The 109656-nt window shown below is 41.8% G+C and overlaps 5 protein-coding genes across 12 annotated transcripts; 2 read left to right on the forward strand and 3 right to left on the reverse strand.

The window, feature by feature from the left end:
* Positions 1 to 427: 427 nt before the first annotated feature.
* Positions 428 to 3439, forward strand: LOC105059522 (uncharacterized). Its single transcript, XM_010942846.3, has 2 exons — positions 428 to 1329; positions 1842 to 3439. The coding sequence occupies exons 1-2, from the start codon at positions 839 to 841 to the stop codon at positions 3235 to 3237; spliced, it is 1887 nt and encodes a 628-aa protein (XP_010941148.1). The 5' UTR covers positions 428 to 838; the 3' UTR covers positions 3238 to 3439.
* A 7054-nt stretch (positions 3440 to 10493) lies between these two features.
* LOC105059523 (protein REVEILLE 3) lies at positions 10494 to 22321 on the reverse strand. 2 transcript variants are annotated; one of them, XM_073249892.1, is made up of 9 exons: positions 21946 to 22321; positions 20533 to 20590; positions 19248 to 19371; positions 18991 to 19167; positions 18773 to 18898; positions 16897 to 17006; positions 14877 to 14936; positions 11060 to 11160; positions 10494 to 10975 (listed from the first exon to the last, which is right to left on the reverse strand). In XM_073249892.1, the coding sequence occupies exons 1-9, from the start codon at positions 22224 to 22226 to the stop codon at positions 10960 to 10962; spliced, it is 1053 nt and encodes a 350-aa protein (XP_073105993.1). In that variant the 5' UTR covers positions 22227 to 22321; the 3' UTR covers positions 10494 to 10959. The 2 variants fall into 2 exon arrangements, with proteins under 2 accessions (XP_073105993.1, XP_073105994.1); XM_073249893.1 differs by having other exon boundaries at positions 10651 to 10975; positions 18773 to 18889.
* Positions 22322 to 27138: 4817 nt separating this feature from the next.
* LOC105059524 (uncharacterized) lies at positions 27139 to 52089 on the reverse strand. Of its 2 annotated transcripts, XM_010942850.4 has the most exons (11): positions 51705 to 52089; positions 51259 to 51580; positions 51065 to 51163; positions 50751 to 50974; positions 45744 to 45934; positions 45398 to 45506; positions 44956 to 45269; positions 32328 to 32720; positions 29845 to 29929; positions 28185 to 29750; positions 27139 to 27729 (listed from the first exon to the last, which is right to left on the reverse strand). In XM_010942850.4, the coding sequence occupies exons 2-11, from the start codon at positions 51324 to 51326 to the stop codon at positions 27569 to 27571; spliced, it is 3210 nt and encodes a 1069-aa protein (XP_010941152.1). In that variant the 5' UTR covers positions 51327 to 51580; positions 51705 to 52089; the 3' UTR covers positions 27139 to 27568. The 2 variants fall into 2 exon arrangements, with proteins under 2 accessions (XP_010941152.1, XP_010941151.1); XM_010942849.4 differs by having other exon boundaries at positions 51259 to 52089.
* Positions 52090 to 67717: 15628 nt separating this feature from the next.
* LOC105059525 (meiotic recombination protein SPO11-2) lies at positions 67718 to 88441 on the reverse strand. Of its 6 annotated transcripts, none has more exons than XM_073250040.1 (11): positions 88242 to 88441; positions 88028 to 88111; positions 86858 to 86987; positions 86600 to 86737; positions 86426 to 86514; positions 86062 to 86190; positions 85891 to 85985; positions 82459 to 82521; positions 82302 to 82378; positions 82096 to 82223; positions 67718 to 68056 (listed from the first exon to the last, which is right to left on the reverse strand). In XM_073250040.1, exons 1-11 carry the CDS (start codon positions 88320 to 88322, stop codon positions 67994 to 67996), a joined length of 1077 nt encoding a protein of 358 aa, XP_073106141.1. In that variant the 5' UTR covers positions 88323 to 88441; the 3' UTR covers positions 67718 to 67993. The 6 variants fall into 6 exon arrangements, with proteins under 6 accessions (XP_073106141.1, XP_073106139.1, XP_073106138.1 ...); XM_073250038.1 differs by lacking the exon at positions 67718 to 68056 and adding an exon at positions 68350 to 68629; XM_073250037.1 differs by lacking the exon at positions 67718 to 68056 and adding an exon at positions 68350 to 68632 and having other exon boundaries at positions 88242 to 88440.
* A 1870-nt stretch (positions 88442 to 90311) lies between these two features.
* LOC105059526 (septum site-determining protein minD homolog, chloroplastic) lies at positions 90312 to 91707 on the forward strand. Its single transcript, XM_010942853.3, has one exon. The coding sequence runs from the start codon at positions 90342 to 90344 to the stop codon at positions 91323 to 91325; it is 984 nt and encodes a 327-aa protein (XP_010941155.1). The 5' UTR covers positions 90312 to 90341; the 3' UTR covers positions 91326 to 91707.
* Positions 91708 to 109656: the final 17949 nt, after the last annotated feature.

Consider the following 109656-nt stretch of genomic DNA (forward strand, 5'->3'; position numbering starts at 1 on the left):
AAATAGGAATAACATTGGAAATTATAATGTTACTAGCTCCTAATTTAAGACCATGTTTTTGGAGCAATTAGAGAACCCTCCGTAATATTTTTCTAGGAATGACTCAAAAACTTTGGACCTTGTGTAACTTCTACGAGGGTTTAAATCGTTTGTTCGTCAAGACCGGGGGTTGCAAGCTATGGTCTCGCATCTGGAAGGGGATCTATGCGTCCATGGCTCTCAAACCAAACTTCGAGGGATGTACCCTCCTGCCCTCTGACACGTGCAAGGCACGTGCATAATACTAGATGCTCATCCCTTTCTCGGAGATGACATCACTCTGTACCCTTCCTTTAACCATTCCATGTACCACCGTCTTACCTGAGAGAGGGAGAGCAAAGTATAGAGCTCAGCTCTCAGCCTCCCACCCAGCGTCCTTCTCCTTACACAAACTACAGATACACCACCCCACAACCATAGAGAGAGATACCAAGACACCGAGCAAAACAACAGAGAAACCTCTCCTACGGTAGGTCTCATGTTTCCTTAGCTTTTGTTAAGGAAGCCACCCAGTCTTTGCCACAAGAAACTAAAAAGCTAGTAGAGAGAAGAAGAGAGAGACATGATCCAAAAGAGATAGGAAAAGCCCTGCTTCTACTTGCTAGGTGCTACCTTCCAAGAGAAAGCAAGCAGGAGTGTCAACACCACTGCAGTACCTATTTGTCCAGATTTCCAGTAGCTTTTCAAGATATATAGAGCTCAAAGCAGTGCAGATCTGAGACTTCTTAGCTCTATTATTGTAGTATAGTACTGGAAAGAGAAAAAGAAGAGCAAAAGTTTGAAGAAGAAGGAGAAGAAGATGCAGTCGGGATATGGAAGCGTGTCGGAGATGCAGCAATTCATGATGGAGAGCTGCGGCAGCTCCATCTTCTCCATCTCCGCCGCCTCACCGAACCCCTCCGCCGACATCCACGCCGCTGCCCCCCAGCCTCTCAAATACCATCCCCTCCACCCCCACCACCACCACCAGCCGCCCCACCCCCAGCCTCCGCCGCCTCCCCCCCACCACTTCTCTCCCTTCCACCCCATCCCAATTACCCAGCAGCTCTTCCAGCAGAGCCACCAGTTCCAGCTGCTCCAGCACCAGCACGAGAACTCGGCCGGAGCCACCGCCGCAGCCGGTGGCGGGCCGAGTTTTCTCGCCCCCGCCATGAATTTCAAGCTGGCGGCGAATGAGAGCAGCGGCGGCGGCAGCCATGAGGGGCTGAACGACGACGATGGGGGGTCCGAGAGCCGCCTCCATCACCACTGGCAGAGAGAGGAGGAATCAGCCATCAAGGAGCCCTCATGGTAATTATTCACCCCCCACACCCACACCTTTCTTTGGTCCCAGTCCCCATCTCCTTGCAATAAGATCTCAAGTTGGTTTGTGGAATTTTTCCAAATTTAGGTGTTCAAATTCTTGATTTTAGTTGATTTCCTCATTCCCTAACAAGACCTAAAAATTTGTCCCTGCTAGCATTAATGCATGACTATTAGGCTTATAGTAAGAGAGATATATGCTGAAAAGAAATAATTAAATCAGTATGAAATAAAAAGAACAGTACATGATTATGATGATTCCAAAGACCTAGTTTTAGATTAATCATGGGTGAATGGAGGAAAGGAAATGAAAAGTTTGCTCCAAGAAGATCTGACAAAAAGGAAAAATCAAAAGAAAAGAGAAGTTCTTTTTCCAAGCTGCCTTTATCCAGAACAAATGTTGGTCTTTTTACAGTTGTTGAGTTCCAAATCTTTGTTCTTATTTTCCCTTCTCTTCTTCTTTATCTCTCTTTTTTTTGTCTTGCTTGCTATCACTGCAGGAGGCCTTTGGATATAGATTACATCAATAGGAACAACAAGAGGTGCAAGGAGAAAGAGACCGAGACACCGACGAACAAGTACTCCAAGAAGACCAAAGAGGGAGCCGAGCCGGACCATGGCGGACACATCACCGGCGGCAGCAACTACAAGCTCTTCAGCGAGCTCGAAGCCATCTGCAAGCCCGGCGTCTGCAGCCTTGGCGGTGGCGGTGGCGCCAACCAGACCGGCTCCGGCTCCGCACTCACCGGCGACGAGACCGCCCTCATGCCCACCGCCACCAACCCACCAGGAATACTGACAGCAGATCACCACGTCGGCGGCTCCGAAACATCTGCCGGAGAGGAGGCGACGGCGAGGAAATTCTCCAAGGGAAGTGGGAGGAAGAAGCGGAAGCGGCGGCAGCAGAAGAAGCAGCAGCTGAGCTCGGTCATGGCCTTCTTCGAGAACCTGGTGAAGCAGCTGATGGAGCACCAGGAGAACCTCCACCAAAAATTCTTGGAGGTGATGGAGAGGAGGGACCAGGAGAGGACTCTCCGGGAGGAGGCGTGGCGGCGGCAGGAGGCGGCCAAGTCCAGCCATGAGGCCGCCGCCCGAGCCCATGATCGGGTCCTCGCCTCCTCCCGGGAGGCCGCCATCATCTCCTTCCTCGAGAAGACCACCGGCGAGACCCTCCACCTCCCCGAGAAGCTCCGATTCCCATCCCAACTCTCAGAAGAACCCGGCAAGCTGGAGGCCGAGACCACCCAAAACCCCCCGACCGAGCCCTCGAATAACGCTAACAAGGTTCCGTTCAACACGAGCCGGTGGCCGAGGGCTGAGGTGGAGGCGCTGATCCAGGTGCGAAGCAGGCTGGAGTCGAGGTTCCAGGAGCCCGGGCTGAAGGGACCGCTGTGGGAGGAGGTGAGCGCGACGATGGCGGCCATGGGCTACCACCGGAGCGCGAAGCGGTGCAAGGAGAAGTGGGAGAACATCAACAAATATTTCAGGAAAACGAAGGACAGTAGCAAGAAGAGGCCGCGCAACTCCAAGACCTGTCCTTATTTCCATCAATTGGATCAGCTCTACTCCAAGTCACTCAACAAGTCCCACCCCGCTTCCTCTTCTTCTCCCAATGCTAATGTGGCTGCTGGTGGTGCTATTGCTTCCGGCACGGCCGGTGATCGACGGAAGGATAATTCCGAGCTTCTCGATGCCATCGTAGTGTCCACAGATCAGCAAGGCTTCAAGTTCCCGGAAATGAGCTCCTTGCATGACTTTGGTTTCAATGGTAAAGGGGATGACAACAGCGAGCTCCATCGCAATGTGGGGAGCAATGGCGAGGAAGATGATGAGGAGGATGAGGAAGAGGGAGGAGGTGGAGAAGAAGGAGAGGAACGAGAAGAAGGAGAAGGCTAGAGCCAAGATCAACTCCACCGAGACCACCACCATCAACATAAGTGTCCCCACTACTCCTATAGCTAGTTAATTACCTCTAAGAGGTAATGCTCTTCGATCCATGTCGATTGACAGATCTCTCTCTCTGTTCCCCTTTCTTCTCAAAGTTTGCTATGTTTTCATATTATTTTCCAAGTAGAAACCAGTTTAATTAGGACATGAATTAGTAGCTGAATAAAACCATGGATATATATATATATATATTTATAGATATATATATTAATCCCACTATGGGCTAAATCTGTTCTTCAAACTATCATCACATGATTCTCATGTCCATCACTTCTCTCTCGATCATGTCCGCTCTACTGTCATACCTTACAAGACTTGAATGCTCTTCTTAGTGTTTGAGTAAGAACTGAGAACCAAGAGCATAAAAACAAAAGTATGCATCATGTCATCCAAGTCCTTTTTTTTGTATGTTTGTTAATTTCTTTTTTTTTAAAGTTTCCATGCTAGAATGTTGTCACGGTTACTGATATAATAATGAGGATATTCTCCGTGCTTGCATGGATTAGTGGGAGATGAGTATTTTATTATATTAAGTTAATAGTTGTTGCAGTTTGAATGATATGAGAGAGAGAGAGAGAGAGAGAGAGAGTCGTGATGGTTTGTGTGGGTTTGCGGTGTGTGAATGGCGTGACGTCAGTGATTGGAACCTGCACGGCGCTGCTCATGCACGAGGTCCGCAGAGAGAAAGACGTGGACCCCTCGGCTCTGAAGCCCATTTGAAAACACTCCAAAGGACAGCCAGAGAAAGAAAGAAGAAAGCAGCCTCTCTCTCTCTCTCTCTAATTTCCTCTCTCTCTCTATCCCCACACCCACGTCACCTTGTGTACGTTGTGGGCTCTTAAATCGCCGATCAACTGCTCGACATATAAATGTTCTCCATCGCCTCCACCCATTCCCCCTGGCCGAAAAAGATAAGCAGCCTCGGTACACGTTTTGGCACCCGGCCAAGCTCCTTTTTGTTCTGGTCTAACAGAACAACGTGTAGGCTGGCAGGGTGCTCTCTCTCTCTGTCTCTTAAATTTTTCTTGGCAATATTGGAGGATCTACTGCAGATGCGCTGTAAAGTGTGTACCAAGCTATACTGTGTTTTTTTGGCAATACATGTATGATTTCTGATTTTTCCTGTTTGGATTTCGGAGCAATGATGATGGAGGTAATCTTTGTGGGTACTGCATTTTTCTGATCTCTTTATGTGATGAATCCTAGTTGGATGATTGTAGGCTAGTGTTTAATTGCATGTAATAATCCAATCATTCAAAAAAAAAAAAAAATGTAATAATTCAATGGCCGACACCAACTCTTGTCGGTGTGAATTTAACTCATCAATCAACATGTGCAGCTCTGCATGTATCACAAGATTGCATTATTTGATATAGTTGGATGGACCCATTGTGAGCATGAGCTAGCATTGCTCAATCTGAATGGTGCATGCTAGCATGGTTATATATATATATATTTTAATAGGATTTGCACATGATTCTGCAAGTGAGATTATAGGAATTTATGCAATTTGTTTGGATGGCCAAGTCTGATATGCCAGAATCCAAGGAGATTTTTATTTTTTTAATCAACTTCTTCTTCTTTTTTTTTTTTGGTGTTCAGAACTTCTTCAATGTATTAGATGCATGTCATTGTCGCATGATCAATAAAAATTTTCTATGCTCCAATTATAGGAATTTCCTTATAGAAATTTTCTATAAGAAAGATAGTAGATGACTCAAAGAGAAAATAAGGCTCAAACTGAAAATAATTATATACCTCCAAAGACTAGCATCAATGTCAAAGTTACGTGCCATATACAGCAAGAGCACCAAAAAGATTCCATTTGACCTAACCCTATATTGCCACTTGAATTCTCTTGTAAGTTACCTACAATGCTGCAAACTATCAATCCAATACTAGATGAATGTTGAAAACATGTCAACATAGATGAAAGTTAAAAGTGGAGTCATTCATCAGTAATCTGAGCGAAAGATTATAAATTATAATTTTTTTTTCTCTTTCTTATTTTCTTGGCTTGACATGTTCACTGTGTACTTTTTTTTCTTTTTTTTTTTTTTTTTTTTTTGCTATCCAAGAGTTGGATAAAGAAATGGAACCGGAGATTGCAAAAAATGGTGGTTGAAGAGTTTTCTTGGGAATATATAAGAAAATAATCAGAAATATCCAAAGGGATGTGCATACATACTTAGAGCATGTTTGGTTGGAGAGAATTAGATTCTAAAATTGAAATAAGAATAAGTGACTCTAAAGTCTAATTCAGTTATTTGGTTGGGGAAGTCACATTTTTATTTCGATTTTTGAGGGAAATAGAAACACTCCAATCATTCAAAATCCGACCCCTACTCTTCTTTAATATTCAGATACCATTCTAATTATAGTTAATTAGCCATTTTGATTCCCACTCCCATCCATTCCAATTCCAATCACAAACCAAACATGCACTGAATAAACAGCCAATTTTCAACAATTAAATCCTATATATATACATACATATGTATGTATGTATATATGTACAGGTTATTTCTCACTCTATACCTTGCTACAAGAATCTACACAAGATCTAGAAAACAACTACATCTGGAAAATGAGCTTCGCATATGTTATGATGTAAACTCCAAGACATGGAAATTCTTGTTTCATGCATTCATTTTCCTTTATCCATCTTTCTCTTTATTACATGAAATGGACTTGATTCCGATTGGCGACCATGGTCTAAGGACAATGACAGGATGCTGCACTAAAGAATACAAGAACACCTCAGCATCTAGCTCAAAGTATACATCATCTTACCCAATGTGACACTTCCCCTATTAGTCCTGATCCAGCACCATATCTAGCTAGCATATCGAACAGTTCAACAATGAGAAAGCTCCACACCAACTGAATGAATTTTTTTTCTTTACTTTTCTGATCGAGACTTTTGAGTTAGTAAATAATTACTCTGGTTCTTTCTTAAAAACTTACTACTTCTTGCTCGAATCATCTATCATCATGCTCTAAAGTTTTATATAGAACAAAACGAGAAGCAACGTCATGAGCCAGTCATTTTCTAATTTGCTTTTAGGACTGCGATCGCAAGTGGGTCCTTCCTCAAAAGTCACGTAAGAGACCATGCAGGATGCGTGTATGATGTACACATGGCATTACGATGACCAGGAAGCAAGCAAACCCTATCGTTCCACAACTAAAAAACACAAGTAGCATGGAATTAATAGGGGGCATCATGGTAGATGAAATAGACACGGCTCCTTAATTCGTCTTAAGAGTCCAAATTAATATCTCAAAGATACGGAATTGCTTGAAGGATATCTCTTGATGTGGATGCCTTTTCCCTGGTTACTCTCATGACTAAGTTAATTTGCTCGAGTATTCCTATCTAAATGCCCAGAAGAACTAGGTGCATGGAGAGGAGGAAACAGTGGAAACAATCCCTCTCCTAAGGGAACAAAAATCATATGTGGCATGAGTGAAGGAAATATGGGGCGGACTTCCTTCTTTGTCATGTTTCCAGTGTCGTTTACCTTAAAGAAGAAATCCAAAAAGTTAAAAATTTCTGCTAATAGAATTGTCACTCTCATAACTAAAAAAATAAAAATCATGCGACATCTTTCTGCTCACTCATCAAGTCTCTCTATCTGTCCTCTTTATTCAAGCCCTTTGTTCATGAAGTCTTCCTTCTTCGAGTCTTTTTCTTCACTTCCAAATCTTTTCATCTTTTACAAGATCTTTGCATCTAAGAGTTCATCAAATTTAATAAATAGTATGTATATATATATATATATATATATATATATAATTTTTTATTAAATAAAGTTAAAAAATCATGTATTATGTACTAGTACTGATCATGAATATCATATTTTAAAAATTATATATCGATTTATCTAGAGGCGTGCAATGGCTTACTGGACCATTAATTAATTTGTTTAAGATGTAATATCTAGCCATATAGTGTGTATTGGTAAAAAAAAATATTTTAAAATTTGTGTCTCGATTTACTTGTAGGCATATATTGAATCATTGCTGAATATACATCAAAAAGTTTACAGTATATGTTACAAAATCGATGAGTATATATCATCTGGTTATGTAGTGTGTACTAATGAACATGATATTTTAGAAATTATACATCAATTTACTTGGTGTTATGTATTGAGTTACTAGATGATTAATTTGCTAAGTATACACCACTCAACCTTATATTGTATATTAATGAACAGTATAATCTAAAAAATATATATTGAATTTATCAAAAAGGTATGTATTGACTTATTAGATTACTAATTTACTTGGTATATATCGTATGACCATGTAATATATACCGATAAAAGACATGCATGCTCTAAAAATATAAAAGAAAGAGGCTGCCACATGCCATTTTCTTATTTTTTTTTTTTTTTAAATCATGGGATGGAGAATCCCTGGATTTTGGGGGTTTTTTTCAAAAAAAAAATAGACAAGAAGAGAAACATGGGAAAGTAGAAAGTCTATCCTACATTTTTCTTTTTCAGTGGTGCCCACCCATAGATATGATTTTTGTTCCTCTTAGGAACTGGTGGATGGTTGTCCTTGTTAGGCAACCCCCCTCTCTCTCTCTCTCTATCCCATCCCATGCTCTCTAGCTCCCACCGTCGTTTTAACCGGTGCCTTCAAAGCCTTTGACGTTAGGAAGGGGCATTATAAAAGTCTATGCAATGAAACAGGGCCCTTTTCTTTTTGTTGGTCAGGCGGTACATTGGCCAGGTTTGGCAATCTGAGGATGGCTTCTCTTTCCCTGGGCTGAGGCGTACTGGAGGACCACCTTTTATACCATGGGATGTAGGCAAGGGTGGTGTGGCAGAGTAGAAATCATAATTTTAAACCTCTTGCTCTTCTGTAATCAAATTTACATGGTTTAGCAAAAAGTTGAGTGAATTCATAAAATAGTTATGGCAATCGATCGAATGGTGAACCATGGTCTTAATTTTTTTTTTCATTTTAATTGACAAAAAAAAAAAAAAAAAGGCTCAGACATCTCACACATTCAAATGTGGAGCCTCCAAGATTGTGATGAAGTGTGTTACTTATCATGCAGGAGAAGCATCTCCAGTACCATGCAACAACGCATGGGACTTTCCTCGGCAAACGCACCAAGCAAAAAGCATGGCCGTGTTGGAATAGTGGTTAGAAAACGAAATAAAGTTAGCCTTTCAGTCTGGGTTTGGTTCTGGAATAGGAAAAGTGAAATTAAAAAAAAATAACAATAATGTTAAGTCAACTTTGACTGGTGATCATGGGAGTTATTTTCTATTCATGTTAGCCGACAAGTCCTGGAATAGCTTTATCATTGTCCCGGAATAAAAGAAATAGGAAGCTGGGAATAAATGATGGTTTTATAGGAGGAATAGCTTATGAAAGTATTTTCTTAAGAATGGTTGACTGGTATGAATAAATTGATTGGCATAATTGTTCATTGCATCTTTTTTTTTTTTTTTTTTTTTAAATATGTTTAATAGACATAAGGCTTACCTGCTTTGCTTTGAAATCATATGCCAATTTGGTTGCATTGGCTATACGAATTTTGCAAGTTGTGTTTTGCAACAACATCTCGATCGATGTTACTGAAAGAATAAGCATTTGTATTTAGCAAAGTTGGATTACCAGTATGCAAGGTGGGTTACTTATCACTTAGGATGGTGCGATCCCTAATTGAAATTGTGATTAGTTGCATGTGTTGCTGCTGAGTTGTGACGTATTGCAGCTTGAACCACATGCTATCTCTCTCAATTGCATCTTTTGCATGAAAGAATAATTGATCTTCTTTTCTGACATCGACCATTAAATCACACCTAGCACAAATCTCAAAATATTTAGAACTTTTTCATTCATCTATCTGCATAGATCTCGAAATGACTATTGTATGATCTAATCGGATTGGAGTGCTTTGAGATATGTGATTGGATCACGATTGGAACTGTGCTATGTAAGCACGCTTTTCTCATCTGATAGAATACTCTTGCTAGCCCAACTTCAGGGATCCCATTCTAGCCATCTAGCGAGCAATCAGCTACCCCATTATGATTTATACTTGGCAAGCTCAAGTCTATGTTTAACCACACTTGTTTGACAGTGCATGCAATACTCCACTTTTTCTTAAAAGTTAAGTATCGAGTGAGATGAATTAGAGCCAGGGCTGAGATCACCCAGCTCACTTTGTCTTCATCTTTTTCCTCCTATGAAGATTCTTGGAGTTTATTTTTCTTCTCTGCATACCTTTTTAACTCCTAAAAGGTGCTTGGGTGTGATCATATTGCATCTCTTTGCTTCATATGGCTGTCAAGAAAGCTGGGGATCTTTCAGGCTGCTACCACTTCTTGTCCAGTGAATGCACAAAAGCTCTTCGTAGCAAGGAGTTTTTACAATCCATTGGGGCTTGTAATATTGATACCAGTCTCTGAGGTGATCATTCTTCTCAAGACACGCTCAGAGATCCTTTCATTACACTTGTTTGTCAGACAACTCCCCCACCGCAATCCCAAAAAAAAAAAAAAGAAAGATGAGAAAATGTTTCGATATAAGATTACATAAAATATATGATGGTTCTTAACACACCCTGTTAAAGATCATCATGGCATCATTAGTGAAAAAACAAAAAAGAACTTCCACCGTGGTATCACCACATTACGTTGCAAACTTTCAAAAATGCAAATATTAATTTTGCTAGAATACTCATTAAGATTTTTGCTTGTTATCTTATAATCCCAATGGGTACATAATATTGTATTAGGATGAGGATTTTGTTCCTGAAAACTTGATAAAATAAAAGACTCCAAATCTTTTGAGATTTTCTTTTACAAGAAGTCAAAATATATGTTCATCATCACGGGACAAGATGCACCAGAAATAAAATTACACCCTTTTTTTCCACTAGGGGTGTGACATACGATAGCACACTCCTTTTCACCACCATTTTGAAACAATAGATATATTAATTCCAATTCAACAACGGATTACCACCAAAGCATTTTTCCCTTTTGCGCAACAATAAGATAGATATTTGATATTCCAAAGTTCACATACCACCACATGCATAGTGAAAACACCATCTTATTTGATTTTTTTTTTTCAAAAACAAAGGAATACTAGCTTACAGTAACAGCCTCTTCTGCTGAAAAGGTCCATTCACAAGAAATATCAAAATACAGGAAGCAGTAGACTCCATATGTCAGAAATACATCATTATTCAAGAGTAACTCGCCCTTGTTATACATTTCATAAAAACTTTAAGAGGTACTGTGTCAGAAATTCTACATAGGAAACTGACATAAAATATAGATACATGAGGAATCAAGAAGCATGCATCCTCTATGCTGGTACATATTGTTAGAAAGATTGCACAACTGATATAGATACATACATACGTACATACAAATCAAAACCCTATGAAGCAGAAGGTGTCAGGGATCTGTACAAGAATTATCTCATAACCAGTTGTCAAGATCTCACCACAAACATTATTCTAGACCTTAAGGCTTGTGTTTCGAGAAAGCTCACAACGGAAAATGGAGAAACTCCCCACTTAGCTGTGCGGGCTAATCCTCACTGCCTTGAGTGTATTACTGTATTGCGCACAAAACTTGGACACACTGAAAACCAAATATATTACAGCCATAGAAGCTTGAATGCCATTCATTCACCTTTCACCCTGTTTTCCGAATATGCAGTCAGTTGATTATGCAGAAGAACAACAGTTTTGATGTGTACGTATACAAGGATATGAAGAACTTACATGAATGAAGTATTCATAGTTTCACTAACTTGGGGAGAGTTGTTAGCACTACCAGGTTTAACTTCCTCTGTGCCAGCACTGTATGATGAGAGCAACCTTCTCTGCGAAAAGGTAACATGTTTGAGCTCATGATTCAAACCTTCAAACAGGCAGAAATATAACAGATCTGTCTACATGTCATAGAAGCCCTTTGCACATCAAAGTGAAGTTGTTCATAGATGATAGGTGTCGTCAACCATGAAGTCATGAAAAGTCCACAGGCTGGACTAAGGTTAAACCACCCATGAAGAAATATTTCTAGCAAGTGTTTTATAGGGCAGTCAGAAAGTATGAATAGATTAAGAAACTCCTTATGTATTAAAAGAAAATTAACACAATAGTTGACAACAGTTTATAAATGCATCAGGTTGCATCTCTGGAGGAAAAAAGAGAAATTAAAAAGAGAAGTTCAGATAATAGATCGTATTGGCTAACTTACAATCCAGAGCCAGAAAATGCAAGAGAAACCTTCTGAAGGAGATAAGAACCTAATGAACTTTCTAAGCTTCTTAGAAATGAGTAGCTACCTCATTGAGTATGAGACTCCAGAATGACATGGTTCAGGATTCAATTCACTTCACAAATTCTATCGGAGGTTTTTATAAACATGCTTACGTGTATGACAACTTTTTCATATACATGGTTTTAGAGAATTTAACCTCATTGTTTTTTTCCATAACTAGCATGTATATCTAAATCAAAGTTTCCTGAAGTGATACTGGGTGCAATACCAGTTAGGACGGGGAACCAACACAGTAACGTACAATATCGTACCACATCGATATAAGTGCCAGTCAATGATAAATGAGAGGGCAAAGGCATCATCAACACCTTTTCCCTTTGTTTAGCCCATGATAGGCCTGGAACTGGCAAAAACCAAAACGAAACCAGGACCCATCGTAGTTCAGACACTGGTATAGTTTGGTATGCCCAAAACCAGGCAGTTCAAGATGGTTCCGTTTTCCTTGATCTAAATACTGTCTCACAAAAAATCTTAGCTTCAATCATAAGAAATTGCAAGACATTTATATTAGCACAGAAAAATTTTGTTCTTCCATATTATGTTTTATTCAACAAGCATGAGAAAATTAATGACATAAAATGGATGATGTAAAACCATTTTAAAAGTTTGTTCTTCCCAGCACAAATAAATATGAAGCAGTATATATCAATCTATGCAATCATAAACATGTAAGTTTGGGTCTTTGGTTCTATCAAGTTTGCTCCTAGGTGGAAAAATAATTACATCTATATATTAAAACTTCATACTTGATATACTGTTTACATAAGTAAAACTGGAAAAAATTACATATACACCTGCCTTTTCTTTCTCAACCACTCTATGTAACAACCAATGATAAACCCCTTTTCTTATCTCTCTGAACTGATGATTTGCAAATTTTATCCATTCAAGCCAACTATATTGGTTCAAATTAATGACAATCACACTTTTTCTCTAAAAATGTGTTTGAAAGTGCCCCTGTACTGATTATCAAAACAAACTACATCAATGGGATTTTTGCAAGAAAAATCCACTTTATTTTCATATTTGAAAAAAGGAGCTACCTTTTTCTTGTTTTGGCAAAAATGGTCCATACTGGACTTTATGGGACCACCGTACCCCCAGCCCTCATGGCTACTTATAAGACATTTTTATATGTGCACCGACCTGTATTATCTTAGCTCAAGTTACCAACATGTGAGCGTTGATTAAGCTAAATGTGTGCACTCATTTAAAGGTTGAAGCATAATGGTCTAGTGAAGTCCAAAATAAACCACTACTACAAAAAATAAATAGACAAAAGCGGCACATTTTTGCAAATACGATAACAAAGTGGATTTTCTTTGCAGATCCCCTTACAGTAATATATACACATAAGCATAGACTAAATGTATGTACATATATAGACATTTTCTTATGTGTGTGTGTGTGTGTCTATATATATATACCCTAAAACCCTAAAACTCTATACCCTAAATCCTAAACCTTAAAACCCTAAGCCCTGGGATTCCACCACACGGGCCATACGCGGTCAATTTATGCATTGGCCGTATAAGTGGGCCATATGCCTAGGCAGCTACATATGCAGTCATATAGGTGCCCGCGTACTACAAATGTGGCCGCATATGCACCCACATAGCACAAATGTTTGGCCACTTTTGTTTTTGTAGAATGTATTTTAAGATTTAGACTTTGTTTTAAACTTCTAACCAAGATCTGCAGGATCGATATCGGGATCCGTGCTGGTTAGCCGGCAGTACGAGTCGGTACAGGTCCGTACCAGACCGGACCGGTGTGAACTGACACAGAAGCGAAGAAAGAAACTAGAGAGGAAAAGAGAGAGGGGGGAGGGGGAGGGAGAAGGGAGGAGGGAGGGAGAGGGTGGCCGAAGGAGACCGATGGTGGTCGTAGGTGGGCCGCCCGCACACTCAGAGCATCACCAACGCCTCCACTTCCTCCGTCAAATCACGCCGCAGAGAGAGATAGAGAGAGAGGGGGGAGGGAAAGAAGAGGGGAAACCGGTGGGAAGCCGTCGAAGAGCCTTTGGCTAGCCGTCGGACGGTGAAATCACGGCCCGCAGCTCCACGGGCATGAAACATGAATGATCGCCCCGTTTCATGAAATCTTTTTAAAAAAATTCCAATCAGAGTGAAGCCAGCAATGAGTTTGCCGGCTTCACTATTCATCATCGTTTTAAACAAAACGTGATGAACATAGACGATCGCCCCTATTCCACGGCCGTGGCTCCGTCTGCGCCTCTTATGCCGTCCAGTGGCCATGACGGCCTCTTCGTCGACTGCACCTCCCTCCGGTACTCTTGCTTCTCCTCTCTCTCTATTTCTCTCGATTAAACGTCCTATCAGATGACACAAAATCTGGAGGCCTCCACAGCCCTCCAGTGGCGACGTCCCCTCTTTCCCTTCCCTCCTCTCTCTCTCTCTTCCTCTCTTTCGCTCTCCCTCATCCGGTGTTCCAATTAGGAAGGCCAAACTATCTCGATTTACGGCCGGTACGACTCGAAATGCATTGAATCACCCGATTTGGGATGGTTCCGCAAACCATGCTTCTAACAATGCTTTGTTGCAACTTATAGTATGCTCTTTGTTGCAAGTTTGAGCATGGTCAATTTTCATAGGATGATATTAGGATATTACTAGGTTAACATGTCATGTTAGAACTTATAATAGGCACACAAAAGTCTCAAATAAGTCACGTGCATGCTTCATTCCTTTGCTTAAATTTCTCTAGTAAATTTCTAATTTCTAAGAACTTATATATATTTACTTTATTTATATTAAATATTTAAACATATAAACCATATATGGGCTTGCATATGCACCTACATAACACATATGCACTATGCAGTGACCTGATCACATGCATACAGCTTCCACTTTTTAAAATATTAAGGTTAATCCACCTAATTCACCAGCAGGTTTGGGTTAGCCAATCCTAATCCGCTTGCAAGTTGCATTGGGTTCTAGTCAGGCTTAGTAGTTCTTAATAGTTGAACTTGATGAAACCTTAGCATGATTTCTCCAGGCATATTGCCATCCCTAACACACCACAAACAATTTGTTACAAATAGACATCAAGTTAGCAATGATTATGATCAGTAATTAAATAGAAAAATAGAATTAAAAATTTGCAGTTTCAAATTACTAGCTTTCAGGTTGGAGATGGAAAGAAGAGGCAATTCAGATATGCAAGAATCAAAAGCCTCAAAGCTAACCATGAACTATAAAAATAAATTGGAAAGAAAATGAGGCCACTTACATGGGGCTCAAATTCAGGGCTAATCAAATTAATCGATAGATTCTTCATCAACAACAATACCTGAACAACCATTCAAAACATCAATATCTTATGGAAAACAGAGGAAAGCAAACATGTATGGATCATACATTAGTAATCTAACAAACATCTTCACATATTTTCACCGAAGAGCATTGATTAAAATATAGTCCATATAATAGATAAAGTTGTGATATGATGCAACAGAAAGATCAACATCAAAGCACAACAGTTCAAGGGATACATGCTGCCCCTTCTAAAATCAAGTAAAAGGATTCGAAATAATTAATGGTAATATTATCATGTAGCATTCAAAAGTAGCAGAGATGAATCAGTCTCCAAGAACTTAATTAATAAACATCAAAGTATATATTTATATCTCCTTTAGTCATTAAATAATAAATTATTGTTTATAATGGGATATGCAATGTTTAATTTTCTTAACCTACAAGCTTTATCCTATATGTACAGGGCCAGCTTAATGGATCAGTAAAAACAGCAAGAGCTACATAATTAGTTTATCAAGTCCATCAGAAATAATTATGTTCCAATTTATACCTATTAATTATTAAGAAATATTAAAATTTCAATGAAAATGTTTAAAAAAAAAAAACTATTTCTCCCTTATCAATGATCTAACTGTTTTCACATCCATGCACCTACCAAATCTTTTGAGAAATGAAAAATCCTATCCTAAAATCATTTTACTAATTTTTATAAAAAACAATTTTAGAAAATGAAATGCTAGAAATTTCATTCATTTCAAGTTTCTCGATAATTCGCAAGTTACCGCAAGTCTGGGTTTGTTATGGTCTTGTGAGTTGTTGAATCCAAGATGACTATTGTAATTGGTATGGTCAATGTACACTACATTGCTTACATGTAGTTATAGTTTTGGTGACTTCGACCTTCATGGTCCATGCACCTATTATATTCAATACTACATAGTTTTTTTTGATGTCAGTCAATGAATATGAAAAAGAGTTGTTAAAAAGGCTAGGCTAAGTGTGTTTAGCTGTATTTACATTGATATCCACAAGCACATTTGAGATAAGCTGTAAAAACAAATTGTTTTGAGGAGTCAAACATATTTATTGTTCAGACTGTGACTATTTGATTGTTACCATATAAATCTGGTCCAAACTACACAAACAAACAAAGGTTAATTAAGTCTGTTTTTTAAGCTTAGGCATGGCACCTGATACATCAAACCTTGCACCACAATGCTCTTTTAAGCTTGGCCCAAATTTTATCACTTTTAATGGGTGAGGCCATAGATTTTAATTCTCATAATCAATGGAAATTGTTTGGCCCTGAAAATTTTCCATATTTAACAAAGTTGAAAACCACCCCCCAATAAGGAATTTAAGATTGCAAAATGTGAATGTTGCAACATGAAGCACTATAGTTATGTTAGATTGAGGAAGAGAATGTTAGGACTTAAATATTTTGTTACTTATCACTGCTTCAGATGAGATGAAATGATTAACACAGTTATAGAAGAAAAACAAGAAATCAGAAAAAAAAAAAATGCATTGCATGCAAGATCAAATGTTTCTGTGTTCATAAATATGAATCAAATGCATGAATCTATCACGCATGTGCGGTGTGCACATACAAGAAAATCAAACATAATAACTAACAAAGTCATTGTGCCACTAAATCTTTTTCCTCGGTAATAAAGGGAACCACAACCTTCTCTTCCTATTGTAACCATTTCATCTATCCATTTAATCAGAACACTGATCTGTTAATAAGACCAATCAAGGGTTTTGATTTTAGTGGATCTGTCCAAACTACAATCAGAAAACAAATTAAACATAATACTGCTTAATTATCCTAATATTCTTCCAAAATTAAACACTGGGACAACTGAATTAAACAGCCATTTCATGATACGACTATAACTCATAGAGGATATGAATTGCTAAATAAAGAATCAACTTTTTTCTGCAAGAGAACAAGAACAGTAAGAACAAGATTGAGCTTGAAGATGGCATACTGTTTCAACATCAATTGGATCCATTTCTTTCAGTTTCAACAAATGACCACTTGTATTTGGCTCAAACACACTGCCAAGAAAGCTGTACACCTGAGTGAAGTCTGGCATAACTTCATGAAACACCAAAGAGAAAAGATAAAAGGGTGAGTAAAGGAATCTGCCAGATAACAGAATTACTGCATATCAGAAGTAATGGTTATCTACTTGAAAATCATGAAATGTAAAACTTGAGGTGAACATATATGAAAAGTTCTATATAATCACTGTTTTCATGGTGACAATGCACAAGTATCAGAGCATCATCCACCTGTCAAACTTGCACAGAAATTTACCCACTGATATTATAAAGAGAGAAATGGTCGAGAACATGCTAATGGCAAAGCAAATTTGAGGGATGCTAGCTTGTTCTACAGCATCCTAACAATATTGAATGAGATAATATGCAAAAAGAAAATTTGTAAAAGAAGAAGACGACAAAAACAGAAAGGTTACAGGAGATACAGCTCAACTTTGGAATATAGAGTTTGCTGTCTACATTTACTCAATTAAGACACAGCTTCAACTCAGGTTCCGACATCTTTTTCATGTAATTTGAGTCTAACAGGGCATGTCTAGACTGCAAGCCAAAAGTCAGTCTGAATGCTTGTTATCACTACTAGCATCAGCATGTCAGATGCATATAACTGGAGTGGACATTGATGGATTTTGTGCATAATCAAATTCATATTCCCATTTTGTCATATATACAAATGTGAATACAAATATCATTAAAATCTTGAAACTTATACCTATAGTTGACAGGCACAGATATTGGATCAAATACACGCAATAATTGCATTGGATTTAAATAGATATAAATCTGAATAGAATATGAACAATAACCATGTCCAATGTCAACAGAAACATATAGCAAACTTATAGATAGGGATCCAAAGTGTCCAGTAAACCTTTCTAGGGTGCCCAAGTCTCTCTAGTTATTGGCATGATTTTTTTTTTTTTTAATAAACAAAAGGGCTGCTTAATCTAAAATAATAACAAGAAAATCTAGAAATCTAGTGGTGGCAAGGTCCTGGTACACTTTTGCCTATGTTGCACATATATGGATCCCCATATCTGAAATCTAAAAGCACAAGCATATCCATATTTGAATCGTGGTAAGTTGAACTTCTGTGAATATCGTACTCATGTCCACATCTCAACAAAAGGAAAACAACTCAAAACCTCTATGAGCATCCTATTTAAGTCAATTACATTAGCTATATCCAAGCTTGATCAGCATTTTAATAAAGTAATCAGATCGGATTGGATATACCAGAAACCATTTACATCCCTAGCAATGAGAGTATGCTTGAGAAATAGATAGTCTCTCAATATGTATGATGATAGAAGAAGGCATCAAGAAGCCAGAAGATAGCATGAAGTAGAATAAAGTATTTGATAAGAAAGGAAAAAAGAAATGTGTAATCAAGAAGACCATGCAAAGAACCTTGAGCATATAAGAACTTATTGAAAACTTCCTTAGATAAAAGAAACATATTGAAATATAGGCAGATGATATAGGCACATGCAGTTGATAGTTCAATATAATGCAGGCATGGCAAAAACTTCAGCCTTTAGGTATGCAAGAAACCCTGGTGGATTATACTTATCATTCATAGTTTTTCTACATAGCAAGCAACATTGTAGCATCAAAGTCATTAATCTTCAGTGAATTCCAAGAGATAACCAAGTCAATAAATTAAGCAAGTGGAACAACAGAGCAGAAGAATAAAGAGATGAATGAGTGAGTAATTTATTTGATTTCCTTTACACCAAGCTTTCCAATATGCAATTCAAAAATAATATTTATAATTATATGATAGAAAGAGGTACTAACCACGAAGAGATGGGACATGATTTTCTTGATCAGTTGTTTCACAAGTTTGCCAAGTTACAGATGGGCTCTCAGTGCTGCTACAACAGCAGTTATTTGCCATAACAGCTCCAATAGGTCCTACATCATCTACAAAGCTAACCTATTAGCATATCCATTACAAGCCACTGTAAAATGATAAACTATACAACAAGGGTAAAAACATAAGTAAATTATTTTACCTTTTATTGCATGAGATGCACTAACAGGCTGAACAGAACTGTGAGCCCGTGGAGAAACTATTGCATTGGTGGTAGAGTTCCGCAGCACAGAAGATGCATCTGTCGTGAGGGCATACCCTGGTTCAAGCAGACATGAAGAAGCTTGAATTGGAGCTGCCGCTTGAGGTATCAGGGGAGCTGCAGATGTTCCCAAAAGAAACATAAGTTGCAACTGTATTCTAGTATGAAAGGTAATAATTCTGCTGAACGGGACTAACCATTTTTAGAGGCCTTCTGTGGATATGGATGAGCTGCTTTTCGCTTGGGTCGAGGGGGCGGTACATGTTCACTAGTCCCATTCTTTTGAACCTTCAGAAAGTATTTCTGTGCATGGCTCCTTATCTGCAAAGACTGCTTTTCAGAACATGGAATTGGATTTATAAATAGCACATTAACAGTTTAATTATTCAAATAGTCATTATTGACAAATTTAAGAACAAGACTTACTATTTAACCTTCTAGAATTCTTTCCAGAATACTGTCTATGCACATGCAAGGTGCTATTTTCACTAATGACGTAGACTAGCAAGGGACCAGAGAAGAGCATGAATTACACAATGCATTTTCCTTTGATGTCTATGACAACACTTCCTATAGATTGTTCCAAGGATTCAAGTCAACACCCCGTAGGATGTCCGAATGGGGCACCAAGCCAAAGTGTCAGCATAGGATTTTCCACCATCGTCCCAGATCCAGTTCAGCACATTTCACGACATCCCCTGTCCCAAGTGTTAAGATAGGATCGGATGGTGGTGCATTCCACTCCACAGAAAAGAGAGAAGATTTTGCTATCCCTCATTGAGATTTTATAGACATTAACAACCATTCTTGTGGCGGTTGCTTATAAGCTAGGCGTGTAAAAGATGCAGAACAAACATCAATAGTTGTCAGAAGTAGATATGCAAATGACCTTAAGTTGGGAGCATAAAACTACTACCAACATGGTAAATAATAGTAATGTTGTCCTCACAGGTACAAGCTGAATAGAAAAACGAATCAAGCAAGTCAATCTTTTGTTATACCAGTGATTTGCAGCTCTTCTGTCTTTTCTACTAGTGAAAAAAGATGTAATCATTCAACTGCTCACTGACATGCGGGTCACATTACCATGCCTACATCTTGCCTGCGTCCTGTCATAGATGAGTGTACTGAATACTACCCGATAAAACCTGATCTTATACGGCAGGTGGCAACAGTAAAATGCTTCCAGCACAAGACACAATAAGCTGGGTTCGTTTAGTTGCTCCCTCAAACAATTAACACATTAGTGTTTATACATTAGGTGCATTGTTGGACTCTATGATAAGATAATATACTGCTTGCAAATAAGTGTAGCCAAAGCCTTGCAATGGAAAAAGTATAAATAAGCAGAAGAGTGAAAAAACCAAAAATATGTATATATATTAGTAGAAAAATAGGAGTAAAGATTGAAAAGTAAGTCCTCCCATCTCTTAGTATAAAATGCATAGATTGCATCATGAAAAACATTTGTCCAGAAAATACCTGGATGACTGTCTTTGAGCCAACAAATGCTTCTATCTTTTTCCAGTCACGATCAAAACTGCAAGAAATCAGAAGACCACCAGTCAAGATTATATTTACCATTTTGAATGTCAAAACACTTGCAACTACCAGCCACACCAAATCAGCACCTCTCACAGCATTTTGTTTGCTTAGAAAAATTAAGACCTTCAAAACCCACAACCAAAAGCTATAACAGCCATAAAGCCCCGAGCTTTAAATGCCTGTGATATGAATTTAAAAATACTAAAAGAAGCCAGAACAGCTAAAACAGCAAAAACCAAAGGCCACAGCACTGGCAAGGAAGAAGGACATGAAAAACAGCAATCCTATCCTCAACATCCTAATTTGGAAAGTGACCAGCAAGGCCAAAACCAAGATGTCTAACTGCTATTGGTTTCTGAACAAACCCAGTGAGCTTGACAGGCAATAACTGCAAAAACAAGACACCTAGCTTGGAACACCTATGTTATAATACAGTAAGGCATGTTTCAGCTGAATCCATAGTTAAAATCCAATTCATGGCCCAAAAAAAAAAAAAGAAATTAGAGAGTCTAAGAAGAGCCACAAAAGAATATCAGTGGGTCCAATTCTCAAACCAAATTTGAAGGCTAACACCGCTGAGGCCAATGTTGACACCTCCTTCAGCTATCTTTTTCCCATAAAAAAAACTAAGGCCAGTAAACCCCTCAAGAAATAACCACAAATCCATAAACCCATATTCCAGTTACCCACTACATCGTTCCAAAAGGCGATTTTCAGCTGAAGCAATGACCAAGATCCACCTTATGACCCCAAGAAACAAGAAATGTAAGATCAGTCATACGGGCAGAAAATAGAAAAACCCGAACACCGCCATGCACAAGCAATTGGTACGAGGTACAACTGGTCCAATCAACAAAATCCCATATTGAAATCTATTCATTTCTCAAAAGAAAAAAAATAACACATCCAGTTCTAAATTCTGAGGAGATATGAACCAATCAATTACACGATTCAGGAAAACAAAAATCGCAAGAGAAACCATAATAGCAAAACCCAGACACAGGCATGCTGGCACAAACTAATACCACCAGAAACAGCTCAAAATCCCATTTTGAAAGCTAGAATTGAGACCAGAACATCACTTTCTATGTCTATCTCCCCCACCAAAGGTAACGCTACTGAACCCTAAAAGCAATGCCCAGAGAAACAACAAACCCCGGTATCAAATTCCCAATATACGAATCAAAAAGGCAACTTTAAGCCCCACCCATCACCACAACCCAAACCCTGCCTCCAAAAATAAGATTTTGAAGCGATTGAAACAAATCCCAAAACGAAACGAGGCGAATTTCAACCAAAAAAAAAAAATTTCTAGAATAGTAAAAGAGACGGCAAAAGAGGAAGGCTTACAGCTGGAGGGCCTCGAGGAACTTGTCGTGCTCCTGCTCCGTCCAGCTCTCCCTGGACTTGGTGATAGTATACGGCTTCCGGATCTTCTTGCTGGCGTCGTCGGACGACGACGCGGTGGTGGCCGCTGCGGCGGAGGGAGTAGGGAGGGAGCCGCCGCCGGCCAGCCCGGGAAGTGCCATGGGGCTGCCGGGCTGCTTGTAGTGGTGAGGGTCGGAGAAGAAGAGCACCGCCGCTCCTCCGCCGCCTCCGCCGTCGGCCGGCTTGGCCGTAACAGAAACCATAAGATGGGGGCGGGGTTGAAGGGAATCGGTCGCTTGTGGACTCTGTTCCTCTTGGCTTCGCGGCCCTTCTCCTGGCTTCTATGGTTCACTAGTTTAATTTTTAGAATATATAAATCCTTCTCTTTCTCTCTCTAGCTAGGTCTCCATGTATGTGGACTGCTGGGCTGGTGGTGGAGTGGATGTGGATGGCCATGAGGACTCTTGTGGTGATACGATCCCCTGGTCCCACCACTGGGGACCATCTCTTTTTTCTCTCTTTCCTTGTCAGATCTTCGTTATCTAACCTAACCGTTTCCTTTATTTAATTTTGGACGTTGCCCTCCTTGTTACAAAAAATAAAAAATAAAATATCGTGAAGAAGAAACAAAACCATCAACAGGTACATACATATGTGGCTCTATATATATATATATATATATATATATATATATATATATATATATATATATATACACACACACATATGAATGAGATTTAAACCACATCTAATTTTATAAAATTATATTTTTTTTGAATTAGATAATAAAGATTCAAAATATCAATTATTCTATTCATTGAACGTAATTTATTGGATGTTTGCATACCAAATATCATATTATTTAAAAATTTTTAATTTATATATTAAATAATTATATTTAAATAATATAAAAAATGATCACTTAATACATATATTAGAAATCTACAGATCATGTAATGATCACTTAATACATAGACTATAACATAATTTTAAAAAAAAATAATTATAAAATGCTAGATGGGATTCAATTGCTTGAATATATCCATCCAATCCTTTTCTCTTTCCTTTCAAAAAAAAAAAGTCTCTCTCACTCTCTCTATATATATACACGCACACACATCCTCTAACCTTTCTCTTTTTCCTTTTGAAAAAAAAAACAAAAAGAAAAAATCTCTATCTTTTCTATCTTTTTCAAAAAAAAATTGCATGCCCATTTTCTCTTTATCATATGTAAACCTTCCTCCCAAAGGCACCTAAGTTAATCCAAACGGAAGGTTAGCTTATCATGGATGTGAGGATAACTTGAGGATAACTTTGGGATAACCATGCATCACACCAGACATGAAGCATCGAGTTGCGTGCACTTTACTAGTGCGCCAAGGCATGTTTCTTCTTTCGCTGCTTAAGTGCGCATGCAGGATCCCCGGCATGCAAACCAATCACAAGGCAAAGTGGAACGGATGGACTTCCATCTTCTATGGATAATATATTGTGGGTGATATTTGGACTGATCTCAATAAACATCGCCGATCTCATTATCTCGAATATAGATGATCTGAAAGCACGATTATAGAGGCTTGAAAGAACCAATGGCTGTTAGGCCACAGTCATTATCTCACGATTAAAATGTTTATTAATCATTGGGACATGTGATTAACCATTATGATTCATATAAATCACGAACTAATCATTATTATATAGTTACTACATATGCGATTCATTGCAAAAATAGCTATCAATCTTTTTCTAAAAATAATATATCAATTACTAAATCAGATTCATCGAAACTATAAGCTAGAGTTCTAGGTATGAGAAAATACGAGAATATATGTAACTAAAGTCTCGTAACATAATTATTCTAACATTTATTTTTCTACCCGATGAATGAGAGATTAGGGCATGTAAAAGATGGTCAAGTGTACAAAACTGTTTTGTTACCGTTACAAAGTCCTATAATTTTAAAATATTATATTCATATTTTTAAATATATTATTTTATATTATAATAGAGTGACCTTAATGTTACATCAAGGATTACTGTCAAAAATTAAGTTAAATTTGTACCCAAAAAAAAATTAAGTTAAATGAAAGTGATTCTAAAGAGAGACAAAAGTGCACAACTTTATCCCACATACGAAGGTGCTGATTCCATATTTCGTATCCCTGATATTTAGATTATAATAGAGCAACATTATTATTGGATGAAGGTCATTAGATTATATAAGACCATGTATAAAAATATTATTCCACTTCTACGCTACTCACATGCAACGGATCACGGATTGAGAGAGAGGAAAAGAGAGAATAATTTTTTCCATAGAATTGATTATGTATAACAAATTCTTAAATTTGTGGGTGTTTTGGATGTCCCAAAACTCGCTGATTTATCCAAATATCTGTGATGCCGCGTGGGTTAGGCAAGGAAACGTAGCTTCAGACAAGTGGGTTGGGCAGGGAAACGTAGCTTCAGACAAGGAGGCAAAAGAGAAGTAGGCAAGAGACTAGGAGAGCCAGTGTGGGGTCATGTGTCAGTGAACGTACTCCTCCAACATCCATGAGATGACAGATACCGTCAAAAAGATACTGAAGATTGCAGTGCACCATGCATACACATCGCCATGGGCTTGGACACACCTTATAATAACATAAAACCAAATCGGCCAACCTTCAGGGTGCCATTCTAGCAATACCCATCACAAATATAACACCCTTTAGGTGCCTCTCCCCGTTAGAAAAAATTATATCCCACACGATGTACAATAGTCACAGGATGCATACCGCCATTATTCATTTTCGTAACAGTACATCAAAATAAGCATTTGATAAATAAAATTTATAGAAATAAATAGTTGTAACTGACGATGTGGATGATCATATAGTACGTGCACAATATATAAGATATAAATTTTTCCCCTCAACCCCTCAAAATGAATATTTGATGAATAAAATTTATAAAAATAAATAGTTGTAACTGGCGATGTGGATAATCATATAGTACGTGCACAATATATAAGATATAAATTTTTCCCCTCAATCTCTCATCTATATATATATATATTTGCGTGTTGTACTGTGCATGAGAATGATCAATAAAGCACGTGCCTTCCCTCAAGTTTGCAGATCGTATCTTGATTCAGGCCGAAAACAAGAGCACCATCTGTACGAGCTCAGAGCAAGACTACACCCTGGAAAGCACGGGGTCGACTGGAATTTCTCTAATCCAACCCACCTCAAAACCATTGAAGCTAAAAATATGTTGGGTCGGGTTTGTTGGATCGGATTTGGTCGTACCATGTTAATCAGATAAATTAAATTCAATAGGAATTCTAAGATAAAACAAATGTTTGAAACATTTTTGTTTGATTAATGTTTGTTCGGGTAAAGACCTCAAACATTTAGCGGTCTCAATGGTCCATTTGTACATAATTTAACAAGATTACAGATATATAAACATATAACCAATCTAAATTAAACAAAAACAGAAACATAAGTATAATTAATTAATTATTTATATATCAGGTTGCGTCCGTTCTGGGTCAAGTTTAATTTGGATTGACAGTCTGCCCTAACCAAACCTTAATGGAGATTTGATTGAAATTTTTGAACTCGGATCCAAGCATAATTTATAATATCTCAATCCAACCATACCCAACGAGTAAGTTGGTCTGGCAAATTTGGGTTGAGTCCTATTCAAGTTGCATCCCTAGCTCAAAATGGGTGAGTTCAAATAAGGATCGCAAATATGTTAAAAATATTAGAGTTTTTACCTGCAATTCGCAATATTTAAGATTTTGGGAAGGTAAGCCCTCCCTGGTGACAGTTCCTCCATATACCCGGCTGGTGGAAACCCCTATAACTTTGAGAACATGGCAGCTTTTGATGGTCCTAAAATAAACTGAGATTTTGTTACTTGAAGAATATTGGATACAGGAGTAAGTAGCAGAGGATTTGCAGTCAACCTGCCACTTGAAACCCAGGATGCTTGGAACCCATCTGGGTGCAACATCCCTAGAGGAAACTGTTGAGAGGAGATGAGAGATGGAGAAGCGGCCTGCTAGGTGAACTCGGATTCAGCTTTCCTTGTGTACTTGACATCATGCATACCAATGAATGAAGCAAGCAAAAAAGGCCAGAAAAGAAGTTGAACAGATCACTAAAAAAGCCAGAAAGCCAACTTTGTAGAATTTAAGGATCGCATAGATGACCCTTTCAACAGATTTCAACATCCAAAATATTTTAGAATGACAGGATCAGCAATTTCCAGCTCAACGAACATATAGCTGCCCTGCTTCTTTGATATCTCCTTGATATCAAAAACTGGCATATAAACAAGGTCAGGAAGGTGATTTCCAAAATCCTGCAAAAATTATTGAGATTTTGGGGCTTGCTGACCTTTGCTAAGATGCTTTCTTTTTCCGAATAAGTACAAGGTTCCCGTACAGGCACTCCACTTGCTTTTTGTTGCTTTCATCACCTGCAGTCACGTATGATGTGAATTGTGGAATAAGCACCCAGTACAGGCACTAGACTTGCTTGCACCTGCAGTCACATATCATGTGAATTGTGGAATAAGCACAGGTTGGAGTACAGGCATGAAACTTGCTTTTTATTGCTTCGTTAGATGCATCACCTGCAGTCGCATGTCATGTGAATTGTGGAATAAGCACAAAGTTTCAGTACAGGCACTGGACTTGCTTTCTATTGCTTTGTTAGATGCATCACCTGCAGTCACATATCATGTGAATTGTGAAGTGCAAGCAAAGTCATACAAGTGCTGATCGGTGTCACTTTGAAATCTCAAGGGCACCGCAGACAGCAAATGTACCACCTGCAAGTCCAAAGATAACAATATCTCTATCCAATGAAGAAAACCTCTTTTGGAGCACACCCTAACTTCTAATAAAGAATCCTGCATCTTGTGGTTGAATTTTGATCCGAAGCACAGGCATCCCAGCCATGGATCGAACCTTCATGAAAACAGAAGGCATCAAACCATAAATGCTGATTCTAATCAGTTTGAATTCCAGTTAAGAACAAGAATGAACCATCACCTGCAAGCTTAATTCAAAGGACTTGATCCATCAAAATTTGATAAGAACAAGTTCCAAAGAAATATAGCCACATTAAAGAACTCGTTCGCTCAGAAACATGAAATACAAAATTAACAGAGACCAGATTTCCAAAAGGGTTTTAGCATAGCATCAATGTTCATACAAACCCAGCCATATCTTCTCTCAAACATTTAAAAAGACCTTCCCCTGTATACGAAGTATATATGCTGAGACTAGCTTTTAGAACTGCATTATAATAAGCTATCCACACTGAAAAACTCTTGATTGGTATATACATGGGGATTCCGTCTCAGATGCATCGCCATCATATCCCTCCTATCCTTCTCTCACACAAACCATTGATTTTTCATTTTCCTGTTTGTTTTGGGAATAGGAGATGAGAACAAACCCAGACCTCATCCAGAAGCTATTTGAAATTATATCCTACATTACAGATTACACCAGCTGGGAGGGTAAACAAATTCACCCCACATCCGTAGAAACAAGGAGTTCCACAGCCTTCTGAGATTAACATGACTTGGAGCTTTTCCATAGTCATCTATACCTGAAGTTCATGTCGATATCAGGACTACAAATACCTGGAGTATGACCAACTGCTGCCGGGTGGATCTGCTTTGCATTAGCTCTCATTTCCATTTCAATCAGCCTTTCAAGTGCCCCTGGGTGACCACCCATACCAACCCCAACAACACGTCCTGCATATGGCACCAAAGAACAGGAAGAAACAAATCACATCACAGAATGAAAAACAAATATAGAGACGAATGTGTTGGTTCACAAATAAATGAACATTCAGTGGTTCTGTAGGAATAGTTACGTTGCGAATTTTTATTTGTCCACCTAAACAAGGGAAACATGGCATCCTGAGGCACATAAGCCAAATTCCTAGCAATTTCTACTCTTGCAGTTGAAACTTAACTACAGGGACTTGAGCTCAGAAGATGACAACTAACAAAATCTACCACAACACATGATGGATTGTTAAATGATTTATCCCATTTTTTTCAACTGTAAAAACAGCGGCAACATGTAGATAATGATTAATTTCAGCATCTGAATCAATCTTCCACCAAAACCAGACTGAACACAATCAACCAATCAAAAATATACTGAAAACAAGCAGAATCTAAATAAATGCCATGAACTTTACCTGGCATTCCCATTCCCAGGCCACCATCATTTGGCTGGTGGTGGGGCATTGGAAAATTATGTACATTGCCCATCTCAGGTAAATAACCTGGCATGTGATTGATGGGATGAGATAGTGGTAAACCTCTAGGAAACCCCTGAAATGGGTATTGTGGTGGGAAATTCCCTGGAAGTGACATGTGCTGTAACATCAGATGATGAGCAGCAGGATCAAACCGTGGATCACTAGCATTCTTGAAAGCATGATGAGGAATAATGTTAGCATGGAAAGGATGCTGCAGATCATGATGGATGCCTTCAGGACCCATGAACTCCATCTGTTGATTCCTATTAGCAAGTTGATCCAATTGCTGGAATAAAGGCCTTGTCTGATTCATCAGATGAGGTGACTGCAAAGATGGCCTTTCCTGTAAATTATGATAAAGATTATCAGAATCAACCACACCAAAGTGGCCATGTGAATAAGGCAGACCATCGAGACTCAGTGTTTGAATGCGCTCCGCATCTCTGGGAATAACATTAAGCAATTTATCATTGAGTTCTTCCACAGTCTTTTCACGTAAGAGCTCCTCTGTTTTATTTGCATTCACAAGGGGCAAAGCGTCAGATGTTATAGTGTCCAAAGAGTCACTCACTGTGATCAAACTGTCCTCTTCTGGCAGGTGAATCTCCAGAGCTCCCTCTTCAGCACCAGCACTGCCAAGAACTGAACCCTCAATAGGTGAATCTCTGTGATCTACCCCAGGCCCCAGAATATTGCAGCCTCTTGCTTCCTGAATATGGTTTAAAGTTACCATGTTTCCTTCATGAATGGTCTTGCTGGATTGATACTCACCTGAACTAGAAGAGAAGAAAACATCTGTATGAGAAACTGGTAATCCATGTGACAGAGGAGCATTGCTGTCATTAATCCCTCCAGCTGAACCTTTATTAACTGAGACTGCGGCTTCCACAGAATGGAGCTCATTCATAAATGCTGCCCCAAATAATACTTCTAGCGTCAAAGCATTCTCAGAACCGGGGACTCTTTCAGAATAGCTTGCAGTAGAATTCTCAACACCCCCAAGATTGAGATCAGTTTTCACATCTGAGATGATGATTCTATCATAGGATTCCACACCTAACATAGGAGATGCCGTTCCATGGTTCTTTGTTCCCTTCTGCAACAAAGAAAGAAGATGTTGGGATGCATGATCATCCACATTAGTTCTCTGATCTTCAGATTTACCATCTAATATAGTCCAAGCTCCCTGTACAGAATGCCGTAAAGTTAAACTGCTATCTTTAACCTCACCCAAGATGGACTGCTCGAGGTCCTCACATGTAAGCACAACAGCACTTGAATCGGGCTTATCACCTTGATGATACTGCTCAGATATCCCAGCTATAGAGGAAGTTGCAGGAGATGTAATGGATGCATTATCATTATTCTCAAAAGCTAAGCTTCGTGGGATATGCCCTGCAGCTTTGTCATTAGAAATTGCAGCTGTTCGCAAACCTACTTTCTCATCACTGACAATTAAAGGGAACAAGTCCCTGGATGAGAAATTTTCCACAGGATTTTTTCCTACAAAAAAACCCAAAAAAATTGCTAAGTGCTACATCAAGAGAAAAACAAGCTCCAGAGATATTACAAGGTCTCAATATTTTGATCGCTTTACCTTCTTCAAGAAACCAACGAGCAAACTTAGAAGATTCAGATACTGCAGGGCTCCATGTTTCCCCATCTGTTTTGAGACCCTGATTCTGTAAAGCAACAAGAGGATCAGTCACTGATGCTCCTCATGCATCTATACGTCACCATTAATACATTTTGTCTTTGTTCCAATAACAGCATGTATTAAATAATAATAAAATATGTATCCTTAATAAAAAGGGGGAATAGAATAAATTGGGAGCAAAACTATCATGAGAAGCAACTGGAAGCTAAACAGGTATTGTAACTGCAAGCAAACAGCCACTGGCAGTTTTATGGATTTTTGTTTTCAGGGTACTGAAGAACTAATAGGCGAGGTAGTTTCCAATGCGGTCTGTACTTTTTGCTGAATGGAGTAAATCATTACAGTACAGATGCATACATAATAGCAAATTTCCAATATGAAGAAACGCAAAAGCAAAATGATGATTACATTAATATGCATCGCATTTCTATGTAATTCTGATAGCTAAAATCACTCTGAACTAACTTTACACTATACATGTGAGAACACATGAGACTCTCAGCATACTTGGATCACTAAACTAGAAACAGAGGAAACAAAACTTGAGGTACATGTACTATTAGAATTTCGGCTAAACTTTGTCCACAGAGTAAAATAAATTGATGGAGGATGATGTGCCTATTAAGTGCCTGTTTGGTAGACTGTGAACAAGAATGCTGTGTAAATGGAGCTACATAAGGTTGTAATTCCAGTATTTCAATACCAGATAAATCTTTTGTTTTATGGGGATTGCTTGCAGAAAATATATAAATTTGTTTGACCAAATGTAGAAAAACGACTCTGAATCTGGTTGTTCATTTATATACACAACAATACATCAATATAGAAATATATATTAATATATTAGTACCCTATATCAATAACTAATATATTGATTGATATTATTAATATTATTTAAAGTACACAAAAATATACATGTCATTTTTTTACTATACAATAATAATTTTTATAATGTTCTACTCAACTCAACTCAACCAAGCCTTAATCCCAAAACTAATTGACATTGACTACATGATCATTTTGATATATTTTAAAGATATTAAAATACTAAGACGAACTAACTATTCTTGCTTTCATAATGACAACTAGCACTTGCCCAATGACTGCAGTTCAACTTAAGGTCATTTTGGCCTTTGGTCAAAATGCTACATTTGGCCCAAATATGCAAATCAAATTACACCAAACCAAAGTGGATTTAGGTTGACTGCAATAACCGGAACCACAACATGTTCATAAACAAGTGACCAAACAGGCCCTGAGTTTTATGCAGGCTAAGAACAACTAGCCCATTCAGTAGTAACAACTTGTGGAGAAAGCTATGAATGTTTTGAATAATTCAATGAAAGTCTAATTCAACCGCCATTTTCTAAGGCACTTATTGGGCAACAAGAAAGCCAAAAAAAACAAATCTTGTTTTTTGCATGCACTAAAAGGAAAGAGTGGATATCAAAAAATAAAAGGAGAGAGGATAGGATGGAAGACTGCATTAGTTAACAGTGAAGTAGGATGACAAAAACACATTGATCATGAGTGAAAATGCTGCTTTCCATCTAACACTTAATTGAAAAAAAGTAAGTTGATTTAAGAAATAATATAAATATACTTAGAGAAAAAATATAATGAAATTATAAATATAAAGTTGAAAAAACTACAAATATTCTAATGTACAAAATATCTTTGACAACAATATACAGCTTCACCCAGCACCTTAATAGCAGATTACCAAACATTCCCAAACTAAAACAAGAGGTAAAAAATAAAAGGAGAGAGAGGACAGGTAAGAAAAACTATATATCATTAACAGGTGAATGATCTGATGATTTTGCTTTTATGCATACATTTTTTAACTGCTGAAATGCTAAAAGAAAATTCTTAATGAAACCCTAAGAATTATATGAAAAAGTTGGAAAAACAGGTAGTACTTATATTTTACAGAGCATCACCGGGTATTCACAAGTTCATTTAGTCCTTCACTAGCAAGATAGCTAATTTGCCCAATTAAATTCTAACACCAAAAAAGCCATAATTACATACCCCCTCCATGATCCATCGAAACATAATAGCAAAATTATCCTCCACCAAATAGCTACTCAACTCAGTCACACTTAAAACACTATAAAAGCACAGGAAACACGAAAATCCAAGAAAGACTGAAGCTAACCAAGATTATAGAAAGGAAACAGCAAAGTTGTAGCTTTGCTAGCATATCACCTACTAAAATATTCATGATATACACATCTACATGACAATGATAGTTAAGAATAAAATAGTTGAAAATTTCCAGTAATTACTTGCGCCAAACTTATTAGTTAGGAAAAGACTAGCAAGAAATGTATTAGAATGTAAAGCCGAGACATTAGGTACTAAGCTATTAGGGAGGAAAAAAGTCACAAAGATGAGCTGAACAAGATACATTACCATACCTCAACATAAGAAGGTGAACTTTCATAAGTTTTTGCCAGAGCACTGCCAAACAACTTTCCCAGAATTGATGTAGAATGATCCTGACCCACTGTATCCACAATCTCAGACTTTGTCTCTTTTTTGTTGGAAAAATCATTCACTATATCATCTTCCCAAACTTCACTGACTTTCTGAAGACCAGATGTCATAGTGGCCACATTTTCAAAACCAATCGAAGGTTTAACAACTTCTGCTTTTGTTGATGAACATTCATTTACAAAGAAAACAAAAGTGCTCATGGAGCCACTTTTCTGCACATTGGCATTTATACATGCAGCTGATTGATTTCTTTTCTCTTGATCTTTATCCATGCCATCTAGAGGAATCTTATCCTCCACAACAGCACTTCTAGCCTGAGAAGGTAAAGAGAAAATGTGCAGCATGGTTAATACACACTACTGACTAACAAGGGAAGGGGTACACCTATTTACAGTAGAACAGGTTTAAATGAAACAATGTTAGCCAACTAGAGAACTCCTCTCCTTTCAATAAGTTTTAGGTGCCATTTTATCCAATAAATATAATTCATTTAGCTCAAATTAATCACCTATAAGGACCAGCAGATCCACTTATTAGTTGAGAAAGTTCAAACAGAAGAGAGTTAGCCACTAACATAGTTCTCTCACCAGCTGGCTTAAGGTTGCATATGCTGAACATGCACTCTTAGCAAAAACCAATACTGATCCTTTATTTTTCATATTATCAAATTTAAGGTAAGGAAATGAAACAAACTACTAATGAAGCATCCATTTCGATCAGAGAAGTACCACGTATGGTATCTGTGCCAATCAGAGGTTGACACAGTCCTCTAGTTTCGTATTGTCCCAAGATTTGGGACACAAAAGGATATGGGAGTAGATCAAAGAAATTTGCAGTAAAGACAAAAAAAAAAATGCTGCTTTACTAGTGTATAGATATGATTTGAACACATAGGTTTTAACTAATTCATAGAAATCTAGCATCATAAATCATCCTAGAAACCTAAATCTTTTGCTATTTAACATGAACATGGTACAATTTTACGTAATATAATGTACAAAAAAGCATCATACAACTATGTCTACTTATTGACACAACCGAACTTAAATTTCATAGTAAAAACAATGGAAGGCATACAAAGACTGGTACATTAACACCACACCGTTGGTGTTGTACATATATTATCAGTGCCACAATAAACACATACTGATCATGCCACCCATGGTACCATCTGATTTACTCTATGCTCCACATCATTGTGATGGTGATGAGCCACCACCACACCAGTCCAAGTACCACGTATCCATAACATTGGATGCATATGAAGGTGGTGGAGCAGCCATGAATCACATAATTGTGCATACCATTGACTATCTATTGGCTATTGTGGTTTGAATCCATCATCTATCGGTTATGGGGTTTAAATCTTTTCGTGTTACTACATACAAAAGGTTTTGAATGCATAGCAGATCCAAGCATATATGCTGGATTTGGCTAAGTCTTACATATGATTTCCCCTCGAACACATAATCCTGCTTCATGACTCAAGAATGCAGGGATTTTGCTTAACCAGACAGTGATTGTATCCTCTATAAACAAAGGAGTTTATTTGCAGAGTTGTCTCATGGGGTGGAAACCTGAAGATAGAAGCCAGTTGCTGTTTCATTCCCATGCTGAAAATTTTGTTTTAAATTTTAATCATTACAACAGCCTGAAAAGACAACGCATTAGCCTCAACCAAGGCACTCATCAACCATCTTTTCCCCATCCGGACCCCTTTTGTCATGCCGCTACCATATTCTGCCAATCCATCAACATCATGCAGCATATACCAAGATAATATCTGAATCGATGATCTGGGCAATAATATCTGAATTGATGATCTGGGCTCGACACATATATACAAAGGCTTAATTGCTCCTTCCCATCCATGAAGGGATATCCGCATCACCAAGTAGCTAGGCTAGCCTTTGACAATCAAGAGCAAATGTAACCCAACAAGACCCATTTGGGCTACTTTCTTCGGGGTCAGTAAAAAGAGCACCATCTTCCACCTCAAAAGTCGTAAGAGGAGAAATCTATTCATGTGATGGCCCGGCCCACGTAACAAGCCCACAAAGCCCAAAAAAAAAAAAAAAAAGAGGAAGGGAAAACATAGGAGAATCCTCTCACCGATTCCCAATCGGAGTCAGAAAGAGCCCCCTCCGGCTCTATTTAAGGAGGAGAACCCTCCTCTCTCCCTCTCACCGGAGATCCTGAAGTCCATCGGCGGCAATCGCCGGAAAATCATCACGAAAGACCGACCGGTGCCCGTCCAATTTTCTCGCCGAAAAGCCTCGCCGGAGTCAAAGGTGACCCTTCTCCTCCTTCCTCTCTTCTCCCCTTTCCTTCCCATGCCGGTGTGCATGCTCGCCGGCGACTGGAGTCGCCGGATTTCTTTGAGAAAGGGATTCGGTCCCTTTTGAATGTGTAGGTGCGGTGGTCGCCGTCGGCCACCGATTGGGCCCTCCTCTTACCGCCGGATTGCCCTCCTCGTGCCGACTACCGCCCGATGCAGGTTGCGCCGCCGGTCGGCCAGCCAACGAAGGGATTGGAGATCCCCTGTTTCGGCCCAAGGCAACCCACGAGAAGAAAGAAAAAAAGAAAAAAAAAAGAAAAAAAAAGAAAAAAAAAGAAGAACAAAGATAGAAAATAAAATATACTCTCTCTCTTCTTCTCTCTCTAATTTCTCTTTCTCTTTCTACTTTCTCTCTACTTTCTCTCTCTAGATTATTTCTCTCTCCTAAGATTTTCTAGAATTTTGAAGAATGATGATGAATTTAAATGATCCTAGTGATGGATTTTTGATCTGCGATCGCCGGACGGTACACCGACACCCACTTTGATCAGATCAGGTATTTTTAAGATTATATTTTTCATGATTTTATTGAATTATCCACATAATAATCTTAGCATGATTTAATCTAATCGATCGGATTTGTTGAATCATATCGTCTGAGGAGTCCAAGATGAATTTTCTCTCTCTAAAATTTTCTCTCTCTAGAATTTTCTCTCTAAAGCCATTTCTCTCTCGATCGATTTTTTTCTCTTGATCGATTTATCAATGAGAAATTTCTTTTAATATTTCTGATCTGATGAAAAAACTTGATCCATAATTGTTGGACAATGTGTTGGCATTCACCTTGATCAGACCATGAATCTTTAGATTTGATCATCCATGATCCCAATCTAGCCATGACTTGATTTGATCATGTTGATTTCACCAATCGAGATATGGGACCAATCGTAATGTTGAATTGTGTCACCTGATCAATTCGAATTGTATCTCATGAATTCTCTCTTCTCTGATTTTTTCTCTCTACTTGATTTTTATAAAACCAATGAAGAAATCTCGATCCTATCACTTCGAATCCGATTTGATCCGATAGTCAAACTTTAGATCGTTTATGTCCTAATTAGATTTTGATTAGATGAAATTAGATGATCGGATCCAATCTAAACCGTTGAAATATGATATTCGTATTCTTTCTGATTATTGAATTTAATCTCGTATAGGTATCATTGACACCTGATAATCGGATATTGTGATATGGTTTATGAACTGAAGAATTTTGGAAGAAAATTTATAGAATTATGTGGATTTATTAAAATGCGTTCGAGGTAAGTAATATTTCACTTTTTCTAGATTTATCAGCAAATTATAATGTATTTTTCTGATATGATTTGTGAAACGATGCATGAATTGGATAAATGATATTTTGTTATGAAAATATTTTAATAGAAATGTTATGATGAAGCATGATTGAACATATTGATTTCATGATGCATTATATTGATTAATTTCGATACTACATAATTATATATTTTCTTATCGAAATTAGAATATGAAACATGATTTATGAAGAATTCTGATATAAGAATAATATGAATTGACAACCTGACTATATAAAGGACCTCGCCAATGGGGGCATATACGTTGGCAATTGATTTGTCCTGAGGGTTTATGTCACCAGAGAGACCAGTGACAAACCGTCAGAGAGGCCAACGGTTCCGAAGGACTTTGCTGCCAAATGATTCGCAGCTCACCGCAAGAAGATACGCGGTGTTATGACCCTACCACAGGAAAAATGTGGTCATAGTTTATGGTTGACGAAAAGAATTTAAGAATGAAAGAAATTGAAATCTCAAAAGAAACTCGAATTTTGAAAAAGAAATAAATTTGACATGAACTATATTGCACAATCAAAATTGATTTCAAATTGATGAACTCGATATACTTATTTTCTATAAATAATTATTTACTTAGATGCCTGATGAAATCTGTTGAAAGTGATCATTGCTTACTGGACTGTCTAGCTCATTACCTCCTATTTTACTTTTTTTACAGATGTTGAGGAATTAAAATGATACAAGATATGAATGGAAGAGTGATCAGAAGCAGAATCTCCATACTTTTATTTCAGGTTGAAAGTCTTATTGAATTTGATGTAAGGCCTATGAATCATTGTTGAATTTATTGAGATATTAAAGAAAAAATTTAGATCGTTATGTTTTAGATTTAAATTATTGACTAATTATTCCGCTGTTGTTTTAGGATAGCATGATAAGATGCCTTGCATGCTTATGGGAAGAGTTTTCTATGAGTATGCGACGGTTGCCATGACCCTCGATTCACAATCTCGGATCGGGGGCGTGACAATTAAAGTGGTATCAGAGCATTAGTGGATGAACTAAGATGTATATAGTATGGGTGTCAGTAGATAGACACTAGGGACATTATGGTGTAGATCTTTGATGATTGTAGTGGAAAAAAAATCTTTATAATTTTTTGTTAAACATTGAGATTATGTATGAAAGGATCACAAGAGATTATGACATATAGAATTTGAAATATGATGGATGATCTATTGATCATGATATGATTAGTTAGATTTTGATCAAAAGTAATTGCAAAAGGATTGACATGAAATTTTATTGTGTATTGTGGTTATTAATTTGATCATTGATTATTCAAGTGAATCGTAAGCTCAAATTCGATGTGAGAATAATACTATGATATTACTTTTAGTTGAGAAGTTGACTATTATTGGCAGGATAAAAATTTGATGATAAAATGTTATTCCAGGATGGATTAAGAAAATATTTTATGATGCTTGATTGAAATATTTATCGAAATTGAACTTGATATGTGGATCATATATATAAAGTGACATATTAGGATGAATGCATATTTAAGGATATTGCAAAGAAACCTATTTCTTATGGATGAAATGGATTATGAGATTGTAGGATATTTATTGTACTGGAATCTTTAATCATCATCTTTGGATCTAAATAATATATCTTATTGTGTCTTTTGGAGACTATATGATGTGTATAAAATTTTAATTTAAAGATTTCATATCTAAGTTGATCAAGAGATTTTCTAATATTATTGTTGAGGTTGTTAATGAAAGATTGATATCTTTAGATTAAGATAAAAGATATGATTTATATTTATTTGAGATTATGGGACCCATGTGAATTTACAATTTAGAAATTTTGGATTTAGGAATTGATATGGAGTTCCTTTGCTTTTGTTAATGAGGTCCCTAATTGAATCTACTATTAAATAGAGATTTAATTTTTAAGACTTGTATGATTGTTGTGAAAGGATACTTGATAAATATTAAGGATCTTGATGATAGAAATTTAAAAAAAAAATAATGATTTGAAATTTTTATATATTCGGATTATGTCCAAATTTGGTGAAGCATCGAAGGATTTTTTTTGTTGATTTGACTTATAAGGATTTTGATTTGAAAATTATCGAATTGAATTGATATGAGAATTAAAATTTGATTCATATTGATTATAGTAAATCTATATGATAGTTTTAAATGTGATATTGGACTCAAGGGTTAATCAAGATTATTGTGCACCAGTAAAAGTATGAATGAAAATCGAAAGTTAATCTTTGACTTCAATTGAAATTTGAAATTTTAGATCTTTTCTATTGATAAGATAAAGAAATAATTTGATCAAAATTTTTTGGGTGAACCTAAGAAATTTTGATTGTTAGAACAGAGTGCGCAGTGGAAGCATGGTAATCTGGATTACTTTGAGTAAGTCAGGAATGTTAACTCTTTGAGTTAAAGAATTTTGATAGATGATATTATTTGATACAAGAAATTCATTGATATTGGAAAGAATAATTTTTGGATATCTCTAATGTGATTTTCAAAAGTAGCACTTCCGTCTACTATGCTAAAAAAAAATATTTAGCATCCTAATTCTAGGACGAGTGGACCCTTGATTTTTGATTTTAGATTTAGAATATTTAAAGATAAATTTTCTCTATCTTAGAATTGAATTTTATAATTCTCTATTTATTAGGAAAAATTTGAGATTGTTTATCGAATAATGATTTTGATCTTAAATTATTATACTCAAATATTTATCTCCAGGATATAACAAAATTTGAAGTTTGAACTCTTTTGATCATTATTATTTCTCTGACTGAATGGAAAAGATTAAGGTTATCTATTGATATTGACGATTGTTCTACAAAAGATGGATTGAAATTATTTATAATTTAATTTGATAATGAATTGATTAATTAAGAGTAATTAATATTTAGATAAAAAAAATTGCTATACTTAGAATAAAGATATTGATTTTGATTATAAGAAAAAAAAATAGTTTTCATTTAGATCGATTTTTGAGTTATTGATTTTTATTATGAAATGACTTAATGATAAAATTTGCTTCAAGAATTAAAATATTTAAGAGTTTGAGGGTTTGAGTAAAAAAATTTCGATGACTAAAAATAGTGATATTAATTCTAATCAACATTGGTGATATTAATCTTTATGAAATGACTTAATGATGAAGTTGCCTCGAGAATTAAAATATCAAAAGTTCGAAAATGAGATTGAAATGATTAATCTTCAATCTTTAAAAGTACGAATAAGAAAAAATATTTTTGAATTTTGATTGATTAAGATGGCATCAAATGATTCATAGAAGTATTTTTCCTATCTTATGATGGGTTGAAATTAAGAGTGGTTAATATTTTGAAAAAAAATAAATAAATAAATAAATGATGATGAAAAATAAAATTCTTATTCAGAAATTAAGATATTGATTTTCTTCTATTCACAAGAGATATATTTGATTTTGATCTAGTCATGAGGTATTGAACATTATTTTATAGGGAATGAGAGCATAATTTCGAAATCTTGAAATATTAAAAATCTTGAAGACGTTGGTCTTAATAAATAAGAAAATGAATGGTTTCGTTTCAGATCGATATTTGATGTACCGACTTTTTCCTTATGAAATGATTTAAGAATAAATTTATATCAAGAATTGGAATATTGAAATATTCGTGGATGAGATTCAGGTAAGAAACTATGAAGACTCAAGCAAAAAAAATTTCGAGGATGAAATTTCTTTTAGAGGAGAAGAATGTGATGGTCCGGCCCATGTAACAAGCCCACAAAGCTCAAAAAAAAAAAAAAGGAAGAGAAAACACAGAAGACTTCCAAAGGGAGTCTTCTTCCTCCCCTTACTGATTCCCAACCGGAGTCGGAAAAAGCCCCCTCCGGCTCTATTTAAGGAGGAGAACCCTCCTCTCTCCCTCTCACCAGAGATCCCAAAATCCATCGACGGCAATCGTCGGAAAATCATCGCGAAAGACCGACCTGTGCCAGTCCAATTTTCTCATCGGAAAGCCTCGCCGGCATCGAAGGTGAGCCTTCTCCTCCTTCCTCTCTTCTTCCCTTTGCTTCCCATGCCGGTGTGCATGCTCGCCGGCAACTAGAGTCGCCGGATTTCTTTGAGAAAGGGATTCGGTCCCTTTTGAATGTGTAGGTGCGGTGGTCGCCGCCGGCCACCGATTGGGCCCTCTTGCCGCCGGATTGCCCTCCTCGTGCCGACTACCGCCCGATGCCGGTTACGCTGCCGGTCGGCCAGCCAACGAAGGGATTGGAGATCCCCTATTTCGGCCCAAGGCAACCCACAGGAAGAAGAAGAAAGAAAAAAAGAAAAAGAAAAAGAAAAAAAAAGAAAAAAAAAAGAAGAACAAAAATAGAAAATAAAATATAGACTCTCTCTCTTCTTCTCTCTCTAATTTCTCTTTCTCTTTCTACTTTCTCTCTCTAGATTATTTCTCTCTCCTAAGATTTTTTTGAATTTTGAAAAATGATGATGAATTTAAATAATCCTAGTGATGGATTTTTTATTTGCGATCGCCGGACAGTATACCGACACCCACTTTGATCAGATTAGGTATTTTTAAGATTCTATTTTTCATGATTTTATTGAATTATCTACATGATAATCTTAGCATGATTTGATCTGATCGATCGAATTTGTTGAATTATATCGTCTGAGTCCAAGATGAATTTTCTCTCTCTAAAATTCTCTCTCTAAAATTTTCTCTCTAAAGCCATTTCTCTCTCAATTGATTTTTTTTCTCTTGATCGATTTATCAATGAGGAATTTCTTTTAATATTTCTGATCTGATGAAAAATATTGATCCATGATTGTTGGACAGTGTGTTGGCACTCACCTTGATCAGACCATGAATCCTTAGATTTGATCATCCATGATCCCAATCTAACCATGACTTGATTTGATCATGTTGATTTCACCAATCGAGATATTGGACCCATCGTAATGTTGGATTGTGTCACCTGATCAATTCGAATTATACCTCATGAATTCTCTCTCCTCTGATTTTCTCTCTCCACTTGATTTTTATGAAACCAATGAAGAAATCTCGATCCTATCACTTCGAATTCGATTTGATCCGATAGTCAAACTTTGGATCGTTTATGTCCTAATTAGATTTTGATTAGATGAAATTAAATGATTGGACCCAATCTAAACCGTTGAAATATGATATTCATATTCTTTCTGATTATTGAATTTGATCTCGTATAGGTATCATTGATACCTGATAATCGGATATTGTGATATGGTTTATGAACTGAAGAATTTTGGAAGAAAATTTATAGAATTATGTGGATTTATTGAAATGCGTTCGAGGTAAGTAATGTTTCACTTTTTCTAGATTATCGGCAAATTATAATGTATTTTTCTGATATAATTTGTGAAACGATGCATGAATTGGATGAACGATATTTTGTTATGAAAATATTTTATTTGAAATGTTATGATGAAGCATTATTGAACATATTGATTTCATGATCATTATATTGATTAATTTCGATTATGCAATATAGTTCATGCCAAATTTATTTCTTTTTCAAAATTCGAGTTTCTTTTGAGATTTCAATTTCTTTCATTCTTAAATTCTTTTCATCAACCATGAGCTATGACCACATTTTCCCTGTGGCAGGGTCATAACACCGCGTATCTTTTTGCAGTGAGCTGCGAATCATCTAGCAGCAAAGTCCTTCGGAACCGCTGGTCTCTCTGGCGGTTTGTCGCTGGTCTCTCTGGTGACATAAACCCTCAGGACAAATCAATTACCAACATATATGCCCCCATTGGCGGGGTCCTTTACATAGTCAGATTGTCAATTCATATTGTTCTTATATCAGAATTCTTCATAAATCATGTTTCATATTCTAATTTCGATAAGAAAATATATAATCATGTAGTATCGAAATTAATCAATATAATGCATCATGAAATCAATATGTTCAATCATGCTTCATCATAACATTTCAAATAAAATATTTTCATAACAAAATATCATTCATCCAATTCATGTATCGTTTCACAAATCATATCAGAAAAATACATTATAATTTATCGATAAATCTAGAAAAAGTGAAACATTACTTACCTCGAACGCATTCCAATAAATCCACATAATTCTATAAATTTTCTTCCAAAATTCTTCAGTTCATAAACCATATCACAATATCCGATTATCAGGTGTCAATGATACCTATACGAGATCAAATTCAATAATCAGAAAGAATACTAATATCATATTTCAACGGTTTAGATTGAATCCGATCATCTAATTTCATCTAATCAAAATCTAATTAAGACATAAACGATCCAAAATTTGACTATCGGATCAAATCGGATTCGAAGTGATAGGATCGAGATTTCTTCATTGGTTTCATAAGAATCAAGTGGAGAGAGAAAATCAGAGGAGAAAAAATTCATGAGGTACAATTCGAATTGATCAGGTGACACAATCTAACATTACGATTGGTCCAATATCTCGATTGGTGAAATCAATATGATCAAATCAAGTCATGGCTAAATCGGGATCATGGATGATCAAATCTAAAGATTCATGGTCTGATCAAGGTGAGTGCCAACACACTGTCCAACAATCATGGATCAAGATTCTTCATGAGATCAGAAATATTAAAAGAAATTCCTTATTAATAAATCGATCAAGAGAAAAAAATCGATCGAGAGAAGAATGGCTTTAGAGAGAGAAAATTCTAGAGAGAAAAAATTTTAGAGAGAGAAAATTCATCTTGAACTCCTCAGACGATATGATTCAACAAATCCAATCGATCAGATCAAATCATGCTAAGATTATCATGTGGATAATTCAATAAAATCATGAAAAATAGATCTTAAAAATACCTAATCTGATCAAAGTGGGTGTCAGTGTACCGTCCGGCAATCGCAGATCAAAAATCCATCACTATAATCATTTAAATTCATCATCATTCTTCAAAATTCTAGAAAATCTTAGGAGAGAAATAATCTAGAGAGAGAAAGTAAAAAGTAGAAAGAAAAGAAAAATTAGAGAGAGAAGAAGAGAGAGAGTCTATATTTTATTTTCTATTTTTATTCTTCTTTTTTTTTCTTTTTCTTTTTTTCTTTTTCTTTTTTTCTTTCTTCTTCTTTTTCTTTTTTTTCTTTTTCTTTCTTCTTCTTCTTTTCTTTTTCTTTTTTTCTTTCTTCTTCTTCCCGTGGGTTGCCATAGGCCGAAACAGGGGATCTCCAATCCCTTCGTTGGCTGGCTGACCGGCGGCACAACCAGCATGAGGCGGTAGTCGGCACGAGGAGGGCAACCCGACGGCAAGAGGAGGGCCCAGTCGGTGGCCGGCGGCGACCACCGCACCTACACATTTAAAAGGGACCGAATCCCTTTCTCAAAAAAATCCGATGACTTCAGTCGCCGGCGAGCATGCACACCGGCATGGAAAGAAAAGGGGAGAAGAGAGGAAGGAGGAGAAGGCTCACCTTCGACGCCGGCGAGGCTTTCCGGCGAGAAAATTGGACGGGCACAGGTCAGTCTTTCACGATGATTTTCCGGCGATTGCCGCCAATGGACTTCGGGATCTCCAGTGAGAGGGAGAGAGGAGGGTTCTCCTCCTTAAATAGAGCCGGAGGGGGCTCTTTCCGACTCCGGTTGGGAATCGGTGAGAGAAGGAAGAAGACTCCCTTAGGAAGTCTTCTCCTCTGTTTTCCCTTCCTCTTTTTTTTTTTTTTTTTTGGGCTTTGTGGGCTTGTTACATGGGCCGGGCCATCACAATTCATTCATGGTTCACTGTACCAATCTGTGCCACTTTGCACCAGATGTACCATATTGTACCACTAAAGTACAGGTATGGTACATTTTGACACAGCACAGGGACTGAACCAGCCTATACCTAGTGGAACCAACCAGTTCTGTTCAGCATCCTGTTGTGCTAATCCCAGAGGGTACCATGATTGGGCACGAGAAAACAGTCTCCAGTTCTCGTGTTCATACAGGGGATGTACCATACTGTACTGGATATAACAAAACAATACTGGTACTTGTACAGCAAATATTGCTTTTCCATGGATAATATTCCCCCAGAGCTATGCATGGATGATCACCATTTGCTAAAATACCTGCTGCTAAAGCAACACAATTATCCATCTCACAATTTGATAGTCTATAGTTTGAGTTTTTGATTTTAATTCCAACATTGGTGCATCTTAATTCCAGTGTAAGTGGGAAGAAGAGAAAGATGAGGAAGATAATCCACTATTTGAATTTTTCAGTGGGAAACCTCATCTTCAAATCTTATTTTCTTCTTCTTTTATTGCCAACAAAGAAAGATCCATAATCTAGAAGAACCATTAAATTTTACCAGTTTCATGGTATATAAGTTTCCATCTCCATTTGTAATGCTATTTGAAATCAAAACTATGGTAAAAAAATATCTACATTCTTTCATTAGATTTTGCCCCTTGAACATTGACTACCCCTCTTTCAGCAAAACTCTAGCTGTTAATATCAACAAGTAAATAACTCTAACCAACTTAAGGCGTTTTCTAGCTTCAAATCATTCAGCAGATCATATTGACCACACAATTCATATTGATAAACCAATATATCCACGACACCAAAGAATAGAGACTGAGCATATCAAGTAGCTTGGTAATGCAGTATTCAAATGAAGCTAATATGTTTTAAGCATGAAAACTACAAGCTGCATATGGAGTTACTTTCAAGCCATATACAGCAGCTATTGTAACTAAAAAACAATTAATAAAAAATAATGGATAACTACATACTCCATACATCTTTTTTCTGAACCAGATTAAATATTGAGCTTAAAACCATCTAGTTGCTATCAGGAGAAAGTAAACTACACTTTTGATTAGTAACAATATTCTTATTAACCCCAAAAGGTGCAACTCTAATACCTCGGATTCAAGGGAAGTGCTTGAAGACTGCACAGATTGACTCTTCTCAACTAGTGCATTTGCAAAACCAGGAGGTACAAGTGGCCTAGATGCAGGAGCTTGAGGAAGGAAAGAAGACCTAGAAGAATCATGCCAGAAAAGGGAAGATGTCAAAGAGTCATCTGACTTGTCATTTCCATTCATCATATCTTGTTTATCAACAGAACTCTCTAATAGTGCAACAATATCAGCATCAAGCTTTTCTTTGCTATTATAATGCTTCTGCTTCTCTTGTAGTGCTTTCTGTCGCTCCTTCCTCATTAACTCAAAGGATGCTGCATACAAAATATAAAATTTAAAAAAGAAATAAATATGGCTCATGTCTGAAAGAAAAAATTAAAAAAAAAAAAAAAAGCATGAGAAGTTAAATTGGTAACACTTAAGCATAGATTGAAAGAATTACATCTTCTCTTTCTTTCCTCCTCTGCTCTTTCCTGACTTGAGCATTCAGCAGAACCAAATGTTTCATCATTACAGAAATCCTTGCTGCCTTTTTGTGGAAAAGGCATAGCCTGGATATAATTTTAAAGCATTAGCCTATAAGAGATTTAAATGATATGTTAAACCCAAGCTACTTATATTTCTGTAGCATTACAAGCAGCCTTAAGAAGAGGAAGAGATGCATTTTAGATCCAGGACCAAAGCCCAATAAGGCAAGGATCAAAGACAGGTAGGAAGAAATCAAAACAGATAAACAAAAAGAAACATTAAAACAAAGATTTCAAACTTATAAAATGAAATGGGTGAACCTTATATGGTCGTGGGGGCTGATAAGGTTCAGAACTCTTATTGAGCTGATACTGACTACCTCCCCGATCCTTTGGTTCTGAGGCTCCAATATATCCGGAGGGTCTTGGAAAAGCACCACTTCCCAAAAGTCCATCATGCTCTGGATGTTGCCAGAAACGTCGAGATTGGTTTCCAAGCCGCCTACCAGAATCTGTATGAGCCAAACAAATCACTCAAGTGGCAGAACCCACTGAAATTCATCGCAAAGAAGAAGAGGCATGCAACCATACAATAATGATTCAACCCACATGAAAATCCTTGAAAGCAGTATGATGCATGCCAATGAATATAAGCATCAAAACATATGCAGTAGGGATATTCTGATAATTTCAGAGCACTATTATTGCAATATCATACTGTTTTCGACATGAATGCATAATTCTAGAACTTATACATAAATGTGCTGGACCTAATAGGAAAATGTACCATATCCACATCCCTTCCTCTTGCCCCTTTATCTTTTACCTTTTGTTTATCTAATCAATTATTTACTTCCGCATTCTGAAAATATGTTCATTGGCGATGAAGCACAATCTAAGCCATTAAAGGTTAATTAAAAGATTGGCCAGACATTTTATGTCAGTTGTCAACCTAACAACAAACTCAAATCCAATGTTAATATATAACCAAGCTCAAAGTTCGCCCTCTTGGTTCCGGACCCCGTACTGATAAAATCCCACTATATTGTCGGTATGCGGTATGCTGCAGTACATCTGTATCAATACGCTACCGGTATGTTATGGTATGGGGTGTACTGGACGGTTCGGCCCGATACAGAATTCCATGTCCAAGCTACTTCAGCGCAATAGGGAGGCCGACAATAAGAACAGATGGTGGGAAGGGTGACATGAAGAAATCCTATGGAATTCCCCAAGACTTGAAATTAATCTAGTAGAACAGCGAAAGTGAAGAAGTTTGATGTAGGGTAATTTCTTTCATATCAAAAGTACAAATTATAAGCCAAAGAGTCATTTTAGATACACTCTTTTAAAAAGTGACCATTAATTCAAAATCCACGCTAGCATTTGAACATCAAGTCTTTACACAACTCACTTTACCTGATTTCCCCTAGGAAGCCAACATGGGCCACATTTTAGTTACTTTGCCACTGATCCTTCTCTCCTATCTGCAGTTTATGTATCCAAATCTAAGATTAGATTAAGACTGAAAACTGAAGAGGTTCCTTTCCCTACTTATTCATCATCTTGTTTTCTTTTTCTGACAGAGAAGAGCAACCAAACCAGAAAAACTGAAGCTATTTATATCGGGTGAAGCATAAAGATCAAGGAACAATTCAAAGTTATGCAAATGTTTTACAACCAAAACTCAAATTGACATCAGCAAGCAAAATTGCTGCCGAATTCCTGGTAAAGGAAGATTTCAAAAAAGGAGTCCATAGTGAAACCTAGATGAAGTATAGAGTTGTGCAAGTGTAGAAAAGTCCTCTAGATTTTCCTTATGCTTGAAAAGAGTCTGAACAAAGGTGGAACCACTTTGCATCAGGAAATACATTTATAGATAGGGCACAAAACAGCCAAATAGAAACACTAGCCTCAATTCCATGATCATAACAAACTGATCTAAATGCTTACTGAAAGCCTCGTTTGAGACCCTTAGACAAACAAATTTGATAGAAATCTTTCAAAAACCATCAAACATGACCCTTTCTACACTTAAACTTGTACTTGATCAAGCATGAACATGGGATTCATCTGGGTTTTTGAGTCATATGAAGAATGGTTTGGTTTCTTCACGTTAGAATAACTCAGAAAAAGTTTTTGATTAGATACAACCCATATTAATTCATGTTTCTTTGGCTTAATACATATTGGTCCATTTATGTAGGATGAGATCATATTCATACCAAAGCATATTGAGGAGCTCTTGATTAAATGGTTATAATATATATCTGGAGGACCTCAACGTTCTCCTGGTGGATCCAAGTCATTTCGTTTTCTTCCCAGGTCCCAACTATCTCTTGTATTTTAAATTTGTCCATTCACCTGTAGGCTTACTTTAATAGATATTACCAATAAGAAGGAAGTCACAACGCCATCATCATGATCAATTAACTCAACTCCCTCGATCAGTATACCAGAGCATAACACCAAACACTCATATGCATAAGACTTGGAAAGTGATTACAATCACATACAGAGAGCAAAATAACCTAGAAAACCTAAACAGGTCAATCCATCCAATCTAAAACCTGACATATCATGCTTTTAGTTACACAGGCATTCCCGAACAACCTAATGTCACATACTTCTCAGTTAGTTTAACTCGATGACTAAACATATATTACTTTTGCGAATATTTTTTTATAAAGAGTCACAGTTTTCTAGGAACTTGATTCCGCAACTCTTTCAACTGTGAGCAATCACACACGCTCATGTGTTTCGCTCGCTACAAACTCATTATCATACTCATTCAGCTACCCATGCATTAAGATCCAGAATATATCGAGCAGCAAAGAACTCCAAAAGAAGCTATTGAAAGACATGATCATTGTTCTTGGCTGCACATTAAAGAGAGAGATAATCCCCTCTAGTTTCTAAAATGACTAGTGAAAGTGCCTGTTGCATAAGTGCAATAGTCTCAAAGCTGCATTCAAACTTTGAAATGATACTGCACATTCCATCAATATCCATCATCAGTTACGAAGTCATTGAACAACTCAAGTCAAAAAACCATCCTTCAATTTCATCTTCCACAATCTCTCACTTTTAAATTTTCTCTAGCATTGTATAAATGAAAGCACCAGAATCAATCACTCAAATGCAAGGTTTATAAGCTTTTATGACTTTTCTGATGCAAATTCTTGGTAGCCTATAAGGGAGTCAAAGCATTGATCAAAGAGATGCATTAGAGCAAGAAAAATGAGCTTTGATGGATATATAGAAAATACAAGGCTAAACATCATCTAAAACCATATTATTATATAGTATGACACAATTACTTATTAGTCCAAAGATTCAAGACTTACTATAATAACAATAAACAATTAAAATGACAAAACAAAATTTATTGTTTTCCAAGATTCATGGTATGATTTATGGTAGTTGATACAAGATAAACCATAAAAGGCAATAGAAACAAAAGGCAGACATAGGACGAAATATGAAAAAAAATAAAGGTTGCCAAGCAATAGGTAACTAGATGATAATTACTCAACTGAGAAATATATTCCTAATACCAATAGAATCTAAAACTCAGTTCAACATGAAATCAACTGTTAGGTTCGCCAAGCAAGATTTTTTTTCCTTTTCACACATATACATAAAGAGAAGTCCTAAAAATACAAAATTATCCACAAACATTTTAAATATAGCAGCATTTTCAAAAAGCTAAAAGTGTATTGCACTATTAAATAAAAGTTACCAAAAGAAAAGCAATATGACAGTCCAACAATATGTTTGTTTAAGAAGTAAAGTATGGAATGTGGGAAAACAGTAGTTATTCAGAATATGAAAATTGCTTCTTCCAGAATAAGACAACTATAAAATTACCCAAACACCATTAAAAGGTTTCCTTCAATTGTTTTAAATGTCATATATAATCATTTGCATGTATATAAACATGTATATTTCGAACTTTCAATAGCTGCCATTCATTTCCTAATATACCAACGGAAACTCATAGTTTTAATTAACTCCAGTAATGAAAGATGGTTAATAGCATGAACATATAAGTGTCAGCATATAGTTGAAATCAAGATTTGCTGTGCCGATATCGGAACCCCTACCAGTTGCCCGACAGTATGGTACGGTACATAATTATGCCGTTCTATTCTGAGCCCATATTAACAAAACAAAGCCAACAAGGGAGGGGAAGAGGGAGAAAGAAAGAGGAAAAAGAGAGAGGAAAGGAGAGAGAGGGAAGGAGGGAAGGAGGGAGTGGGGGAGGAGAGAGAGAGAGGTGAAGGGAGGAGGAGATGGAGAAGGAAAGAGAGGAAGAGAGAAAGGGGGGGAGAGAGGGGGGAGGGGGGCCTTTTGAGCCCCCATCTCCTCCGGAGCATGAGAACAGGAGGGAGCCCTTATTTTGTTTAGTGCTGACTCAACTTAAAATTTAAAAAAAAAAAAGAAAAAAGGGGCCGAAGCCCCTGTTTCATTTGAAATGAGGACCCCACCCCGGTTCTCATGTGCTGGAGGAGATGGGGGCTTCAAGTCCCCTCCCCCCAACCCCAGACACACACCCCCCCTCGACCTCCCTCTCCCTCCCTCTATTTTTTCCTCCCTTTCCTTCTCCCTCTCCCCCTCCCCTGCCGGTTTCTCAAACCCTAGGGTAGAATCATGCCACTTCACCCTTGACATGGATTAGTAGACCTCGAATCGAGCAGTTCGGGATGGTACAACATTCTTTGCTGGAAATACTTGAAAAAGGTGCTTGGTTGGAGAGAGTGGGGGTCTAGAATCGGAATCGGAATGGGTGACTTCCATTCCAACCATTTGGTTGGGAGGAGTCCCTTCCGACTCCGATTCTGAAGTGGAATGAGAATGGCTCAATCTATATAGAACTCAATCCCTACTCTCTTCTATGGGTTCAAATTTTCATTCCAATTCCGATTTCGATTCTGATTCCAATCACGAACCAAGCGCTTCGGGAGATTTGGTCATTCCGATTCCAATTTCAAACCATTCTGATTCCCATTTCGATTTTGATTTCGGTCGCGAACCAAGCACCCCCGAATATGAATTACAACCAATCATACCAAGTTACCAATGGTTACATTAAACATATAAATGATCTACAGAATAGCTATTTAATTAAAACTACCTAACTAACTGTACCACAAAAAAAATATAAATATCAACTTGAAAAGAAAGAAATAAAAACATTACAACATCCACATAGCTATTTAATACATCCGGAAAACCACTATGCAAGCATCAGAGCAAAACAATTCTCATAGCTTGTCTGTGAAGGAAAACTTCATTGATCAATAGTAATGTACACAACCAACAAACCTTGCATAAACAATTCACGGTCTGACTGAAAGTCTCCATCTCTATCACTTGAACCGAAAGAACGGGTGTCCCACCTTCCCAAGCTTCCTCGAGAATAACTACCTGAACCATCCCACCTATTTAATGGTAGTGAAGCATAGTCATTGCGCTTTGAACCCTGCAAAGGTAAGCCTCCTAGACCTCTTTGCCGCTCAAATATGCTATTAGAAGCATCTTCTAGTTCACTGCTTCCAAAAACAACAGGGGTTAAGCCCAAACCATTTCAGAGTGCAATTGACGATCAAGCACTTAACACAGACCCATTCCAACTATACCTCAGAATCGAAGCATCAAATCCACTGGGCAACTTCTTGCAAATATCCAAGTTGCTGAGCGACAAAAGAAAATCTTTGGTGTAGGAAATTTTTGACCGCCTGAGTCCCATTGCAAGAAAGCAAAAACAAAGGGTTCAGCGAACAATATCAGTGCATTAAGACAAGCTAAGAAGATCTTAGTCAAAAATACTTACTTTCGAGATTCGGGCTTACTTTCACGGGGAGATTCTAGCATCAACTGCTCCTCATTCTCCAGACTCATTCCCAATGACAAAATGCACAAAAAAACTTACGAACCAGAAAGGCACAACCACTTTCTAGGTGGTTGCCGAAGCTCCAAGTAGCTCAATTTCCCCAAACAAATCAAACAACCTCAAAAATAATACCTTGATGCTCCTACCACTGCATTCAACTCCAGAGACTCAACAATGCCCACTTAAAAAAAAAACCCAAACCAAGCAACCCCTTCTTGCCAAAGCCTAGAGTTATGTACAGCGCGCTATTCAAAAGTTACACCTAAAAACCATCCACAGATAGCACGAAATATAATCACCAATTAATCATCAGAAACCTGTTAAACAACACACAACCATAATACTCTCACAAAGAGAGATCAACACAGAAATCTAGAGAGTTATACCCGGATACCATAGAATCCAGGAACAAGGGCATGGATTCTCGGAATAAGGGTTCAAATACGAAAAGTGATTCTTGTCTCAGAACCCGAAAGATTTAGGGCTAAGAAGGTGAGAAGAGGAGGAGCTGCCTGAATCGGAGGGCAAGAAGATTTCCCAGGGCGACAACGATCGGCGAAAGCGGGGTTGAGAAGGGCATAGGCTCGAAACGACCAATTTCCGCTTCCAATCGAAGATGAGGGAAGAGAAGGAAAGAGAGAGAGAGAGCGCGCGCGCGCGCGAGCGGGGAGAGAAGGGGAGAGAGAGGGGTGGTCACCCTTGTCTGGACTCAGTGTCGTCACGTCTGATATGAGAGGGCGAGAGAGCAGGTGGAAATTGGGGCGACCCAAATTAGAACGTGCCGGCGGTCGAAAGGTACTTGCCCGTTTCATTTCATATCGATTTTTTTCGTAGGAAGGGTCATTGTGATATTATGATTCAATAATAATTTTAAATTAAAATAAAAAATATTTTATTATATTTTATATTTATATAATAAAAATATTTAATATATTATTCTTATTTATCTTATTTTTTTAATCAAAATAAATATTTATATTAATAAATAATATATTATTAATAAAAATAAAAAATATTAATTTTATAATAATAAATAATATATTTTTATAGGATTAATAATTTATGAGACTAATAAATATATTTTTATATAATCTATTAATTATTAATATATTAATAAATATAGTAGTATTTTATTTGTAATATATTATATATGATAAATAAATATATATTTATAAAATATATTATGGATAGTCTTGGTATTATATGATCAGTGATCTTAAATTTTTATAAAATATCAAATATATTACTTATTGTTGGTGCAGAATTCCATCGATACCGGAGAAGCTGGAGTCGAGGGGATCACGGCCGTCACCGAGATCTGCAAGGAAAGTCTAAACCGGAGTTAGGGGTGCTCCGACAAGACCCTCCGATGCTCAAGTCAGTACTCTGCTTCAATAGAAATGGAGCACTCGAATGGGATTTTAGCAGAGTTTAGAGATAGTGCCTAGAGCTTAAGAGATTTTCGAGAGCTTGAAAAAGCTTAAGAAAACTTTAAAAAAGCCTCCCAGAACTGTTGCCTTACCCCGTTTTATAGTAGAATGCGGTATGGTCCCGCCATTAATGGTGCAGACAATTGGAGAGTTGTCAAATCGTTGGGGGCTGTCAAATCGGTGTGGGTTGTTAGGTCATCAGAATTAACCCATGTCCTTAGCAGGACAATGCCCCAGGGCGGTCGCACAGCATGTCCTTAATAGGACAACAGCCCATAGCGGTTGTACGGCATTTGGATGGGCTGGCTGACTATATGTCGGTATTCGGCTGCCGGGACGTCGGGTGATGACTCGAAAACACTGTCGGCTAATCTGGTGCCTTGTGAAAATCGGACGTCGATTGTCACCCCCGATAGTGAGTCGGTGATATGCGTTCGGCCATTCGACCGGTCGGAAACAGTATTGGTCTGTTTGACCGAATACCTTCGATCGGATTTTGTCGGCAGTCATTGTCGGAGTCATCTGTCTGTCCAGTGGGTAGAGTCGGACGTCGGTCAGATCGGTTCGAGAATAAGTTGGCGTATGGGATTCAGTCGGTATATCCCAACGAGAACCATGCAGTGGCTTCTTTCCTATCTCGTGGTCTATGACCACCACCACATGGGCTGATCACTGGGAGGTCGTAATAGTGGAGACCATAGAAGATTCAAACTCCTTCCTCTTCATCCAGCACTACTCAGTTGTAACTGAGATGGAGCCCGTCCGTTGTAGAAGTTCGTCTGGAATCCAATTCTGTTGTAGAAGTTCGGACGAAGTCTGGTTCTTGTAGGAGTCCGGAAGGAGGCCGCTTACTGTAGAAGCTCGGATGGAGATCGGTTGCCGTGGAAGCCCGGATGGAGACTGCTTATTGTAGAAGCTCGGATGAAGACCGGTTGCCGTGGAAGCCCGGATGGAGTCCACTCGCAATAGGAGTTCGGACGGAATTCGCTTACTATAGAAGCCCGGATAGAATTCGGAAGGTGGTTGACCACTGTAGAAACTTGGATGGAGTCTGGTTACTGTAGAAGTCCTGCTGCTGGAGAAGCCCGGACATTGACGAAGCCCGAAAGAAGCTCGGAGTAAAGTCGATCGTGACAGGAGGAAGTTTGGAAGAGATTCGGAGAGTAGTCGATTACTGTAGAAAATCGGCTGATAGTGAAGTCCAGAGAGCATTTGGAGCAGTTCGATAGACGACTAAAGGAGCTTATTATTGGAGAAGTCCGGAGGGTACGATAGGAGTTCGTCCGTTGGAGAAATCTGGAGGACACTGTGGAAGGTCGGCTGCTGGAGGAGTCCGGAGGGTACTGTGGAAGCTCGGACGGTCGGAGAAGTTCAGAAAGACGCCGTATAAGGTTGAAAGCCGGAAGAGTCCTGGGAGGGTTGGCCTCTTATGAACTTCGGCTGGGGTTATTTTATACCCAACACTTATGCATATTCGAAGATCTTTAATCACTAGATCATAATCTATCAAATATAGTGATCTTAGATGATTGGTGATCAGATCACCACATGATTCGAATCATTAGTGATCCCATTTGAATTGTCAGATGCTATCTAAATAACTATTCATATAGATAATCACAGTCACTCATTCGTATAGTAATATATAAAGATGAGTATTTGATAGATGGAATCTCAAAAAAAGAGACTGTAATTGATTATCTGCATGGTCAAATGACGCATGCAGTGGAGGATATAATTTCTCATTTTTGAGGACTTCATTTCATAAAATTTTTATTTATTTATTAAAAAACAAATTAAACTACTTCTACTTACGATGGATGAATATATGTTACGTTGAACTTTAGAAAAACCCATATGTACATCATCCTCTCTCTCCATCTAATTAATCTATACCTCTATGAAAAGAGAAATTTAGAATGTTTCTCCTCAACAAAATTTCGCTCCATCTCTAAACCCATTTTCCTTTTCCTTTTTTCTGGTGAGCATTTTCTTTTTCCTTTCACATTTAAGGGAGAGAGAGAGTGTCCACCTCTTTGCATTTTTTTTTCCTCTTCTTTTCTTTTCTTTTCCTTTTTCCTTTTTTTTGTTTTGGTTTATCAAAACTCCATTGTGGGCCCCAGCCATCCCCCTTGGCCTGGCATCAGGAGTAGTTATTTTATTTTTTATTTCCTTTTCTAAGAGAGACTCTATTAACCTCTTTCAATGTTATCCCCTACTTAAACATGCACATCACATGCGCTAAATATTGGTTTCTCTAATGCGCATTATCAAAGCATTTCTTCCCTTTGAAAGATGTTATATCCAACTCTATATCTTAATGAGAAAATTGCTATGACATAGCTATCCAGGGATCATTTTAGTAACTACAAATAATTGTGCATATAGAATAAAAGCAAGGATAAAAGAATCCTCATGACAAACATTTCTATTTGCAAACTATAAGTTTTCGGAAACAAGATATTCAAGTTGGATCTTCTCTATCTTATTCCTAAGGCGAACACAAAATTGTTGATATATGCCCAAGCTCCCATGATAGTTTATAGCATATTCATGAGAATCCATAAAAAGAGTTGCTCGAGGACGATAGCTCGGTGATAGCTCATGTAGCAAGATATTAGCTAGGCAAATGCAAATAGTATTCGAAGAGGGTGCGTGCATTGGATTTCTTGTATGCAGTTGCTACACAAAGATGCATGTACAAAATGGCCAAAGCATCAAGATTTGCATGTCAGATTGAGGAATGGTAACGGGCATGCTGCTAGCAAGGAATATTGGTGTATCTAGATATTTCTAACTGCAATCTCTCACACATCCAATTTTTGTTTAGATAAAGATATAAGGTTTATATAAAAAAGAACAGATTCTATTTGGTATGAGGAGTGCAAGGATACACTTTGCTCTCAAAAAAACTATGCAAGAATTATATACAGTGTTGTGGTCATGGGTCAAGAGGTCGACAGATGGTTTATGCCTTCATCTCCGCATACATGAGGTATTGTCCATTTTGACTTATGACCATCTTTAGGCTTCGGTGGGCCTTAGGCTTCAATGGGCCTTTGACTTCAATGGGCCTTTAAAGCCTCACAGTTTTGTCCTTTAAAAAGCACTTCACGTTGGGAGAGAATGTTCAAATTCATATAAACCATATTTCTTCTTGACTCATAATTAATGTTGGACTAAAGAAGTCCTCTCTACACCACAACACAACCCTCCATCAAGAGGGAGTATGTGTGGATAGGAGGCAATCGCACAGACAGTACCAATATTGTGGTAATGGGTCAAGGGGTCGAATGGCTTAGATGATTCGCTTATACCTCCATCTCCGTATACGTGAGATATTGTCCGTTTTAACCCATGACCATAACATATAGAAATGTTACAAAGTTTAAAAGGAAATGGTATATAGGAGTTCTGTTGTTATTGACAGGGCTCAAAATTAGAATTTGATTGTTAAGACATGGATGGAGAATCAAAAGTTATCGGAAGTAATTTCGATTTGTTTTAAAGTAAAAACCTTAGCACTTATCATCTATAACTAACTTTGAGATTCGTGGTAGTTATATGTTAAGCAGCCAATTTAAAACTTGTAAAATAGTTACTTTCGAATCTTATGAAAGTGGAAACTAAGTTTGCACTTGGTGATGAACCTAAATTGCATTTGAGATAATGAACCATAACATAGTGTGAAAGTTGAGACATGTTCTTCAAACTACATGAAATTTATTTTTCAAAATTATTCACTTTTATGATGATTATATGATAAAATTTTTATATAACTAAATATAAATAGAGTTTAGGCCCTACACTAGTCTATGATCAGCTCTAAGATAGGCCATATCTTAGTTACAATTCTCCCATTCGGAGAAGCAAACTATTATATCCTTATTAATTTATTAGTCAAAAGAAAAGAAAAGGCATTAAGTACATGGTAGGGCATGTTGTTAAGGAGGGAAAAGACATTAAATACATGATAGTATATGTTGTTATGGCACATGAAGCAAAAAAAGTGGAGGAAAAAGGATTAAATTATTAGTGATCCATATGAAACATAGGCTATTTGAGAGCGAAGCATAGCCTTTGGGATCCATCCATTTTTATACAAGACAATGTGCATTTACAAAGACAAAAACTTAACTATTAATAAATTAATTAGTCGTAGACCAAGAGATCTTGGATAATTTCTTACCTTAGGGGTTATAGTGGAGAACTATACCCACCCATTATGCAGCCAATGAAGAAACTAAAAGAATTGTATCATTTTTTTAATGCCAACAATTCAACAACCATAAGCCTACAAGAAAGGTGCACACTAGGCCTCTCCGCATTATATATTCATTGACACTTCTCTAATTGCTTGTATCTTGTTCAAATCCATCTGCATTTAGAACCATGCATGATTATTACTTATTTTCAAATCAAGTTCCTATTTCTTTCCCTCATTCCAACAATATCCAAATTTGTCCATATATCTGATTTAGAATATGAATATATGTATTCACTTATCTAATCTGCATTAATTCCACAAGCTTCTGTTAGTGGGACAAAGATTTCCCTAGGGTTTTACTTGGAAAGGAATGTCTCAAGCCCAAACTTTTCTTACCTATCATAGATATATTCCTAATTAGCAGCCTTCATCACCCTTCTAACATTCGTGTAACAATCATTATCAAAGAGAGTATATGTATTGTCATGCATAGTTATGTGCATATACAATGGTAGTTTGATTTATCTATCACTTCTTCAGGCAGTATAGAGTAAATGGTAGCTCAAATTGAATAATGACCAATCTAATTGAGGATGTTTAACCTTAGCATGGCTGAATCCATTTCCATCCTACTGAGGTATTCACCTTGACCTTTACATGAAAAAAATTGCCAAGTGCAACACAGGCATCAAGAATTACATCCCCAAGAATCTAATAAAGCTGGAGTGTCGTTGAGCTCACCATGTATGCAAAGATGAGATGAAGAGGACTTGTGATGTTCAAATTACCTCTACGTGATGTTGGTCCATCATAATTCCAAAAATGCTTGTTTTCTAAGCCTCTTATTTTTGCGCAACAGCTTCAAGAGAAATAGTTGGCTTTTGACAGTGAAAGATTATGAATAAATAAATTTGTTTTAACGAACAATACTTAGAGACCCCCTTCTTGGCATTTGGCATCTTTGTAAAATATATCGCGGCATACTTTGTTGGGTATGCCATAAACTGATACATTTTGTTAATTTTACAGCTTGGAGAGTTTGGTAGACGTTTAATTCCACAAAAGTACAAAACAAAACAAAACAAACAATAGTTGCCGCAATTTTGGCTCGTTTTTGTTGGAATTTAGGGTTTGAAGCATGTATATATATTTCAAAACTTAATTTTCTAAATACTGCGGCGGAGAATAAGATTAAAATAATTTTAATCTGAATTTTATATGCATAAAACATAAAACCACGTGGATCTATTTCATATGCTGAAATTGATATATGCTGAAATGCAGATTATGATCAGATTACATACTTGTTTCACAATCCCTTTCTTCAAAACTGGATCTAAAATAGACAAGACTCTCTCTTAGCCGCACAAGCATCCGACCTCTATAAATATCCACTCGGGATCAGTCTGGAACAGCCCTCTATAATCTGAATTTTGGTTCTCCAAAATTCAGCCTGCTGAATCTGAATGAAGCCTGGATCACGATCAACACTTGATCTTTCTCTTTGATCTTCTTCTTCTCCTTTTCTTTAGAGTTTCTCTTTGCTATGTGCTGCTATCAGATGCTAGAAACCAGCAAAAAAGAGGCACCTAAACTTTTTTGGGCATGGAACAACTTGGGACGCGCATCCCAAGGGAAGGGCGTGTAGAACGCCCAAGACAAGAGAAAAGGGGAGGAAGAAAGGGTGTAGGGAGAGCCTTTGGGTGTAAGGGGCTGCTGATTTTTATGCTCTAGAGATCTTAGGGGAGGTTCCTTTAAATAGGCATGAAGATTGAATCTTATTCAATCTCATAATACAAGTTCTACTTGTATTAGGATTCCTATTAACTTAAGTTATCCAACTTACATGAGGAAGCCCATTAAGCGCCAACTATTGGAGCCTTTGCACCTACAATCAGACACTCTCTTTTGCACCCAAGAAACACTCCATATAAAAATCAAAGGCCCTCTAATTAATGGACACGCCCAAATTGATCAAATCAAAGTGGCGCCCCATAATAACTATCAAAGAGATTCATAAGGGACTTGCATCTTTAATTTATGTGATCCATAACCTTAGACACCCAATAATTGGAGTCTCATAAATCTTATTCATGTAGGTAATTAGCAGATAATTAAGTTAGAATTAACTTATCAAATAAGTAATCCCAACTGAAAGAGGAATTAGGTCCAACCATGTGCTAGCAAAGTTACCATAAACCCAATAGTTTTCTCTAAACCCAATTGACACTTCATAAGCTCAATTACTTATCCCAGGCCTAATCCCTTTGTTTTGTAATCCCATAGGTTCCATTCTATCTGGTAGTGAGATATACAATGATCCCTATCATCATATCATTGAAACTCTTTTCAATGGATCAGAACAATTCCACTCTAACTCAATCAAGGATTGTCGATCCGGAACAATCCTAGTGAGCTCTCATAATCCACCAATGACACTTAGCAGTATGTAGTGGCAACTTAATAGAATTGAAATGAACCTCTAGGTGTAGTTAACGTGTGATTCAATCCCTCTATCGTGAGTCCCGACTAGATGGTAGATCATGGATAAATCGTCAAACCTCAACATCAGTCATATGACAGATTTGATTAGCTCAAGTCCAGATGTGATATCTATGGAAACTCTTTTCCATCAATCACTCTACTGTGGCTACAGATTCATGGACTTAGCTTCTCAAATCCCATAAGACTACTCTCTATCAAACTCGATAGATTTTATCTTGATGCGCACCCCACTCCTATAGTAGACCAACTGTCATCAACATCTACTACAAGGGTTCCTTGAGACCCATGTTTATGTGTCAATCAAACTCCAGTAATCTTACTGCGAGTAACAGTACCATCTCAAGTCAAAGAAAAAGTCAACAACTACAGCATCGAGACAATCACTGACGATTGAATAGAAATCCAAGTGATCTTTCGTATGGTCACGCTCAATGCTAGTTGTTTTCTAATAACCATCCGCACTTGTTGTCCTATATCTCTACACAGTAAATTAGAGATCCATCTATCCCGAAGGAAGCGATTTATGTGTCAGTCTATCCGGATCTATCATCGTGCTCATAATGATCCTATGATCGGGAGTATTTAAAAATTAAATATATGTCTCTAATTCTCAACATCTTGAGAATATGTATCGAAACTAATTTCATGGATAATTCAAAGACACATTACATTTGAATGAAAAAAAATTTATCCTTTTATTGATCATATTAATATATTAAGTACAAAATTATGTCCTACATTAATTACAATATGTCAGCCATATTGGCTTCTAGGATATACATCTAATAATCTCTCACTTGGATTAAAGTCAATTGGCCACAAATCTAAATCCTATCTTCTCAAGGTGGACTTTCATTTGTGGTTGACTCAATTGCTCAGTTAGCGGGTCTGCCTCGTTGTCCGCAGAGTCTACTCTTCACACCTCGATATGAGGTAGTCGCGTACACTGCTGCTCTATGTGTTTGGACTTTTGGTGAGATCTTGGGCTCCTTAGCTAGAGTTATGGTGCCATTGTCTTTGCAGTACTGCGTCAGAGTATGACAACCAGTTCTACAGCTAACATTAGAGCTAGAATTCGTTCTACATATTTATAGCACACTCAGCTTCCATTGATCGATTACTCAAAACCCTTCTAGTAAATCGAATAAGAATACATCCTCGACTCGCAACTCAGAATCTTCTTTAAAGATCAAGAACAAATTCTTAGTCCTTCTCAAGTACTTAAGGATATTTTTTACAGTTATCCAGTGCTCTTCGTTTGGATTCGATTGATACCTACTCGTGACACTCACGGTAAGACCAATATCAGGTCGAGTACATAGCATAGCATACATGAGACTCTCTATAGTCGAGGCGTAAGGAATCCTACTCATGCGCTAAGTCTCCTCAGATGTGGTCGGACACATCATCTTAGAGAGATGAATACCATGCCTAAAAAGTAAAAGACTTCTCTTGGAGTTTTCCATGTTGAACTTTTTCAGCATCTTCTCTATGTACAGTTTTTGTAACAGGCCAAGCATCCGTTTAGATCTATCCCTATAGACCTTTATTCGAAGAATATAGGATGCTTTTCCTAGGTCTTTCATGAAAAATTTTTTGGACAACCATCTTTTGACCGTGGTCAGCATGAGAATATTATTTTTAATGAGGAGAATATCATCCACATATAGTATGAGGAAGGTGATTGCACTCCTACTGACTCTCTTGTATACACAAGGTTCTTCTTTATTTTTTATGAAATCAAACGATTTGATTGTCTCATCAAAATGATGATTTCAACTCTAAGAGACTTGCTTCAATCCGTATATGGACTTTTGCAGCTTGCAGACTCTGTGATCACCATCACCAGACGTGAAACCCATAGGCTGCTTCATATAGATATCTTCTTCAAGATATCCATTCAGGAAGGCAGTTTTCACATCCATCTGTCAGATTTCATAATCGTAATAAGCTACAACAGCAAGCAGAGTGTGGATAGATTTCAGTATGACTACGGACGAGAAGATTTTCTGATAGTCAATACATTCACGCTACTATAACCTTAAGCCACAAGCCTAGCTTTATAGGTCTCTACCTTATCATCGGCACCTATCTTCTTTTTGTAGATCCATTTACACCCAATGGTACAATGCCCTCAGGAGGATTCTAAAGTCCAGACTTAGTTTGAATGCATTGAGTCAATTTCTGACTTCATTGCATCTAACCATTTCTCGAAATCGATGTCAGGCATCGCCTCGTCAAAGATATTAGAGTCATTAGTATGACCCCTATCTCCCATAAAGAATATTTCCTCCACTTCCTCCGTAAGTATAGCCATGTACCTTTCGAAGGTCGGGAGATCGTGCTAGATCTACGAGGTGGTAGAGAAACATCAACTACTGGCTCATAAATTACAGGTTCCTGAGGATCTATAGCTCTGGGCTCTTCAGAGACCTTCTCTTCGAGCTCCACTAACCTCCCACTGTCGTCATCCTGGATAAACTGTTTTTCTACGAATACAGCATTTCGACTCACAATTACATTGTGATCTTGTGAAAAATAAAGTTAGTATCCCATGGATTCTTTTGGATACCCTATAAAATAAGCTATAATAGATCCATCCTCCAACTTTTCCATCATATGTCTCTTGACATAGCCCGGACATCCCTAGGTCTTAAGATAACCCCGACTTGGCTTCTTACCGAACCATATCTCATACGGCGTGATAAGAACGGACTTTGAAGAAATCCTATTCAACAAGTGAATGGCAGTTAACAAGGTATGTCCCCAAAAAAATAAGGATAGATCAGTGAAGCTCATCATGGACCAGATCATATCCAATAAAGTCATATTTCTCCTTTCGGATACCCCATTGAGCTGAGATGTTTCAGGAGGGGTCCACTGAGAGACTATGCCGTTGATCTTAAGATATCCCAAAAATTTTCGACTAAGGTATTCACCTCCTCAATCAGATTGAAGAACCTTAACGAGCTTACTTCATACCTGAATTTCTTGAACTTTTCAAAGATCTCAGACTTATATTTCATTAGATACACATATCTGTACCTAGACAAATCATCGGTAAAGATAATGAAGTAGGTGTAACCACTCCTGACCTGCACATCAAATGACCCACACACGTCGGTGCATACCAGGGCAAGTAACTCTGTGGCCCTTTCCCCATGTCCTATAAAGGATAACTTAGCCATCTTTCCTCGAAGGCAAGATTCACAAGCTGAATATGACTCTGGGCAAAGAGAGCTAAGGATCCCATCCCTTTTCAGTTTGTTTATCCTGTCCTCTCCACTATAGCCTAGTCTGTGGTGCCACAAGTACTTCTGATTAATTTCATCTCTAGATCTCTTTTGACCTACGGCACTCACTATTTGCTTGTTTAGTTTCACATTTGCATCAACATGCAAGTGATAAAGACCGTCAATTAAAAGACCTCATGCAATCAATTTATTTTGCAAATAAATGGAACAAAAATCTTTATTAAAACTAATTTCCAAACCTTCTTGTGCTAGCACAGACATGGAAATTAAATTCCGACTAGCTATAGGAACATAATAACAGTCTTTTAAATCTAATCTAACGCCAGATGGTAATCAAAAAGGATAAGTACAAACGACCTCTGTAGTAATTTTTGCTCCATTGTCAATCCGAAGGATCATGTCACCTTCCCTCAACCTCCTACTTTCTATCAGACCTTGCATTGAGGTATATATATGAGCACTCGAGCCAGACTCTAATACCCAAATAGAAGTAGAAGAAATCGTAAGGTTAGATTCTATTACGAGCATACCTTCGAAAGATTTATCACCATTTTTTATTTTTAGGCTCTCCAGGTATTTAGGACAATTCCTCCTCCAGTAGCCTTCCGCATGACAGTGAAAATACTTTTTCTTTGCCTCAGCCGTCTTTGGACCATCATTCTTCGGCTTGCTCTCTTTCTTCTGCTTCTTCGTGGATTTAGCCTTCTTCCTTCCAACAGACTTTCTCTTGGAAGAAGAAATCCGCTCTACAGCAAGAACAGAGTCCTTTGAACTCTTCAAGGTACCCTCCATTGTGACCAACATGTTGACAAGTTCAGGAATAGTGCAGTCAAATTTGTTCATATGAAAATTTACGATGAATTGACTATATAAACTGGTAAGGAATTGAAGGATCAGATCCATCTGCAATTCTTTTTGCATATTCAGCCCAAGCTTTCCAAGCTCCTCAATGTCCTTGATCACTGTCATACAGTGCTCATGGACAGACTGTCCTTCGCATATCTTCAAGTTGAAGAGTCTCTTGGACACTTCGAAGCGTGCAGTATGGCTCTGCTCACCATACAACTCTTATAGGTGAGTAATCATGGCTCGAGCAGTGGGCATATGCTCGTGCTGGCTTTACAACTCATTTGATATAGATGCCAGCACGTAGCACTTTATCCGACTATCTTCATCCATCCATTTCTTAAAAGCAGTTCTCTGCTCAGCAGTAGGACGGTTTGACAACACAACGGGATCTTGATCGAGAACATGGCTTAACTTTTCTGAGGTCAAGACAATCCTGAAGTTTCTAAGCCAGTCTTTAAAATTATTATCGATCAAACGATTGGTTTCAAAGATGCGAGCAAGAGGATTTGAGGTTGACATGATGATTTAACTGCAAGAGTAGAGATTCAAGTTAGACTTTTGTATTTAATTTTTTAATTTACTTCTAAGGACTTTAAGATGCAAATAATGATTTCCACTAATTTTTCGGATCCCTCTACTCTCCGAAAAGAAAACGAAAATCCTAACGTGACAAAGGATTCCTAATGGGTGCTGCGGTCCCACCGATGACATGCACCTCACATAACAGTTATTGATAATATGCACACTGATGCGTGGACAACTCTTTGCCCAAATGCTTCACTAAACATGTTGCAACTACTTGGTCTCTAAGTCATGTGGGCTCACCTAACAGTTGTTGCCCACACTTCTTAGTTAAGTCCGATCCATCGTTCATAAACAGGTGCAAGACCGTCATTGGGTCCCTCACCTAACAGTTATTGGGTCTAACCCCATCCTTATCCTGGAGCAACTCTTTACTAATAGAGTAGTTGTGTATTTCCGATGTAACTGAACCACTGTGACCAGCCGAGAACAATCAATGCCGATAACACGCTCGCACATCTACAACGGTGGAAGATCTATGGACTTAATATTTGTGGGGAGATTTGGATTTAGATCTCATTTAATCAGTCATCATATGACTAATCTAACTGACATGGACTAAACCAAAATGCTAAGCAATCTAATTCAAGATCCAATCTTCCAAATTGACTAGGTAAGTGGAGAATGGTGGGGGTCCCCCGTCGCCTTCTTTAGACACCAATAAATTGGTCAGGCCGGCTAACGGAACTAATTAAATAACCACGTCTCATTAACTTGCCTTAAACACTAATAGATCGATTGATCAGAATTGGTTGGCTCAAGCGAATCGGGCTTAAACCAACGAGCCAAATTAGATCCTTAGGTTAATTGATTCTACATATGGGATTCAATCGATTTAATCAACAATAATTGTATGATCATTAACTTAATTGATCTAACCCTTATCAGCACTTGACTTGGTTTGATCAGTTGCTTAATCAACTTAGACTCGTATGACTCAAATCATAAACCTTAAATGCAATCCTATCACATGACCCAATTTATAGTTTTTTCATGACCAAAATCTTCATACACGAACACAAATTTCATAATTTAAAATCATATTTCAGATCTAAATTTATTGCATAAAAGTAAGTTTTAAAATATGAAAATAATTTTCAGGTTTTGGCATACAAACATATATCATATATATACAAATAAAATCATATCTAAATAAAATTTCAGATCTAAGCATGATATCATATATCTCATATACTAATCATGAATCATATTAAAAATAAATTTATGATCTAAATATGCAATCATATATCACATATATGAATCAAAATTCAGATCATAAATAAATTTCAGATTTCATGCATGCTTCTATATTTCATAAAATTAAATCTAAAATCAAAATTTAGATTAGAAGATCCTTTTATACATCTCATGTATCAAAGAAAAAACTGATTTTGAATTTTTTTTAAAAATATGTATGTCAAAATTCAGCATATGAAAACTCGTGGCTTTGATACCACTGTTGGAATTCTGGATTTGGTGCATGCATATGTATTTCAAAACTTAATTTTCTAAATACCACAGTGGAGAATAAGATTAAAACAATTTTAATCTGAATTTTGCATGCATAAAACATAAAACCACGTAGATCTATTTCATATGCTGAAATTGATATATACTGAAATTCAGATTATAATCAAATCACATACTTGTTTCGCAATCTCTTTTTTCAAAAGTGGATCTGAAAGAGATGAGGATCTCTCTTAGCCGCACAAGCGTCCGGCCTCTATGAGTATCCATTCGGGATCAATTTGGAACAGTCCTCTATAATCTGAATTTTGGTTCTCTAAAATTCAACCTGCTGAATCTGAACGAAGCTTAGATCACGATCAACACTTGATCTTTTTCTTTGATCTTCTTCTTCTCCTCTTCTCTAGAGTTTTTTTTTACTATGTGCTGCTACCAGATGCTAGAAACCAGCAAGAAAGAGGCACCCAAACTTCTTTGGGCATGGAGAGATGCGCGTCCCAAGGAAAGGGCGTGTAGAACGCCCAAGAGAAGATAAAGGGGGACGAAGAGAGGGCATGGGGAGAGCCTTTGGGTGTGAGGAGCTGCTGATTTGTATGCTCTAGGGACCTTAGGGGAGGTCTCCTTAAATAGGCACGAGGATTGAATCCTATTCAATCTCATAATATAAGTCCTATTTGTATTAGGATTGCTATTCACTTAAGTTATCCAACTTATATTAGGAAGCCTAGTAGGTGCCAACTATTGGAGCCCTTGCACCCATAATTAGACACCCTCTTTTGCACCCAAGAGACACCTCATATGAAAATCAAAGGCCCTCTAATTAATGGACACGTCCAAATTGATCAAATCAAAGTGATGCCTCATAATAACTATCAAGGAGATTCAGAAGGGACTTGCACCCTTAATTTATGTAATCCATAACCTTAGACACCCAACAATTGGAGTCTCATGAATTTTATTCATGTAGGTAATTAGCAGGTAATTAAGTTAGAATTAACTTATCAAATAAATAATCCCAACTGAAAGAGGAATTAGGTCCAACAATGTGCCAACAAAATTATCATAAACCCAATGGATTTCTCTAAACCCAATTGACACTTCATAAGCTCAATTACTTATCTCAGGCCTAATCCCTTTGTTTTGTGACCCCATAGATTTCATTCTATCTGGTAGTGAGATATACAATGATCCCTATCATCGTATCATTGAAATTTTTTTCAATGGATCAGAACAATTCCACTCTAACTCAATTAAAGATTGTCGATCCGAAACAATCCTAGTGAGCTCTCAATCCACCAATGACACCTAGCAGTATGTAGTGACAACTTAGTAGAACTGAAATGAACCTCTAGGTGTAGTTAACGTGTGATTCAGTCCCTCTATTGTGAGTTCCGACTAGATGGCAGATAATGGATAAATCGTCAAACCTCAACATCAGTCATATGATAGATTCGATTAGCTCAAGTCCAGATGTGATGTCTATGAAAATTCTTTTTCACCAATCACTCTATTATGGCCACAGATTCATGGACTTAGCTTCTCAAATCCCATAGGACTACTCTTCTCTATCAAGATCGATAGATCCTATCTTGATGCGCACCCCACTCCTACAGTGGACCAACTATCGCCAACATCCACTACAAGGGCTCTTTGAGACCCATGTTTATATGTCAATCAAACTCCAGCAGCCTCACTGCGAGTAGCAGTACCATCTCAAGTCAAAAGTCCAGTCATACAACTACAACATCGAGACAATCACTGACGATTGAATAGAAATCCAAGTGATCTCTCGTATGGTCACACTCAGTGCTAGTTGTTCTCTAACAACCATCCACACTTGTCGTCATGTGTCTCTACACAGTAGATTAGAGACCCATCTATCCCGAAGAAAATGATTTGTGCGCCAGTCTATCCGGATCTATCACCATCCTCATGATGATCCTATGACCGAAAGCATTTAGGAATTAAATACATATCTCTAATTCTCAACACTTTGAGAATATGTATCGAAACTAATTCTATAAATGATTCAAAAATATATTACACTTGAATGAAAAAGAATTTATCTTTTTATTGATCATATCAATATATTAAGTACAAAATTACGTCCTACATTAATTACAATGTATCAGCCATATTAGCTTCTAGAATATACATCTAACAGTTTTAATATTAAGCAAATGCTCATAAGGTCTTCTAATACAATGTAAGAATAATTCTGGGAAGTCTACTTGCTCAAGCTATCCTGAAGTTGGTACAGTGATATAGCATTAAGCTTTGAAAAATGCCTTGCAGCAACCCATGTGTCTCAAGCCTTCTTTTGCTTAAACATTCGAGGACGGCCTTTACCTGTAGGTCCGATATCATCGACTGCTTTTCAGCTAATTGTTTCCCGTTGATGATGTTACTCGGTATTGTGACATCATCCACAACATCCTTCTCAACTTCCAATCATCAAAGGGACACAGCATTATGCCATATTTAAGTAATGATGAAAAATATTTAAGGGTTAGAAAATAAAGCTAAATAATTTTCTCTATCACGATTCACGGCTGGCAATGACAAGAGCACAAGATAGGAGGTGTACCTCTCACAACAGAGTCGACTTTGAGAACAAAAGAAACTTTAATAGGAAATAGGGTAAAAGCACCTTACATGCACTGAAAGCAATTAAAATTCTGACAATGTGTTTACCATATAATATTATTATCTTGCCTAGTTTCGAAGATCCATCATCTAACCGATATGCAATTGATTCCTCTTCTCGATGTTAAATTCTGAAATGGACTTTATATATTCAACCATATTCAAGTCAAAAAGAGAAAAGAACAGTGCATTCTGATGCCATGAAATTTAAAAGATAACCGCAAATTAGTATAGTTCCATCAAATGTAATCGGCTTGTACAATCTTCCCTGCAATATATTTCCCCAAGAAATCAAAACCATGGCAGTATAGAGCCTCAATTTCCACCTTGTGGCCTATCTCAACCATTATTGTCAACTCTGCTGCATAGGTCTCCTTCAAAATAAACAAATTATTGTCATTAAAATCAATTTTAGCTTTTAAAATCAGCTGCAGCAACATCTGAAATATTATCATGTCATAAGATTTCTTGTGAGTTACTGGCAACGGTAGCTGTGCTAACTTAGAAGGAATTTTCCATTGAAATTAAAGAATATTTAGAAATTCATCGAATATATCTCATATTTTAAAACCAAAATATATAGGACATTGTATTTTGAGAAAAAAATGTTACAGTGTTGGAACATAAAATACATCTAAAAGGTAAGGTTTACATTGAGGTTTATTACTTACGATGATGTAGCATTGTGATTGCTGCAAATATATTTGCAGTTTACCATTCTTTTAATCAGATAGTTATACGTGTTGCGGCCAATCGCCTCGTCGCCCGATCGTCGGGGAGCGTGCACCTACAAAAACGAGAAGTCCGCACTGACCGGAGGCGGCTCTGGCGGGGACCCTCCGACGGTCAAGTCAGAGAGGTGACTGGGCAACAATGAAATGAAGACAGAGAGCTCGATCGAGAGGGAGAGAGGGAGAGAGGAGCGAGTCTGTGGTTTCGAAGTCGAGAAGTAGGAGCGATGGAGCGGATCCCTTGCACTGTTGCCTTCCCCGGTTTATATAGTGGAGCACGGTATGGCGCCGTCATTAATGGCGCAGACAAGTGAGGAACTGTCAACTCACTATAGACTGTCAGAGTCACCGTGAAAGTGTCATGTCGCCGTGTGGCTGTCAAATCACCAGGGTTGACAATGCCCTCGACGGGACAATGCCCCTAGGTAGCCGTGCCGCATGTTGCTGTCAGAGCTGACAAGGTCTGGCGGCTGTACGGCGATTGGAGGAGCCGACCGACCCTAAGTCGGTGGCCAACTGGATGGCGTCGGGCCCCTCCGTTGGTCGGCGAGTCTTTCGTGAGTCGGTCATCGGACCTCTGGGTTCAGTCGGTCGGGAAAGGTGCGTCCGACATATCCTCAGTCGGTCGTGAGCCGATAAGTAGCCGGTGATGGCATCCGTCAGTCGGTCGCTCCGACCGCCAATCGGTCGGTCCGGCCGTCGGTCGATCGGTCGGGCCGTCAGTCGGTCGGTCGGGCCGTCAGTCGGTCGGTCCTTCCGGCAGTCGGTCGGTCGGTCGGTGGGTATCCCCCAACAGTTGCCCCCCTCCACTCCTAAGTCGGATGGTGAGCTGGTCGATGCTCTTACTCGGGCAGCAATCCTAGGCGACTAGGAGTGGGGTTGTCGTATGCACAGATCCGACCGTACCGCCGGCTGATCCGATGTCAGACGCCTCATAAATGCCAAGCGATCTGGACATCTAGTCAGTGTCAGAAGTCACGTCGGCGTCAGGTGTCAGACGTCGTGTCTTGTCGTCGTCAGACGTTACGTCGGTGTCAGGAGATCGGGCGTCGGACGATACGGTGTCAGACGACCGAATATCCGGCGCCGATCGCGGGAGTGTGGGGCGCTGTCAGGCGTCCCATCGGGAACGCGAATCGGCGCGGGCGCATAAATGCGAAACCGCGTCCCCGCGTGCCGCGTGTCGAAGGTGGTTGGCCGGCGCCCCCCACATTTAATATGGGCGGTGCGGCCGTCCCGGGACGGGGCGCGCCGAATCTTCAGCCACTCGGAGGTCGCCACGTGTCGCGCATCCATGGAGCTTCGGTCGGCGCGGAGTCATCTTGGCCGTCGGTCGGGCCTATATATATAGGACCCCTCGGACCCAAGACCCCACCACTGCCATTTTGCTGCCGAAACTCTGTCCGAGCGATTTCTCAGTCGTCGCGGGCAGAGCTTTCTTGCTTCCAGAAGAGCTCCTCCGGTTCGTGGTCTCCCCTTCGTCCTCCTCACCTTCTTCTTCTCCTCCGTTTCTTCTTCTTCTCTGTTTCTTCCTCATTCGGTTCCGGTGCAATGGCCAGGAATCCGACTCAGGGAGCTCGGTCGGGGAACCCGACTGACGACTCCCGCTCGACTCCGGAAGATGAGACTTCCTCGCTTTCGGGGCCGAATGTTGATCGGCTTCGGGAGCAATACTGCATCCCGGAGCAGTTTCAACTGTCTGCCCCAGGGGCCAGCAGTCGGGTTAACAGCCCTCCGCCTGGTCAGCTGGCGCTTTATGTCGAGGACCTCCGCGCAGATCTTCGGCTCCCGATTCCGAAGTTCGTCCGAAATCTTCTGAACTATTACGGACTATGTCCGGCGCAACTAGCGCCGAACTCAGTCCGTCTTATCATCAGTTTTGCTTTGTTGTGTCAGCTTTTGCCGACCAACCCTCGCATTTCTCTCTTCCGAGCCTTCTTTGTGCTCCGACCCCACCCTAAAGCCCGAGGGTGGTGGCTCTTCAACCCCCGAAAGAGTCTTTCCTTCATCACCGGTCTTCCATCGTCCATTCATGGGTGGAAGAACCAATTCTTCTTTGTTTCTTCTCCGTCTTCTTGGGGCTTTCCTTCTCACTGGGGCGTGCCCCGAACCGAAGCTAATGACAACAGTCGGGTGGAAGCGGACGACCGGGAGGACTTCCACCGACTAAAAGATATGTCGGTCCCGAAGCAGAGGGAGCTTGTTACCAAACAAGCTCTCTATGACGCCGGCTTGAGCTTGGTCCCCCGACTAGGTATCGTCCGATTTTCCGGTCTCCTTTTCATCCGACCCTTAGTCCGGTCCTTTAGCTAACACCTTTGTCGGTATTGCAGGGACACCTCCAAGAATGCGGCCGACAGACGCGGAGATACGGCAGTTCGCGACGAGGAAGAGGCCAGCGTCGGGGGCCGGACCTTCGCGCCCCCCGAAGAAGCCTGCTCCAGCGGCGCCGGTCATCGAAGCGTCGGTGACCGATCAATCCGAGCCCGTCATCGCGCTCGCGGCTCCGGCGACGCGTTCGGAGGAGAGGCCGATGGGTGAAGCGGCCGAAGGAACGTCGGCGGCATCACCGGAGGCGGTGGAGCCGGATGTAGTTCGGGAAACCGAACATCATCCGGCGGCGTCTGTGGCCGCAGCGGGGGGTGCTGGTTCCACTTCGAGCATCCCCTCGCTGCCGGTCCCGTCGGTCGGGGCAGCTGATCGAGGGAAAGCCCCGATGGAGCCCGCGGACGAGACAAGGTCGGGGAGCCGATCCGTGCCGCCCAGCGCACAGTACCCCGAAGGCGCGTCGGCGTTGGCCGACCACAACCTGGCGAGGAGGTTGTGCCAGGGGATTCTTCTTCCGGCCGACGTTGAGTCGCTGAGATCTCGACAGGTAACCGAGATGCTGTCCAGGTTCTATCCGACTATGGTCGAGGTAAGCTCCGCATCACCTTCTCTTTTCCTTAGAAATTTTTCTTGTTATGTGATCCTGACGAAGCATTTGCGATCGGCAGCTGATCTATACAATGTCGGAACTGGAGGCCGGGTACCGGAGGTTCGGCAATGTCTGGGCCGCTTATAAGGAGAGGTCGGCGGCGGCCGAAGCCGAGAGGGCGATGTTGGCCGACCACCTTCAGCAATCGGCCGACCGGGAGGCCAAGTTAGTAGACGAGGTCTCCCGGCTTGGGTCCGAACTTAGGTCGGCCAAGAAGGAGGCCAGACATAAGGGTCGGGCCGTGCGTCATCTTCGGCACGGACGGGACGGCGCCACCGTCGAACTCCAAGGCGAGCGCGAGCAGCTTCGGGTGAGTCTGGAGAAGCTCGCCAAGGCCGAAGAGGAGCTCTCGATCGCCCAAGCCGACGCCGACGTAGCAAAGGCGGAGGCGGAGTCGGCGAAGGAGTCGCTCGGTCGGGCAGAGGAAGAGGCAAGGTCGGCGAGGGAGGCGGCCGACCGGGCGGTTGAAGACTTCAGGGTCTCCGACCAATATCGGGAGGAGATGCTTGAGTCGGGTTTCGCCTCGTACCGGGTGGGGTACGAGGACGGTCGGGAGGCAGTCCGGGCCTTGTATCCGGAGCTTGACCTTAGCAGCATCGTCCCACCGGGGGCCGAGGAGGAAGCCACCGAGGAGATGGCCGACCAGCCGTCGGGAGGCGTAGTTGCTGCGGAGGAAGTCATCCCGGAGGAAGCGGCACCGACTGCCAGTCCCCCGCCGACCGAAGGACCGGCCTCAGCCGTCGACCCGACTTCGCTCGTGGCCGACACACCAATCATCCCCGATCTCCCATCGGTCGAGGAGATCGACTCAGATGGGTGATCGGGCCATACCGACTTTCCTCTGCTTTTCTGTTTTTTGAAATACATGTAATCGGACTTTGACCCAACTTTGTACTTTTTGAATGGAAATTTTGAATGAAAATTTCTTCTGTTTTCCCTTTGTCTCCTTCTTCCAGTTGAATGCCTTAGTGAGTCATTAACTTGTGTAAGTCGCTAACTCACATAAGTCGGTAGGACGTTCGGCAACTCGTGCCGCTACGAAGGAAGGGTAAGTCCCGACTTTGGGTCGGCTTCTGATAGTCGAGCTCATCAGTCGGGCGCGTCTTGTTGAGTCGGGAGCCGACCGAACCTGGTAAAGGTTCGGTAGTCGGGCTTCCATAGACGCGTTCAGTCGAATGTCGTCCGGTGCAGTGTCGGGGGAACGACAATAAGTCGGATCCCATTGCTCTTGCGTCGGGTATTCGTTTTGTATCTTTCGACATACGGTAGCAAGCCGAATGTCGTCCAACCGACCGTAGGTCGGTCGGCAAGTCGTGGATGCGACTAAGGTCGCATTGTGCGATAGACGGTGGTAAGCCGAATATCCCTCGACCGGCCGTAGCCTGGTCGGAAGTCGCGACGTCAGTCGCGTAGGCTTTTCGCCTCTCTTTGGTCGGGGCCCGATCGGTTTGTCGGCCGATGGTTTGGCCCGAAAGTTCGACCGTAGAAGGAGTATTAACTCCCGTCCATAAGGGTTCATCGGTTCTTGTAAGGGTCCGACGCATCGTCGAAGGAGTGTCAACTCCCGTCAATAAGAGTTCATCGGTCCTTGTAAGGGTCCGATGCATCGTCGAAGGAGTGTCAACTCCCGTCAATAAGGGTTCATCGGTCCTTGTAAGGGTCCGACGCAGTATCGTCGAAGGAGTGTCAACTCCCGTCAATAAGAGTTCATCGGTCCTTGTAAGGATCCGATGCATCATCGAAGGAGTGTCAACTCCCGTCAATAAGGGTTCATCGGTCCTTGTAAGGGTCCGACGCAGTATCGTCGAAGGAGTGTCAACTCCCGTCAATAAGAGTTCTCAGTCCTTGTAAGGGTCCGACGCATCGTCGAAGGAGTGTCAACTCCCGTCAGTAGGAGTTCATCGGTCCTTGTAAGGGTCCGATGCATCGTCGATCGTCGATCGTCGAAGGAGTGTCAACTCCCGACCATGTAGATGAGTCGGTCCTCGCAGGAGTCCGATGGATCACCGGCGATAAGGCCGTTGGTTCCAAGAGGACACTAAGTCCACATCGTCACGTCGGGGCTTGACCTTGATGAGCACCGATCATTAGTCGAAGAGTTAAAACTCCGAACTTTCAAACTGAATTTGTATTCCGACTATTGAATTACAAAGTTCACTGGTAATACAGCTTCAAGTTGTCGGCGTTCCAAGTTCGGGGAATGGGTTTCCCCTCAAGGGTCTCTAGTCGGTAGGCTCTCGGACTGTAGGTGTCTGCTACCTTGTAGGGTCCTTCCCAATTGGGGGCCAGCTTCCCTTGGTCCAAGGGCTTCGACACTTCTGCCTTCCTCAAGACCAAGTCGCCAGGCCTGAAAAGCTTCGGTCTGACCTTGGCGTTGTAATACCGAGCGACCCTCTGTCGGTACGAAGCCATGCGAATTTGGGCCTCATCTCGTAGTTCGGGGAGGAGGTCTAGGTCGGCCCTCCGACTCTCGGAGTTGTCCGGCTCTTGGTACCGCTCGACCCTCGAAGATGGCAGGCCAATCTCGAGCGGGATCATGGCCTCCGTTCCATAGGCCAAACTGAAAGGCGATTCCCCGGTCGGAATGCGGGTGGTCGTTCGGTAAGCCCACAGAACGGAGTCCAGCTCGTCGACCCAGAGACCTTTGGCTTCGTTTAGTCGGGTCTTGAGTCCGTGGAGCAAGGTTCGGTTGGTCACCTCGACCTCGCCGTTGGACTGGGGGTGCCCGACCGAAGTCAATCGGTGCCTGATGTGGAACCTGGCGCAGAAGTCTCTGAAATCCTGGTTGTCGAATTGCCGTCCGTTGTCGGTGATGATGGTGTGCGGCAATCCGAACCTGAAGATGACGGATTTCTGGATAAAGTCCTCCATCTTCCGCTCGGTGATCTGCGCCAATGGTTCGGCCTCCACCCACTTGGTGAAGTAGTCGATGGCGACAACGATGAACTTCCTCTGACCCAACGCTGGTGGAAAAGGATCGAGAATGTCGACCCCCCACTGGGCGAAGGGCCACGGAGCGACAATAGGGGCAATTTGGCTGGCCGGTTGGTGTTGAATGTTGGCGTGCTTTTGACATGGCTCGCACCTCCGGACCAACTCGGCCGCATCCTTCTTCATGGTAGGCCAGTAGTAACCTTGTCGCAGGACCTTGTAGGCCAGGGACTTGCCCCCCAAGTGGTTTCCGCAAATTCCTTCGTGAACCTCTCGGAGAGCGTAGTCGGCGTCGGTCGGTCCCAAACACCTAAGCAGGGGAAAGGAGAACGACCTCTTGTAGAGTCGGCCGTCCATGATGACATATTGCGAGGCCGACCATCGGAGTCGCTTGGCCTCCGTAGGATCTTCGGGGCTGATCCCTTCGGTCAGATACCGGACGATCGGGTCCATCCAACTTGGTTCGGATGTTAGCTGCTGTACTTCTTCGACCCGATCGATGCTCGGCTGCTCGAGGTTCTCCACGAACGTCCGACCCAAGGAGTCGAAGGCCGAAGTCGCCAGTCTGGAGAGTGCGTCGGCACGGGCGTTCTCCGACCTTGGGATGTGGGAAATTTTGAAATACTTGAGGCGCGCCACGAGGTCCTTCACTTTCTGAAGGTACTTGACCATGGTCGGATCTCGCGCCTCGAATTCGCCCTTGACCTGCCCCACGATTAGCTGAGAGTCGGAGAAAGCCCGGAGGCTGTCGACGCCCAGTTCTTTCGCCATCCTCAAGCCACCGAGGAGTGCCTCATATTCGGCTTGGTTGTTGGAGGCCTTGAAGTCGAACCGAAGGGCGTACTCGGTGACCACCCCATCCGAATTCGTGAGCAGGAGCTCGGCCCCGCTTCCCTAAGCGCTTGAGGCTCCGTCGATGTGGAGTACCCAGGTGGAGATCGGGTCTGGCTCAGAGACCGCATCTCGTCCTGGGTCTTCAGCTCCCGACCCTTGGTCGGTTGTCGGGCATTCGGCGATGAAGTCGGCTAAGACCTGAGCTTTCAGGGCAGGCCTTGGTCGGTACTGAATGTCGAACTCGCTAAGCTTCATCGCCCACTTCGCGAGTCGTCCAGATGTGTCGGGTCGGCGCAGTATCGCCCTCAGGGGCTGGTTGGTGAGCACCACTATGGCGTGGGCCTGGAAGTATGGACGGAGTCGTTGCGCGGAGACGGTCAGGGCAAAAATCATCTTTTCCGTCTCCGAATACCTTGCTTCGGCACCGTGGAGCACCTTGCTGGTGTAGTAGATAGGCTGATGGGTTCGGCACTCGTTTTCTCGAACGAGCACCGAACTGATCGCCTCAGAAGATGTGGCCAAGTAGAGATACAAGGTTTCCCCGACCTGCGGCTTTACGAGCAGCGGCGGGGAAGTCAAGTACTTTTTCAGGTCTTCGAAGGCCTGTTGGCACTCATCCGACCAAGAAAAACTATTCGCGTGGCGCAGAGTTTTGAAAAACGGGAGGCACCTTTCAGTTGATCGAGAAATAAATCGGCTGAGAGCAACGATTTTTCCGTTCAGCTGTTGGACCTCCTTCTTGGTGTTCGGATGACGCATGTCGAGGATTGTCTTTATTTTCTCGGGGTTGGCCTCAATCCCTCTCTGAGAAACGAAGAATCCGAGGAACTTCCCTGAGGTCACCCCAAAAGCGTACTTGGTCGGGTTGAGCTTCATTCGGTGTCGTCGAAGGGTGCGGAAGGTCTCCTCGAGATCCTGAACATGGTCCGGGATCTGCATGCTCTTCACCAGCATGTCGTCCACGTACACCTCCATGTTGCGCCCGATCTGGTCTTTGAAGACCTTATTGACAAGTCGCTGGTAGGTGGCGCCGGCGTTCTTCAGTCCGAAGGGCATCACCCGATAACAGTAGAGGCCCTTGGGAGTCACGAACGCGGTGTGCTCCTCATCTTCAGGCGCCATCCGGATCTGGTTGTACCTGACGAAAGCATCCATGAAGTTGAGCAGTCGAAATCCGGATGTCGCATCCACCAGCTGGTCGATCTTGGGAAGCGGAAAGCTATCTTTTGGGCAGGCTCGGTTGAGATCGGTGTAGTCGATGCAGATCCTCCACTTCCCGTTGGCTTTTTTGACCATGACAACATTGGCGAGCCAATCGGGATACGTGGATTCTCGGATGAAGCCTGCTTCGAGTAGCTTGTCCACTTCTTCGTCGATGGCCCTCTGCCTTTCTGGAGCGAAGGACCTTTTCTTCTGCCTCACCGGTCTCATCGTCGGGTCGATGTTGAGTCGGTGGGTTATGGTTTCTGGGGGGATGCCCGACATATCTGCTGCCGACCAAGCAAATATGTCGGCATTGGCCGTCAGCAGCTCCGTCAGTCGGCGTCGTTCGGTGTCGGGCAGTTGGGACCCGACCCAAACTTTCCTGTCGGGATTTTCTCCTATCGGGATCGCCTCGAGCTACTCGGCCGGCGAACCTCGTTCTTCCTCCTCCCGCTGGTCCAGCTTGTCGATTGTCAGGGAGCCCTTCGACTCGTCGTCTCGAGCGGAGATTTGGAAGCATCGTCGGGCGAGTTGTTGATCTCCGCGCATCTCTCCGATTCCATTTTTAGTCGGAAACCGAACAAGGAGATGGTACGTCGAGACGATCGCCTTGAGGGCGTTCAATCCGGGCCGTCCGAGTATGGCGTTGTAGGCCGAAGGAACTTGGACGACCGCGAAAGTTAGGTGGACCGTGCTTTGCCGTGGTTCGGTGCCGGCCGTCACGGGCAGGGTAATTTCTCCCTCTGTCATGACAGCGTCTCCGGCAAAGCCGATCAGGGGCACAGAGACCCTCTTAAGTTGGTCAGTTGACAGTTGCATTCGGGAGAAGGTCGAGTAAAACAAAACATTCGTTGAACTTCCATTATCAACAAAAATTCGTTTTACATCATAATTGGCTATTGTTGCCGACACAACAACAGCGTCGTCGTGGGGAGTTTGGATGCCCCGAACGTCGTCCTCCGTAAAGGTGATTACGTCGTCCGAGCGCGGCTTTTTCGTCGGCTCCCCTCCTGCAGACGTCTCCGGGCCCAGCCGCTTGGAGATCATGTTGATGACTCCGGCCGTCGGCTGATTGTTTGTCGCTTCTTCAGTCGGCTGGGGTCGTCGATCGGCAACTGGTTGGGTCGGCGGACCCTTCCGAAATTTGCCGAGATACCCCCGGTGGATGAGAGCTTCGATCTCATCCTTCAGCTGGATGCACCGCTCGGTGTCATGGCCGTGGCTTCGGTGAAATCGGCAGTACTTCCGACGATCGAGGCCTTTTGCCTTCAGAGGCGGAGGCCGTCGCAGGTATTCTTCCCCCTCGATCTCCATTAGGATCTGCGCACGGGGAGCGGAGAGAGGAGTGTAGGAGTCATACCTGGGGCGCGCCGGCCTCGGAGTCTGTTGCCGGGGTGATTTTCGGATCCGTCGGGGTGGCGAGACCCGACTATCGGTCGGGGGCCTACTTGGTTCGGTGGGCTCCCGACCTTTCCTCCGCTTCTCTTTCGGGCCTCTGGGCTCGGCCAAGCATCGGTCGGACGCTCCTTCGTCCGCGCGCATATACTTGTATGCGCGCTCCAGTAGCTCGGCATATGTCCGGGGGAGGGTCTTGTCCAGAGAATAGGTGAATCGGGACGCCCTCAGGCCCCGCTTCATGGCTGAGACAGCCATGTCTTCGTTGAGGTCCCGGACCTCGAGCGTGGCCGTGTTGAATCGCGCCACGAAGTGTCGGAGCGTCTCATTTTCCCCCTGCTTGAGGGAGAAAAGGCTGTCCGACGTTCGCGGCGGCTTTCGGCTGGTACTGAAATGGGCCACGAACGAGTGCTCGAGCTACCCGAAGGAGTGGATACTTCCCGACCGGAGGCCGGAGTACCAGGCCCTGGCAGTCTTGCGGAGCGTAGCGGGGAAGCCGATGCAAAAAAGAGCGTCGGTTGCCCCTTGGATCGTCATGAGAGCTTTATAGCTCTCAAGGTGGTCGACTGGGTCGGTGGAGCCGTCGTATGGCTCCACGTGCGGCATTTTGAACCGACTGGGAATCGGCTCGTCGAGGACCAGTCGGGAGAGAGGTTGGGCGGTCTGGAAGTCGACGTCATTCGAAGACTTCTGGCCGTCCATCTGCAATTGGGCGAGTCGGCGGTCGATTTCCTCGAACCGGCGCTCGTAGTTGTCCGCCCGTCGATGCTGGGAGACCCGGGGAGTGGAGTCTCCGGAAGATTCTGAGAGGGAGGCCGACGGCGTGCGCGGCCGTTTCTCCTTCCTTGCCCGTTCCAACGGAGAAGGAGAGGGCTGTTGGGACCGTCGGTCGTCGCGCCATGGTCGTCCCTCCTCTTCTCCGTGGGAGCACTGTTGGGGGCGCTCGCATGGAGGCGACGGGGATCGGCGCGGTCGTCGGCGGCTGCTCCTGGAGGGCATCGGACGGGCCGTCGGTTGCTGCTGGAGGCTTTTGACTGCGTCCGTCAGTATGGTCATCTGCCGTACGATGGCCGCAATCTGCGCCTCCGTGGTCACCGCGGGGTGTGGAGAGCTGGGCTCTGCCGTCGGCGGTGGCGGGGAGGCCTCTTCCCGACGGGAAGAGCGCCTCGCCGATCCGGTGATTCTCGATCGTTGAGCTCTTGTCTTTGTCATGCTGTCCCCCTTCCTGGCGCGCCAATCTGTTGCGGCCAATCGCCTCGTCGCCCGATCGCCGGGGAGCGTGCACCTGCAAAAACGAGAAGTCCGCACTGACCGGAGGCGGCTCCGGCGGGGACCCTCCGACGGTCAAGTCAGAGAGGTGACTGGGCAACAGTGAAATGAAGACAGAGAGCTCGATCGAGAGGGAGAGAGGGAGAGAGGAGCGAGCCTGTGGTTTCGAAGTCGAGAAGTGGGAGCGATGGAGCGGATCCCTTGCACTGTTGCCTTCCCCGATTTATATAGTGGAGCACGGTATGGCGCCGTCATTAATGGCGCAGATAAGTGAGGAACTATCAACTCACTGTAGACTGTCAGAGTCGCCGTGAAAGTGTCATGTCGCCGTGTGGCTGTCAAATCACCAGGGTTGACAATGCCCTCGGTAGGACAATGCCCCTAGGTAGCCGTGCCGCATGTTGCTGTCAGAGCTGACAAGGTCTGGCGGCTGTACGGCGATTGGAGGAGCCGACCGACCCTAAGTCGGTGGCCAGCTGGGTGGCGTCGGGCCCCTCCGTTGGTCGGCGAGTCTTTCGTGAGTCGGTCATCGGACCTCTGGGTTCAGTCGGTCGGGAAAGGTGCGTTCGACATATCCTCAGTCGGTCGTGAGCCGATAAGTAGCCGGTGATGGCATCCGTCAGTCGGTCGCTCCGACCGCCAATCGGTCGGTCCGGCCGTCGGTCGGTCGGTCGGGCCGTCAGTCGGTCGGGCCGTCAGTCGGTCGGTCGGGCCATCGGTCGGTCGGTCGGGCCGTCAGTCGGTCGGTCCTTCCGGCAGTCGGTCGGTCGGTCGGTGGGTATCCCCCAATGATACGTTTGCAATCTGGCATTGCGCAACCAACCCCCATCTCTCCCTTTCAGAGAGGCTGTTGCTGCCTATCTCTGTTGTACGCTCTCCCTTAACTTTCTAATCGAGCAAAGTGATGGCTCAAGGAAAGCGTTATGCAGTCACCATGCTATACCAACTCCATGAGATTAAACCAAAAACAATGACACAGACAAAACAGCAACAACAACAAAATAACCCTTTGCACCATAAGATCAGGACACTGGGGTATAGGTTTTTAGGTGGGGCAATGAGTTCAATCAGAAGCAGTGGATCATACTAGAGATCTATGAGTACCAGAGTAAGAAGCCGATCCACAAGACCAACAAAAAGCTTGATCGAAGGGAAAATTCATCGAGTTAAAGAGTCAATAAAAATACATGAATGCTGCTTTCAGTAGGAACAGTTCATGTGTGTACCAACACACTACTTGAGAAATATGCTCACCCTGTCATTAAAGTGTGAAGCACTTTGTATGAAAAGGGACTGAATTTGACAGAGGGTTAGGAAACTCTGGAATATGTAGTTTGCTTTTATGAAATTTGAGTAAGATCTTGAAAAGACTAATCTATGTAAAATGGAAAAAAAAATACAACTTGGAAGAGACTTTATCTTCTCAACTCTTCACAACAATAAAAATGTAGCTATGTGGTATGGGGAGGCGCATGGCATGGTTTCTGGATTAAATGTGCAAACAGTGATAAATTTAATGAAGTTGTTCCATGGTTTAACAGCAAATAAAATAATCCTTAGCACTTGAAGAGCACATAACAGTATGAGTCTCCTATTGAATATTTCATCAAAATGATAAGGATGACATCTGAATGCAATAAAATAAATGAATTCTATAGTTAGATGAGTGTTAAAAGAAAGATGTGCATGGTTCTTGACTATAACAACTATACTAGGAATGCCTAATCAATGGAGTTTAAATCTTTCAAGCCTGTTCTAGATCCACACTACGGTTCTTAAACTCTACAGTAATTTCCAATTGGTACATATGATGTCTGCTTGGTGCACCATATCAGAAAAACCTCAGTTCTAATGACATGCCAATAATTCGGAAGAGAAATTAGAAATAAATTTATCATCAAAAGATTTCAAAGAACGCAGGTACTGTAGAAAGAGTATGGATGAAAGGAGGCAATTAAAGTGAGGCCAGCAGGAGTAATGGAAACTGCTGTCCATTCAAGGCAGTATCATAATCGGCATCAAAATAAAATTCATGGATTCGACATAAAAGGATATAAAGCTGATTTTAGGACCTTAATGAAGACTAAAACTTAGTCTTTAAGCCTTCGGTCTTATTCTTTGAGTGATTAATCAAGTCCATGTAGTTTTTATTATTTTCTTCTTCATATTAAGTATTCTACTTAGTCAATTAGAGAACATACTGCATGGTAGAAAGCAACAACAAAAACAAAAAGACAACCAACTTTTACACAAATTAGGAAACCAGCAAGTTGGGATGCACAGTGAGTGTAAACTATTAGAAGCTTGGGATATTTCATGTGAGATTTATAATTTGTAACTCTCTCTCTCTCTCTCTCTCTCTCTCTCTCTCTCTCTATATATATATATATATATATATATATATATATTTGCTCTGCCTTTACCTATACTATTTTTAAACATATGTAAAATGTGATTACAATATTCACTAAAGAGAACTGTGCAATTAATTGTCTACCTGCAGCAACTTAGATGACATCAAGCTTCTGGCTATTTGTAGATCACGCGGCTTCAGTTGGACCAATGAATGTTGAGGTACAAGCTGCAGATCATCTCCTCGCAATCCAAGCCATTTAACATTGCAAGCTGCAAGAGAGAAGTGATAGCCGCTTATTTCATCCCTATCAGTATAATATAATTAAAAATGATCTATGGACTACGTACCATATCTGTATGATTCCAAACCCATGGTTATGCTTCCAAACTTATAGGTGCATAATATTGCCAGCCCTGCTGGGTTCCTGCAAAAACCTTTAGTTTATCATATCTCAAATGGTCAGGTATCTATCCCATGGTGTGGTCAAAGGTCAAGGAGTTCCACCAATCGACCAATGCCAAAACTGGCAAGTCTGGAAAATTCTGGTTTAGCCGGTGAAGAATAAACCTGTTTTATATTAATTATCATGAAAAACAATCAGTAGTAGAACATTTGGGAACATCAATGCTGTATATTAAAGTCAAACATTATCAATATTAGAACTCAGACTTTTAAGCAATGATATTACCCAGAACATTACTGACTTACAAAAGAGTGCTGAAAGTGCAGCATACGGATACAAATATGCAAGTACACATACTTTTGCATGCACCTAAACATTCAATTCAAGATGCTTATGTGATGGTCCAGATTATTGAAAATTTGAAACTCATCCAACATTGTCCTGGAAACTCCATCTCTGACCCAAATTGTGATAGACCTGCCCCAAATTACGGATAAATAATAACTTGCCTTGCACATCTGGTTGATTCAAAGTAGCTTATTTCTCAGTCCATTCTATGCCAATTTGCCACCTGTAGTGAAAATTCTCGCTTACGTTTAACCCCTTGTTGTGCTACATTGCTTAACCATCACATTCCAATAAACAAGATGGGACCCTGATTAGACACTAGACACAACCAGAATAGGCAATTATTGACATTCTTATGTTTCAGTTTATCACAATCTACGTGATTCTCTATCAACAATGTACCGATCATGACATTGTACAAGGTGTCCATGAACTCCGAATGACGCAGAGGCATTATTGGCAGCAAGCAGCAAGATTTAACTGATCCTCGAAACTTATTGGAGGAGAAGAAAAGGTTAGAATAGGAAGAAGAAAAACTGTTTCTTTGCTTCATGCAAGTTCCACTGCAAGAAAAAAAAATACCAATTCAGAAAAAATATAGAAATACGAAATGGGCCATAACACAGCAGTTGCACTCTTCTTCCACTAGGAGGAAGTTCCACACACCCTCCCCCCACCCCCCAAAAACCTCAGAAGGTGTTTCGATCAGTGTGAGACACGAGTGATTTACATTGACTGGAAGATTGCCACCTTTGCTTAACAATCCAAGATTAACCATATAGGAAGTATATTTTTCAAGAAATCCATATGTTAGATTGGTTGTTTGCCAAATGATAACTATCTTAAGTAGGTCAAGTAGGCACCATTTATACAAGGTAACCTAGAGAACATCCCCATTTGATGAAAACCACATCATTGTTATCTTAATTTTAGAAAACATGGTGCTTATAGAATCAGCAACAAAAATACATTGAATGATTGAAGCGCTTGCAGATAGAAATGGATGAGGAAGACACTGTTTTTAACAGCATGATTTTCATGAGCAAATCAAAGCAGAGCTAGTTTTGTATCCCTTCAAAAGCAGCAAATGGACCCAGAGTTAGAGTGTCAATTATGCAACAGTTGGTTTAGCAACAAGAACCTCCCATGAAAAGTTTGAAATTCTCACCAACCCAAACAGGACTAGAATATTTCAACATTATGTGTCGATTTAGCAGCTCCAAGCAACTTAGTGAATCAGTTGCAACAATATGCAGTTTTATATCTGTCTAATAAAAGCAAATACCAGATCATCATCATCTTCATGCACTAAACTGCTTATCCTCACATAAAATTTCTTATGGCCTGAATCAGAACTGAGTTTAACAAAACCACTTGGTGTTTTGCCTAGCAACATGACCTGTTGTACTGATCTCACCATTCACTTTGACACTTCGATTGTCAAGGGCAAAAGGCCTTCTTAAATGATGTGAACTTCCAGTTATCATCCTACAGTTTGATGGCAACATCCTCTTTAATATAAAAGAATAGTTTGTTACCAAGGTGTTCATCTGCTTCCAAACAATTTAGCTGCCTCCTTGCACACCAGATATGTTTCACTGGCAGCAAATAGAATTTTAAAAAGGACATTAGTCTGATTTTTTGCTTCAAAATAAATTCAGCTCATGCATCAGTTTAAGAGGCTAGGACGTACACTTCACCTCATATGTTAGACATCTTTACAAATAAGTTTCCATGTTTTCCTTCAGAAATAACTTTGTATAGTCCATATCACTTCAAAAATCCCTCCAGATATATAAAGCTACCCTGAATTTGTAAGTGCTGAACGTTTTCCCATCACTTCATAGCACATCTATTAGATAAAAGCCATTTAAACCTAACTACTACAACCTAAATTCTGACTAAGACTCTGAGGTTTTTACCAAACATAACGCTTCATTTTGATGTTCCATGATGATCAATTCTCGCAATATCAATTCAGTCCATGCTGAACAATCAGGTTATGAGATTTATTGACTGTTAAGGACACAGGTTGGTTTTGAGTAAACATCCCAAGAATCCTCCATAAAATCTATACGATAAGCTCAACTACAATACCTCAACTTAAATTATCAAACCTATATTGCCAACTACATAATGGCTCAAAGTTCAAACAATAAGCTGGACTAGGAAATTTACATAAAAAGACCAAATCTATCCTACTCATGACGGAGGCTCTAGCATCAATCTTGTGCTTTAAATTTAACCCAGTTTTCTTAGCATCATCTGGATTAAAACTATTAACAGCAGATTTGAAAGGAAGGTCAGCATGGGAGAAAGTATTACATGTCTAAATGGAGATCTGTACCATGAGTGATGCCCAAAAAGGCAGCATATTTTTACAAAACAAAATTTGAATACTAAATACTCCGCACTGTTCACAGAATATATATTTATATATATATAATAAATAATCCAATACAACCTGCAAACTGATGGCACATATAAAATATATTAACATTATTCGTCCCAAATACTATTACCAAACTTGTGAGCATTATTCCCACAGCATGTATTATCGACAGTGAGTTGAAAGTGAAAATTCCATCAATGCAAGTTATAATTAAAAAAAAAAAAAAGAAAATCAATGAGCAGGATCATTTGTAATCTCTCAGTGTAAATGCATTTACATTTTTATGTACTGAAAATAAGCATTGAAGAATTAAATCCACATGCAAGAAAATTTGTTATAGTCATATCTCATGGCCATAGTTTTTGCATTCATCTTTTACAGGCATGGAAAATACATCTGTTTTAAGTTAAAATTTTAAGTCATCTGCTACTAGCAATTAATATGGCTTAAAAAAACAAGTTATCATGGTTCACGATATTATTAATAATGTTATAACCGAAACAATAACAAAAATGTTTTGCCGCATCTATGTGGCATGAAGTTTAGAAAAGAGAAATTGTTCTTAGCAAGGTCTATCCCTAGTCAATAAAAGCTTTTTCAGCAATTCTCCATAACTTCCCTAAGTTTTCATGTCATTGGTCCTCTCTTCAAACCTTTCGATACATATTACATCCAAATTTTTATTTGTACTATTTACCCCCATTGCACATAACTGCAAACTTAAACAAATTCCAATGAGATAAAAGGCATTAAGATAGAAGTACCTATAGCTTTTGTTTCGTTTGCTGGTTACCTTGTTGCAATGTCAGGATATCCTTTAGCTGTGATCAGAATACATGGTATCTGATTGAATAGGCGATCTTCAGCCAACCTTTGAAAAATTGCATCCTATTCAAATCCAAGTATCAAAATTGGATGGGGAAATTGATTGAGATCACAGGTAAACCATGGAATACTAAGTTACCTTCTCTACTATGATAATATATCGAGCATCTGAATGAAAAACCAGTTTGCTCAACAAATTTAAGTCTCCAGATATAACATGTCCAGCTTGTCCAAGCACAGAGCAGTCAATGATCTCTTCGCCTGGCTCCTTGGTTTTATATTTCATTTCAATGTAATCAGCATGTAACCCACATGATGCAAATGAAAAGGAAAAGAAATTATATGCACATTCCATTGCCCATTTCAAGTAATTGTGGCTCCTGGTACTAAATTTTCATTTATGAAAGATGGACATGATCCCCTATTTACAAACAAACGGGTTTACATATTATGTTCACTGAAAAAAAAAAGAGTGAAGATTTTTATCTTGAGATGGATTGCACCTGTAACAATAAGCGCCCAATGATTGCACCTCTGCTGGATGCCATGATACCTAGACTCTGTCGAGTGCAACGAAGCAATGCGACAACATCTAAAATTGGGTAACTGACAAAATTCAGCCAAGGCATAATTTCATGACCACAAAAAACCACTAAGAGAGGGGAAGAAATTATAACCTTGCACTGTTATGTTGACCTGACGCTGAGAAGTAAAGAACTCTGGTGAGTCACTGAGCAGCTTATAGAAGAGCTCCCTCTGGGTGACTAGCTTTCCCTGATGCAGAACCTGAAAACATATTTCCATGACCTTCCACACTACATGTGCACGCATGTGCATGCGCATGCAATGGGACCAAATAAGCCCACCAAAGCCTAGATAAGAAGCAAACAAGAGGAAAGACACTCAAGAAGGGGAACAGATGTTGCTTCCATTACCTCTAATGAAGGCCTTGGCATCATTGGCTCTTGTGAGAGACCTCGTACAAATGGAATGAGAGAGAAAGACCGACGAAACATCACTCAACAGTCCATGACGTAGCCCACTGTTATCTGACGTCCTACTAACCTATTGTACCAATGAGGTAACAGTGAGGTAATTATGCTTCAAATAATGATGAGGGTGAACACTCTGGAGAAAATTGTACAGTATAGTAGGCTGAAATGTCAAGATTAATTTATTTCATGCAAAATCACAAATTTTGCCTCCAGAATTATTCAGCTGAGGGTAAGAGTTAGAATATGGGAAAAATGCAGAAAATCCAGCTCAAAGTTTGGAAAGATTCCAGATAATTGAAATTTTAAAATTAAAAGAGATGAAAATTTGTGAAATTCTAAAAATTCATATTTGCCAATTCATATAAAAAACAAACATGGAAAGGAAGCAGAAGCAACAGAATATTAGCACTGCCTCTGCCAAAACAACATTGACATCATAAAGGCACAATCCATGAATTTTCTAGTAATAAATTATGTGATTTTTTAATCATGAATTGTTTTAATAATGAGAAAGCTAGAATAGTTCACAGGATCACCTGGCCAATGAAACATTTAAAAGCAATTTAAGAGTTCATCAATAGTATGGAGCATATCACTAATACAATTTCTTCATACTATACAAAATGAACGAGTCAATGAGTGATGTGGTACTCATAACCATAGCTTCTGACTGGTTTTCAAAATCATGACACAGTCACAGTTGATATATATAGAAAATAGAATTAAGGGATCTGAACTTGAGATTAAAACCAATGTAACAGCCAATAGCTTCAGATGGCAATTGAATATCTGTTGATCCAGAGGGTATTAGCAAGGAAATGATGGTTTAAAGTTTAAACTACAAGATGGACACATGGTTACATGGTTTCATTTCATGATACGTATAAGAGCAAAGCAGTAACGCTAGCGTTGTAAACATAGCTTCTCATGGCTTCACAAGTATCAATAAACCAGAGTTATAAGACTCTAAACTTGGCAACATGAAGCTGGCTTTACTTAGGATTCCATTAAAATTCAGTGCCATAAACAATCAATTGAACTAAATTACAAGTTACCAACGTTCATCACCACAAGAATCATTTTTTGGAGGATTTAAAGAAGGGGAGAGACCAGAGGGAGAGTGGCGACAGCAGGGGTCGGGGAAGTGAGGATCTTGAGGAAATTGAGGACGGCGACTTCGATTCTTGCCCGCACCTGGAGGCGATTCAAAGGGAGAAGCTAGGATTAATCTCAAGAAAGACGGGGAAGGATAAAATAGTACGGATTCGAGAGCACGGAATCGAATGGGAGAACAAGAAATCTGAGAGAGGAACGAATCGAAGACTTCGGAAGGTGAGAGGATCTCGGCAGAGCAAAGGCGCTGATCGGCGTAGAAGAGGGAGGATTTGACGAGATCCGGCTCCATGGTGGCGTTCGAGTTGCGTCGTCTCAGTGCCCGCCAAATGCCCGAACCTGAGGGAAGATCATATTTACGTCGGCAATTTTTTTTAAGAATATGTCGGCAAGGTTGCAGAGATTGGTTTAAACCGAGCATTTAATAATTTCTATGCACCTATACGATACACGACTTAAATATTAAGCATAAGTACTTTGATTAAGCTTGCTAGGTTTGCAATAGTATGAGTCCTAGCGGCTTGTCGCAATTATAGAAACATATATTATGAAACATTGCCCTTGAATTGGCATTAGAAGAGTTCGTGTTATATAGTAGAATTCATAGATAATTTAGGTAACACCCTCTCTCCTCCATTGTTACATATTACTTTTATCTTGATATAAGAAATTTCATGTTTAAATATAGGAGAAATAAATGTCTAACACAAGTAGGCCTATATACTAAATCAGAAAAAGTAAGAGAGTATACCTTCATAATTTAATAAATTTTTATTTTTATTTATTTATTTATAGATCCTCTGTAGATGTTCCTTGGATACGAGGGGTCTCAAAGTTCTATATCTATTGCATGTTCAACTTGCATAAAATGATGGAGACTGGAATCCAACTTAACGTTGGAATTTTTTTATGTATCCTAATAAATAAATATTATGTACTTCCACCTTATGCTCATCATTTTTAATCAATATCATTAATGGTAAATTAAGTTAAACTTGTAGAGGATGATAATTAGTTGAGACAACAGTGACTTGGATGCAAATCCCACCCTCAACGAATTGCTTTCGTCTATTGTGGTTTTCAAAAAACTTTCTTTGGATAATTTTCACATATAAAACCTCATTTTATATACAAATGTATTGAGCTGGAAAAAAGGAAGAGCATTGAAAAAAAATAAAAAAAATTGATATAAGAGAAAAACAAAAAAGAACAATAAGTATAATAAAGAGAGTGAAAAATTAACAGACCGATCCTAAGTCAACTATGTAGAGCTGTAAAATGCTTTAATTTATGTTGTTGGTTCACTCACATCTGCAGATGGTTGTTGCTGTCTCATTTATATACCACGTAGACGATCATATAAAGAGCACATTACTGTATTGGATGTCATCCTTTTTCATTTTTTTCATGTTTGTTAAAAGTCTGTGCTTCATTAGTTTCAACACCATGACATCCTATTATTCCCACCCGAGTTCTTATTTGGGAACAGTCAAGTCATCTTCTGACAAGTCTCTCATCATGTTCATTGCTAGATATCCTGCAAGGGTTATACAATATTTTGGCATCGGGTTTTAGTTGTATAGGAATCTCTTTTGATTGCTTGACTTCTTGCAAATAGAAGTTCATCATTGATCATGGGGTTGCTTATCTTCCAGTGGTTGTTTGGCTTGCTATTACTATCAGTTCCCCAACTTATGAGTAGAACTACATCGATTAGTTTCATGTCACTATCGATTTATGTCTGCTTAGACCTATTTTTTAGATGTTCTGCCATTGTTTCATGGAACTTGTTGCTGTAAAGACTTTTTATTATGTTTTTTATGTCATTGCTTCATGCTTGTCAAAACTTCCATGGTACAAGTGCATTATCCGCCGATCAATTTTCCAATCATCACTTCCTAGTCATTCTATCTTCACTTGCTTTTATGTTCTCAAGTTATCATTTTTGGGCTTTATAACTTCTGTAATCATTTAATACTACGTTTTTACCTTTTTTTTTTTTTTTTTCAAATGTATCTTCTGTCCATATGCTGCTGTTGTGGTAATTTTAAAGCTTCGCTGCCTGTGATGGGCTTATATTATATAGCAGTCTGTTTTCTTGGTTTTTTATTGTATTTTCCTGCTCAGTATGAATAGAGGTCCTGCTTTACCACCACCACCAAAAAAAAAAAAAAGGACTAATACCGGCATATGATTCGCCGAAATCTCTGGACCCGGCCCGATTCTCGAACTCCGGTCCATTTCTAGCTTCGCCCTGGCCCCAAAATTAAAACCTCCTCGCCATCCTTCGCTCGTCGCACTACCAGCGGCCATGGCTGCTCCTCTTCCCTCGATCCCCCGCGCCCTTTCCTCCCCCCACTCCATTCTCCCTTCTCCCGTCCTCCTCCGCCCCCAAAGCTTACCGCTCCACCGCCGCCAGACCCCGGGCTCCGCCGTCTCCGCCGCCTTTCAGTGGAACCGCAAGCCCCAGCTCGCCGGCGAGACCCCCCGCGTGGTAGTGGTCACCTCCGGCAAGGGAGGCGTCGGCAAGACCACCACCACCGCCAACATCGGCATATCCCTCGCCCGCTTCGGGTTCTACGTCGTCGCCGTCGACGCCGACGCGGGCCTCCGCAACCTCGACCTCCTCCTCGGCCTCGAGAACCGCGTCAACTACACAGCCGTGGAGGTCCTCAACGGCGACTGCCGCCTCGACCAGGCCCTCGTCCGCGACCGCCGCTATCCCTCCCTCGAGCTCCTCTGCATCTCCAAGCCCCGCTCTAAGCTCCCCCTCGGATTCGGTGCCAAGGCCCTCACTTGGGTCGTCGACGCCCTCCGCTCGCGCCCTTCAAGCGCCCCTCAATTCGTCCTAATCGACTGCCCTGCCGGCATCGACGCCGGATTCATCACCGCCATCGCCCCTGCCAATGAGGCCGTGCTCGTGACCACCCCCGACATCACCGCCCTTCGCGACGCCGACAGGGTCACTGGCCTTCTCGAGTGCGATGGCATTCGGGACATCAAGATGATCGTCAACAGGGTCCGCACTGATCTTATAAGAGGGGAAGACATGATGTCGGTGCTCGACGTGCAGGAAATGCTCGGTCTTGCACTGCTTGGGGTCATTCCAGAGGACTCAGAGGTGATTAAGAGCACGAATAGAGGATATCCTCTTGTTCTTAACAAGCCGCCAACGGTGGCTGGGCTGGCATTCGAGCAGGCTGCGTGGAGGCTGGTCGAGCAGGATACCATGACTGCAGTGATGGTCGAGGAGGAGCCCAAGAAAAAGGGCTTCTTTTCCTTCTTTGGAGGGTAAAAGGTTTTAAAGTTTTCAAGGTCTCTATCATTTGGGAGCAAAGGATTCTGGTTCAGGGTTGATTTGAAGCAAGCCACGAGGGATGGTCAGATTGCAGATGTGGTGAGCAAGCATGATAGTGTACAGTTGGTAGGTAGGATGACTGCTTGTCTTTTTTATTTTTTGTGATTCAAGCGGATCTGATTCTTTGTTTGAAATCTAAAATGGTTTGTATTTTGCGCTAAAATTCTCATGCCAATAGTTTTGTGGTTTTAGTTCTTGTTAGAGTCTTTGGTACTTCATTATAATGTAGTGTATATGAGATGATTGAAAAGGATGGTTTTCTGTCCCCGATGTGTTGATTTTATATTTTACTTTTATGACAAACCATACTTGATCTCTCTCTCTCTTATTGATGGAACTGGATCTTCTTATTTATTTCTGAGATTGATGATTTTATTGTTATGGGTTTTTTATGTGGTAAAACCTATCAAATTGAGTATCCTATTGTACCATGTCGACAAAAGCAAGAAGAAGAAGAAGAAGAAGAAGAAGAAAGTGTCCAATTGTAGCATGGAGTTGCATTTCACATCGAATCATCAAAACTTTTCTTCTTTTTGAGTGCATGTGTTCTATTGGTACTAAAGAAACATATATACAAAATGTAATTGGTAAATTTATGTATGCTAAAATGCTTTAATCTTCAACATGCAGCATTGCTTTAGTTGCAGTGCATCATGTATGATAACTTGTTTATATGTTTCCAATTGGAAGAGAAATTCATTTTCTTGATGGTGGTTTGTATGATTTTCCTTTTCATGCGGATTAAGGTATTTAGTTTGTCTCAAGTTTGATTGAAGATTCAAATAAATTGTTACATAGTAATTTCTGCATTCTTAATCTTGAATATTATAATTTGTTTATGTATGAATGTGTCTAGAACAAGGTTCGTTGTCTCCGCACCAGACCCCGTAATGGTGCCATCCTTTTGCAGTATCCATGCGCATTATAGACCGGAACAATAATGTCAATATGGTACGGTAGGGCATTACCGGTATGGTACCAGTATGATACAGTACGCTCTGTGCTAGGTGGCATGGCAAATAGTGGTCTAGAAGCTCTTTTGAAGTAATATATGTCTTATTACTGTTTCTATTGTTTAGTTTATCTGCTAATAATTCCAAAGCCATGTTTTGTGGCTTAAAATTTATGCATTGGCGTACAAACCTAATTGCCATATAAAGAAAAAGTATGATATATGTGACATGTTATAAACTATCTCATTGGGATAAACTTAATGATCCCATAGAGTATGTTAAGCTTTGGTAGTCCATCCTTAAGGTGCAAAGAACCTTTTCCTTCCCTCCGTAACCATTGCACAACCTTGAGATGGTCTAGAACAAGTCTCACATTTGCTTATGCAAGAAAAATAAAGAATATCTTCTATTAAGATTGTGATGAGCAGTGGAGAGAAGGTTTTCTTTTATGCCTTCTGGTTTGTAAGTTTAGCTGGTATATTACCAAGGGTTTGGAGAAGTGGCTGTAGTATAAAAGCAGTCAGGGAACCCTAATCACCTAGCTAGTAAGAGGGCGCTTATGTAGTTTGAGGAGGAGGCGGAGGAGAGCAGGTGGAAGAAGAGGAGATAAGAAGTGGAGAAGGCAGAGGAGGATAGAAGGGAAAAACCTAGGCTCCGATGTCTGCTATTTCTGCTTCTTCTCATTATCTGTAATCCTTCCATAGCCCTGAGATCTCTTCCCTTTTCCCAACTTTGAAGCAAATCAGAGCTTCAACTTTCGATTGAGGAGCTGTTTGAGCAGGATTGAATGCACCTGTTTCACTTGACCCACCTATCCCTCATTCAGGCCTCACTTGACCTACACTATAATCACTTGGCCCTGCCCAATGCACCTTGTCCTGTGCAAGTGGTGCACTTGGCCCAACCCAGATTGCATATGCAGGTTCTGAGGATTATTTCAGGCATCCTAGGCTCCTACAATGCATTTCCATAGCAACTAGAGCATCGCATTTACCCATGAAGACGCATGGAGTACTTTTTCAAATAGTGATTAACAATTCTCATTCAATATTACATCTCTCCCAAAAGCCAAATTGTCACAACATTGACCATTGACTAGTAAGAAGGAAACAAATGAGTGAATATTATGATGACCCTTGAAGGATAATACCATAATATGCTGACTATTAAATCTTTAGAAGCAACTAAGACTGGAACAATAGAAAGATTTCAAAAGTGAAATTTGAAATAATTTCAAGGCGAATGTGTTTTAAGTGCATCAACACCGAGACTTGTGCCCCAAACTAGCTTGTCATGACGCATCTCACCTTGCTTGATTTGCATGCATGTGAAAAGGTTTCTTTTAATCATAAGCCGAAGGATTCAACCTCTGGAATCCTTTATATCTTTATAAGGCTGGATTAGGTGTTTTTTCTCCCTAAGATGATCCAGGGCTAAACACATGAGAAAAGGTTTGAACAAGTATGATCCCTCCAAGAATTACTATTTGAGTTACCTATGGTAGTTTGAACTTGTAGAAGAAACCCGAACCAAAAGTGGTCACTGATGGGAGATAGCTTGTTCATGTTTGCATACTTGTTCAGATACACATAATGACAAATGTTTGTAAGATAACCAATATACATTACTATCAAAACTCCAACAATCTTAGGCAAGTCAATAATTAATTCACAGGGATAGAGCGCCAAATCTCTATTTCACTCTAGAGGGCAGAATTATCACATCCAGGGAAAAGCATTTGCAATGCACGTTGAACTGAACATCTTTCTTTATTGTGGATTGATTTCCATAAATTTTCACATCAACCTAGGTAGATAAATCATCATAAATTTGGCATCAAGAATCAGCAATCTTCTTACAATGAGCATTACTGACTTAGTACCCTAACATTATTTTAAACCATAACGTGCCCTAAACTATCCAAGAATATGTATAAGCTTGTTAAGTCTGCTTAGAGATCAGAAGATAATTTTCATAGTGAAATCCTTTATTTCTAATCTGATGAACTCTATGATGCGAAAAGCTAAGGAACTTAGGTACAAATTAGAAGAAAAACTCTAGCAAAATTCAGGCTTTGAGAAGTGCATGACTTTGACATTAAGGTGACAGAAGAAAAATCTTTGTTACTCAATATGATGAGATTCAACTTGTTGAATAAGAGCTTGATATCCTTTACATTGCCATTTATAAGAGATTCCAATATTGGACTATCAGGAACAGGGTTCCTCCTTGGTTTATGAACTTGATTCTCCCCAATTTGTTGAGTTCGTCCTGCTGCATTGAACTTGTAGATGAATTAACCTGTGATAATTTTGCTTCATGTAACCTTTTTTGGGCTTGGTTTTGTAATTAATGTAGATGGTTTAACTCATAGAATGGTTGTGATGATATTGCTCTTTTAAAACCTGCCTTTCATGATGCAATTAAACTCCTGTAGCTTTGCTCCTTGTGACCCTGATCTTGGAGATGTTTTCACATTCTCGGTCTTGATTTCTGCTGGACGGTGCACGTACAGGAAAAAATAAAAGGAGCAGTCCAACATAGGTTGTGACCACTTCTCATATTCTTTTGTCTTAATCTGTTTCCTAGAACATCTCTTAATGTAAGTGAAAGAGATGGTATAATTCTCATGTCAAACAAGCTACAGCTGCAAAAGCTACCTTTTTTTCCATTTTTGGTTAAAAGATGACAAAGGAAGGATGGAAGAAGAAATAGCTAGTAAGACAAGGCAGTCTAAAATTGTCATGCTGGTTTGTCATCATGTTTCTTTCTGTTCTTGATTAGCTAAAGAGAAGGTTGAAAGGCATTGTTTGTTGTTCAAGAGGAAGTAGTTCGATACTCCTTTTGTCATACACATATGGTTCTTATTAGTGGTATTCATGCATTTAATTATTTGTCAATTGTCATTTTGTTTCAATGTCATTGATGAAGCACCCACATTACAACTATGTTACCAATGCAGCAGGTTGCATTTATCTTGTTTTATAAAGTATTAACAGGGGCAGCAATAGGGATTTAAAAAAATAATTGCAAAGAAGTACATTGGGTTGCATATGTGACAAAGCATGTGGGCTATGCATGCTAGGGAAACTTGAAAGAAAACAAGAGGGTTTTATAATCTTCAGTGATTAGTTTTACATCAAGCTGCTGTGCATTTGAAGGTTACCAAATGATGTGAAGTCAACCATAAATTGGGAGTTGAGAGTAGCAATGCTTATCAGTTGCTTTGCTCTTACCTCTTGCTTTGGTGTTCCTGGTCATCATATGCATGGGCTGACATTAGAAACTCTCATTTCTTATTCCTGCTATTGTTGATCACTAGTTAGTGTTGCAGTACAATCCAATTGCATATCCAGGTAGAGGTGAGATCAATGATTGGCAGCAATTATATATGAGAAAAAGTTAGTTATTCATGAGGCGTCATTTCAGGCGAGCATTCAGAACCTAAGGCCTGATATCTTAGTGACATGATTCTTCGCTATCTTGCTTCCTAGATATTTGGTAATATCTACACTTTCTGAGGTCTACAAATTATTCTCTAACTTTCATCTTTAGCAAAAGTAAAAGCACAAAAAGTAGAATACTGGCTTCATAAAAAGAATGGAAATGTTAAGCCAATGTTCCTTGGTTGTACCGGAGCCTTTCCGTACTTTTGTGAGTTATATATTACAGCAGTCCGGAGATCCGTGGCTCAAGACAGGTTTCAGTCGCTTTAAACTAATATTGGGTCTCTGTATTGGATCGATCCGGATTGCGGTGGTACATGAGATTTCATTAGAGATGGCAAACGGGTTGGATCGGTCGCAAATGAGTTCGATTATAAATAGATTAAATTAAAAAATGATCAATTTAAATCTGATCTATTTATTAAATAAATTAAAAATTTAAATTTAAATTTAATTTATTTATTAAATAGATAATCTGATCTATTTTATTTAATTTATTTATTAAATATATCAAATTAGATTAAATGAGTTAAATAAATTAAACGGATTAAACAAGTTAAATCGATCAAATTAAATGGATCAGAAATAGATTAAATATATTTTAAACAGATTAAACGGATCTTAAATGGGTTAAATAGATTAAATATGTCGAATTAAATGAGTCAGAAATAGATTAAACAGGTTAAATAGATTATCTGATTTAATCTAATTTAAATATTAAATAAGTTAAACGGATTAAACGAATCGTATATCTAAAATTCATATCCGATCAAATTATTAAACAGGTTAAACGGATCGATCTGTTTATGATCTGAATCTATTTAGTCTAAATTCAAATCTGTTTATGATGGGTTGAATACGGATCGAATTGACGGATCGGATCATATTTTACTAGTCTTAGATTTTATAGAAAATTATAGACCCTCAGATTGTTCCTACTTATTTCATGCATATTCCTTATTAAATCATATACAAATTTCTCTAGCCATGATCTAGAGTGATCCAAGAGCAGCACATACAGAATTTCCCACCAACCAACAATTGCTACTGTTGCGGCCAATCGCCTCGTCGCCCGATCGCCGGGAAGCGTGCACCTGCAAAAAGAAGTCCGCACTGACCGGAGGCGGCTCCGATCGGGGATCCTCCGACGGTCAAGTCAGAGAGGTGACTGGACAACAGTGAAATGTAGACGGAGAGCTCTGAGAAAGAGGGAGAGAGAGAGGAGCGAGCCTGCGTATGTGGGAGAGACGGGCGGATCGATCCCTTGCACTGTTGCCTTCCCCGGTATATATATAGTGGAGCACGGTATGGCGCCGTCATTAATGGCGCGGACAAGTGAGGAACTGTCAACTCACTGTGGACTGTCAGAGTCGCCGTGAAAACGTCATGTCGCCGTGTGGCTGTCCAATCACCAGGGTTGACTATGCCCTGTGCGGGATAATGCCCCTAGGTAGCCGTGTCGCATGTCCGTGTCAGAGCTGACAACGTCTGGCGGCTGTACGGTGGTTGGAGGAGCCGACCGACCCAAAGTCGGCAACCAGCTGAGTGGTGTCGGGCCCCTCCATCGGTCGGCGAGCTTCATGTGAGTCGGCCATCAGACCTCTGGGTTCAGTCGGTCGGGATGGATACGCCCGACATACCCCCAGTCGGCGATGGGCCGTTGGACGGCCGGCAGTTAGCCGCTGATGGCATCCGTCAGTCGGTCGCCCCGGCCGACGACCGGTCGGTCTATCGGCCAGTCGGAGTCGTCCGTCGGAGGCGGTCGGGCCGCCAGTCGGTCGGGCCCTCCGGCAGTCGGTCGGTCGGTCAGTGGGTATCCCCCAACAGTTGCCCCCCTCCACTCCTAAGTCGGGTGGTGAGCTGGCCGACGCTTTCATTCGGGTAGCAATCCCGGACGACTGGGAGTGGATTTGTCGCATGTGTAGATCCGACCGTACTGCCGGCTGATCCGATGTCAGACGCCTCATGAATGCTGAGCGATCCGGACATCCAGTCGATGTCAGAAGTCACGTCGGCGTCAGGAGATCAGGCGCCGGACGATACGGCGTCAGACGACCGAATATTCGATGCCGATCGCGGGAGTGTGGGCCGCTGTCAGGCGTCCCATCGGGAACGCGAACCGGTGCGGGCGCATGAATGCGGAGCCGCGCCCTGCATGCCGCGTGTCAAGGTGGTTGGCCGGCGCCCCCTCCGGCATTTAATGAGGGCGGTGCGGTCGTCCCGGGACGGGGCGCGCCGAATCCTCCGCCAACCGACGGGCGCCACGCGTCGCGAATCTGCGGGTCTTCGGTCGGCGCGGAAGCATCTCGGCCGTCGGTCGGCCCTATATATATAGGACCTCCCAGACCCCTGACCCACACTTGCCATTCTACTGGGGAAACTCTGTCCGGGCGATTTCTCAGTCGTCGCGGGCAGAGCTCTTCTTTGCTTCCGGAGGGTCCATCTGGTTCGTGGTCCCCTCTTCTCCTTCTTCTTCCCTTTCTTCTCTTTCTTCTCTTTCTTCTCTTTCTTCTCTTTCGGTTCCTGCATAATGACCAGAAATCCGACCCAGGGAGCTCGGTCGGGGAACCCGACTGACGACTCCCGATCGACTCCGGAAGATGAGGCCTCCTCGCTTTCGGGGCCGAACGTCGATCGGCTTCGGGAGCACTATCGCATCCCGGAGCAGTTTCGGCTCTCCACTCCAGGGGCCGGCGGTCGGGTCAACAACCCTCCGCCTGGCGATCTGGGGCTATACGTTGAAGACCTTCGCGCGGGTCTTCGACTTCCGATTTCGGAGTTCGTCCGGAATCTACTTGATTACTACGGACTCTGTCCGGCACAACTGGCACCGAACTCTGTTCGTTTAATCATTTCCTTCGCGCTGTTGTGTCAGCTCTTGCCGACCAACCCCCGCGTTTCACTCTTCCGGGCATTTTTTGTGCTCCGACCCCACCCTAAGGTCCGAGGGTGGTGGCTCTTCAACCCCCGGAAGGGTCTTGCCTTCATCACCGGTCTTCCATCGTCCATTTATGGGTGGAAGAACTAATTTTTCTTTGTTTCCTCCTCTTCTCCTTGGGGCTTTCCTTCTCGCTGGGGTGTACCCCGAATCGAGGCTAACGACAACAGTCGGGTGGAGGCGGACGACCGGGAGGACTTCCACCGACTGAAGGATATGTCGGTACCGAAGCAGAGGGAGCTTGTTACCGAACAAGCTCTCTATGACGCCGGCTTGAGTCTGGTCCCCCGAATAGGTATCGCCCGATCCCCCGGCTTTTCTTTTTGTTCAGCTTTTGGTCAGCTTTTGGTCCAGCCTTTAACGTTCTTGTCGGTATTGCAGGGACACCACCGAGGATGAGGCCGATGGATGCCGAGATTCGGCAGTTTGCCACGAGGAAGAGGCCAGCGTCGGGGGCCGGCCCTTCGCGCCCTTCAAAGAAACCAACTCCAGCTCCGCCGATCGTCGAGGCGTCGGCGACCGACCAGTCGGAGCCGGTAATAGCCCTCGCGGCTCCGACGGTCCAAGCAGAGGAGAGGCCGACTGAGGAGGCGGCCGAGGGAACATCGGCGGCTTCGCCGGTGCGGGTGGAGCCGGATGATGTTCGGGAAACCGAACATCGTCCTGCGACGTCCATTGGCGCAACGGGGGGCGCCGGGTTGAACTCCAGTGTCCCGTCGCTACCAGTCCCGTCGGTCGGGGCAGCTGATCGGGGGAAAGCCCCGATGGAGCCCGCGGAGGAGGATAGGTCGGGGAGCCGCTCAATGCCTCCCAGCGCATACTACCCCGAGGGTGCGTCGGCGTTGGCCGACCACAACCTTGCGAGGAGGTTGTGCCAAGGGATCCTCCTCCCAGCCGACGTAGAGTCGCTGCGATCTCGGCAGGTGACCGAGATGCTGTCGCGGTTCTACCCGACGATGGTTGAGGTAAGCTTCTCACCACTTTTCCTTCAACTTAGGAATTTTTCTTGTTATGCGATCCTGACGAAGCTTTTTTCCATCGGCAGCTGATCTTCACAATGTCCGAACTGGAGGCCGGGTACCGAAGGTTCGATAACGTTCGGGCAGCCTTCAAGGAGAGGTCGGCGGCGGCCGAGGCTGAGAGGGCAATGTTGGCCGACCAACTTCAGCAGTCGGCCGACCGGGAGGCCAAGTTAGTCGACAAGGTCTCCCGGCTTGGGTCCGAACTCCGGTCGGCCAAGAAGGAGGCCAAGCACAAAGGTCGGGCCGTGCGTCGCCTTCAACGTGAACGGGATGGTGCCACCGCCGAACTCCAAGGGGAACGCGAGCAACTTCGGGTCAGCCTGGAGAAGCTCGCTGAAGCCGAAGAGGAGCTGTCCATCGCCCAGATCGACGCCGAAATGGTAAGGTCGAGGCGGAGTCGGCGAGGCAGGAGCTCGCCCGTGCTGAGGACGAGGCAAGGTCGGCGAGGGAGTCGGCCGATCGGGCGGTGGAGGACTTCCGGTCCTCCGACCAATACCGGGAGGAGATGCTCGAATCGGGCTTCGCCTCATACCGGGTCGGGTTCGAGGACGGTCGGGACGCCGTCCAAGCCTTGTACCCGGAGCTGGACGTCAGCCGCGTCGTCCCGCCGCTAGCCGAGGAGGAAGGAGTCGAAGGAGAAGGAACGGAGGAGATGGCCAACCAGCCGTCGGGAGGCGTCATCGTGGGGAGGAGGCCGTCCCGGAGCAGGTGCCGACCGAAGTTCTTTTGCCGACTGAAGCCCATCCTTCGGCGGCCGACCCAGCGCCGCTTATGGCCGAGACGCCGATCATCCCCGATCCTCCGTGGTCGAAGAGATCGACTAGGACGGATGATCGGCCCTGCCGATATCTTTACTTTTTGTTTTTTGAAAATACATGTAATCGGGCTTCGACCCGACTTTGTAATTTTTTTCATCAATGAATGAAACTTTTTTTTTTCTTCTTGTTTGTAATGCCGATTAGTGCTGCGATGTCGAACTTTAGTCGCTAACTTAAGCAAGTCACTAACCACGTAAGTCGGTAGGACTTCGATAACTTGCGCAGCCCCGAAGGTAGAATGTGTCCCGACTTTAGGTCGGCTTCCGATAGTCGAAGTCGTCAGTCGGGTGCATCTGTTGAGTCGGGGCAGACCGAACCTGGTAAAGGTTCGGTAGTCGGACTTCCACAGATGCGCTTAGTCAGTCGTCGCCGGCGCAGTGTCGGGGGAACGATAGTAAGTCGGGCCCCCATGCTCCTGCGTCGGGTTCTGTGTCTTCCGACAGACGGTAGCAAGCCGAATGTCGTTCAGCCGGCCGTAGGTCGGTCGGTAAGTCGTGGATGCGACTAAGGTCGCGTCGTGTGATAGACGGTGGTAAGCCGAATATCCCTCGACCGGCCTTAGCCTGGTCGGAAGTCGCGACAATAGTCGCGTGGGCTTTTAGCCTTTCTCTGGTCGGGGCCCGATCGACCTGTCGGCCGATGGTTTGGCCCGAAAATTCGACCGTAGAAGGAGTATGGACTCCCGTCGCAACAGATGCATCGGCCTTTGTCAGGGGCGGATGTGTTGCCGAAAGTCGAAGGAGGTAACTCCCGTTTATAAAGTCCGTCGGCCCTTATGAGGGTCCGACGCGTCGTCGAAGGAGCGTTAACTCCCGTCATTGTAGATGCGTTGGTGCCGCAAGAGTCCGACGACGATGAGGTCGTCGGTTTTAGGTGGATGCTAAGTCCACGTCAATACGTCGAGGTTTGACCTTGATGAGCACCGATCACTAGTCGAAGAGTTAAAACTCCGAACTTTCAAACTGGACTTGTATTCCGACTATTGAATTACAAAATTCACTGATAATACAGCTTCAAATTGTCGGCGTTCCAAGTTCGTGGAATGGGCTTCCCCTCAAGGGTCTCCAGCCGATAGGCTCTCGGCCCGAAGGTGTCTGCAACCTTGTAGGGTCCTTCCCAGTTTGGAGCCAGCTTCCCTTGGTCCAAGGGCTTCGACACTTCTGCCTTCCTCAAGACCAGGTCGCCAGGCCTGAAAAGCTTTGGTTTGACCTTGGCGTTGTAGTACCGGGCGACCCTCTGTCGGTATGAAGCCATTCGGATTTGAGCCTCGTCTCGCAGCTCGGGGAGGAGGTCTAGGTCGGCCCTCCGACTCTCGGAGTTGTCTGGCTCTCGGTACTGCTCGACCCTTGAAGATGGTAGGCCAATTTCGAGCGGGATCATCGCCTCTGTCCCGTAGGCCAAACTGAACGGCGACTCCCCGGTCGGGACGCGGGGGGTCGTCCGGTAAGCCCACAGAACGGAGCCCAGCTCGTCGACCCAGAGACCTTTGGCTTCGTTGAGTCGGGTCTTGAGTCCATGGAGCAAGGTCCGGTTGGTCACCTCAACCTCACCGTTGGACTGTGGGTGCCCGACTGAAGTCAATCGGTGCCGGATGTGGAACTTGGCGCAGAAGTCCTTGAAGTCTTGGTTGTCGAATTGCCGTCCGTTGTCGGTGATGATGGTGTGCGGCAATCCGAACCTGAAGATGATGGACTTTTGGATGAAGTCCTCCATCTTCCGCTCGGTGATCTGCGCCAAGGGCTCGGCCTCGACCCACTTCGTGAAGTAGTCGATGGCGACAACGATGAATTTCTTTGGCCCGACGCTGGTGGGAATGGACCGAGAATGTCGACTCCCCACTGGGCGAAGGGCCACGGAGCGACAATGGGAGCGATTTGGCTGGCCGGTTGGTGCTGAATATTGGCATACTTTTGGCATGGCTCGCACCTCCGGACCAACTCTGCCGCATCCTTCTTCATGGTCGGCCAGTAGTAGCCTTGTCGCAGGACCTTGAAGGCTAGGGACTTGCCCCCCAAGTGATTCCCACAAATTCCTTCGTGAACCTCTCGGAGAGCGTAGTCGGCGTCGGTCGGCCCCAAGCACCTGAGCAAAGGGAGGGAAAACGACCTTTTGTAGAGTCGGCCGTCCATGATCACATATTGCGAGGCCGACCAACGGAGTCGCTTGGCCTCCACGGGATCTTCGGGACTGATCCCGTCGGTCAGGTACCGGACGATCGGGTCCATCCAACTTGGTTCGGACGTTAGCTGCTGCACTTCTCGACCCGATCGATGCTCGTTGCTGGAGATTTTCGACGAACGTCCGACCCAAAGAGTCATAGGCCGACGTTGCCAATCTGGAGAGAGCATCGGCGCGGGCATTCTCCGTCCTGGGGATGTGGGAGATCTCGAAATACTCGAGGCGTGCCACGAGGTCCTTCACCTTCTGAAGATACTTGATCATGGTCGGATCTCGCACCTCGAAGTCGCCCTTGACCTGCCCCACGATCAGCTGAGAGTCGGAGAATGCCCGGAGGCTGTCGATGCCCAGCTCCTTCGCCATCCTCAAGCCGGCGAGGAGTGCCTCGTATTCGGCTTGATTGTTGGAGGCCTTGAAATCGAACCGGAGGGCGTATTCGGTGACTACCCCATCCGAATTCGTGAGCAGGAGCCCGGCCCCGCTTCCCTGAGCGTTGGAGGCTCCGTCGATGTGGAGTACCCAGGTGGAGATCGGGTCTGGCTCAGAGACCGCATCTCGTCCCAGGTCTTCAGCTCCCGACCCTTGGTCGGTCGTCGGGCATTCGGCGATAAAGTCGGCCAAGACCTGGGCCTTCAGGGCAGGCCTTGGTCGGTATTGAATGTCGAACTCGCTAAGCTTCATTGCCCACTTAGCGAGTCGTCCAGATGTGTCGGGCCGGCGCAGTACTGCCCTCAGGGGCTGGTTGGTGAGTACCACGATGGCGTGGGCCTGGAAGTACGGTCGAAGCCGTTGCGCGGAGACGGTCAGGGCGAAAATCATCTTTTCCGTCTCCGAGTATCTGGCTTCGGCGTCGTGGAGCACTTTGCTGGTGTAGTAGATGGGCTGGTGAGTTCGGCACTCATTTTTCCGAACGAGCACCGAACTGATCGCCTCGGAAGATGTGGCCAAGTAGAGATACAAGGTCTCCCCGACCTGCGGCTTTACGAGCAGCGGCGGGGAAGCCAGGTACCTTTTCAGGTCTTCAAAGGCCTGCTCGCACTCATCCGACCAAGAGAAACCGTCCGCTTGACGCAGAATCTTGAAGAACGGGAGGCACCTTTCAGCCGACCGGGAAATGAATCGGCTAAGAGCGACGATTCTTCCGTTCAGCTGTTGGACCTCCTTCTTGGTGTTCGGATGACGCATGTCGAGGATTGCCTTTATCTTCTCAGGGTTGGCCTCGATCCCTCTCTGAGAAACGAGGAAACCAAGGAACTTCCCTGAGGTCACCCCGAAAGCGCACTTGGTCGGGTTGAGCTTCATTCGGTGTCGTCGAAGGGTGCAAAAGGTCTCCTCGAGATCCTGAACATGGTCCGGGATCTGCGTGCTCTTTACCAGCATGTCGTCCACGTACACCTCCATGTTACGCCCGATCTGGTCTTTAAAGACCTTATTGACGAGTCGCTGGTAGGTGGCGCCGGCGTTCTTCAATCCGAAGGGCATCACCCGATAACAGTAGAGGCCCTTGGGAGTTACGAACGCGGTGTGCTCCTCGTCTTCAGGCGCCATCCGGATCTGGTTGTACCCGGCGAAGGCATCCATGAAGCTGAGCAGTCGAAATCCGGACGTCGCATCCACCAGCTGGTCGATCTTCGGAAGTGGGAAGCTATCCTTTGGGCAGGCTCTGTTGAGGTCGGTATAGTCGATGCAGATCCTCCACTTCCCGTTGGCTTTCTTGACCATGACGACATTGGCGAGCCAGTCGGGATACGTGGATTCCCGAATGAAGCCTGCTTCGAGTAGCTTGTCCACTTCTTCGTCGATGGCCCTCTGCCTTTCTGGGGCGAAGGACCTTTTCTTCTGCCTCACCGGCTTCATCGTCGGGTCGATGTTGAGTCGGTGAGTTATCGTTTCCGGAGGGATGCCCGACATATCCGCGCTGACCAAGCAAATATGTCGGCATTGGCCGTCAGCAGCTCCGTCAGTCGGCGTCGTTCGGCGTCGGGCAATTGAGACCCGACCCAAACTTTCTGTCGGGACTTTCTCCTATCGGGATCGCCTCGAGCTGCTCGGCGGGCGAACCCCGTTCTTCCTCCTCCCTTTGGTCCAGCTTGTCGATGGTCAGAGGATCCTTCGTCTCGTTGCTTTGAGCGGAGATTTGGAAGCATCGCCGGGCGAGCTGTTGATCTCCGCGCATCTCCCCGACTCCGTTTTTGGTCGGGAATCGAAAAGGAGATGGTACGTCGAGACGATGCCTTGAGGGCGTTCAGTCCGGGTCGCCCAAGTATGGCGTTGTAGGCCGAAGGAACTTGGACGACCGCGAAAGTGAGGAAGACCGTGCTTTGCCGTGGTTCGGTGCCGACCGTCACTGGCAGGGTAATTTCTCCCTCTGTCGTGACGGTGTCTCCGGCAAAGCCGATCAGGGGCACAGGGACCCTCCTAAGTCGGTCAGTTGACAGTCGCATTCGGGAGAAGGTCGAGTAAAACAAAACATTTGTCGAACTTCCATTATCAACAAAAATTCGTTTTACATCATAATTGGCTATTGTCGCCGACACAACAACAGCATCATCGTGAGGGGTTTCGATGCCCCGAACGTCGTCTTCTGTGAAGGTGATTACGTCGTCCGGGCGCGGCCTTTTCGTCGGCTCCCCTCCTGCAGACGTCCCCGGGCCCAGCCGCTTGGAGATCATGTTGATGACTCCGGCCGTCGGCTGGTTAGTCGGCGCCTCTTCAGTCGGCTGGGGGCGTCGATCGGTAATCGGTTGGGTCGGCGGACCCTTCCGAATTTGCCGAGGTACCCCCGGCGGATGAGATTTTCGATCTCATCCTTCAACTGGATGCACCGCTCGGTGTCGTGGCCGTGGCTTCGATGGAACCGGCAGTACTTCCGACGGTCGAGGCCTTTTGCCTTCAGAGGCGGAGGCCGTCGTAGGTATTCCTCTCCCTCGATCTCCATCAGGATCTGCGCACGGGGAGCGGAGAGAGGAGTGTAGGAGTCGTACCTGGGAGCACCGGCCTCGGAGTCTGCTGCCGAGATGGCTTTTGGATTCGTCGGGGCGGTGAGACCCGACTATCGGTCGGGGGCCTGCTTGGTTCGGCGGGCTCCCGACCTTTTCTCCGCTTCTCCTTCGGGCCTCTGGGCTCGGCCAAGCGTCGGTCGGACGCTCCTTCGTCCGCGCGCATATACTTGTATGCGCGCTCCAGTAGTTCGGCATAAGTCCGGGGAGGGTCTTGTCCAGAGAATAAGTGAATCGGGACGCCCTCAAGCCCCGCTTCATGGCTGAGACAGCCATGTCTTCGTTGAGGTCCCGGACCTCGAGCGTGGCCGCATTGAATCGCGCCACGAAGTGTCGGAGTGTCTCGTTTTCCCCCTGCTTGAGGGAGAAAAGGCTGTCCGACGTTCGCGGCGGCTTTCGGCTGGTGCTGAAATGGGCCACGAACGAGTGCTCGAGTTGCCCGAAGGAATGGATACTTCCCGATCGGAGATCGGAGTACCAGGCCCTGCAGCCTTGCGAAGTGTGGCGGGGAAGCCGATGCAAAAAAGAGCGTCGGTTGCCCCTTGAATCGTCATGAGAGCTTTATAGCTCTCGAGGTGGTCGACTGGGTCGGTGGAGCCGTCGTATGGCTCCACGTTCGGCATTTTGAACCGACTGGGAATCGGCTCGTCGAGGACCAGTCGGGAGAGAGGTTGGGCAGTCTGGAAGTCGACGTCGTTCGAAGACTTCTGGCCGTCCATCTGCAACTGGGCGAGTCGACGGTCGATTTCCTCGAACCGTCGCTCGTAGTCGTCCGCTCGTCGATGCTGGGAGACCCCAGGAGTGGAGTCTCCGGAGGATTCCGAGAGGGAGGCCGACGGTGTGCGCGCCGCTTCTCCTTCCTTGCCCGTTCCAATGGGGAGGGAGAGGGCCGCTGGGACCGTCGGTCGTCGCGCCGTGGTCGTCCCTCCTCTTCTCCGTGGGAGCGCTGTTGGGGGCGCTCGCATGGAGGCGACAGGGATCGGCGCGGTCGGCGGCGGCTGCTCCTGGAAGGCATAGGTCGGGCCGCCGGTTGCTGCTGGAGGCTCTTGACTGCGTCGGTCAGTACGGTCATCTGCCGTACGATGGCCGCGATCTGGGCCTCCGCGGTCACTGCAGGGCGCGGAGAGCTAGGCTCCGCCGCCGGTGGGGGCGGGGAGGCCTCTTCCCGACGGGAATAGCGCCTCGCCGACCTAGTGATTCTCGATCGTTGAGCTCTTGTCTTTGTCATGCTGTCCCCTACCTGGCGCGCCAATCTGTTGCGGCCAATCGCCTCGTCGTCCGACCGTCGGGAAGCGTGCACCTGCAAAAACGAGAAGTCCGCACTGACCGGAGGCGACTCCGGCGGGGACCCTCCGACGGTCAAGTCAGAGAGGTGACTGGGCAACAGTGAAATGTAGACAGAGAGCTCTGAGAGAGCGAGAGAAGAGAGCGAGCCTGCGTTTGTGGAAGAGACGGAGCGGATCGATCCCTTGCACTGTTGCCTTCCCCGGTTTATATAGTGGAGCACGTATGGCGCCGTCATTAATGGCGCAGACAAGTGAGGAATTGTCAACTCACTGTAGACTGTCAGAGTCACCGTGAAAATGTCATGTCGCCGTGGGGCTGTCAAATCACCAAGGTTGACAATGCCCTCGGCGGGACAATGCCCCTAGATGGCCGTGCCGCATGCTGCTGTCAGAACTGACAAGGTCTAGCGGCTGTACGGCGATCAGAGGAGTCGACCGATCCTAGGTCGGTGGCCAGCTGTGTGGCGCGGGTGGAGATTCGGACCCCTCCGATGGTCAGCCGGCATGTTGCGAGAGTCGGCCATCAGACTTCCTGGTCGGTCGGCCAGTCGGTCGGTCGGCCGTCGGTCAGTCGGTCGGTCGGTCGGAGTCGGCCAGTCGGTCGATCGGCAGTCGGTCGGTCGGCCGGAGTCGGCCAGTCGGTCGGTCGGCCGGAGTCGGCCAGTCGGTCGGCCAGTCGTCGGTGGCCGGAGTCGGCCAGTCGGTCGGTCGGCCGAAGTCGGCCAGTCGGTCGGTCGGAGTCAGCCAGTCGGTCGGTCGGCCGGTGGGTATCCCCCAACAGGGCAAAACAATATTAGATAGGAGAGAGAGAAAGATGTGACCAGGTAGACCTATGGGTGTGAGAGGTAGAGCCAACAGCTTGTATTCCACATACTTGCCTTTCTTCGTGAGCTAAGTGGAGGTACAGCCAGTCACTCAAAAAATGTGGACCATAATAAAAAATATTTTGAAATAGTATAATTAGGAATTCAGAATTTCAAGTCTGCACCAAGATTTGAGTGTGTTGCGCAATATAGTTGGAAACAAACCTAAGTGTGGTGAATAATTATCATATTTTTTAAAAAATAAAAAAAATATAATATAATTTTGACTTCAATCAACTCCTATTAATGATCAATCAGCTGAGCTGCATATTTTCTCTTGTAGCTTTGAATATTCTCGAAGAAACGTTCTTTTCATCAATTTGACAGTTTATCACAAGTATTTATGTGTGTGTTTTATATACATGTATGTATTCATAAACACAGAGCACAGTTATAGAGTTCAGGTTCTCTCCACCTATTCCCTTTTATCGAGAGAGATGGCTGGAGGGGATAAAAAGGAGGAGCTAACGCTGGAGCAGACGCCTACATGGATTGTGGCAGTGGTTTGTTCCATTATAGTCATCATCTCCCTTGTGGTGGAGAGACTCCTCCATCTTCTTGGCAAGGTATGGATGGTTGTATATTTTTAACTTCAAATACCAATACACCAAATTCTTTTCAACAGTATAGGATTTTTATCTTTTCTTGGTTTGAGAGAAATTTAAGGTCCAGAGAGATGTTGTAGGGAGAACAATAAAAGAAAGTTTCTTTGGCCTTGGATGGAAAAATAACCTTATAGACTTTGTCTCAGACAAGTCTCTGAATGTATGGATATTCTCAAGAGAGAATAAAATTTTGGGGTGGTGCCATGTCTTGTAGATTGTTAAGCTAAATGGTCGGGTATAATGGGTGAAATGGATTGATAAAATGGACATTTTCCTGCCATCTAAATGTCTCTCTTTTTTCTCTGGGAGCTGTGGGTTACAACCTTCCATTTCTTGAATAGTGAAATGAGGAAACACTGGCCAAGGCCTGCAAAACTAGGACAGGGAGATAACCACCTCTCATAGCAACACAAAACAACTAAATAGCCTCATCTTTCCTGGGAAGAATTGAGCATAGTTTCAGTTTTAGCAAAAATTTGAAGTTATCAAAAATTCAAACCAAAAGAAAGTACTCTAGGGCGCTCTTTAGAATACTTATTCAGAGATCACTTTACTGCAGAGATGGACAACAAATCAAATATATTCAATTGATGAAAGATTTTTATAAGATTTTTTTTTTTTTGGATGACATATGATAGAAATATCATGGACAGGCCTAGGAGGGGAGGGATGTTGACCAGTTTGACCCAAGTACTTTTTTTTTTTTTTTTTTTTTTTTTTTTTGAGTGCAAAGGAGGAAGCAATAGCCTCCCCCTGCAGTTGACCCAAGTTGTTGGCTAAAATACTTATTGTCTCTTTAAAAGTTTTTAAGATATATGTGAGCTATGATTAATGATATAAATCGGCCTCATATACACCCCAGTATTTGACCTTTTGATGCTAGTGCTCTGCGTGATAGTTAGCATCTTTCTCTTGTTATTATTTTTTTTAAAAAAGATAATTGCACAATTAATGAGGTTGTAGTCATGAGAGCAATTTATTTATTTATTTATTTATTTAAAACCCAGCCTCTATCTGTGTGTCAATCTTTCTGACCTAATCTAGATCAAAGCTTGAAACTTCAAACAGACTGAATCGAAAACTTGTGAAGCTGAGATAGTGAGTAATGAGAGCAGAAAATAAGGAAAAACGGTTCAAAATAGAGGAAAAGAGATGAATAA

This window comes from Elaeis guineensis, chromosome 16 (assembly GCF_000442705.2).
Source record: "Elaeis guineensis isolate ETL-2024a chromosome 16, EG11, whole genome shotgun sequence".
Classification (NCBI taxonomy): Eukaryota; Viridiplantae; Streptophyta; class Magnoliopsida; order Arecales; family Arecaceae; genus Elaeis; species Elaeis guineensis.

Bases quoted from the DNA above. Each gene is read 5' to 3' on its own strand.
- LOC105059524 (XM_010942850.4), bottom strand. From the start codon at position 51,326: ATGAGTCTGGAGAATGAGGAGCAGTTGATGCTAGAATCTCCCCGTGAA. The intron at 45,270-45,397 runs GTAATTCTTTCA...TTTTGTATGCAG, and splicing joins GGAGGAAAGAAAGAGAAGAT to CATCCTTTGAGTTAATGAGG. The intron at 29,930-32,327 runs GTATGGTAATGT...GTTGCTTTACAG, and splicing joins GTTCACCTTCTTATGTTGAG to AATCAGGGTCTCAAAACAGA.
- LOC105059526 (XM_010942853.3), top strand. From the start codon at position 90,342: ATGGCTGCTCCTCTTCCCTCGATCCCCCGCGCCCTTTCCTCCCCCCAC.
- LOC105059525 (XM_073250037.1), bottom strand. From the start codon at position 88,322: ATGGAGCCGGATCTCGTCAAATCCTCCCTCTTCTACGCCGATCAGCGC. The intron at 88,112-88,241 runs GTCTTCGATTCG...AATCGCCTCCAG, and splicing joins AGATCCTCTCACCTTCCGAA to GTGCGGGCAAGAATCGAAGT. The intron at 86,738-86,857 runs GTAATGGAAGCA...GTGCACATGTAG, and splicing joins TGCCAAGGCCTTCATTAGAG to TGTGGAAGGTCATGGAAATA.
- LOC105059522 (XM_010942846.3), top strand. From the start codon at position 839: ATGCAGTCGGGATATGGAAGCGTGTCGGAGATGCAGCAATTCATGATG. The intron at 1,330-1,841 runs GTAATTATTCAC...CTATCACTGCAG, and splicing joins GCCATCAAGGAGCCCTCATG to GAGGCCTTTGGATATAGATT.
- LOC105059523 (XM_073249892.1), bottom strand. From the start codon at position 22,226: ATGGTTTCTGTTACGGCCAAGCCGGCCGACGGCGGAGGCGGCGGAGGA. The intron at 20,591-21,945 runs GTAAGCCTTCCT...GATTTCTTGCAG, and splicing joins TTCCTCGAGGCCCTCCAGCT to TTTTGATCGTGACTGGAAAA. The intron at 14,937-16,896 runs GTATGCCATCTT...ATGGTTGTTCAG, and splicing joins ATCCAATTGATGTTGAAACA to GTATTGTTGTTGATGAAGAA.